Genomic DNA, 144,179 nt, shown 5'->3' with positions numbered 1-144,179 from the left:
AAGAATCATTATAAAACGCAAAAAAATATAAAGAAGAAGTGAATTATGTTCAACTCAAGGTGATATTCTACTCCTAAAACAATCCTTTAAATAGCCTTCTTCCAAACTAAAAGATAAAGAGACTTCAAATTTAAAAGAAACAAAAGAAATTAACAAATCATTCTATTATTGTCATCCTAATTCTTGATCTGATCATATTTACAGTTAACTAAAAGTATTTTGAATTTATACAACTGTCAAAAACAAGTCTTTGTTGTCTTTTCGTTCGAGTTTGAGTTTAACCTTGGGTAAGGCAGAATCTTTCAATTCAAAATAACTCTAAAATAGCCTCTACTATTTCCTTCTAATATATTCAGCTCCAAATCTGACCGAAATTAAAAATCCAAATGAAAAATCCCTTTTTACCATAAAGAACATAATAAAATCATGGAAATTAATATAGGAAAAGGGATAAGTTTGACAACTTATCACTCTACTGTAAAATGACTAATTTGTTAACTACATTAGAGTATCTGTTATTTGTAACTTTGTCAATGACTCTGTAACATCCTCTGGGCCCACACCAGTGAATATTGTCCGCTTTGGGTTCACGCCCAGCGTCCTTTCCCTCACGGTTTTGTTTCTGGGTCAAGGGATTTACTACCCTGTCTTCCCAAAACGCGTCCACTGGGGTCTCTTGGGGCTTGCCCTTATAAGGCTTCCCCCCTCCTTACCTCTTTCCGATGTGGGATACTTTTAATCCACCTCATGGGGTTCCTTCACCCCATAAGGCCTGAGCGTCCTCGCTCAGCACACCGTACTCATGAGGCTCAGGCTCTGATACCAATCTGTAACGACCCGAAAATCAGACCGCTACCGGCACTAGGATCCAGATCGGCTTAAGGCCGCCGGGACCCGTAGCAAGCTAAACATTCATCCTGTATACCTGTTTAATCCCATACATGATCAACAATTACATAAAAAATTTTAAAACTTTCTCATTTGGTCATTCATTCATTCATTCTTTCTTTCATTCATTCTTTCATCAAGCTTAACCTGTGCATGCACAAATCATAACATAAAACCTCTCACTAGAGTCTCACATCACAAACAAATCACATCAGAGTCATTAGAGCTTCAGCCAGAGATGAGTGGAATAACTCTTCACGTTCAAAAGCAAATAAATAAATTTTGAGCATGATACATGCATCATGTATGCCATGAGATATACTAGGTTGTTTGTATTAGAATTCACGAATATGTTGTATTGCATTATTTGATGTTGATATGGATGGATGTTGGATGATCCTTTAGTCCTCGTATGATATGATATGATGATGATACGGTATGGAAGACCAGTGAGGCCCATTCTACGCCCCTGACACTATGGTAAGAGAAAGACCAGTAAGGCCCATTCTACGCCCCTAGCACAATTGGACTATGTTGAGGACTATTGGTGACAAGTCCATCCTTGATGTGATTTCTTTGTGATGTGAGACTCCAGTGAGAGGTTTTATGTTATGATTTGTGCATGCACAGGTTAAGCTTGATGAAAAAATGAATGAAAGAATGAATGAATGAATGAATGAATGAATGAATGAATGAATGAATGAATGAATGAATGAATGAATGACCAAATGAGAAAGTTTTAAAATTTTTTATGTAATTGTTGATCATGTATGGGATTAAACAGGTATACAGGATGAATGTTTGGCTTGCTACGGGTCCCGGCGGCTTTAAGCCGATCTGGATCCTAGCGCCGGTAGCGGTCCGATTTTCGGGTCGTTACAGACTCAATAAGCTATTATCAAATATGAATGCACTAGTAATGAAGTATATATGCACCTATAATAAATTTTCTATTCAAGCCCATGTGCTAATAAACTCTCAAGCTCAAGACAAGAGTTAAACATCAAAAGTGAGGCCCGTATGCAATAGTATCTTATCGAAAAAAATTTTACATCATGATCACTTTTTAGTGTCCCATTATGTGTTAAAGGTTGCAAAAATTTTATGAAAAGTTATTTTCAACTCAAAAGTGAATGAAAGATAATATTATTTGTTAGAATAAAAAAAAAAGAGCAATTGGAGTCTTTAGTGCATGATAGAAGCATATAAAAGTTTTCTTACTCAAATGACTATTGGCTTGTAGCAATTTAGGAAGTCATATATTTTGCATTCTTTCCTTAAGTTATTTTATGTGGAAATCACTACAAATCTAAGTAACATCTAGACCATGGATAAATTATTTTTAGTATATACTACTATAATCAAATATTAGACTATGTGCTAGAAGGTGATGTAGTGTTTATGTATATATACATACACACATGCACACACTTTGATCTTGGTCTATTATATATTCTTATTAAAGTTAGAAACAAATTGAGATATATTCAAACCATTACTATCATTACTTGCAGTTGCAATCAATTTTGAATATCTTTCAATAATATCTTTTCCTATCTTTATTTCTATAATTATAAAAGTGAAGTTTTTTTTTAGAATTAAATTTCATTTTGGATCACAATTATGATTCCACCATTCTAAATACCTTACAAGTTTAAAGGAGGTAGCTTTTAGTGTGACCAGGTTGGCTACATGAGTATATTTGTTAGTGGACTGTTTTCTTTAAAATGGTTAAGCTTTGTTCGATTTTTGTTGGCCTTAATAAGACAAATTTTTATTTGATCAATTTCAATTCACCAAGTTTGAAGCTTTAGATTTTCCAATTTCTACATTCATCATTACATATTGAACAGATTCAAGTGGCTAACTAGTGCATAATATTATTTTAAGTATCCTTTCATAGAATTTTATAATATATGTGTTTAAAAATGCCATCTAAATTGGTAAAAAAAAGCATTTATTGTCATTAACACAATATCGTTCTTACTATAAAATCACCTTATACAATTTATTGAATATTTTAATAAGTTTGCACAATACACAAAGAGTATCGTACCACTCCATTTAGTTGAAAAGATCTTTACATTCAATGCATAGCTTGCATGTAGTTATGGTAAAATAGCTTAAGAGAAAAGTTGTCCTCAACTTGTATTCAATATGAAATGTATTTATATACACATATAGTACACGCAGTAAACTCACAAGAAATACAACTAAAAAAATAGCGGCCTACAAATAAATTTACTATACTATATAGCACCACGACACATAATAGTCTCTTTACAACCCTCCCTAAAAAATTGGATCAACAGGAATAAGAACTAAATTCAACTTAGAAAATAATTTATCCTGCTGCTTTGATGCAGAACCCAAGATCAATTTGTATTAAGAACTTTGTCACACAACTTGATACACATACAGATAGTGGCTAAAGCAAGCTTATCCTATAGTTTCTTTTTCAAATTAGTAAAGTACATGGCTATTGACGCATTTTTTTAACTCATTAGAGAGATTTTCCATTGGATCTAGTAAATTAATAATTCATTACTATCGCCATATCTTTCTTCATAACTCTTTTGTGGAGGTAGGGTAAAGGAAAGCTTCAACTAATTTTTTGGATATGGAATTTGAAGTCCAAGAGGTGATCATATAGTTACATTGTACGCCTCAAATCCTTCTTTTGGTGTAGAAGCAATACCATCAACAAACCTATTTTTTGCTTTATGTCTAGAATTATCTTCATAGCGTTGACTCCAGGATCTAAAATTGCTACCTGTTAGTGGAGTTGTGACCAAGACCATACTTAGATGGTTTCAGTTATGAAGCTGAGTTGAATTTCTATTTCCATCAACTGTGGCAACAACTTGATCACCATTGACAACACCTTTATTCATATTGAAGTTTGAATTTTAACTGGATTTTCTTAAAAAATTTTTGTATGAAGTAAATCAAAGAAAAAAAAAGAAATTTTTAGATCAGTAACCACTCTAATACCATGTAGATTTGATAAAGTAGCTCGAGAGAAAAGTTGTTCTTAGCTTGTATTATACTAAAATATATAATTGCCTATATATAAATACTCTATTCGTCCCATAATTTTTGTACACCTTGTTTTTTTCCACATATTAAGAAAAATATTTTTTTTATTAACTTTACAGTTATACCCATCTTAAGAATATCAAATTTTATTAAATACTAAGAGATATTTTGAGGGATTTTGTTGGAAATAAAATAAAATTATGATAGTCAATTTATATGTTACTATAGTGTAAAAAAGAAAAGTGGACAATAATTTTGGGACAACTAAAAAAAAATAGGTGGACAAAAATTGCGGGTCGAGAGAGTATATTATACTATACAGTAAGATGACACATGAAAGTAAATCTATGTCATAGTTGTTAAGAAAATATTTCAAATGCTATTTTGATAATTTTTATAAAGGAACTCATTTTAAAATAGCAAAAATACAACAAAGTTCAAATATATTATTGCTACAAAATTATGTTGAAGTTATGATACTGATTTTCTGATATTTTTAGCAATTTTTTTAGCATTTTATCATGTATTTTAGCTATACTTCTCTTCAATATAAATTATTTTCATGGAATAAAAGTTATAAAATTTTTAATGTTTATATATGTCTTTTTTTTTCTATATTTCTTCTCTCACTCTATTATTTCTTCCAAAATCTAAGAAATTATATCAGAACTAAATTTTTGCAGGACCTTGTGAAGTTATAATAATTATCAAGTCATAAAATACAAACTACAAATACACAAATACAAATTAGAGGAAAAAACAACAAACAAATTTATAGAGATAGAGGTCAATAAAATTTCACATAATGGTTTCATTAAATTTTGATGAAGGAAATAATCAACCTTAAACAGTTTAGATGTCATTTTATTTGAAGCATTGGACTTTTAAGAGGCCGTAGAAGAAGATTATAAGTTTTATAAGTTAGGAGCTAATTTAATAATAGGCCAAATCAAAAATCAGAAAGAGAAAAATGTATGAAAAGCTAAATCTAAATTATGTTTATTCTATAATTTCTTACTTTCGATGCTCATTAAAATCATACAACTAGAGTTTGTTATAGAGATTTGAGAATATTTGAAAAATGAGTATTAAGGCAATGAGAAGATAAAGCATATATGAGTGGTAAATTATTGTGTAGATTTGAAATATAAAAAGTGAAAGAGTTAGAAACAATCAAAGAGTACGATGATAACTAGTTAGCAATGTGACATACCAATTTTAGTCACATTAATAATTGGTTTATCAACTTCACATTTTAAATCAATTTTCATTCAAAATGATTTCTATTTGAAATGGTTTTAGTTTAAAAGCGGTTATAATATTATAATTTAAAATAATTTCGATTCAGATATGGTTGTAATTCAACCTTGCTTTGAAATTTTATTTTCATACATTAGAACACATAAATATATAAAATACATCGTATATTTAGTTTTATAATAATAAAAAATTATAAGAACCATACCAATCAACATAAATATTTTTTAAAAAAATAAAAGTAAAATTTTATAAATTGAGCCAATCTTTATCTAAATCGGTCAATTTCATATTGGTTTCGATCCTTTTAAAGAGGAGAAAATTCATAAATTTATTTCGTACTTCGAATAAAACTATGGCCGGCTTTAGGTGAGACTACTTCATAAGAAATTTTCTGATAAATATTTTTTAAAAATTATATTTTATGAATAATATGAAAGATACAATCTCTAAAAATCTATTAAGTATTACCTTAGTAAAACTTTTATATGCATTGCGAACATTTAAATAAAACTCATAAGAAAAGAAAGATTTTTGGAATGTACTTTTCAAGTAAATTCACTAAACATGAAAAATGTGTCAAATAATAAGACAATAAATCATATGCCGCATAAGTATTGTGAAGAGCAGTCAATTATAATAAAATTTAAATAGGATATCAATATTCTTTGATTGTCTACACGACACTTCTCATATACATATCCTTGTAAGTATATGGTAAGTATGGATCTCCATGTTTTGATATCGCATATTGTAATTTGTGTTATTGAGTGCATCTACCTATCATAAATAAAAATTTGTAGATATATCAATATTTTTTTATTCAAAATTTGTATAAACTTTTATTTCAACCATAATTAATTTCATTTCAACTCTTATTCACCAACTTATTTATAATTTTTTATTATATTTTATTTAATATTTTATAAAATTTAAATTTAATTTTTTTTAAAAAAATATATCATATAATCTTAGCAAAAAAACATAATTTTTATTTCATATATTTTATTGCTTATAAATATACAAAACTATATATAAAATATGCTATTAAAATTATATAAAAATCTAATACCATTAAAATTATTTAAAAACATATTTATAAAAAAAAATTTCTATTGATACCGTTCCAGTTCCATTTCTATAAAATTTTTAAAAATAACTAAAATTAAATAGTTAAATAAACTCAAATTTATATAATTTTAGTTCTACAACAATCAATTTTTTTTTTTATTCCAATCTTCCCCACAATTTTTTAGATCAATCAAGAACCCAAGAACCTTGGGCAGCTAGAAATAATGAATTTTTATTCTATAATCACAGCAATTCAAGCTTTATTGGAATATAGTGAAGTTGCATATTCTTGGGATAATTTCAAGCTTATATCTACTATAATCGTCAGAATCACGACCCATAATTTGAAATTCAAATGATGGGACCAAGCAGAGTGAACAAAGCCTCCTCAATGATGAGACTTTAAAACAGCCACATTTTATGGTAATGCCATTGAGAAGGTGACTTCCCTTCAGCTTCTAAAAGGATTTACACCCACAATAAGACTTCTAACAAATTTACATGATAGATTCAACTATTCTAGCATTACTACTTTATTATGCCCTGATATAATTCCATTAGTATATTACACATAATAAACAAATCCAAAATCTCGTAGCCCGAAAATATATTTAGATAAAAAGGTAGGAAAAAAAAAAAAAAAAAAAAAAGAGACAAGTAAAGAGGCCAACCCAAAAGACTCCAAGAAGCTCAATTCAAATCCTATTTTGAATCTGATACTGATTTTCTGATAGTGAGAAGTTCAGCAGCATTGCAGGCTCAACTTGTGTAGATATCAAAACTAGGACAAGGAATAATTTTCATCATCCAATGTGCCATATTGCTGTCTTCCATTTAATCCAGGAAAAACTGGTGGAAGGTTTGGATTTATCGGCATTGGACGAACTGAACTGTATATAGTCCGCTCGTTGATCTTCCCGACTTCTTTGCATACCTGATCAAGAATTGAAAGAAAATCTCTCACCACCATAAAAATCCGAAACGGATGAGCTTCTTCCTTGGCCGAGTTCCCATGGAAATACTCTGTTATTTCCTTCACCAAGGAGAGAGCAATCTTCTCTTGTGCTTGAATCCTTATAATTTCATCCTCTGCTTTCTTCACGATTCCATTCATTGATTCTGAGAACTTCTTGCTACTCTCCTTCACCACAATTTCCTCGTTTAGTTCCAGAACTTCCCTTACTTTCGCAATTCCCATGGCCAGTTTTGCAACTTCACTGCTGAGCACATCTGAATCCATTGCTGCGGCTTTTTTTACATTGGTGAGCTCTCCACTCAATCCTGAAACAACTTGCAGGCCAAGCTTTCTAAATTCGACGTCATCCTGGAATGTGGATTGTTCACTTCTCTCAGCTGTTTGATTCTGATTTACACCGGAAAGGCGAGAACCTTCAGATCTGATGATTTCTTGTACAACAAAATGCAAGAGAGTAGTCTTCCCATCAGTCCCCTTCACATCAACTAGCTTAAGGAGTGTGTCAAGCTTGAAGGCATGGGCATCACCACGGTTGGTGCCCACATTCATGCGGTTCCCAGTCTTTAGCACTGCTTCTAGAAGCTTCAGGAACATTTTGCTGTTTCTCAATTCTGCACAAGCTACCTGTGGAAAAAGGAAGCAATGTGTGCAACAGCTGGAAGTTACCAAAACTTAACAAAAATATCTAAAGCAGATTAGATAATAAAATGCAAAGGAAGATATATTAACCAGGGGAACAAGACATGGTCCATGATCTTAAACTTATTTCTAGAACATGAAATATTGTCAGCAAATAGAATGAAAATAATGAACCGAATTCTAGCCAGTCTAAATGTGGAAAGCTAGCCAAATATCAGTACCATAATTTGATAACTATAATACCAATATAACTTGCTACTTTTTTTGGGGGGAAAAAAAGTATATTCATCTTTAACTTTTGGGTCGACTGCTGTAAAATGTGATGAAGAGAGCACTGTCTCTCCCTTAAATGACCCCAAAGCCACCGCCACCCCTTCCGTCCTTAAGAAAAGCAATTTTGTAATGGGTATCTGGTAGATATCAGTATTTCATCAGTTAAGCTACCTGACACCTACATTGCATCCTAAAATCGCCCATGTATCTATTGAGAAGCTTTTAGACAATAGAGTGCAAATCCGACATTATAGCCCATTTCTTCCAACTTCCGAGTTAGTAATGCAGAAGGATCATGCTTAATCTACTTGCAGCTTTGGATGTAATTTTGATAATAAGAAAATGAAAAAAATCCACACTTGAAAATGCAGTAGCAATTAGTGTAAAAGAGAACCAAGCAGTTTAGAGTAAGCCAGTTATAACTAAAACAAATAAAACTCAGTTGAATATATCCATAAGCATCATATTTTGCATAGAGATCAATATTATGGATTAGATGGGTAGCACCAAACTTCTCTAATGACAGAATTTGGCATATGAATCAACTGCAGAAAAAGAGCAAGGAAATGAGGCAGCATTGTGGTAACTAGGATCATAAGCTTTCGTAGCATCAAAAACAAGAGGCTTAATGACAAAAAAATGCCACAAAGATACACATATGGATAAATATAATTTACTGAGTTCTAATCTAATGCCCTCTTAAAGTTAAAAAATTTGACTTGTTTGCTTTTTATGCATTTAGCCAGATCCCTTTCAATCACTGTCCATTATAGATGACAAACTTCGTATTGATGTTAGCAAGAAATGGGATTCAGCCATGATTCAACAGAATCATATGGTGGGTATGCTTAGATGGAAGTGGTACACAACAAGCTTCAGAGCTGCATAACCGGATAAAAAGTTATAAGAAAAACATTTACCTCCAGAGTTTCAAAAGACCTTTTGAGGTATTCAACTTCTGAATCAAAATTAGCAATATAAAGCATTGCATCGACCCTCTTAAATGCAAAGGGAATATCAAGCACTGCTTTCAGAAACTTCTCAGCAGGACCAAGCTTAAATGGTGACTCATCCTTGAACTCCTTTAGTCTGTGTTCTTCTTCTTTAGTTGGTGCCATCTTTAATAAGCTCTCCAGAAGCTCTGTTCCCAATGTATCTGAGTTTCCTGTCAATCAGAGAAGTACAGATAATTTTAGAGTTGACCTTACCAGAGTTATAGACAGAGGGATATCAAACCCGTTAGACATTGTTTCAACTTCAGAGATTTAGGAGATGAATTGCTTTACGGAAGGTATCATCTCATTGCTTCACAAAAGATCGAAAGCATGGGCATTAAGCTGGAAAGAGTTTCACCTTTCAGAGTTAAATGGAAATTGTTATAAATGGAAAAGATAATAATCCCCAGTAGGAAAGGCTTCACATTTCTACCAATCAAAACCACGATCATAATTTTACTTTCCAGAACAATTTCCACTTATTAATTGAAAATTGAAATGCTCCCTTTACTCATCCAACATCTTTATAAAATCAACAAAAAAATCCTTTATTTTTCCCCTCAAGTGATCAAGAATGTAGGTTCACATGGGGCCTAATGATATATTATGACAAAAGTACCTTATGCTTCTACAGTTGGGAGTTGGGAGTTTGATGTATGTTATTCCTGCACTATACTTGATATAACACATGTAGTGAGAATTGTGAGCAGATAAATGTCAAGATATAAGGAAAGAGCGTTAGAATGCTGTGAGGTGGCTTCTAAGATACTTAAAAGGAACAGCTAGTACATCATTTTGTTATGGGAATGGCAAGGTAGTATTAGAGAGTTTTGTTGACACTGATATTGGTGGATATATGGATACAAGTAAGAGCACATCCAAATATGTCTACACTATAGATGGGACAGCAGTGCAGCTAGCTGAATGTCTAAATTTTAGAAGTGTCTACAAAGACTGAATATATTGCAACTGCTGAACCTGGTAAGGAGATCATATGGTTGATTGATCACTTGGAAGAATTGAGCAAGAAGCAACTTGACTTGTAGTTGGTGAAGAACTCAATATATCATCTTAGAACAGAACACATTCGGTGTAAGTACCATTTCACTCGCATTCTGGTGGAAGGGTGGAAGAAGATGAGATGTGTTTGAAGCAGATACACATTGACTAAAGGTGTTGATGCTGGGATAGATGAGGCCGTTGGTACTGTAGCTAGGTGTTTTTTTTGTTGCTGAAGTTGTTTATTTCTTTAGGCCTTATTCTTTGATTGTGTGATTGACATCATACACGAATTTCTTTGTTCTAGACTGAGTTATGCATGTAATGATATAAGCCATGCACATAACACAGTCAAAAACGACAAGTCTTGAAATTCTGAAGTTTTTCCTTGTGAACATTTGACAGTGACATGCTACATAGATAAGTTAATTTTCAATGAAACTCTCAGAGCCTAAAAAGGGAATAATCTACATATTCAATTATCATAGTGATTTCACTAAAGCAGGCACCATCGCATATAAAATATTGAACTTAAAAAAAGCTAGGTGGTGGTCGGCCATTACCTTCCAAAAGGGCCTCACAAACTTCATCAATGGTGACATTTAGTGCCCTCAACAATATTGCAATGTTCTGAGACTTCTTGGGATCAAGCACACGATTCTCCTGATTTTGCAATGGAAGAGACTGCCGCCTTGGATTATTGTCTTTGGTATTCATATTCGAATTGTTTACAGTAAACAGAGTCTCAATCATTTCCTCATTTAATCTGCAACGATACCAACGTTATATAATCAAACATAAATTAATCAAATGAAATAAAGCAGCAAGAAACTCCATTTGAAAACATGAAAAGCTAGCTAAAAGGGAGATATAATTAGCATCTTACTGAAAAGAACTGGATTTAATCTGATCCCACACCATGGCCCGATCAGAGCTTGCTCTAACTTTATCCCAATGTAATGGCTTCAATTTTGGTTTCAGGGTTTCGTCATTCCTCTCAAAGCATGCACTGCTCTGCGATTGCTCATTAGCTACAACTGGTATTCCATTTTGAATAAAAACGGGCCTCGAAGGAGTAACAAGAACCGGAGGCCCAGAACTCCCCATATCCACATCCGGAGCCGGAATTACCCCAACTGGTATCTCCCAAAAACGCGGGGGTGGAGGCGGTGGAGGAGGTGGCGGCAGTTTTGTTGGTACGAACTGCTTAGTAGTCTCGATTCTCGTAGGGGACAGGTTGCTTCTCTCAAGTGTGCCTGAATTCCGCTCCGGAGAGTTCTGGGTATTCCCTGAATCTCTGCCTGAAAAGGACGGTGAAGAAGATAAAGAAATGGACAATGGTGATCGCTTCACGGTCTGAATTGGACCAGGAAAGCTGATGATAATCTCCGGCGATTTGGATTTTGAGCTTATAGGACTCAAATTCGACAATGGAGAGGGACTAGTAGGTATAGAATTTGCTGGAGAGCAAGAATTAGAAATCGGATACGATGCAGTTCTTGAATTGAAACTTCGAGACCCAAAAGTTTCTCCATGTATACCTCGAAACTCTCTTCTAGAACTCGACTCCACACGCACCGGACTCTCTTGCATAGTCTCTTTTCGCCCAGATGAACCTCTCGGCGAAAAGAACTCATCTTCCTCTGTATCCGTATCAGCTTCATCGTCCTTGTAAGAGCCAACCAGTACCTCTCCACTTCTATAAGTCGGAGTATAGTTATGTTTTGGTAATGGTGGCAGCGGTTTCAGCTCGGGAGAGCCCAGCTTCTGATATGGGGAGGATGTAATGCCAATCTTGACTCCAGCATGGCTCGAACTCGTAATCTTCTGATGATCATCGACGCCACTTCGAGAGTTTACCAATGTACCCAAGTAGAGGAACTCTGAACTGGTGTTGAGAACGCCTGGCCTGTGTGGAAGCTTCGGAGGTTTTGGAGAACCATCAGAAGGGATAGTATTTGGTGGGAAAAGACGAAGGCTGTCGGATCGTGAGGTTTTCTCGGAGGTGTTGACATAGCGGTGGTGCTGACGGCGGGAGTAAAGGAAGAAGGCAGATAGTGCAGCTAGGATTGCAGCAAAAAGGAGAGAAACGGAAATGGAGATGGAGATGATAATGTGGCGGTGAGAGGTAGGGGAAGGAGAGTGGGGAAAGAGGAGGGAGGAAATGTTAGCCGGAAAAGTTGCCAGAGTAGAAAAGGAAGGAGGAGGAGGAGGGGAGGGAAAAGAAGGAAAGAAAGGTTTTTGTGGGATATTGGGAGTGGCTGAGAATGGATATTTAGGTTGGGTTTGAGGCAGAGGTTGAGCTTGAGCTTGAGCTTGAGGAGGAAGAGAAGGAGGTTGAACTGGAGGCACTGTGGTAGAAAGAGGGAAAAAGGGTTGGTGGAGGAGGTGACGGTGGAGACTAGTAGTGCTGGTAGAGACAGTGGCGGTGAAGATGAGAGAGAGCAGGAGGAGAATGCCGGTAAAGGTGGCCATTACGGGTCCTTGAAGGCAGTAGAGAGGCGCACACAAACAGAGACCAGCCCTCTCTCTCTCTCTCTCTCTCTCTCTCTCTCTCTCTCTCTCTCTCTCTCTCTCTTTCTTCTCTCTGCCTGGAAACTAAACTTGGTGTCTCAATCTATCAAGAAAGATAAGAAAATGATAAATATAGAGCTTTACTGGTGGGACTGCGACAGGAAGAGAGAGAGAGAGAGAGAGACGAAGCTGTATTGATGGTAGCTTGCAATGGAGTAAAAAAAAACAGAGATGCAAAAGAATAAAACTTTGTTCATAGAAAGCTAGCTTTTCACATCTGATACGCTGTGATTAAAACTTCTGTTCTACACAGAGAGAAGACAAGAGCCAAAGAAAATTTCTGTTCTTGATTACTAATGGGTATTTTGTGTCTGGAGAAAACACAGTGATTCAAAGTGAGTAAAGCTTAAGTCTACAAAATGTGAGGTCTAGGAAGAGATTGTCTGAACGACCAGAGAGAGAAAGAGAAAGAGAGAGAGTACATGGTGGGGGATGGAGGGTCACAGTAGAGAATGGTAGTTCAGAAGGAGCAAAGAGTGAACAGAAACACCCATTAAGCCATTAAAGCAAGTTTCTTGATTTTGAAAACCCTAAAACACAGAGCTTCATCATCATCAAGAAGATGATAGTAACACTCTGTAACGCATAGTTTGAAGAGTAATTAAAAAGGAGCAAAAAGCACAGGAGAGATAGTTGTGGAAGACAGAGAAGGACAGAAGTTGAAGTCTCTGACACAATGAAATTGTTCATTATTGGGATTTGCAATTATATTTCTTCACACTCTTGCGCGGATGAAATAGAAAAGATAGGGGTAAATTTTACCATAATAATCTTTTGCTTTATTTTCATTCATAATTTTTTTAAGATAGATTAACTCCTATATTTTTTAAATATTTTATTTTAAATTAAAACGTTATCTCTTTTATTCATTTGTTATAAAAATGTGAACTTATATTAAATATAAATATTTATACTATTTAATATTTCTAATGTTTAATTTGATAAAAAATTTTAATTATTTATATTATTTAGTATCTAAAATAAGTTAACTAATACTCTATTATAAAAATCTAAGGGAATGATTTAAGACTCCTGATTTTATAAACTATAATATTGTTTAATTATTTTTTTAATTAAATATTAAAAGTATTTTTATTATTATAAAATGAGAAGTTTTTGTATTTTAATGCATTTATTTAATTTTAATAAAATATGGAGATCTAATAATAATTTATTTATTATTATTATTATTAATAAGTTAAACTTTTTATATTTTCAAAATTTTATTAAAACATCTTTAAAATTTTATTTTTACAAACCCTTTAATTCTTTTATATATCTTATAGATATATTTTCACCAATAAATTTCCAATCAATAGCTATCTAATTCTTAAATTTTCTTATTATTGATTATATAATTACTTATGTTATAAAAAAATACTTAAATATTAATAGTTAAATATATGGAAACAAAAAAATATTTATTATATTCAAGATTTATTAATATTTTAATATTTTTGAATTACATATACCAATTTATTAATAATAATATTGGCATGCATAAAAGAAATTATATCTCTTTTTTTTAAAAAAAAATAACTATAAACTAACTCTCAACACCAATGTTTAAATAATAATAATACAACAACTCAACACCCAAGAGCTAAATTTGTGGACCCTTGAAAACTTTGGCTCAAATAAAATTGATAACTCTTTCACTTTCTCTACCATTTTTGGAATATTAGGATAAATGGACTCCAGAATCCCATTCATTTGCTTTCACTTTCTGTGTGAGTAATTGAAAAAGCCACACTTTAATTTGTACTGTTTGGTCAAATGGGTCTTTCATGACTGTTTGGTTTGAGTTTTATGTGGATGGTTGCTTTTAATTTTTGCAAGCTAGAGGTCTTCTTACACCTATGCTTCTTTCGGTCTAAATCTAGTGAAAAGATATTGGTAATATATCATGGAGTAAGAGTTCCAAAACACATAAGTGAATTTTCGAAAATATATATATTGTTTTTTTGTAAATATCAGAATAACCTCTCTTGACGCAGACATAAATTAATTATTATGGCTGAAAAAGATACTTTTTTATATTTTTAATTTATCTTTATTATCTATAACCTAAATATGATATTTACATTCCTTGCATCAAGTTTTAGTTCACTTTCAATCTAGAAGAATACCTGATACCCTTTGGTCTTAGGTGTGTATTTTATTGTCATTATTGATTGATTGTTTCAGGAAAAAAAATCTTCTACCACTTATGTTTTTGCCATTTCCAATAGTCGATTTGGATAGAGAGCAATGTTGTTGAAGTTTCTCCTAAACTTACTATTTTAGATTGAGATGGATTTCGAGTTCCTAGGGTTCCAAGTTCTAATTGATTCTATTGCGTTGTACGTTATAGGCTATACGCTTTTTATCTATTATAGATCTTAAGTCAAGTATTTGAAATTACTCAAAATTTATTATTTATTTGAGAAAAAAAGTTTTTTTTATATTTATAAATTCTTCAACCATATTAATTGGTTCATCTAGCTAAGCTCCTATTTAAGTTATTCTTGAAAAAATAAATCTAGAAGTTATATTTCATTCCATATAGTCTACGATCTTTTTTTAAACTCCTCTTGATTAATGTACTGATTTTGAAAGTTGAATTTATATTATTTCTGTCTATAGTAAACTGTGAAAATCTCATGTTCACACTCTATAATTTATCTACTATGTAACTCATTAAAATCTTTGTATTCAAAGTTTGAATTATATATGCAACATAAGATCATCTACAATATCATCTTCCTTATCTCTTTCCTTACTTTTAAGTCAAACTCTCTTGCTTAGATCAAAAAAAAATTTCTTACAGTACATCTTATCATCTTCATTAGCTTTTCCATTCCATATTTATTATGTTCTATATCCCCTTTTTTTTTCCTCTTTCTTTATATGTGCTTATTAAATTTTCATATTAGTCAGGGACATGGTAAAATTCTTCTTAGAAAGTCTCAGATATTTCTCCTTCTTCAATTAATTTTGGAATGAGTTAGCCCGTATATAACGACCTGGCAATCGGACCGCTACTGATATTAGGATTCAGATCGATTTAAGGTCGTCAGAGTCCGTAGCAAGCCTACTATACATTCTGTTATACCTTATATAATCTCATACGTGATCACACAAATATAAAAAAAAAATATTTCAATATCATGAACCAAAACTCGACCCTGTGCATGCATCATAGCTGAAAACATAAAATTCATACTAGAGCGCTCAACAAATGCTCCAGTATGGTCAACATTGCATTTAGTTCAAACATAACTTATACTTAAAAACTTTAACATTAAAAGATCATAAAACAAGGATTATAAAGAAAACTCGGGCGAAGTATAATTCTAATCCACAATTTAATATATGTCTACAGCTATACTATTACAATGGACTATATCAACAACTCAACTGACCTTCCAAGCTAACTCTGATCCTGCAAATCTAGAGTTAAGGGAAATGGATAAGATATAAGAGCCTAGTGAGCAGAAACGTAAATAAAAGCAGTTTAAGAAAACATATGATTGTATGAATGCGTCACAACACAAATAATTCACATCAAAATGGACTTATCACTAGTAACCCTCTACAGATTCCAATAGTGCCCGACCCACGATGGGTGTTCCTCAGAACTTTCTCTTAAACATACCATAACATATCTATAATACCAAAGGCGTAGAATGGACAACTCTGATCTTTCCTTTACATAATGCCAAGGGCGTAGAATGGGCAAGCCCTGATTTTTCCATATCTATCATAATATATCATAACATACTTGAGAGCTAGTGGGTCATCCATAGGGGTGAGCATTCGGTCGGTTCGGTTCAAAACCGAACCGAACCGAATAAACCGAAAACCGAAATTTTAGTTTTTATGAAAACCGAACCGAACCGATTTTGGTCAGAAACCGAATCGAACCGAACCGGTCTGATTCGGTTCGGTTCGGTTCGGTTTGATCGGTTTCGATTTTTAATATTTTTTTAATTTTTTACTCTTTATTTTTAGTATTTTAAAATTTAATTAAAATATTTTAATTTTAATATAATTTAATTTCTCTATATTATTGAAAAAATATATTATTATCCCTAATCGGTTCGGTTCGGTTTTTTCGGTTTTTTTCTGATCAAAACCGAACCGAACCGAAATAACCGGAATTTCTGAAATTTAAAACCGAACCGAACCGAAATGTATAAAAAACCGAACCAAATTTTCAAATCGGTTCGGTTCGGTCGGTTTTTTCGGTTTGAACCGGATTCTGCTCAGCCCTAGTCATCCAACATCCATGCACAACAACAATAAATTATGCAATGCATCATATTTGTGAATTCTAATGCAAAGCACCCTAATCATATATATATACATGGCATTCATGATGCATGAGCATGCTTAAAACATTTATTTTCTTTGAAATAATAATTCAGTTTAGTTCTATTCACCTCTGGTTAATGCACACCTAATTCTAAAGTAGTTATCTCACTGCAAGCTTCTATGGTCTTTCAAGTTCGATCCTACACAGATGGACTTAAATGAGGGACCAAACATAACTTTTATAACTCTAGAAACTACTCCAAGAAACTCATATAAATATATAAGAACACACGTAGGAAACAAGCTGAAAAAGGCTGAATAGGAGACTTTCAATGACAGTTTCGGCGGTCTAAAGTCCCCTCATAGAGCCGAAAGTTAAACCTTCAGAGGCAGGTTAGGTGGCCAAAAGGTTGTCTTCACAGGCAGGTTCGGTGGCCGAACCTTACTTCAGCGGCCAAACCTAGATTTTCCAGCAAGACAGAACTCAATTCTGCCTTAACTCACAACCACCAAAACACAATAATATTTACATGCAACAACTCAACATCAACCAAAAATAACTCAACACACTAGAACCACTTAAAATTAACCTAACTTCGTCAATGTATACCTCACAAGGCAACATCCATCACCTAAAAAGCTAGAACTTAAATATCAAACCATTTTAAAAGAATCATGCATGCATCAAGAAATCATTAAAACACCTATAATTTTTTTGAAAAAACTCCAGCAATCAGAAGAAAGACAATGATTATAACCTACCTCTGGAAGACACAGTGGTGACAGCAACCATGAACTTGGATAAGAGGACAAGCCGATCTCGGAAGGGCTCCCAAAGGCTAAAACTTCAAGATTCAACTTAATTCTTTAAAAACAACGGTAAAACTCATGAGAAAACAATTTAGAAGACGGATTTGTGAAGAAGACGGATTTGTGAAGAAGAGATACAGAAAAAAAAAAAAAACACTCACCTCTGCTCAAAATGGAGAGAAAGTTCTCTCCATTTCAAGCAAAACCCCTTTTGTAGATAGCTAGAGGAGTCAGGTTCGACGGCCGAACCTTAAAAGATTTCTAAAACTTCTTTTTTATTAACACATTTTAAAAATATTTTAAATTTATTTTATAGAAATCACGTTTTATCTTTTAAAAATTCCAGCTTGAAATTTTGGATTCTAATAAAGATTCAATCGAAAAGTTAAAATTCTGATCGAGAAGTACTGTATTTTAAAGAAGACATTAAAATATTGCCTGAGCATGAGAAGGTACTTCTTATGTTAGTTTAAATAAGAGTAATACTCTCTTATGAAATATGGATACTTCATTCCTCTTAAGCTAACTTTTAAGACGAGTTAGTCCATTTTCTTAAAACTCTCTTTAGGGGTGAGCCAAATAAATCAAAATCTGAAATTGAAGTATTTATGAAAATCGAACCAAATTAAAATAGGGAAGAAATCGATTTGAATTGAAGTGATTTGATTTGATTTGATTTAGTTGGTTAGACTTTTAATAGTTTTTTTTATTATTTTTTACACCTTATATTAAATATTCTATGATTTAATTAAAGTATTTTAATTTTATTTATAATCTAATCTCCTTGTATTATCAAAACGGTATAGTACTATTAGCTAATTAGTTTAGTTTGATTTTATTAAATCTTTTCTAATCAAACCAATTGAAATAATTGAATTTTTTAAAATTAAAATTGAATATAAAATCCAACTAAAATTTTAGAATTAATTCAGTACAATCAAATTATTTTAGTTTAAAACAAATTCTACTCACCCCACTTCTCTCTCACCTAACAAATTGCATATATCACCATCTTTATCAAGTTCCTTACTCTTTTCTCCCTCATGCTCATTTACATTTCACTTCCTACTATGCTATTAGTATTTTAAAAAATCATCAATATTTCCTTCCAAAATGTTAAATAATAATTCATCAAAATCAATCAAGTTTATCAATTAAAATTAGAGAATATTTATCATCGTTCTAAAATAAAAACTTACACCAACTCTCATAATAGTATTTTAGGATCAACATTCGGTTAGTTCAATTTAAAATTAAATTCAACCGAATAAATTAAAAATTAAAATTTTAATATTTATAAAAATTAAATCAAACTGATTTTGAATATAAATCAAATTAAATTGAGTAACTATAATTCGATTTAATTTTATCGGTTTGATTTTTTAATAAATTTTTTATTTTTTATAATTTATTTTTAATATTTAAAAATTTAATTAAAATATTTTAATATTAATTATAGTTTGATTTTTATATTATTAAAAATAATATATTATTATAATTAATTAGTTTGATCTATTTTTTAAATTGTTTTATTAAAATTAAATTAAAATAATAAAAATTTTTAAAATTAAAAATTAAATTAAATCAAAATAAATAAAAAAAATTAAATTAAATGCTCAAATTAATTCAGCAGTATTCGGTCTGCTCACCCTACCTCACTCATCTTTAACTCATTTGGCATGCAATCGTATAACGCTAGAAAGACCAAGATCTGTCATAGAGAAAAAGATCTATAGTCAACAGTGGCGGCGCCACATTGGAACCAGGGCTATAGTCCTTTGACCTTTTAAAATTTTTAAATTCCAATTGAGTAATTTTACTTTAATTTTAAATAAATAAAAAATTTTATTATTAAATTTCTAAATTTTATAAAAAAATTATTATTTTATCTGTATTTAAAAATTATATAATTAAAATAACTTTTTATATTTTATAAAATTAAACTAATTTTTTTAAAAAATAATCTATTAATCTAGATTAAATATTTATATCATGTAGTTTATATAATTTTAACTAGTCATATAATTCAATATTTATAAATTTATATATATAAATTAGTATCTCTTATTAAAATTGAAATAAATTGACTAATAATTTATAAAATGCAGTAATGTTTTACTCACGGGATTCTAATATGAAAATTAAAACATTATTTTTTACAACATCCACTCTATTTTTTTATTATTTTTAAATGTAGAAAATTTATTCTTCAATAATAAATATTTTAATTTTTAAAAGTAATTCGTTATTTTTATATAATTACTTTTTATTATTAAAAAAGTGATATTTATGTATCTCTATTTATACCACTACTATCTACATTTATAGAAATAAGTTTTAAACTTTTGAAAAGAAAAATATTAAAATGAGTTTAATAGATTACAAATCAGATTTTTTAAAAAAAATTAAATATATATAAAATCAAGTAGTAGTGTTTATATGGATAATAATATAAATTATTTCATTTTTAAAAAATTATAAATTAACTTAACTTATAAATTTTTAATAAATTTTTTGAATACATTCAATGTAGCATGTGATATATATTTTAAAAATTGTTTATCCTTTGATTGGGGAGCGTTGAACTCATTTTTGTCAATAAAGAGAAACCTAATTACATATATGTAAGTCATTGGTAAGATGTAAAATTAATAAATGCTCTTATCCTTAATTAGTATATATAATTTTAAAATAATTATTTAGTACATATAATTTTTTAAAAAAATTAACTAAAATTTATTTAAATTTATTGCAAACTCGACCATTATTATATAAAAAATATATAAAGCCCTTTTAATTTAATTTTATAATTATTAATTATATAAAAAAAAACTCATTTATGGTTAAGAAAACAACATCTAACAACAAAATCAAACTATTGTTTTTTTTTTTTTTTTTTTATCTTTGATTTTGAGGTACATAAATGAATTCATTCTTGATGCTAAAGTTAGTAAAAATTGTCCAACAAAATATGAATTAAAATAGGAAAGAATTTAAGCAGAAATTTGAAAGAAAGAAAGAAAGAGGTTGCTGCCATCTCTACATCACACCTATTTCATATCTACCGATGAAGTAACATGTCAACCATAATTTTCCCAATTTGCTTTTTTAATCTTGTTTAGATTCATCTCAATGGAACTTTATTTCTTTTTCAATACATTGATTTGAGACCAAATCATCCTATAACACCAAATATTATAACTTAATATATCCCACTTGTTTTCTTTAATTCTCCCAAATAAAAAAAATAATTATAAAAATATTATAGGATAAATTCGGAATGAGATTCAATTAAAAATGTTAAAAAGAGATTCCCAATATTCTTTCCATGCCTTGGAACTTGGAAGTTGCAAGCTCACAATTACAAACACAATCCTACATACTCCTTCTATGCTCCATATAAAAAATTTGGCCCAATCTTTAAAAAATTACTTCTCAAGTAATTTTTATTTTTATTTTTAATTATTTTAAAATTATTATATATTTTTATATTATAATAATATATAAATTAATTATTATAATTTTATTTTATTTTATTTACAAAATAACTTTTCATTAATTATTTTTTAATAAATATTAAAAATACTTATTATTTAAAATAAATATAATTAAAAAGAAAATTTATCTTTCTTAATATATATATATATATATATATATATATATACAAATAAAGTTATATTTTATGTTCTTCATAATTCACATTTTACACTTAAATATTATTAACTAGAGCTAAACAGACTAATGAAACCTTACTCTTCAAAAAGGACAACAAAATATTTCAGTATAAAAGTTAAAAAATATTGGCATAATAGTAAAAAAAAAATTAATATTTTAATATTTTTCAATTATAATCAAATTTTTATTTTTTATTAATTTTAGGTCAATTTTAAAGTTCTATATTAATTGTAGCATGTGATAAAAAAATTGAGAAAGTTGATATGGCAATAGATGTGATATAAATAATATTATTTTATTTATTATTGTTGATGTGATATATAATATTATAATAAGAGTATACAAAACTTTATTTTTTAAAAAATTTATATAAAAGAATAACAACAATAATATTGATCATATTTTAATAATAAAAAAAATTAAATAAATTTTTATAAAATTATTCATAATTTTATTTTTATATGTAATATAAAATTTTTAAATTAAAAAATTTTAATTTTTTATTTTAAATAAAAAGTTTATTAAAAAATTCAGTTAAATTGAATTCTTATAAAATTTTTTATTTGAAAAGGAAAATGTAGGAAAGGAGAAACCTAAATATCTTATCTCCTTGCTGATGAAAATTATATTTTTAAATTTTTTTTTAATTTTTTAATATTTATGACATTTAAATTTTATTTATTTTATGAAAAATATTTTTTATATTTAAATTATTTTGAAATTTTAATTAATAAAAATATTTTATTTATAAAAAATAATATATTTTAAAAAAAATAATTTTATTTTAAAAGAAAAAAATTATTTTTCACATTTCAAACCTCTTATTAAAATATTTATATATAAATTTATTAATAAATTTTATTTTTAAATTAAAAGAAAAAAAATAAAAAATAAGTTATTTCATTGTAAAATATTTTTTATGAAAAAATTGATGTAAAATATTTTTTAAATATAAGTTATTTTTTATAAATAAATAGAATTTTAAAAAATTAATTAATGAAAATTTTTTGTTTAATTAAAAAAATGACTTTTTATTTTTTAAATTAAATAATGAAAATATTTTTTTTAAAAAAATACGGAAAACGTAGAAAATATTTGGTATGAAAAATATTTGTCAAGTTGGGAGTTTTTATTTGAAAACGTTTACGTTTAAACAATAAAGATATGACAATATTTTTAATTAATTATTTCAAAAACATTATAAATTATACATTACAAACAAAACTGATTTTTATTAAATCCACTCAAATTTTAAATTATAGTTAAAATAAAGTTAATATTTTGAATAAAACATTATAAATACAAATAATAAAATATAGAAAGATTTTAAATTTAAAGAAAGCAAATTTAATTTTAAATCCACCTATATGAGAAAAAAAATTACCAAAGTAGACTGCCATGACCCCAACCCCCACCACTTTGTCACTGTATTCTATTAATTTATATGATTTTTTTTTTAATCCAAGTGAGCTCAAAAATTTTATTTAAGTTCAATTTAGCTTAAAAATAAAACTTTTGAACCAATTTCTTAATTTGTTGATTTACATAAAAAATTAAATACGTATAAATACAATGAACATAATGTTAATTTTGTATTAGAATATAAAATATCTTAACTAAGCCTTGCCTTTTATGTATAAAGATATAAATTTTTTTAAGTTTGTTATTAAAAAGAAGTAATTAATATTGGCAAAATAGATAGAAATAGTTAAATTCTTTTTGGTTGATTATAAATCATACTTTTAATTTTATCTTTAATTTTAAATATTTACTATTAATTATAATAAGAAGTTTAATTAAAACATAAATTTTATTAATATGTAAATTCAATGAATATATAATTATGATTAGATTGTGGATTCTACAATTAATAAAATTATTTTATATTAACTGAATTATACACATCAATAAAATTTATACCTAAATTAATTTTATGATTATAATTAAATAAAAAATATCGGGCTATAATTAAGAATTGACATTAATATTTGAAGATTTTGATTGTTTTTTAACTATAGCGTTAATTTGGAATGTGGAGTTTGGTAAAAATGAGAAGATTGTTAAAGTCAACGTCACTTCCACAAACTATGATTCCAAAAAACCTAGTTTTAATAATTTAATTAATGATAAAGTAACGAAAATTTTAAAAAATATGAACGAAAATTTTAAAAAATATCAACGAAAATTTTCGTTAGTAAATATTGATATTCCGTTAGTGAACAATTTTACTAATAAATTTGTGACGGAATCATTTTGTTGACAAAAACCTCGTTGGTAAATTATTCATTGACAGATCACTAACGGATTTGTCCGTTTGTATCACTAACGGATTCCATGTCCGTTAGTATGTGAATCGCTTTTTTTACATATGCATTCCGTTAGTAATACTAACGGAAATTGCGTTAGTAATTCGCCAATGAATATAAAATGGCGTTGTTTTCCTTTACGACGGACATGGATCCGTTAGTGACACCAACGGAAATTCCGTTGATAATCCGTTGATAAATCATAAAATTACAAAATTATTCATATATTTTCAAATATTATCAAAATACGCCCTGCACTTGTACTTGTACCCTGTACATTCATATACATCCATCATCATCATTCTGGATAGTATTAAACTATATACTTAAAAAACTAAATTAATCATTAAAATATATTTAAAATTTAAAGATTTTGTATAACAATTATAATTTGAAATAAAAATTACCAACTGGTCATAACAAAAGATACATACTAAATTAAACTAACAAACTCATCATCTGTATCATCATCACTATCTGTATGATGATCACTAATGACAGGGGCATTATCATGCCGCTGCTGTGGAGACGGAGCTGGAGGTGCCCTAGGAGCTGATGTCTGAGTGATGTCCCAATACCTTGTTGTGCCATCATCCTATGCATAAACGCCTGCAACTCCTCCACCATTGTGGTAATTCGACCATTCTCTGTGTAACAACCCCAATATGGACCGTCACCGGCACTAGGATTCAGGTCGGCTTAAGGCCGCCAGAACCCGTAGCAAGCCTGCTATACTCTCTGTGTACCTGTAAATCTCATACATGATCATATATTTTCTGTGAAAATAAAAACTCTTTTCTCTGTACCAAGGCTTAACCTGTGCATGCACTATCCCTGTACTCTGTACTCTGTACTCTGTACCCCTGACTAGAGCTTGCTCTAGATGGGTTAATTCATACCTGTTAAGCCTGGTTTTTCACATACGCTGTAAAACATATACATATAAAGATTTACAACACAAACATCACTAAGTCAAGCACAATTCTAACTGTATACACAACTGTTACATCTCTTTACTATTACATGTCCACTCTAAGCTATTACAAATCTCTTTACTCTTTCTGTACTCTGCTGATCTCCCCTATACACTGTACTCTGAACCTGCAAGACTGGGGTTAAGGGAGTGGGATGAGCTCTATAGCCCAGTGAGTAGAACAGTAAAACATATCATTAAAACATGACCTTATGGAATGCATCATAACACAGACAAGCCACATCAAGGGTAAACTTGTCACCACATAGTCCCGGTAACTCTGCCGTGCCAGGGCGTAGAATTGAGCACCTGGTCTTCCTGTCATATATGTATATGTGTATATAACACCTCTGTACTTACCATTGCCAGGGCGTAGTCAAAGGCTCCTGGACTTTGCTATACTTGCCAGGGCGTAGTCAAAGGCTCCTGGACTTCTCTCAGAGACTATTGGATCATTCAGCATTCACCCACATCAATAAATAACTATGCAATGCACCATATTCGTGGATTCTAATGCAAACAACCTATTGTATACTCATGATGCATGAACTATGCTACAAGCATTTCATTTCTCAATTAAAAACATTAAGTTGAGTTCCACTCACCTCTGGCTAGCTGGACTGACTCTGCAGGCTCTGACAAACTCTGGCGCAGTACTCACTGCTGCTCTCTCTGGTTCCTCTGGTCTGTGGAGGTACAGAGAAACTCAAATGAGGGACCAAACTAGCTTATATACAACTCTAGTTAACTCTCTAAGCATCCCCTTAAACTCACGCAAACAGCCATGCAAAGCATGCAAAAGAAGGCTGGACATAACAATTTCGGCGGCAGGTTCGGCGGCCGAAAGTCCTCTCCAGAGACGAAACTCATGCACCTTCGGCGGCCGAAGCTCTACTTTCGGCAGCCGAACCCTTTTGGAGGCAAGTTTCGGGGACTGAAAGGCACTCTAGAGACGAAAGTCTCTATCCTTCGGCGGCACCTTCGGCGGCACCTTCGGCGGCCGAACTCCCCTCCAGAGCCGAAAGTCCAAAAGCTCGGGGGCAAGCTTGGGCAACCGAAGCCACCTCCTCATGGGTTCGGCGGCCGAATGTACCTTTGGCGGCTGAACCTGAGTTCATCCGCAAGGCAGAAACGTGCTCTGCCTCTCACCAAAAGCACAAAACTCTCCCAATCTCACACACCTCAATTCCTCAACTTGCATACACCCAAGTATATGCTCAAAGGGGTCAGAAACTACCTTAAAACCCCAAACACACAAGACATACAACACATATACAAGCTTTTCTCACAAAATCACCAAAACCTCAAAAATAACCCTATTCATGGAACTCTCTCCCATAACCTCATAAAACCTTCAGAAAACATATAAACAGGCTCAGGATCTTCACTTACCTCTTGAAACCAAGAAGATGAACGATCCTAATGTGAAGGTTTGGAGCAACTCTCCTTCAAACTCTCCAAACTTCAAAATCTCAAGTTTTAGCTCAAAACCTTCAAAACACCATCAAAATCAATCAAATCTTTGCATGATTTAATGAAAACATGAAGAGAACTCTAAAAAGGACAGGGTCTCACCTCAGAAATCGAAAGGAATCGGCGTGCCTTATCCTTTCAACCGACTAAGGGCCTTTTATAGGTGGCTGGCCAGACCACCTTCGGCGGCCTATCGTGAAACCGAAAGCCATGCATGTTCGGCGGCCGAACCTCAACTTCGGCGGCCGAACCTGGCTTTTCTGCCTTGGTTCATTTCACTCAAAAACTCATTTTCTTATGCTTTAAAACTATGAAACATCCCAAAACATTTTAGAAAAACATAAATCTAACCCTTCTAGAGTCTTCCGGCATCCGAAACTCCATCGGAAAGTAGAATTCCGATGCCGGACTCTAGCCGGGTATTACATTCTCCCCCCCTTAAGAACATTCGTCCTCGAATGTTCCGAAAACAAATAACTAACACATAAAAAAAAGGAAACTAACCTCAAAACAAATATGGATACTGCTGAAGCATAGACTCCCGCGTCTCCCAGGTGCATTCTTCTAGATTATGGTGGTTCCACAGAACTTTCACCATCGGAATCTCTTTGTTCCTTAGCTGTCTGATCTGCGTGTCGAGAATCTGTACTGGCTGCTCTATATAGGTGAGATCTCTAAGAATCTCCACATCAGGCTCACTCAGAACCTGACTCGGATCTGACACAAACTGCCGTAGCATAGAAACATGAAATACCTGGTGAATTCTCTCCATAGAAGCAGGTAAATCCAGCTTATACGACACATTCCCGATCCTCTGCAAAATCTCAAAGGGTCCAATGTATCGTGGAGCTAACTTACCTTTTCTTCCAAAACGAACCACTCCTTTCATTGGAGACACCTTCAGCAATACCATACTACCCTTCTGAAACTCTAACTGCTTTCTGCGAATGTCTGCATAACTTTTCTGTCTACTCTGAGCTGTTCTGATTCTCTCTCTGATCATGGGTACCACTCTACTGGTAATCTCCACTAACTCTGGCCCTGCAAGAGCCTTCTCTCCTATTTCTTCCCAGCAAACAGGGGATCTGCACTTCCTCCCATACAAAGCTTCATAAGGAGCCATCCCTATGCTAGCATGATGGCTGTTATTGTAGGCAAACTCCACCAAAGGTAGATGCTGCCTCCAAGAACCGCCAAAGTCTAACACACACAGTCGAAGCATATCCTCTATGGTCTAGATAGTCCTCTCTGACTGTCCATCAGTCTGTGGGTGGAAAGCAGTGCTAAAATTCAATCTCGTGCCCATCGCACTCTGTAGACTCCGCCAAAATCTGGAGGTAAATTGAGGTCCTCTGTCTGAGACTATAGATACTGGAACTCCATGTAATCTCACTATCTCATCCAGATAGACCTGTGCCAACTTATCCACAGAATAGTTACTCCGAACTAGAAGAAAATGAGCAGATTTCGTGAGTCTGTCCACAATCACCCATATAGAGTCTATCCTGTTGGACGCTGCTGGTAAACCCACTACAAAATCCATGGCTATGTTCTCCCATTTCCACTCGGGAATCGACAGTGGGTTAAGCATGCCAGCAGGTTTTTGATGCTCTAGTTTCACCCTTTGACAAACCTCACAGGCTGTTATGAACTGCGCCACTTCTTTCTTCATGGCCACCAATAGACCCTTTTCAGATCTTGATACATTTTGGTGGCTCCTGGGTGAACACTATACCGCGCATTATGAGCTTCCCTCATAATGTCTTCCTTCACACTGTTACGATCTGGTACACAAAGTCGACTCGCATAGCGGAGGATCCCTTTGCTGTCAAATCTGAACTCTGCACTATTGCCTGACTGCACAGTCCTGGCAATTTTCATCAACTCTGGGTCCTCGTGCTGTTTCTGAGCTATCTGCTCCAGAAACACAGGTGTCACTCTCATCTGTGCTATCAACGCACCTGTACCAGACACCTCTAGCTGTAACCCCTCTTCTAAGAGCTTGTAAAGCTCCATTACGACTGGTCTCCGTTCTGCTGCTATATGGGATAAACTGCCTAGTGACTTCCGGCTTAGGGCGTCTGCCACAACATTCGCCTTACCCGGATGATACTGGATCTTACAATCATAATCACTAAGCAATTCTACCCATCTTCTCTGCCTCAAATTCAGCTCTCTCTGGCTCAAGATGTACTGTAAACTTTTATGATCAGTGAAGATCTCGCATTTAACCCCGTAGAGGTAATGCCGCCACATCTTGAGTGCAAAAATAACTGCTGCCATCTCTAGGTCATGGGTAGGGTAATTCAACTCGTGCTTCTTCAACTGTCTAGAAGCATAAGCAATCACCCTATCACTCTGCATCAAAACACAACCCAATCCCACTCGAGATGTATCACAGAACACTGTGAAATCCTCATTACTGACAGGCAGAGCTAACACTGGTGCTGTTGTCAATCTCCTCTTGAGCTCCTCAAAGCTCTCTTCACACTGGTATGACCAGACAAACTTCTGGTTCTTCTGAGTCAGTTTGGTCATAGGAGCCGCTATCTTTGAGAAGTCCTGAACGAACCTCCTGTAGTAACCTGCCAGTCCCATAAAGCTTTTAATCCAGTCACTGTAGTGGGTCTGGGCCAGTTAACTACAGCCTCTATCTTCTTGGGGTCTACCTCAATCCCTTCTGCTGATACCACGTGTCCCAAGAAGGAAATGCTCCTCAACCAAAACTCACACTTCGAGAACTTGGCATACAAACCATGCTCTCTCAGTGTCTGCAGAACTATCCTCAGATGCTGGGCATGCTCCTCTGTATCTCTGGAATATACTAAGATATCATCAATGAAAACAATGACAAAGTGATCCAGAAACTCACTGAAAACTCTGTTCATGAGATCCATGAATGCTGCAGGGGCGTTAGTCAACCCGAACGGCATCACTAAGAACTCATAATGCCCATATCTGGTCCTGAAAGTTGTCTTTGGCACATCTGCCTCTCTGACTCTCAACTGATGATACCCGGATCTCAGATCTATTTTAGAGAAACAACCTGCTCCAGCTAGCTGGTCAAATAGATCATCAATCCTAGGTAGAGGATACCTATTCTTGGTAGTGACCTTGTTCAACTGTCTGTAGTCGATACAAAGTCTGAGGGATCCATCCTTCTTTCTGACAAAGAGCACTGGAGCACCCCAAGGTGAGGTACTGGGGCGGATGAAACCCTTATCTACCAAATCCTGCAACTGCTCTTTCAACTCCTTTAACTCTGCTGGCGCCATCCTGTAGGGAGGAATAGAGATAGGTCTGGTATTAGGCAGCAATTCGATTTCAAACTCTATCTCCCTACCAGGTGGTAGTCCTGGAAGTTCGGCTGGAAAAACATCGAGAAACTCTCGGACTACTGGTACTGTGGCTGGTTCCCTCACCTGACTATCTAGCTCCCTCACATGAGCTAGAAACCACTGACAACTCCTCCTAAGCAAACGACGAGCCTGAAGGGCTGAAATCAAACCTCTGGGTGTACCCCTCATGTCTCCTCTGAAGACACACTCTGACCCATCCTGGTCTCTGAGGCTAACTATCTTCTCTCTACAGTCCAAAGTCGCACTATATGCAGATAGCCAATCCATCCCTAGAATGACATCAAAATCTGTCAAGTCTAGAACCACAAGGTCAGCTGGAAGGCATCTACCCTCTATGAACACTGGACTGAAATGACAGACTGACGCTGCCACTGATGGGTCACACTTGGGTCCACTGACCCAGAGAGGATACTCTAACTCAGAACTGATCAAACCCAATCTCTCTATGGCCCTCGAAGCAATAAAGGAATGAGAAGCACCGGGGTCCATCAAAGCATACACATCTGAACACCCAATGATGAGATTACCTAACACCACTGTGTTCGACGTGTTAGCCTCCTCCTGTGTCACAGTGAAAATCCGTGCTGGGGCTACCAGATTTCCACCTCGGGAACTTGCTGCTGAAGTAGAGGCTGCCCCTCTCCCTCTACCTCTGCCACTACTCTGAGGCATGACTGGAGCTGCTGGCTGTACAACTGGCTATACCACACTGCCTGAACTCATCTGCTGGGATGGTGTAAAAGTCACCTGAGGACAATCCCGAGCAATATGCCCTTCCTGTCCACATCTATAACAAGCTGTAGATCCCAACCGACAAGCTCCTCCATGTGGTCTTCCACATCTTCTGCATACTGGATAAGCTGTGCCAGAGCTTGAGCCACTACCTATTCCCAGACTAGACTTGGCTTTATTCCAGAACTTATTCTTTAACCCTTTTGCTCTATCCCATCTCTTCCTGCCTGAAGTTGCTGAACTGGGGGCCTTAGAACCCGAAGCCTGTGCCTTTGACTGTTTCTGAATATTGGCACTAGCTTCCATTTTCCTGGCTGTGTCCACTATAGTGTGGAAACTCTCCTTCTCTACTGGAAGAATCAAGGAAGAATACCTGGGATGCAGTCTCATAGTATATCTCCTTGCCTTCTTCTGATCAGTATCATAGGCTTGACCCATATACTGAAGCAAATCTAGGAACTTATCTGTGAATTCATCAACACTCATCTCATCTGTTTGTCGCAACTGTTCGAACTCTATTACCTTCATTTCCCTCGAACTATCAGGAAAAGCCCACCCTGCAAACTCATTGGCGAACTCTCCCCACGACATACTGTTCATCCTGGGTTCCATATAATTCTTGAACCATTCTCTGGCTTTCTTGCATTTAAGTGTAAACCCTGCCATCTCAATGGCTCTACTATCATCTGCTTCCAATTCACTGGTTATCATCCTAACTGATCTGAGGTATTCAAATGGATCATCTCCCGTGTTGTACTTAGGAGCATCCAATTTCAAGTACTCTGTCATTTGCACTTTACCTCCAGATGAGCTAGGTTGATGTCTGTCAACAACAGGGGCTACTGGTTCTGGTGGTGGTGGAGGTACTGGTTTATTTAGCTCTGGGTGTGCTACACTTGGATGAGTAGGGGAAGGTGGATACATAGGATATGGTGGGTAATAATGAGGATAAGGCATATATGGCATGTAAGGAGGATATGGGACAAAACTAGTGTACTCCGACATACCTCCCATCGGATACTCTGGGTCCTGCGGAAAGACTGGATAGCCAAAACCTGAGGCCTGAGCGCCTCCCTGCGACTCTCCCATACCTTCCTCAAATCTGCCTACACCCATGCTGTCATCTCTAGACTGGTCAATCTCTATAGCCTCCCTCCTTTCCTCTGATCTTCCTCCCCTAGCTGTTCCCCTTCTGCTCTCGTCGACAGACCTTCTAGGGTCTATTGACGTACCTTCCCTGCTAGATCTCTGAGACCTTGCCCTAGGCAATGCAGGAGGACGAGCAGCTGTTCTCTCACTATCTGGTGGGACTCCAGTCAATCGAGCTGATTGATGAGTTCCTCTCATCTTTACTCTGGAAAACAACACATAATATAGCACTTTAGCACATAAACATCACATAGCAATAATGCACATGCATAACTCATGGCATCAAACAGATAGGACTCAACACCCTATCCTAGTGGACATGATTTCCTATTGTGCTTGACCACTTCTAACCTCTATGAGCCCGACACTCTCTCTATAGGTCTGATCATTTGAACCTAGGGCTCTGATACCAATCTGTAACGACTCCAAAATGGACCGTCACCGGCGCTAGGATTCAGGTCGGCTTAAGGCCGCCAGAATCCGTAGCAAGCCTGCTATACTCTCTGTGTACCTGTAAATCTCATACATGATCATACATTTTTTGTGAAAATAAAAACTCTTTTCTCTGTACCACCGCTTAACCTATGCATGCACTATCCCTGTACTCTGTACTCTGTACCCCTGACTAGAGCTTGCTCTAGATGGGTTAATTCATACCTGTTAAGCCTGGTTTTTCACATACGCTGTAAAACATATACATATAAAGATTTACAACACAAACATCACTAAGTCAAGCACAATTCTATCTGTATACACAACTGTTACATCTCTTTACTATTACATGTCCACTCTAAGCTATTACAAATCTCTTTACTCTTTCTGTACTCTGCTGATCTCCCCTGTACACTGTACTCTGAACCTGCAAGACTGGGGTTAAGGGAGTGGGATGAGCTCTATAACCCAGTGAGTAGAACAGTAAAACATATCATTAAAACATGACCTTATGGAATGCATCATAACACAGACAAGCCACATTAAGGGTAAACCTGTCACCACATAGTCCCGGTAACTCTGACGTGCCAGGGCGTAGAATTGAGCACCTGGTCTTCCTGTCATATATGTATATGTGTATATAACACCTCTGTACTTACCATTGCCAGGGCGTAGTCAAAGGCTCCTGGACTTTGCTATACTTGCCAGGGCGTAGTCAAAGGCTCCTAGACTTCTCTCAGAGACTATTGGATCATTCAGCATTCACCCACATCAATAAATAACTATGCAATGCACCATATTCGTGGATTCTAATGCAAACAACCTACTGTATACTCATGATGCATGAACTATGCTACAATCATTTCATTTCTCAATTAAAAACATTAAGTTGAGTTCCACTCACCTCTGGCTAGCTGGACTGACTCTGCAGGCTCTGACAAACTCTGGCGCAGTACTCACTACTGCTCTCTCTGGTTCCTCTGGTATGTGGAGGTACAGAGAAACTCAAATGAGGGACCAAACTAGCTTATACACAACTTTAGTTAACTCTCTAAACATCCCCTTAAACTCACGCAAACAGCCATGCAAAGCATGCAAGAGAAGGCTGGACAGAACACTTTTGGCGGCCGAAAGTCCTCTCCAGAGATGAAACTCATGCACCTTCGGAGGCCGAAGCTCTACTTTCGGCAGCCGAACCCTTTCGGGGGCTGAAAGGCACTCCAGAGACGAAAGTCTCTATCCTTCGACGGCACCTTCGGCGGCCGAACTCCCCTCCAGAGCCAAAAGTCCAAAAGCTCGGGGGCAAGCTTAGGCAATCGAAGCCACCTCCTCATGGGTTCGGCGGCCGAATGTACCTTCGGCGGCCGAACCTGAGTTCATCCGCAAGGCAGAAACGTGCTCTGCCTCTCACCAAAAGCACAAAACTCTCCCAATCTCACACACCTCAATTCCTCAACTTGCATACACCCAAGTATATGCTCAAAGGGGTCAGAAACTACCTTAAAACCCCAAACACACAAGACATACAACACATATACAAGCTTTTCTCACAAAATCACCAAAACCTCAAAAATAACCCTATTCCTGCAACTCTCTCCCATAACCTCATAAAACCTTCAGAAAATATATAAACAGGCTCAGGATCTTTACTTACCTCTTGAAACCAAGAAGATGAACGATCCTAACGTGAAGGTTTGGAGCAACTCTCCTTCAAACTCTCCAAACTTCAAAATCTCAAGTTTTAGCTCAAAACCTTCAAAACACCATCAAAATCAATCAAATCTTTGCATGATTTAATGAAAACATGAAGAGAACTCTAAAAAGGATAGGGTCTCACCTCAGAAATCGAAAGGAATCGGCGTGCCTTATCCTTTCAACCGACTAAGGGCCTTTTATAGGTGGCTGGCCAGACCACCTTCGGCGGCCTATCGTGAAACCGAAAGCCATACATGTTCGGCGGCCGAACCTCAACTTCGGCGGCCGAACCTGGCTTTTCTGCCTTGGTTCATTTCACTCAAAAACTCATTTCCTTATGCTTTAAAACTATGAAACATCCCAAAACATTTTAGAAAAACATAAATCTAACCCTTCTAGAGTCTTCCGGCATCTGAAACTCCATCGAAAAGTAGAATTCCGATGCCGGACTCTAGCCGGGTATTACACTCTGTCTCTAGCCAATCAATTTTATTCTGCATCCTGTTCATTACTTCAACTGTAGGAGGATCCACTGGGGGTGCAAACGTGTATGAAGCGGAACAATGAGATGGCTCATGAAAATATGCAGAAGTCTGGAACCCTAATCCATAAACTCGACTCTTTTTCATCTTGAAGTGGTTATAAACTAAAACTAATTACAATACCGACAACTAAGCGAAGGGATTAAGAAATTAAGAGAATGTTTCGTAAAGTGTTTTTAGGTGAAGGGATCAAGAAATTAAGAGGATGTTTCGTAAAGTGTCTTTAGAGGTATCTAAAGTCAAACTGTATCAACAAACCCTCAAGACAATCCTGCAATAACTAAACCAACAATAAAGAGCAACATGTAAGAATTCCAACTATCTAAACCAACAATAAAGAACAACATGCAAGAACTTCAGCAACTTTAGAATCTATCAAGACAACAACAAAGAAAATATAGAAGAGAAAGACCGCTCTCCCAATCACATAGCTTTACCAACCAAGAATCAAATAATAAGTAAAAAAAAAATAAAGGAAAATTTAAAATGCACTCTCCCAATCACGTATCTCTACCAATAAAAAATCAAATAATAAGTAAAAGAAAAAAAATTAAAGAAAAATTTAAAACGCTACTCAGAGATGAGAAAGGAATGCACTCTCCCAATCACGTATTTCTACTAATAAAAAAACAAATAACAAGTAAAAGAAAAAAAATTAAAGAAAAATTTAAAACGCTACTCAGAGATGAGAAAGGAATCCACTCTTTGAGTGTAAAGAGTAAAAAAAAAAATTAAAGAAAAATTTAAAACGCTGCTCAAAGATGAGAAAGGAATCCACTATTTGAGTGTAAAGAGATGTTTCTTTGCTCGAATAAAGTAGAAAAACTGATGAGATGGCAAAAAATGAAAGAGAAGAAAAAAGGATGAGATGGCAAAAAATGAAAGAGAAGAAAAAAGCCAATGAAAAATCCTAGGGAGAGAATGAAAGTGAAAGTAAGTAATAATTTAAAATATTAATGTTAATGTGTTCGGCAATATATAAAAATGTTTTAGTTTCACTCGCTAAAGCCAATGAAATATCCATGATCATGTCCTCCAACCGATTGAAATTTGGGTGATTAACACTATCAGAACCATAAGACATGTCTAATAGTACATCACCAGATCTGTCATGCACTTTAGTTTCACCGTACAAATACCAAACAAGGTAATTTTGCACAAAACCATGCTTCATTAAATGATATTTGACTGTATTTTCATCTTGAAAGCTACGGTTCTGACACTTAAATCGATTGCAAGGACAGTGAATCTGATCGCCATTTAAATAATCTGGACAGTTCTTAGCCTTCTCTATAAATTCATTGATCCCCTCTAAATATCTGTGATTAAGTAAACCATTTCTGAGATGGGCATACATCCAACTTCTTTTAGTAGTCATATTAACTACAATAACGATGCTAATATGAAAACATAAAACTTATAAACCCTATCTTCGAACGGAACCTGAAAAGCAATAATTAAATTATGCATTATATCTAAAATATGCAGTAATTATATTAATTTTCCTTGAGAGGATAATTGATGCAAAAAATGCAATAATAATATAAAAATCTGAATTACATGATAATTAATTACTAATATCTTGATAATCACACGTTTAATTAATTATTATGTATGCCAATTTATTAGGTGCGCCAAATTATTTTAGAGAAGTGCACCAGAACTTGCAATGGATAATGCATCTGCAGGTGCACTTGGCAATGCACCAGCAGGTACACTGGATAATGAATAATGCGCATGCTGGTTCACTTGCCAAGTGCACCAGTAAGTGCACTGGATAATGCACCTGTTGGTGCACTTGGCAAGTGCACCAGTAGGTGCAGTGGATAATGCACCTGTTGGTGCACTGGATAATGCACCTGTTGGTGCACTTGGCAAGTGCACCAGTAGGTGCAGTGGATAATGCACCTGTTGGTGCACTGGATAATGCACCTGCTAGTGCACTGGATATGGCAAGACAAAAATCAAAAGTTGGGAGATGAGGAACGTTATGGCCCCAACCCAACCAAAAGTTGCATAGATTATGGCAAGACTGAAGAACATGGCAAGAAATAAAAATTTCACAAAAATCAAAAGTTGGGAGATGAGGAATGTTCTGGAACCTAACCAAAAGTTGCATAGATTATGGTAAGACTGGAGAACATGGCAAGAAATCACAAATTTCATAAAAATCAAAAGTTGGGAGATGAGGAACGTTCTGGCCCCAACCTAACCAAAAGTTGCACAGATTATGACAAGACTGGAAAACATGGCAAGAAATCACAAATTTCACAAAAATCAAAAATTTCACAAATATCAAACATTTCACAAAAATTTCACAAGACTGGAGTACATGATTATAGCAGAACACGAATCAAGTAAAACATGAATAAAAAATCAAGCAGAACATGAATTAGGAAGAAAATAGCGCACCTGTGGACACTGTCTGTTGAGAATGGCAAGACTAGAGAGAGAGAAGGGCTCACTCGTGGACCGTGATGCCGAAAAGGGCACACCTGTCGACGGTGGATGGCGGCGGACGGTGGATGGAGGCGGCGGTAAAAAGACTCAGAGGTTCGACGCAAATTCGAATTTCAGAGAGATTTTGATTTTCCAAGAACACGATCTAGGGATTTTAGATAGAATATTCTGTATTTCGGTTTATAATTCACTAACGGATGATTGGTCCGTTAATGAAAAAAATATTAGATAAAAATATAATAAAATCACCTATGAACTTTTAACGGAAAATATGTTCGTTAGTATTTCACTAACAGACCTGTGACGGATGGTTATGAGCGTATTCTTCACTAACGGAAATACTAACGGTTATGTACATCCGTTAGTGGATAATATGTTTTTCATGTTCAATTAGAGATATCCGTTAGTATCACTAATGGAATTCAATCCGTTAGTGAAATCTGTTAATGATTAATTGAATTTTTGTAGTGTAATAAGCTTATTATTGAAAAAACAAAATAATAATAATATATTCAATATTCAACCTAAATTCCTATCAAATCTCCATTTATTACATGCAACTAATAATGGCTTTTATTTTAATTTCGCTATCTGTTAATATTTGAAGAGGAAACTAAAAATACTATTAGAAGAAAACATGATTTTTGATATATTTTTAAAAATAGATAGATGGAAGTGCTAATAACAGCAAAATTATGAACTTAAAAAATTATTTATTTTAAATATAATTAACAGAATATATTGATATACAATTAAAAAATGAAATAATTAAACTCTAACAGAATCAAAATTGGAATATTCTATCAAGGTTTTAAAATACAAGGTTTATTTTGTTATTAATGGCAAGAGATGACAAAATGGATAGACTTATTAAAATATTGAGCTTCAAAAATTAAGAAATTTAATTTGCATTATCAATAGAAAATAAAAATACTTTAATAAGACACAAATCTATGATAAAACTAAATTTAACAATTATTTGCTCAAATTTAGAAAAATATTCATTTAAATAATTTAATTTGTTGATTTTTTTTTAAAGCAAAACTAATGATTGTATTAATAAAATTTCATCAAATAAAGAGAGATATCATCCCAAATAGAGAGATAATTGTATCTAATAGATTTTTTAGCCAAAGTATGAGCTGCTAAAGTAGCATTACGATAACCATTTAACAGAAATATCAGTTTTAAAGTCTAATAAAAATTTACAATCATTTAAAATCAAATCCCTGTATAAGATAATTTGACAAAAATACTCTTATTTCTTTCTCATATTTCGAGCATAAATCATTAAAGTCTCCCGAATAAAGTAACGGAAGAGAGTTTTTACGAGATAAAACTCGAATAAGGTTCTAAGACTGATGTCGTCGTTGCGATTTTGGAAACCCATAATAATCAGTAAACCTCCATTAAATATTACCTTCCGAAACAACCGAATCAATAAAATTTGAAGAAAAGCCAACTCCAGAAACAAACACATGACTCTTCCACATTAACGAAACGCCTCCTCTCAATCTTTGTTTATTAACTGAGAAGCAACCATCAAAATGTAAAAAATTACGAAAAAATTTTATACGAAAACTAAGAGCTTTTGTTTCCATCAAAAATAAAATGTTCGGCTTATAACTAGTAACCAAATCTTTCAATGTATTAACTGTCCAAGAATTGTTGAGTTCTCGGCAGTTCCAACACAGGATGATCATTGCTTTCGGCTATCCCGACCTTTGAAGGAATGAGCCGCTTCACTGTTACCTGTCAAATTAACATTTGCAGGAATTTTGTTAGAGGCATCCTGTTGAAATGAAGGAAAACCTGTAACAATATTATATTTAATATTTTTTGGTCTTTTTTTTATTATCATCATTTATTTGGTCTGCACTCTTCTCATCGAACTTTTTAAAATCAACATTATTAAAAAATCGAAATAGATATATTTTTACCTTTAATTCCATAATAGATATTCTTCTAAAAAATGCCATAAATCTATTAAAAAAATTTACATATTTTGAAAATTAATTAGATTGTATGTGAAAAATATCTCCATTATATAAAAATTATAAATAATGATCGAAATATTTCTAGAGCTCTTAATAGGACAACATCATTCTTTTTTTATCGATACTCAATTGACGCAGATCATTTTCTATAAAAAAGCAAAAAGTGAGAATATCGAATTCCAAATCAACCGCATACAAAAACTTGGATTTAAATATGTATTTAAATTTATGTGTATAGCGTAGTACTTATTAAGTTGCAGTTGAATTTTAATGTCTTTTTCCTAATGCACGCAATTCAATATATGTCTGGGCTTGAATTTCCAAACCCTCTAAATCTCTAATTTTCATTTATTCCTTCAAATTTAGTACCTACAAGTTCGAAAACATTAGCAAATTTAAATCACTTAAAAATAATAAAAAAATATAAAAGTATTAGAGAAAAAAGCTCTTAAATTCATTTAAAAATTATATTTATAAAAATATTGGTGCTTTGGACAAAGTTATGCCATGTGATGGTATCTTCCAAAAGAGAACGACAGGACTGAAACGACGTAGTTTAAGCGTCGGTGAAAAATAGAAAAGGAAAATGACGTGGGAAGCGAGGGAGACCGTACAGAAGGAAAACGACGAGGATTGACACAATAATAGTAAACCCGTGAAGATGGCAGAGCTGATGGATAGTTGGATATTCAATTGCCTGAGAAAACGACACCCGTCCGTTCCATGGCCACGTGCTTCTCTGTTTCCACCGGCTATTGTCAGTCACCCTCTCGCCTCTCAATAATTCTACATCTCCTATTCCATATTCCTTACCCTCCCTCCCTTCAATATTATTTTTTCCTTTTTCTTAAAATTAAAATTAAAAAATTAATATTTGAACGCTATTATAAGAAAAAATTCATTAATTTAATCTTTAAATTTTAAAAAACACCATCAGATTTTCAAAAGTGCATTAATTAATCATCGTTAATTTTTATTATTTAAGATTAGAGAAAATTTCAAAATACTCTCAATTATTTTAATAATTTACTTAATAAAGAGAAAAATAATTTTAAAAGAGAAAATTTCTCCCATGATATTAATTTAAAAATAGCTAAAAATATAGAATGAAGGATTAAAAATACTAAATTTATCTATTAATTATCATTTAAATGTTAAATAAAATTATTACTTATCAAAATTTAAAGGGTGAATTATATCCCACTTAATTTATTTGAACAAATTAACTTTTGAATTATGATTTAGAAATACTTTTAGATAAAAATAATAATTTAATATTTTGATCTTGGTATTTAGTTCAAAGATAAATTTAATCTATTTACCATTCAAAAATTTAACAATAGTACTAATTATTAAATTTTTAAATCTCAAAAATATTTTAATATAATTTTTAAAATAAATAATAATAATAATTTTTTTATTAAAAGTAGTTTGATAAAAAATTTAAACAAGTGAAAATTTATTTTACTTATTCTTCATGTGTAAAATAAAATTTATATCTCTACGTTGTACTTATTTTTATTATTACATTTATTTTATATGTTAAAAGTAGTACATTATTTGTGCTAATGATTTCTTATTACCCATTTGAGAATTCAGATTCTTTTTTTTTTTTTTTTCTAAAAAAAAAGAATATTCTATTTTTGCAAATGCAAAAAGTGAAAGCATGCAAAAATCTTTGGCAATTGCATTAGATTTTATATGCTCATTTACCGAAAGGACTTTTCGAAGGGGATACTCTTTTGATTTACTAAAAAGATGAGAACATGAAGCCTTTTTCATTTTTATTACAAAAAAAAAAAAAAAAAAAAAAGAGCAGTGGCTAACAGCCAGCAAGGATGTGCTAAAAGTATTGGAGGAGCTTGCCTAATATTCAAAACTGAAGTGGGTCCTCATTTATCAGCCCAAGAACATAAGAACAAAATTGCAATTACGATCTTTTTGACATTGTTTGCTCTTGTACTTCACTCCACACCAACAACATATAATTTAGGAATAATTTTATAACTCAATTTGTAATTTTTTTATTATTTAAAAATATAAAAAAATTCAATTTTATCAATATGGTACCTTGAATTTTTGTGTTATTATACTGTTCTTTAAATTTATTATTGATATTTCAAATGTTCAAATATTAAAAGCCAAAAAAAAAAAAAAGTAAATTGCCACGTTAGTATTCTAAAAAAAAGTTAACATAATTGTATAAAAACTTAAGTAGAACGTAGGAAAATTAAAAAAGAAAATCGAAATTCCGTATCAATTATGGTAATATAGTCATGTCATTAACTCATGTGTGTTTGTGTTGCCAAAAAAAAAAAGAAAAGAATTATTTCTATAGATTATTATATAATTTGTTATAAATTGTTCAATATTTTAATAATCAAGATACATTGATTAGTCAGATAGTTACAACTTTGAAAAAAAGTCAATGTTAATAATTATTTTGTTGGTTTGAAAATTTAATAGTTAAAAATATACTAATAAATAAATTTAAAGAGTATACAGTTTTGAAATTTTAACACTGTTTGTATTACTGTTGTTGTATGTATATATATATAAGAGTTTCGTGTAGTTTGTTACAAGAGATTAGCCTACAGATAGATTACAAGCTGTATAACAAAATAAATTGAAAATATAACTTATCCTTATAATTGAAGATATAACTTATCCTTATCATTGAAGATATAACTTATCCTTATCACGCCCCTGCAATTCGAGCAGTTGTTGGTGCTGGTCGAATTGACAAATGATGCATAAGTTGATAATGACGGGCCTTTGCTAATGGTTTCGTCAAAATATCAGCAAGCTGATCCTTCGAGCATATAAAACGAACCTAGATCTCCTTCTTTTGAACCTTGTCACGAACAAAATGGAAATCGACCTCTAGATGTTTTGAACGCGCATGAAAGACCGGATTTGCAGATAAATATGTGGCACCAATGTTGTCACACCAAATAATCGGACTGTGTGTCGAAGCATAGCCAATATCACGCAACAAAGACTGAATCCAAACAAGTTCTGTAGTTGCCAAACCAAGAGCTCTATACTCAGCTTCAGTTGAGAATTTCGCTACTGTTTGTTGTTTCTTGGAATTCCAAGAAATTAAATTGCGACCCATAAAAATAGCAAAACCCGAAGTTGATTTTCTATCATCCAAGTCACAAGCCCAATCAGCATCTGTATACACACTTAATGTTGTGTTGCTAGACTTTGAAATAAAGAGACCATAATGCATAGTAGCTTTTAAATATCTCAAAATGCGTTTGACATAAACCCAATGCTCAACAGTCGAAGAGTGCATAAATTGAGAAACTTTATGCACCGAAAAATAAACTTCTGGCCGTGTCAAGCTTAAATACTGTAAACCACCAACTATACTACGAAATAATGTGGAATTTGAAAAAGTATCACCTTGATGAGAAGATACATGATCTTTCGTAGTTGCGGGAGTAGAAAGACCACAATTGGCCATTTGAGCTTTGGCTAAAAGATCTTGGATATACTTTTGTTGTGTAAGAAAAAGACCATCTACTGTCCACTTAGCCTCCATACCCAAGAAATAGTCAAGCTGCCTAAGATCTTTAAGCATGAATTTCAACTGAAGAGCCTTGATAATATGCTGCACAATATTAATATTGTCACCAGTAATGATGATATCATCAACATAGACTAAGAGGAACACAATATTTTTGTCTTTCGTATAAACAAACAAGGATGAATCTGCAGGTGATAAACGAAAGCCTTGTTGTAAAAGAACATTAAACAGACGTTTATACCACTGGCGAGGTGCTTGACGTAAGCCATATAAGGATCGCCTTAAATGACACACATAATCAGGATGTGCAGTATCCACAAATCCCGGTGTAATACCCGGCTAGACTCTGGTATCGGAATTCCTACCGTCCGGTGGAATCTCGGATGTCGGAAACCTCTAGAAGGGTAAAATGATGTATTTATAAAATGTTTTCATGTTTTTGATGATGTTAAGTAAAAAGGAAAATGAGTTTTGAATGAAAATAGCCTTGGAGGAAGACCCAAGTTCGGCCGCCGAACATGCTTGCACTTCGGGTGTGCTTTAGGCCCCCGAAGGCATAAGTGAGGGAAGTCCAGGTTCGGCCGTCGAACCTTAAGTTCGGCCGCCGAACATGGCATGCATGCGGAGGCACGTTAGGCCCCCGAAACTGGCCTGGCCAGCCACCTATAAAGGGGTCCCTTAGCCGAAATGGGTGAGTTTTTCTCCCCATTTTCGGCCAAGGTGAGCTCTCCGCCGTCCCTCGCCGATTTTGAGTTTCTTCCTTCAAATCTTTCATGATTTTCACGAGTTTTCACTTTGTTTTGAAGATTTTTGAGCATATAGCAAGTTTTGGAGCTTGGAGGTTCAAGGAACTCGATCTCTCCCATCTCCGAGCTAGGATCGTTTTTCTTCTCGATCTTCAAGAGGTAAGGGCCGATCTTGAGCTCATTGTATGTTTTAAACAAGTTTTAAGTTGATCTATGGGGTAGAAATGCATGTTTAGGTTTTGGTTGGTTTTATGGGTTATGTTAAGTTTTTGAGCAATGTATGATGTTTCTGGTTGCTTGATGTGTTGTAGTTGGGGTTTAAGATAGTTGAAGCCCCTAGGAGCTTGTATGCTTGAGTATGCATGTTGTAGATCAGGCTTATGCATGTTTGAAAGGTTTGGGAGGCATTTGTGCATGTTGGAGTTGAGTTTCTGCCACTTTGGAGAAACTCAGGTTCGGCCGCCGAGTGGACTTTCGGCCGCTGAACGGACTTTCGGCCACCGAACCTGCTTGTGGAGGCAGCCTTCGGCTACCGAAGCCTGCCCCCGAAAGAGGACTTTCGTCTCTGGAGGGCAGTTTCGGCCGCCGAAAGTGCCACCGAACATGCATGAGTTTCGTCTCTGTCTGGGAGTTTCGGCCGCCGAAGGTGCCGCCGAACCTGTCCGACTTTCGGCTCTGGAGGGACTTTCGACCGCCGAACCTGCCGCCGAAAGTACCCTGTTCAGCCCTCCTTTGCATGAATTCTTTGATTGTTTTAAGGTGTTTTAGGGGGTTTTTAGGGGATGTTCTTAGAGTTATGTTCATGTATGTTAGGTCCCTCATTTGAGTCCACCTGTGTAGGTTCGGGCCCGAGGAACCAAGGACCCCAGCAGTGAGTTCAGCTACTTCGGTGTTTGTCTGAGTCAACCAGAGGTGAGTGGAACTGAACTTAATCTTTTAAATTGAGAAATTAAATATTTTATCATGTTTCATGCATCATGATTATGCAATAGGATAATTGCATTAGATTTCACGAATATGTTGCATCGCATTCTTTGTTGTTGATGTGGGTGAATGTTGGATGACCCAATTAGTCCCTGAGGAAAGACCAGGACCCCATTCTACGGCCTGGCACGGAAATGAAAGACCAGGACCCCATTCTATGGCCTGGCACGGATATGGGACTCGAAGACCAGGTGTCCAGAGGAGGCCCTGGGGCAGTGGTAAGTAATGTATGATATGACAGGAAGACCAGGACCCCATGCTACAGCCTGGCACGAAATGATGCTGGGACTATTTGGTGAAAAGTTCACCCAACCCTTGATGTGAATTGTCTGAGTTATGATGCATTTCATATGAGCATGTTTGTTAACATGTTTTTATGGTTCTACTCACTGGGCTTGTTAGCTCACCCCTCTCCCTTAACCCCCAGGTTTGCAGGTACAGGATAGAGTAGGAGGTCGGATAGAGTAAAGTCTTGGTCATGTAATAGCTAGTAGTGGACATGATGGATATTGTAATGTAATGTTGAGTTATGTAATGTAAAGATGATATTGAGGTTTAGAAGTGTGCTTGACCATAGTATGTTGTAAATCCCTTTTTAGATATATGATCTTAAATGTTTATGGATGTTTATGTTTAACCAAACTTAATGCATGATTATGTCACCTCTTTGGAGCAATGATGAGGACTCCAAGGTGGGGTTAATGTTAATGTTTATGTTAATGCATGCACAGGTTGAGTTTGGTTCATGAATGAAAAAGAAAAGTTCAAATTTTTATGTATGATGTTGATCATGTATGGGATTAAACAGGTTCACAGGATGTATGTTTGGCTTGCTACGGGTCCCGGCGGCCTTAAGCCGATCTGGATTCTAGCGCCGGTAGCGGTCCGGAATTTCGGGTCGTTACAGAGTGGTATCAAAGCCCTAGGTTCATATGGTCGGACCTAGAGTGTCGGGCTCATAGATGTTATAGAAGGTCAAGCACAATAGGAAGATCATGTCCACTAGGATAGGATAAAGAGTCATGTCTTGAATGATGATGTGAAATGCCATGATTATATGCATGTGCATTAATGTTATGCTATGATGTGTGATGTATGTGAAGCGGGTTCATGTGTTTGCACATGAACCATTTGATGCTAATGTTCTATGTGATGTGTACTGTTTTTCAGAAAACAGGATGAGAGGAACTCGTCGATCTGCACGATTGACTGGAGTACCACCTCAGGACGAGGGCACTGATGCCCGTCCTCCTGCATTGCCAAGGGCAATGTCTAGCAGGTCTAGTAGGGAAAGAGCAGTAAGAGACCCTAGAAGGTCTTTGGATCTAGGTAGAAGCAGATCAGTGAGGGGAACCGTGCAAGGGGATATGTCAAAGGATGTGGGGGATCAGATGGATGTGGACCAGAGGAGGGATGGCAGCCTTGGAGTGAGTATGTCAGAAGAGGGCATGGGAGAGTCCCAAGGAGGCACTCAGGCCTCAGGATTTGTTCAGCCACCTTATTACCCACCCTTTTCACAAAATCCCGGGTATTCGATGGGAGGTACATCGGATTACCCCAGCTTTAATCCTTATCCCACACACATGCCATACCCACCTTACTACCCACCGTACCCACAGTACCCCATGTATCCACCCCCACCCTACCATCCAGGTACAGCAAACCCTATCCCAGGGGATGCTGCACCTCCTCCACCACCAGCAGTACCTACTGTCCCAGAAACCCAAATGCCTAAACCTAGCTCATCTGGGGGGAGCAAGGTCAAGATGACCGATTACATGAAGCTGGGTGCTCCCCAGTTTGAAATCGGTGATGACCCATTTGTGTACCTTGAGAGGGTCAAGATAATTACAGATGAGATAGGAGCTGATGACAGTAGAGCCATATATATGGCTGGGTTCACAATAAAATGCAAGAAGGCCCGAGAGTGGTTTAAGAACTATGTGAACCCGAGGTTGGACAGCCTATCATGGGAGGAGTTTGCAAATGAGTTTGTAGGATGGGCTTTCCCTGACAGTTCAAGAGAATTGAAGATGATTGAGTTCGAGCAGCTGAGGCAGTCGAATGAGATGAGTGTGGATGAGTATACAGACAGATTCTTGGAGCTGTTGCCATTTGCTGGGCAGAATCTGGATACAGATCAGAAGAAGTCAAGGAGGTATATCATGAAGCTCCATTCCAGGTATTCCTCCTTGATTCAGTCAGCAGAGAGGGAGAGTTTCCATGCCATAGTAGATATGGCTAGGAGGATGGAGGCTAGTGCTATCATCGAAGGGAAAGTCAAACAGTCAGTGGCACAGTCTTCTGGTTCTAAAACCCCAAGTGGGGGAAGGTTAGATCCCTCTACCTTGAGTGCAGCAGCTTCAGGCAGTAAGAGATGGAGTAAAGCCAAGTCTGAGAAGAGCAAGTTCTGGGGCAAGATCAAGTCAGGTCTGGGATTAGGGAGTGGCTCAAGCTCTGGTGCAGATAATGCAGTATGCAAGAAATGTGGGAAGCCGCACAAAGGGGTATGTCTAGTTGGGACGTCAGCCTGCTTCAGATGTGGGCAGGAGGGACACATAGCACGGGAGTGTCCTAGGCCAGCTTTTGGGGCACAGTCTCAGCAGACAGCTTCAGGCAGTGTGGCATAGCCAGTAGCTCCAGCCGCGACTCAGGCTAGTGGCAGAGGCCGAGGGAGAGGGGCAGCCTCTTCTTCAGCGGGATTCAGGGGTGAGGGTCCATCAGCTCCGGCACGGATCTTCACCATGACACAGTAGGAGGCAAATACATCCAACACCGTGGTGTCAGGTAATCTCATCATTGGGTGTTCAGATGTTTATGCCTTAATGGACCCTGGTGCATCGCATTCTTTCATAGCTCCGAGAGCCGTCGAGAGGTTGGGATTGATGGTCTCTGGGTTAGAGTGTCCCCTATGGGTCAGTGGACCCAAGTGTGACCCGTCAGTGGCAGAGTTGGTCTGCCAGTGTAGTCCAGTTTTTGTGGAGGGAAGATGCCTGTCCGCCGATCTTGTGGTTCTAGATTTGACAGATTTTGACGTCATTCTAGGGATGGATTGGCTATCTACCCATGGTGCTACCTTGGATTGCAGAGACAAGGTAGTCAGGTTCAGATGTCAGGATGGGTCAGAGGTTGTCTTCAGAGGAGACAGGGGGAGTACACCTAGAGGTTTAATATCAGCCCTACAGGCTCGTAGGCTGCTCAGGAGAGGTTGTCAGGGTTTTCTAGCTCATGTGAGAGAGCTGGATAGTCATGTCAGAGAGCCCGCCTCAGTGCCAGTAGTTAGAGAGTTCTTAGATGTTTTCCCAGACAAGCTGCCAGGTTTACCACCTGCTAGGGAGATAGAGTTCAAAATTGAATTGATGCCTGGAACTAGACCGATCTCTATCCCTCCCTACAGGATGGCACCAGCAGAATTGAAGGAGCTTAAGGAGCAGTTGCAAGAGTTGGTAGATAGAGGATTCATCCGACCGAGTACCTCACCTTGGGGTGCTCCAATGCTATTTGTGAAAAAGAAGGATGGATCTCTCAGACTTTGGATCGACTATAGGCAGTTGAACAAGGTCACTACCAAGAATAAGTACCTGTTGCCAAGGATCGACGATCTGTTCGACCAGCTAGCAGGAGCAGGTTGTTTCTCCAAAATAGATCTGAGATCGGGGTACCATCAACTGAGGATAAGAGAAGAGGATGTGCCAAAGACAGCATTCAGGACCAGATATGGGCATTATGAGTTTCTTGTGATGCCGTTCGGGTTAACCAACGCCCCTGCAGCATTCATGGATCTCATGAACAGAGTGTTTAGTCAATACCTGGATCACTTTGTTATTGTCTTCATAGATGATATCTTAGTGTATTCCAGGAATGTTGAGGAGAATGCCCATCATCTGAGGTTGGTTTTGCAGACCTTGAGGGAACATGGCTTGTATGCCAAGTTCTCCAAGTGTGAGTTCTGGCTGAGGAGCATCTCTTTCTTGGGGCATGTGGTGTCAGAAAATGGAATCTAGGTAGACCCCAAGAAAGTGAAAGCTGTAGCAAACTGGCCTAGACCCACTACAGTGACAGAGATCAAGAGCTTCTTGGGTTTAACAGGTTACTACAGGAGGTTCGTTCAGGACTTCTCTAAGATTGCAGCTCCCATGACCAGACTGACTAAGAAGAACCAGAGGTTTGCGTGGATCGACCAGTGTGAGGAGAGCTTTGAGGAGCTAAAGAAGAGGTTGACTTCAGCACCAGTGTTAGCTCTGCCATCTAGTAATGAAGACTTCTCAGTCTATTGTGATGCGTCCTGTGTGGGACTGGGTTGTGTGCTGATGCAGAATGAAAGGGTGATTGCTTATGCTTCTAGGCAGCTAAAGAAGCACGAGTTGAATTACCCTACACACGACCTAGAGATGACAGTGGTGATCTTTGCACTCAAGATGTGGAGGCACTACCTGTAATACCCGGCTAGACTCCGGTATCAGAATTCCTACCGTCCGGTGGAATCTCGGATGTCGGAAGCCTCTAGTAGGGTAAAACCATGTTTTTATGCAATGTTTTAATGTGTTTTATGTTTTAAGCATGAAAGAAAATGAGTTTTTGCATGAAAATAGCATTGGAGGAAAACTCAGGTTCGGCCGCCGAACCTCAAGTTCGGCTGCCGAACATGCATGCGTTGCGGGTGTGCTTTAGGCCCCCGAAAGCATAAGTGAGGGAAGTCCAGGTTCGGCCGCCGGACCTCAAGTTCGGCCGCCGAACATGGCATGCATGCAGAGGCACATTCGGCCCCCGAACGTGGTTTGGCCAGCCACTATAAAAGGGTCCCTTAGCCGAAAACGGGCGAGCTTTTTCCCTCATTTTCGGCCAAGGTGAGCTCTCCGCCGTCCCTCACCCATTTTTGATGTTCTTCCTCTAAATCTTTCAAGATTTTCACTTGTTTTAACTTGGTTTTGAAGATTTAAGCTTTTGAGCAAAGTTTTAGAGCTTGGAGGTTCAAGAACCAAATCTCTCCCAACTCTGAGTTTTTGGGTCGTCTCTTTCGATCTTCAAGAGGTAAGAGCCGATCTTAAGCTCGTTTTATGTTTTGAATAAGTTTTATGCAAGATCTATGGGTTAGAATGCATGTTTAGGTTATGGTTATGTTTATGGGTATAAATGTGTGTTCATGAACAATGTGGATGCTTGATGTGTTGTAGATGGGGTTTATGATGGTTTGAGACCCCTAGGAACATGTATGCTTGCGTTTGTGTGTTGTAGAATAGGTTTGATGCATGTTTGATAAGTTTGGAGGCGAAATGTGCATTGGGAGCCAAGTTTCTGCCCTTTGGCAGAAACCAGGTTCGGCAGCCGAAGGAACTTTCGGCCGCTGAACATGGCTGGGGAGGCAGCCTTTCGGCTGCCGAAGCTTGCCCCCGAAAGGAGACTTTCGTCTCTGTCTGGCAGTTTCGGCCGCCGAAGGTGCCGCCGAACATGCATGAGTTTCGTCTCTGTCTGGGAGTTTCGGCCGCCGAAGGTGCCGCCGAACCTGCCTGACTTTCGGCTCTGGAGGGACTTTCGGCTCTGGAGGGACTTTCGGCTCTGGAGGGACTTTCGGCCGCCGAACCTGCTGCCGAAAGTGCCCTGTCCAGGCCTCCTTTGCATGTTTTTCTATGGTTGTTTCATGATGTTTTAGGGGGTTTTTGGGGAGTAGTTTAGAGATATGTTCTAGTATGTTTGGTCCCTCATTTGAGTCCACCTGTGTAGGTTCGGACCCGAGGAACCGAGGACCCCAGCAGTGAGTTCAGCTGCTTCGGTGTTGTCAGAGTCAGCCAGAGGTGAGTGGAACTAAACTTAATCTTTTAAATTAAATGTTTTATCATGTTTCATGCATCATGATTATGCAATAGGATAATTGCATTAGTTTCACGAATATGCCGCATTGCATCGATTATTGTTGATGTGGGTGAATGTTGGATGACCCAATTAGTCCATGACAGGAAGACCAGGACCCCATTCTACGGCCTGGCACAGAGTAAGGAAAGACCAGGACCCCATTCTACGGCCTGGCACGGTTATGGACTCGAAGACCAGGCGCCCAGAGGAGGCCCTGGGATAATGGTAAGTAATGTATGTATGACAGGAAGACCAGGACCCCATGCTACGGCCTGGCACAGAGTTAGCTTGGACTAATTGGTGACAAGTTCACCCAACCCTTATGTGAATTGTCTGTGTTATGATGCATTTCATTGGAGCATAGTGTTAATATGTTTTATAGTCCTACTCACTGGGCTTTTAGCTCACCCCTCTCCCTTTACCCCCAGGCTTGCAGGTACAGTATAGAGCAGGAGTCCGGATAGAGTAAAGAGTTCATGTTTATGTAATAGCTAGTAATGGACATGATCATATTGTGATGTAAAGTCTTAATCAGTATAGTTATGTAATGAGATGATGTATATGGATGTTAGTGGTGTGCTTGACCATAGATTGTGTATCCCTTTTAATACATGTTCTTAGAGATTTTTATGATGTTTATGTAACCAACTCAGCATATGTTATGTCACCCATTGGGGACACTGATGAGATCCCACAGAGGGATCAATGTTATGTTAATGTATATGCACATGTTGAGTTTGGTTGATGTATATGGAAAGAAAAGTTTTAATTTTTATGTATGTTGTTGATCATGTATAGGATTAAGCAGGTTTTCAGGATGCATGTCAGGCTTGCTACGGGTCCCGGCGGCCTTAAGTCGACTCGGATCCTAGCTCCGGTAGCGGTCCGATTTTCGGGTCGTTACACTACCTTTATGGGGTTAAATGTGAGATCTTCACAGATCATAAAAGCCTGCAGTACATCCTGAGTCAGAGAGATTTGAATTTGAGGCAGAGAAGATGGGTAGAACTGCTCAGTGACTGATTGCAAGATCCAGTACCATCCGGGTAAGGCGAATGTTGTGGCAGACACCTTAAGCCGGAAATCACTTGGCAGTTTGTCCCATATTTCAGCAGAGAGGAGGCCAATAGTAAGGGAGTTCTTCGAGCTCATGAATGAAGGTCTACAGTTGGAGTTGTTTGGTACAGGTGCTTTGATTGCCCAAATGAGAGTGGCACCCGTGTTTCTGGAGTAGGTGGCTCAAAAACAGCATGAGGACCTAGAGTTAGTGAAGATTGCCAGCACTGTTCAGTCAGGCAAAGATAGTGAGTTCAGATTCGACAGTAAGGGGATCCTCCGTTATGGGAGCAGATTGTGTGTACCAGATGATGTAGGGCTAAAGGGAGACATTATGAGAGAGGCTCATAATGTCAGATACAGCGTTCACCCTGGAGCCACCAAGATGTATCAAGATCTGAAGAAGGTTTATTGGTGGCCAGCTATGAAAAGAGAAGTGGCACAGTTTGTGTCAGCCTGCGAAGTGTGTCAGAGGGTGAAGCTGGAACATCAAAAGCCGGCTGGAATGCTTAACCCACTACCTATTCCAGAGTGGAAATGGGAGAATATAGCTATGGACTTCGTGGTGGGGTTACCGGCAACGTCCAACAGATTGGACTCCATATGGGTGATTGTCGACAGACTCACCAAATCTGCTCACTTCATCTCTGTCAGGAGTGGCTATTCTGTGGACAAGTTGGCGCAGGTGTATGTTGATGAGATCGTCAGGCTGCATGGGGTCCCTGTTTCAATAGTGTCCGATAGAGGGCCCCAATTCACCTCCAGGTTTTGGCGGAGTCTGCAGAACGCTATGGGTACCAGGTTGAATTTTAGCACTGCTTTCCATCCACAGACGGACGGACAGTCAGAGAGGACCATCCAGACAATAGAGGATATGCTCAGAATGTGTGTGCTGGACTTTGGCGGTTCTTGGAGGCAGCATCTACCTTTGGTGGAGTTTGCCTACAACAACAGCCACATGCCAGCATAGGGATGGCCCCATATGAAGCTTTGTATGGAAGGAAGTGCAGGTCGCCTGTCTGTTGGGAAGAAGTAGGAGAAAAGGCCTTGGCAGGGCCTGAGCTAGTAGAGGTCACCAGCAGAGTGGTGCCTATAATCAGAGAAAGGATCAAGACTGCTACAAGCAGACAAAAGAGTTATGCAGATGTCCGCAGAAGGCTAGTAGAGTTTCAGGAGGGGGATTTGGTATTGCTCATGGTGTCTCCAATGAAAGGGGTGATTCGGTTCAGGAAGAAAGGTAAGCTAGCTCCACGGTACATCGGACCCTTTGAAGTCTTGCAAAAGATTGGGAATGTATCGTACAAGCTGGACTTGCCTGCTTCAATGGAGAGAATCCATCCGATTTTCCATGTTTCCATGTTAAGAAAGTTCGTGTCAGATCCAGGCAAGGTTCTTAGTGAGCCTGATATGGAGATCTAAGAGGATCTTACCTATGTCGAACAGCCAGTACGGATCCTAGACACCCAGATCAGAAAGCTAAGGAACAAGGAAATCCCGATGGTGAAAGTCCTTTGGAATCACCACAACATCGAAGAGTGTACCTGGGAGACACGGGAGTCTATGCTCTAACAATATCCTCATCTCTTCTAAGGTAAGTTTTATGTGCTTTGTAGGTATGTTCATGTTTGTTGCTATGCTTATGTGTTTGGTGAACATTCGGGGATGAATGTTCTTAAGGGGGGGAAGAATATAATACCCGGCTAGACTCCGGTATCAGAATTCCTACCGTCCGGTGGAATCTCGGATGTCGAAAACCTCTAGAAGGGTAAAATGATGTATTTATAAAATGTTTTCATGTTTTTGATGATGTTAAGTAAAAAGGAAAATGAATTTCGAATGAAAATAGCCTTGGAGGAAGACCCAGGTTCGGCCGCCGAACCTCAAGTTCGGCCACCGAACATGCTTGCACTTCGAGTGTGCTTTAGGCCTCCGAAGGCATAAGTGAGGGAAGTCCAGGTTCGGCCGCCGAACCTTAAGTTCGGCCGTCGAACATGGCATGCATGCGGAGGCACGTTAGGCCCCCGAAAGTGGCCTGGCCAGCCACCTATAAAGGGGTTCCTTAGCCGAAATGGGTGAGTTGTTCTCCCCATTTTCGGCCAAGGTGAGCTCTCCGCCGTCCCTCACCGATTTTGAGTTTCTTCCTTCAAATCTTTCATGATTTTCACGAGTTTTCACTTTGTTTTGAAGATTTTTGAGCATATAGCAAGTTTTGAAGCTTGGAGGTTCAAAGAACTCGATCTCTCCCATTTCCGAGCTAGGATCGTTTTTCCTCTCGATCTTCAAGAGGTAAGGGCCGATCTTGAGCTCATTGTATATTTTAAACAAGTTTTAAGTTGATCTATGGGGTAGAAATGCATGTTTAGGTTTTGGTTGGTTTTATGGGTTATGTTAAGTTTTTTAGCAATGTATGATGTTTGTGGTTGCTTGATGTGTTGTAGTTGGGGTTTAAGATAGTTGAAGCCCCTAGGAGCTTGTATGCTTGAGTATGCATGTTGTAGATCAGGCTTATGCATGTTTGAAAGGTTTGGGAGGCGTTTGTGCATGTTGGAGTTGAGTTCTGCCACTTTGGAGAAACTCAGATTCGGCCGCTGAATGGACTTTCGGCCGCCGAACCTGCTTGTGGAGGCAGCCTTCGGCTGCCGAAGCCTGCCCCCGAAAGAGGACTTTCGTCTCTAGAGGGCAGTTTCGGCCGCCGAAAGTGCCGCTGAACATGCATGAGTTTCGTCTCTGTCTGGGAGTTTCGGCCGCCGAAGGTGCTGCCGAACCTGCCCGACTTTCGGCTCTGGAGGGACTTTCGGCCGCCAAACCTGCCGTCGAAAGTGCCCTGTTCAGCCCTCCTTTGCATGAATTCTTTGATTGTTTTAAGGTGTTTTAGGGGGTTTTTAGGGGATATTCTTAGAGTTATGTTCATGTATGTTAGGTCCCTCATTTGAGTCCACCTGTGTAGGTTCGGGCCCGAGGAACTAAGGACCCCAGCAGTGAGTTCAGCTGCTTCGGTGTTTGTCTGAGTCAGCCAGAGGTGAGTGGAACTGAACTTAATCTTTTAAATTGAGAAATTAAATGTTTTATCATGTTTCATGCATCATGATTATGCAATAGGATGATTGCATTAGATTTCATGAATATGTTGCATCGCATTCTTTGTTGTTGATGTGGGTGAATGTTGGATGACCCAATTAGTCCCTGAGGAAAGATCAGGACCCCATTCTACGGCCTGGCACGGAAATAAAAGACCAAGACCCCATTCTACGGCTTGGCACAGATATGGGACTCGAAGACTAAGTGCCCAGAGGAGGCCCTGGGGCAATGGTAAGTAATGTATGATATGACAGGAAGACCAGGACCCCATGCTACGGCCTGGCATGAAATGATGCTGGGACTATTTGGTGACAAGTTCACCCAACCCTTGATGTGAATTATCTGAGTTATGATGCATTTCATATGAGCATGTTTGTTAACATATTTTTATGGTTCTACTCACTGGGCTTGTTAGCTCACCCCTCTCCCTTAGCCCCCAAGTTTGCAGGTACAGGATAGAGCAGGAGGTCAGATAGAGTAAAGTCTTGGTCATGTAATAGCTAGTAGTGGACATGATGGATATTGTAATGTAATGTTGAGTTATGTAATGTAAAGATGATATTGAGGTTTAGAAGTGTGCTTGACCATAGTATGTTGTAAATCCCTTTTTAGATACATGATCTTAAATGTTTATGGATGTTTATGTTTAACCAAACTTAATGCATGATTATGTCACCTCTTTGGAGCAATGATGAGGACTCCAAGGTGGGGTTAATGTTAATGTTTATGTTAATGCATGCACAGGTTGAGTTTGGTTCATGAATGAAAAAGAAAAGTTCAAATTTTTATGTAAGATGTTGATCATGTATGGGATTAAACAGGTTCACAGGATGTATGTTTGGCTTGCTATGGGTCCCGGCGGCCTTAAGCCGATCTGGATTCTAGCGCCGGTAGCGGTCCGGAATTTTGGGTCGTTACACCCGGTGGCTGCTCTATAAACACAAGATCGTCCAAGTCTCCGTGCAAAAATGCATTAGAGACGTCTAATTGTTTAATGTGCCAACTAAAAGAAATAGCAAGTGACAAAATAATTCTGATGGTTGTCGGTTTAACCACTGGAGAAAAGGTCTCTGAAAAATCAACACCTGGTCTCTGATGAAAGCCCTTGGCCACAAGTCGAGCTTTGTATCTATCAAGACTACCATCTGATTTCTGTTTAACTCGAAAAACCCACTTGCATCCGATGATATTTTGAGCCTGGTGTCGAGGAACAAGCTCCCAAGTCCCAGTCTAAATTAAAGCATTAAGTTCAGTGATCATGGCTTCACGCCACTGGAGTTGTTTAATTGCCTGTGTATAACAGCTAGGAACAGATGTAGAAACAGCCACTGCATGAGTACTTGGTGACCAAGGCAATTTGGGTTTTAAGTTGCTTGTTTGTTGCCGAGTTATCATAGAGTGTGTCTTTGTCAAAACGGGTTCAACAGAAGCAAGAGGAAGCTGCTGGTCTGTATTTTCATTCGAAGAAGAAGGATTAACACTAGGTGCATTGAATGAAACGGTGTGTAGTGGTGTAACCAACTCGGGTTGACTCGTTGGTTGAGGGGTTGATGGCGCCGAGTCAATTGAAATCAGGTGGTCTAATCGGGGCTCCTCATCATTTAATGAAATGGTGCATGGAATAAGGGAGCTCGGCTGCATTTCATTTATGGAAACGGTGCGCAGCGTAGAGTCAATAAGTTGAGATTCAAAAGTTGCCAAAGGCAGAGGCTGACTTATGTCTGAATGTGCATAATGTGGTACTGTAGGAATAACTGGTGAAGCACGAAGAAGACCATCTTTTTGTGTTGGAAAATTTAGAACTGGAGGTAAAGGTATTGACGTTGGCTGTTGGTCAGTGACCGGAGAGTAATTATCAAACGGCTGCTTGAAGGGAAACATCTGTTTATAAAACAAAACATGGCGTGAGATAAAACGTAGACCAGAAGAGAGTTCAAGACAGATATAACCCTTATGCAATTTACTATATCCAAGGAAGACACATTGAGTAGACCTAGGTGCCAATTTATGTGGAGCATAAGGCTTTAACCATGGATAACACAAAGACCCGAAGACTCGTAACTCATCATAAATTGGTTTGGAGTGAAACAATAGTTCGAATGGGGACTGATTATTATGATGAGTTGAAGGCAATCGATTGATTGTATAGACAACATTATCAAACGCAAAGGTCCAATATTTATAAGAAATAGATGCACTATGTAACAATGCTCTCCCAGTTTCCACAATATGTCTATGCTTGCGCTCAGCGCACCTATTTTGTTCAGGCATGTGTGGACATGAAACACGATGAACTATGCCATTCTCTTTTAAATATGTCGACAAAGATTGATATTCTCCCCCCCTCAATCGGACTGAAACTGTTTAATAGATACCCCAAAATAAGACTCAACCAATTTACGAAATTGAATAAACACTTGGAAGACATCTGATTTATTTTTGAGGTAATATATCCAACAATATTTACTAAAATGATTAAAGAACAAGATATAATATCGATAGCCGTCATTTGAAACCACAGGGGAAGGACCCCGCACATCATAACACAATAATTCTAAAGGTTGTTTGGCAGTAAACAATGAATAAAAAAAAAAAGGCAATTTGTGTGATTTTCCTACACTACAACCATGACAAAAATCACAACCCTTATTTGTAACAAAAGAAATATTATTATTGTTGAGAACATTCTTAACAACTCTAAGATTAGCATGACCGAGACGTTCATGCCAAAGAGAAATGCTTACTGGAAACACTTTTGGTGACAAAGAACGAACTTGAGACTGCATCGGAAACAAATACAACCCATTCTTACTCTGGCCTTTATATAGTACTTGCCTTGTGGGGATATCCTTCACAAAATATTTGTCAGGGAAAAATTCAATGGAAGCATTATTATCAGTAGTAAACGCAGAAACATATAATAAATTTTGTTGAACATTAGGAGAATATAATATATTGTCAAGAATAAATGAACGACCATTAATGTAACAGCCCGGCCTTCCTCTGGGTCCGGCACTGTTACCGCTCACGGCCCAGGGCTATCCCTCGCCTGGCCCTCTCGCCACCTCGGGCTTTCCACTGGCGTCGTGAGCAGCTCTTAACATCCATTCACCCTCACGGGTTCCTGGCAGGATTTGTCCCCTTGGGTTCTCGTCAAACGCATCCTTCCCCAAGTGGATTTGGCCCAAATTTCCCTTTGGAAATTAGGTCGCCTCCCCCACTACTCGAACCCTTGACCTCCCACTTTAAGGGAATAGTCTGGTGAGAGTGAGTACCAATTGTGCCATTGGAACAATTGGTACTCACTCTCACCAGACTATTCCCTTAAAGTGGGAGGTCAAGGGTTCGAGTAGTGGGGGAGACGACCTAATTTCCAAAGGGAAATTTGGGCCAAATCCACTTGGGGAAGGATGCGTTTGACGAGAACCCAAGGGGACAAATCCTGCCAGGAACCCGTGAGGGTGAATGGATGTTAAGAGCTGCTCACGGCGCCAGTGGAAAGCCCGAGGTGGCAAAGAGGCCAGGCGAGGGATAGCCCTGGGCCGTGAGCGGTAACAGTGCCGGACCAAGAGGAAGGCCGGGCTGTTACAATTAACATGAGAAACAGAAGACCCACAAGATGAGATTGGGAGAGTTTTACCATCTGCAATAGTGAGAGAAGTGTTGTCTAGTACAGGAACAACATGAGAGATGTTCTCCTGATTCGTAGCCAAATGACAATTTGCCCCAGAGTCAACTGTCCAGGCCGGCATGGGTGGAGAATCTGTGTGAACAGCATGAGCTTGAGGAGGAGGTTTAGGTGATGGACACTGTCGACTTATATGACCACTGCCATTGCAATTGTAGCACAAAATAGTTGTATTCTGCCCAGAGAAAGAACTAGAACCACGTCTATGGGTATAATTAGTAAAATGTCCAGTACCATTATTTCGGCCACCATAACTTGAATTCTGGCCACCACGTCCTCGTCCACCCCTTCCACGCGATCGCCTGCCGCCACGATTAGCATTACTATAATTAGCAGTCGGTGGAACAGTAGACGAAATAGCCAAGGTATCCATTTTCAATTGAGTTTCTTCACTCAATAACAACGCATACAGCTCATCAAAAGACATCGCAGAATTTCGGGCTTCCATAGCCCGAGCAAAGGGTCGATACTCAGTGCCTAGGCCCTCCAATACTGTAATATCCGGCTAGACTCCGGTATCGGAATTCCTACCGTCCGGTGGAATCTCAGATGTCGGAACTCTCTAGAAGGGTAAAATCATGTTTTTATAAAGTGTTTTCATGTATTTTATGGTTTTAAGTAAGAAAGAAATTGAGTTAAAGTTTTAAAGAAAAGAAAGAAAGAGAATGAAGGAAGAGCCCAGGTTCGGCCGCCGAACATGGGGTGCATGCGGAGGCACGTTAGGCCCCCGAAAGTGACCTGGCCAGCCACCTATAAAGGGGTTCCTTATCTGAAATGGGTGAGTTTTCTCTCCCCATTTCTGGCCAAGGTGAGTCTCCGACCTTCCTTATCGATCTTGTGTTCTTCCTTCAAGTCTCTCATGTTTTTATGAGTTATTTACTTGGTTTTGAAGATTTTTGGAGCTAAGATCAAGATTTGAAGCTTGGAGACCCCGGAGCTTTCTTCCTCCATTTCTCCAAGTTTTGGTCGCCTCCCCTCTCGATCTTCAAGAGGTAAGGGTAGATCTTTAGCTTATCCCATGTTTTAAACAAGTTTTTTAGGAGTTATGGGGTAGAAATGCATGTTTAGGTTAGTTGATTGTTTTAAGGTGTTTTAGGGGATTTTTGGGGAAATGTTTAGAGTCAAGTTCATGTATGTTTGGTCCCTCATTTGAGTCCACCTGTGTAGGTTCGGACCCGAGGAACCGAGGACCCCAGCAGTGAGATAGCTGCTTCAGAGTCTTTCAGAGCTAGCCTGAGGTGAGTAGAATGACTCTTTATCTTTCAAAGCAAATAATGAAAGTTTTAGCATGATTCACGCATCGTGAATGCCATGAGATATATTAGGTTGTTTGCATTAGAATTCACGAATATGTTGCATTGCATATTATGTTGTTGATATGGATGAACATTGGATGATCCATTAGCCCTCGTATGGTATGATATGATATGATGATGATACGGTACGGAAGTCCAGGAAGACCCATTCTACGTCCCTGGCACTATGTAAGAGAAAGTCCAGGAAGACCCATTCTACGTCCCTGGCACATTGGAATGTAATGATATGTTATGTAAGGGAAAGACCAGGACCCATTCTACGTTCTGGCACTATTGGATATGTAGAGGGCTATTAGTGACAAGTTCATCCTTAATGTGATTTGTTTGTGATGTGATGCATTTCATGAAAGCATGAATTTTAATATAATGTTTTATTATTCTGCTCACTGGGCTCTAGTAGCTCACCCCTTTCCCTTAACCCCCCAGGTTTGCAGGTGCGAGCTAGACCAGGAAGTCACCAGGAATAGAAGTTTATGTATGTAATAGATTAGATGTGGACATGAAAGACAATGTAATGTAATGTAATGTATTGTGTAGTGATGTATATTGAGGTTTAGTATTGTGCTTGACCCTAGTATGTAAAGTTAATCCCTTATTTCTCATGATCTATGGAATGTTTTAATGATGTTTTATGTAAACCAAGCTTAATGTATGATAGGTTACCCCATTGGAGCATTTGATGAGGGCTCCAGTGTGGGGTTTTATGTTTATGGTTATGTGTATGCACAGGTTAAGTTTGGTAAATGAAAGAAAAAGTTTAAAGTTTTATGTATATGTTTGATCATGTATGGGATTTAACAGGTGTGCAGGATGTATGTTAGGCTTGCTACGGGTCCCGGCGACCTTAAGTCGATCTGGATCCTAGCGCGCGGTCCGGTTTCCGGATCGTTACAAATACATCAGTAACAAATGAATCCTCATCTACAGAACTGCCGAGAGACTCTAACTGATCAGCAAAGGATCTGGCTCGTTTCATATAAGCATCGATTGAATCAGATCCTCGAGACAAGTGCTTAAGTTGCTTGCGAAGTTGCTGAATTTGTGTTCTTGCGCCTTTGGAATAGACAGTTACAATCTTATCCCAGGCCTCCTTGGCAGTCTTACACTAGAGGATTTGGTGCATAATAAACTCAGACATAGAACTGTTGATCCAACTTTGCACAATTTGGTCCTGACTAAACCAGTCAGAATAAGCAGGATTCGGTTCACCATTTGCAAGAGTTTGAGAAGGAGCTTGAGACGATCCATCAACATGAGATGCAAGTTTATAACCATGTAACAACGACATAATTTGTGCCTCCCAGATCAGAAAGTTGGACGAGTTTAATTTGAGGGATAGGAAAGGTGTGACATTCGGAACAGAAACAGATTGAGAAGCAAAGACAGTAGTAGTTGCTGGAGAAAGAGATGAGGATGTAGTAGACGAAAGGGATTGTTCTGTAGAACCCATTCTGAGATTCGAGAAACAGTAGAGATGAGAAAAAAAAATCGCAATGGCAGAGAGTCTTTTAGGGCTCTGATACCATAAAGAGTCACACAATTTTGGAATTTTAACACTGCTTGTATTACTATTGTTGTATGTATATATATATACACAAGAGTTTCGTGTAATTTGTTACAAGAGATTAGTTTACAGATAGATTACAAGCTGTATTACAAAATAAATTAAAAATATAACTTATCCTTATCATTGAAAATATAACTTATCCTTATCATTGAAGATATAATTTATCCTTATTAAAATTTAAATTAAAAAAATTGATTCGATCTCGTATAACTATAAAATTATTTATTTTTAAAATTAATTAAACTGAATGTTTTCCATTAAATCAATCAATAGCCTAATTTAGTGATTAAATTCCATTTTAGAAAAATAAACGGATTTCTTGTCAAGATTCATGAATTTGTATACATCCTATCACGGGTCGCAGAAAAAAAAAAAAAGAAAGAAAAGAAGGGAGCCTTAGGCCTTGTTGTAATTTTGTATTTAAGTTGTTCAGTGATGAAAATTTAGGTTGAGAATACTTAAATGACAGTTAATGAAAGTAAAATAATATTTAATTATGATATATGAATTTATAAGTTTAAATGTAACGTTATAATTATAATTATTATAAATTATTTTGAAAAATATTCTCATCCAAATGAATGGTTATATTGACAGCCATACCCATTTATAACTATAATTATTATAAATTTGAAAAGTATTTTTTTTATATATAAAACAATAGTCATGTCTGCATCCATTTTCAAACTTTAACCATTAATAAATTTATAATTAATTTTAAATTTAAAATAACGATAATATTTTAATTTTTAAATTTTAACATAATCAGTGAATTAATTTTTATATTTATTAAATTCAACACTTAATTATTTTTATAATCAATCAATTCAAATTAAAAGTCTATTCATTTATTTTTATTATTAAAAAATATAAAAATATCTTTATTATTATTTTTAAATAGATAAACGACACTTGAATCATTAAATTTTAGTATAATTAATAAATCGATTCTTATATTTTTAAAATTATATACTTAAATTTCTATATAATCAGTTCGTTCTCGTTTATTATAATTTTATTATTTTAATCTTTTATTTTTTACTTAAGTTCGTATTAACTTTTATCAATAATATCTTATTTAACAAATTTTTAACTTTTTTTCTTTGATTTCTATTAATTAAAATATTTCAATACTTATCATTTTAAAACTTTTAAAAAAATATTTACAATTTTAACTATTTTTAAATAGTATCAAATAATTTTTAAGTAAATTATAAATTTTTATAAAAAATATTTTAAAAAGAATTATACTTTCAAAAAAAATTTAATTATTCACTAGTTTAAATTAATATTTATAATAAATAAAAAATTATAATTTTAAATAAATTAAATATAAAAAATTTAAAATTTTAATTTTAAAAATATAAAAATTAATCCGTTAATTATATTAAAATTAATAGTTGAAAGTAAAATTTATATAATATAAATTTTTTCATTTATATTAAAGATAATTTAAGTGTTTATTAAAATATTTTAAGTATTTAAAATTTTTATTATTTATTTGATTGATTGACTAACAAAATTATAAATTAAAAATTTTTGATTTAAATATATTAATTATATAAAAATTTAAATATTTTATTTTAAAAATAAATAATTAATTATATTAAAATTTTAAATTAAAGTATAATTTATCCATAAAATAAGATTATCACTATAAAGAAAAAAATATATAATTACAAAAATGCAGAAAAAACAAATCAAAGAAAATGTTATGGAGTCCATCACTATCCATCATGCCTTAGTTATAATAACTCCATCATTGAGCAACAAGGTGAAAAATGAGAGGTAAGAGAAAAAGTGGGAAATTATTAATGAGACAAATTAAGACAATGATACGAGTTCAACATCCACATCACCATCTAATAATGTTCCAATCTTACTTTATTATATACATATGTTTTGATTGCAAATGGACCACATAAATTAATAAAAATTTAAAAATATTATTAATTAATTTTTAATTTTAAAAAATATATCAAAATATTTTTAAAAATCTATTAACTAATTATTTTACAGTTAAATTTTATAAAAAAATATATAATATTTTTAATATAAAATAATTAATTAATAAATATTTTTATAAAATTAAGAGCTCAATTAATAATTTTTTTAAATTATAAGAATTAAATAATAAAATATTTAATAAATAAAATCAATAAAATAATTAGTTAGCGAATTTTTTAATATTTTAAAATATTTTAAAATTAAAAAAATTAATTAATGATATAGAAATTAAATAGTATATTTTTTTTAAAAATTAAAACCATTTGATGAAATACAAATAAATTAATGATAACATTTAACACATTTGATTCCAAAGTTTGATGCTGTGAATCCACATGTACATGATGATGTAGTCTCACTCTTATTTTATTTATTCATTTATTTTTGTCTTTCTCATACAATCTCTCCACCTAATAACACATGCCATAGGGGATGGTGGGAGGAATGAGGGCTGACATTGGCATCCAAATTCAGGAATAGAATTTTTCTTTTTTATTTTTTTTCCTTAACAAGATATATGCTATTTTTTAATATAATATAAAGTATAAATACCTTTAAAAAAAATAAAAGAATTAAATACTCAGACGTGGTGAGAATGTTTGTTTCTCTAGTGGTGCTTGTGTGGGTCTCAATATTTTTTGGCCTTATCAAATGTTCTGCCAAATTTTCACCCTTGATTCTCTCACAAAATTTTAAGTTATGGTAGGGTCCTGATGCCCTTGTGTATTGTCGCCAGCTAATTGGTTTCCACTGACATTAATTTTATTTTATTTTTAATTTTAGAAAATTGTTATATTTTCAATTTAAAAAAACTCTAGTTGCTTATTATTTTAAAATAGTTATTATAAATGGCTTATTTACAATCAGTAAAAGTAAACGTTTTTATTTTTTTGAGAGGTTTACAATTTAGTTTTTGAATATTGTCATTATTAGTTAATCAATTTTTATAAATTTAGAAATCTATTAAAACGTTTATCAGTTTTTATAAATTTAGAAATCTATTAAAACGTTTTTATTTTTTTTTCCATCAATAAAATAGACTTTCCGTTCTATTTTTCATTAAAATTAAATAAAGAAAGAGAAAGAAAATTTTTAAAATTCAATTTTATCCTCAAATAAAACTCCTTATTTAGTTTTTGGATATTACTATTATTAATAAGTTAATTCTTATATTTACAAAAATCTATTAAAATATTTTTATCCTTTTTCACATCTATTTAAACGTTTTTATTGTTTCTTTCCATTAATGAAACAGTCTCTATATTTTCTCATATCTATTAAAATGTCTTTTATCATTTTTTTCCGTCAACAAAATAGTTCATCCTCATCGTTTCTTTTCGTCAAAGAAATCATCCCTCCCTATATTTTCAGAAATCTATTAAAACGTCCTCATCGTTTCTTTATGTCAACGAAATCTTCCCTTCCTATATTTTCAGAAATTTATTAAAACGTCCTTATATTTTTTCATATTTATTAAAACGTTCTTATCGTTTCTTTTTATCAACGAAATAGTCCATATATTTTCTCACATCTATTAAAACGTCTTTATCATTTCTTTCCGTCAACGAAATAGTCCCCCCTCCTCCTTCTCAAAAAAGAAGAAAAAGATGATGATGATGAAAGAAAAGAAGAAGATGGAGGAGGAGAAGAAGAAGAAGCAGAAGAAGTAGAAGCAAAAGAAGCAGAAGCAGAAGAAGAAGCAGAAGAAGAAGAAGCAGAAGCAGAAGAAGGAGGAATTGATGAAGAAGAAAAAGGAGGAGGAGGAGGAGGAAAAGAAGATGAATAATTTGGTTTTTTACTATATTTTTAACGGCAAAAATAGACGGAAAGACTATTTCGTTGACAGAGAGAAAAGATAAAAGACGTTTTAATAAATTTCTAAAAATACAGAGACTGACTTGTTAATAATGACAATACTCAGAAACTAAATTGTAAATCTCCCTTTTTTTTTAACATTCATTTACAATAATCTGTTTTTTTTTTTTTTTACCTCCTCCTTTCACTGAATGCGTAGCTCAATTCCTTTTACGGTTCATAAAAAAAATATTTTTTCGAGATTCATATTTAGTTCTCTTAATAATGTTATTTCTAAATATCAAACTTAAATTCTCTTTTCGAAAATTCAATAGACCCGATTTAATCTTTAAATTGAATAAGGTTTTATCACATTGGAAACTTAATTAAGGGAAATTTCGGTAGAAATTGATTTGAAAATTGACCTAAAACTTGATATTAATTTTGTACATAATCCTATATTATGTGATCAAACCATTTGTAATTAATGAAATATAATCTGTAACCAAATTATTACTAAATTAAAAAAAAATTCATATTTACCTTTCTAACTAAACAATTATAAAAAGACAATTTTAAGTCAAAATACTCTTTTTCTTTTTTTTTTTTCACAATCAACAGAAACATAATTAGTTGTTAAAATAAAAGGAGATATTAAGTTATGATTTTTTTCTTTTACTTGCTTTACTATAATTAAATAAACTAAAAATGTAATTAGTTGCTAGCCACTGTATATTACTAATTAGAGTTTTGCAAGATCTGAAAGCAATTGACCAAGTGCCAATTGAAAGAATAATTAGATTGGGCCACCCATCTTGGTGGGCTTGCCTGGCCAACCCACTCTGAAACCTATTTTAACCCAACTGCCACAGCTAGTGTAAAAGTTCAAATTTAAACTTAATTTAATTCAGAAATCAAGACAATAATAAATTGAGTTTATTGTTTTTTTTTAACTAAATCACTAAAATAATAATTTTTAATCTAAATAATTTGAATTTTATTTTTTTTAGTTGCAAATTAATATTTATGTTAGCTGCTATTCGCGGCAAAACTTCATTACAACAAAAAAAAAAATAAATTTGACAATTGATATTGTTGCCAATGTTGTAGTAATAAATTCTTCAAACAAACCTTATTTATTATATCTGCAACTGTATTTATCTAACGATAAACTAATCAAAATAAAATATATAGCATATGAAAATCAAAACTAACCATTATCAAAACTCTAATTTTTTACAGCAGTATCGTAGATGGTATATTATAAAAAGCATTATATATATATAATAGTAAAATCAGTTTCATATTTGATAGAATGAAAGCCCACAAAATACGCTAATCTGACGTTGCTAACAAAACTTATGTGTCATGATTATAAATTTTAATAATTGTTTGGAACCATGCGACACTTGGTTTGAACACCTTCAAGCCAAGTGAGCCTTTATGATCACCTGATATTCTGTAAATATGAAGAATTTAGTGAATCAAGGTTATATAAGCGAACAATGAAATCAATAGGCTGCATTCAATCAGAAGTCTCACCATAGACTCGATAGATAAGAATTGAACATGAGAATTCATAAATTTGAGTTTTGCTTTTAGACTTGGGTATTGGAAACATCATAAACTAGAAGCACACGTTACTCCCTACACTCTTGCTTTTCCAATTGAAGGAATGAGCCAATCCCAATCATTGTCGCGGCATTTCTTTCAGCTTAAAGAAAATATCTAAGCCTTAATCCTAAATTAGTTGAGGTTGGTTGTGTGGAGCCTTTTTCACCATTCAGTTCTATTTGAAATCAGTTTCACATCAACATTAAAAAATTTTAAATCTTTTTATACTACTTCCCTTGATGTCATTAAGTCTCCTGTTTTCCTCCTTACTACTAACACAAATGTGTCTGGAGATAATTATTATTAATTTGTATTGAATGACTACATATTTTTATATGTTTATGCTTGCAATCATAGGCTCATTGTTATCCTCTTGCATCAGTAGCATCAAATTGTTGTGAAAAGGAATATAGAAGTTTTGTCACTCAAATAAAATGCATTAATGATTTTACCAACCTACTTCAGTCATAAGAGGGCATTTGTGCACAACTGCACATTTTCGTTTTTAGTACCCAGGGAAAATTTAGTTTTGGAATGAATTACAAATCCCTGTTTGCTACTAAAACTTGCCTTGTCTAGCAAAACTGAAAGAAAACTAGGGTTGTGTTTCAACCAAGTCATGACAATTGTTCATTTATTTAGTTGATATCCTAGTGAAAAGGAAAACAATTAAGAAAATGAACAGTGAAAAACGTTTATCACCTCAGTCCAATCCTGATTGCAGATTGTGAGGACAGTAGCAAATTGTAACATTATTCTCAAGGAAAGGAGTAAGTTTAAATTCAGTTGCATCAAATGAACAGTTCAAATAGTTTTTAGGTTACAACACTCTATGACGATGACATATACTTGTGATTAACCTAAGCATATGATCTTGCATACTTTGGCCCCACTTGTTAATGTTTGAAAGAAAGGGATACAATCTCAGTGGGTGCTTTTTTTATGGGGATGTGGAGAAATCATATTCGTCCAACAGCGGTAGTTTTCAATTTATTTTAATTGTTTGGTAATAAGAGGACCATGCTTGCTTGTAAACTGAAAAATTTTATCTATGGAGAATAAATAAGATTCGCTGGCATATTGTTTAGCTTACATTTGCTACCAACTGGTATGATGTCATGTTATTGGTTAGCCTGCTATCTATATTATATCGACTCAGAAATCGGAGTTTTACCGACGCTAGGGTTCATATTGACTTAAGATCGGGGAGCTCATAGCAAACTTACTATACATCTTGTTACACCTGATATAATCCCATACATGATCATACAAGCATATAAAAATATTTCCATTTCATGAACCAAATCTCGACATGTGTATGCATCATAACTGAAAAATATAAAATTCATATTATAGCCCTCATCAAATGTTCCGGTATGGTCAACATTACATGACTCATGTTTGGTTCAAACATAACTTAAACTTTAAAACTTTTACATAATAAGATCATAAGTAAGGGATTATAAAAGAAAACTCGGGTAAAACACAATTATAATCTATAATTTATTACATATCCATAGCTATACTATTACATTAGAACTATACTAAACAACTCTGCTGACCTCCCGAGTTAATTTTGATCCTGCAAACCTAGAGTCAAGGGAAAGGAATAAGCTATAAGAACCTAATGAGCAGAAACATAAGCAAAAGCAGTTTAATAAAACATATGATCATATGCGTATGAATGTGTCACAACACAAATAATTCACATCAAGATGGACTTAGCACCAGTAATCTTCCATAACTCCAATAGTGTCCCGCCCACAATGGGTGCTCTTTAAAACTTTCTCTTAAACATAACATAACACATCCATAATGTCAGGGGCATGAATGAGCAACCCTGGTTTTTCCCTTACATAGTGCCAGGAGCATAGAATGGGCAAGCCTGGTCTTTTCTTATATGTCATAACATATTATGTTCGAGGGTTAGTGGGTCATCCAACATCCATCCGCAACAATAATTAATTGTGCAATGCATCATATTCGTGAATTCTAATACAAAATATCCTAATCATATATATATAACATTCGTGATACATGAGCATACTTAAAACGTTTGATTTCCTTAAAACAATAGTTTAGTTTAGTTCTACTCATCTCTGGCTGATGTAAGCCTAATTTTGAAATAATTATCTCACTGCAAGCCTCTACGGTCTTTCAAGTCCGATCCTATGCAGATGGACTTAAATGAGGGACCAAATATAATTTTTACAACACTTGACACTACCCCAAGAAACCCTAAAAACATATAAGAGAATATGTAGAAAACAAGCTGAAAATGGCTGGACAATGAACTTTCGGTGGCAGGTTCGGCGGTTTAAAATCCCTTTACAGATCCAAAGGTCAAACCTTCAGAGGCAAGTTAAACGGCTAAAAGGCAGCTTTCACAGGCAGGTTCAACGGTCGAATCTGGCTTCTTCTATAAAGCAGAAGCCGATTCAACCTCAGGCAACAGCCCTCCAAACACTTCCAAACTCACATGCAGAAGCTCAAAAGCAACTATTTACAACTTAACACACTAAGAAACACTTAAAACTAACCTAAGCTTAAACATGCATTCAACAAAACCATCAAATCAACGAAACTCATCCAATTCTCGAGATTTCCTTTAAATTAAAACTCAACTCTTGCATGAAATGAAAATACTAAAACAAAACCATCAAATCAACGAAACTCATCCAACCCTCAATATTTCCTTTAAACTAAAAACTCAACTCTTGCATGAAATGAAAACACTAAAAACAGTTTATGAACTTCTCAAAACTGAAAGGAAATTGAGGGTCCAACTCATCTCTTCGGAGAAAGCACAACACTGCAAGAAGGAAGTTGTGGAAGAGATAGAGGCCGAACCTGGCTTCTTCTATAAAGCAGAAGTCGATTCAACCTCAGCCAACAGCCCTCAAAACACTTCTAAACTCAACATGCAGAAGCTCAAATGCAACCATTTACAACTCAACACACCAAGAAACACTTAAAACTAACCTAAGCTTAAACATGCATTCAACAAAACCATCAAATCAAAGAAACTCATCCAACCCTTAAGATTTCCTTTAAACTAAAAACTCAACTCTTGCATGAAATGAAAACACTAAAAATAGTTTATAAACTTCTCAAAATTGAAAGGAAATTGACGGTCCAACTCATCTCTTCGGAGAAAGCACAACACTGCAAGAAGGAAGTTGTAGAAGAGACAGAGATGACCTTCGAAGATCTCAAAGGCTAAAACTTCAAAATCTAACTTGATTTTTTTTAAAACAAAGGTAAAACTCATTTGAAAAACTGTATAAAAGAAGAATTTGTGAAGAAGAGGGGTAGGAGACTCACCTCTGCTCGAAATAGAGAAAAATTTCTCTTCTTTTCGGATAGAGCCTCTTTTATAGGTTGCTGGAGAAGGCATATTCGACGGCCGAACCTTCAAGCATTTTATGATGTGTTTTTTCATTGTTAAATTAGGAAGATGAATTGAAAACGGTGGAATTGCAAGCTGATACAAATAGAATGATGCGAGAGTACAGAGCTCAACTTGATGCTGAAAGAGCAGAAAAACTTGCTCATGGAAGGAACCATTCTAGCAGCCTAATCATAAAAAGAGTGTAAAAACTAAAAAACCTTAATAACTGGAAATAATTTCTATTGTGTGGGTAATATAAGTCCTATCTTTCTTCTCCTTCTGAAAAAAATGAGTACTTGCAGATAGAAAGGACAAAGATATATGGAAAAGCAGCAGAAGCAGAAAGGTGCCTGAATTTCCAATAGTTTAACTAGTATTTTCTTTTTCTAGAATAATGCATTTATATTTGATTGATATCATGGCACCAAACTTATTAAAATTTATAATATTGTTTCTTTATTATCCTTTCACTGGTAATTAGACTTGTTTTACTCATTCCGTAAGCTGGGTTTCCAGTTCCTCATTCAAATTACAAACACATTGTGTTTACTGCTGAGCTGAAAATAATGGCATATGGTGAGAGGTCCACCTTGTGCCGATGGTGTGTGATATAATACTCTTTTGCAAAGAAAAATAAATAACATTTAACTATTTCAAATCTTTGGATTTACTTTGTGTTTCTAGCATATTATTTTTGCTTGACTTTCTATACCTTGTCCCTGCCGAGTGCTCTTTCATTTGAAATGTCAATAGACCATTACAGGGTTGACTTTAGTGGACCAAACCATTTCTTTTATTTATTTTTAAAAATATTTTCATTCACTTAGCTAGATCATTCATATTTATTTCTAGATTGTGCACATCAACTTCTAGTGTTGATTATTTTTTGTTCCCTACTCAAACCTGTCTTCTAAAATTGTTGCTTAAAATCTCATATGGTGTACTATAGATCCTGGGTTTTATGCTTATATCATTTACATAATGACTCTTGATTCTTGAATGAATATGTTAAGCTCAAAGTTGGATTTAAAGTTTCAGTGATGATAGAGTAAAAAATGAACTATTGTACGTTAATTCTGCATATGGCGTAGGCATTGAAAAATCACACAATCTAAAAAATAAGCACAAAAAGAAATTAACACGTTCACCAATTTGGCTACATCCACGACGGCTAGGGTTTTCTTATTTCTCTGTGAGTTTTGGAACAGAATACACTAGGAGAATACAGTAGGCATGGTGTACAGTCTACAATATTAATTAGGTTCCATATCTTAACAATTCTTCCACTTAGAGACTAATCCAGCCAACCCAACCATTTTCATTCTCTATGCCAATGTATCCAACAAAGACACCTAGCTGCAAATATCTTTACCTTGCACAGCCCCAGCTTTCTAGTATCAACACCTTTAGTCAACATGTCTGCTGGATTCTTAGTACCTTCAATTTTCTTCAAACACATCTCACCTTCTTCCACCAGATTTGCGAGTAAAATGGTACCTATGTCGGATGTGTTTTGTTCTGAAGTGATACATTAGGTTTGATACGGATCCAATAGGACAAATTTCTAACAATGGTGTGGAGCAAACTTATATCATTCCAATGGATCCAGAAGTAGTTCAAAATCATATTCATATAATCCATATATATTTGGGGCATGCTTTAACTCATATGGGACAGATTTGGTGCAACACTTGCAATCATAGGCTGAGGGAGTCTAATCAAACCTATGGGCTAAAACTACATAAAGGAAAGCCTAAAGTGAAGATCAAGCAAGGCTTTTGTGAAGATTCAACTTTGTTATGATGGGCTTGCTAGTTTTATTATTTAAACACTTGTTTTATTTTAGTTTTGTTTGGGCTTGTATTCTGGCCATATTTTATCTTTTAAGTTTTAGAGTGTTGGGCCATGTTGTGGGCTTATATTTTAATACTTATGTGTTATTTTAGTGTGTGATTGGGCTTTGATCTTATGTGTTTAAGTCAGGCCCAAGAAGAGTGTCTTAGGGTTTTATTTGTTTTTCTCCTTACTATATAAGGATAAGAAACAATTGTAAGAGGGAGCTTTTAATCAAACTTTTCAGAATTTCTTTCATGCCTTTGGCGTGTATTGCTTTGAGTGAGAGTGAGGATTTGCTTTCATCAATTGCACCAGGAATCTTGGCTAACTTATCAACTATTCGTTGTGGCGTTTGTCGGATTCTCATCTAAATCCTTCGATCATTGGTGTTTCAGCTTCTCTAAGTTTGGGGTGCCATAGGAGGTGAGTTTATCAGATCTTTGGATTCCGTTATCTACTTGTGCGTGTGAGTTTGAGGCTTGTGCCATAGGGTTCCGCGTCAGTTGGTATCAGAGCCAAAAGTGAGGTAAATTCTTATTTATCTTAGGATCTAGGGTTTTTGAGTTTTCCTTTGTCTTTCTTGTTGATTTCGGTGAAAGCTTTTGTATCCATGGCTGCACCTTCTTGATTATTAATCTAAAAAAAAAAAATTGAAATCCAAAAAAAAAAAAATCGCCTTTGCCTTATTTACCTTGATCTGGCCGAAATTGTGATATACTTCCTTTTTCGTCCATATTGCCTTACCTATTTCAATTGATTGCAGTAAATTATAGGAATCAATTTTGAATTTTGAATTTTGAATTGGGTTGAATCCAGATTATGAGATAAAAGAAATTCTGCCTATTGCCTAAAGTGCACATTTAAGGCAATTGCATCTACATTGATTTGATGTCAATCCCTTCTTTTAACACCAGAATTTTCGTCTATGTCTCTGATCTGAGAGAAATTTACATTTTTTTTTTCTGATTCTATTTGCAGTGTTTTGATACTTTCCTTTTTGGGTAGATTTAATTAGATCCATATTTAATTTGCTTTGAAGTGAATTAATTTCAAACTTTTGTCCAGGTTCGTTTTTATTTGAATTCAAAGTTTCTTTTTTTGATTTAAACTTGCTTTTGCTTCCTTGACATTGCTGGAGTATTGTTTGCTTGGATCTATACTCTAGGTGATATTTTCAAGTAGCACAAAACCTAGTTCGTGTGTTACTTTCCAAATTGTCAGTGTCTTCTTTCTAGTTTTTGCGCGCTTCGTTCTTTCTTTAGGTTTTCTTTTTTTGTTTCATTAAACGCACCTTGTGGTTAGTTGGTTGACCTTAGTTTCTGAAGTGCAATTGAAGAATCAGCAAAAGAGTGGTAAGTGTGCAAACACTTGAGTTCTTTCTTTTCTAACACAATATTTGCTAGTTCTCTTTGTTCTTTGTTGATTCAAGGTAGGATGAGTAAAGATCATAATATCTCACCAGCGTCCACTTCTACAAGAATACCTCAAAGAACTCATAATTGCAATAATGACTGTGATGATTCGGATGTGTCTGTTAATAATGTGTTGCTTGCTGCACATTGTGAGATGCTTGTTGCTAGGCGTGCTCTGAATATGCAGGTTAAAGAAGAAAGCCTGGAACAACGGGAAAACATATTTCACACTAGGTGTTTGGTTAATGGAAAAGTGTGTACTGTCATTATTGATGGAGGTAGTTGTGCAAATGTGGCTAGTGTGTATATGGTGGAGAAATTGGGCTTGGCTTCTATTAAACACCCTAAGCCATACAGATTGCAATGGTTGAATGGTTGTGGTGAGGTCAGAGTTACACGCCAGGTGGTTATACCATTTTCTATTGGTAGGTATAAGGATGAGATCTTGTGCGATGTGGTACCTATGCAGGCAAGCCATATATTGTTGGGTAGGCCGTGGCAATATGATAGAAAGGTGCAACATGATGGGCTCAATAACAAGTACTCCTTCACTCATGAAGGACAGAAGCTTATACTCGCTCCTTTATCACCTCAAGAGGTATATGCCGATCACATAAAAATGCTGGAGAGGGAGAGGGAGGCTTCGGCCTTGGCTACAAAGGTGAGTGAGAGCTTGAGTTCTGTGGAAAAAATGAGAGAAAAGAGTGAGTTTGAGGGTAACGAGGCTGGAAAAGAATCAAGACTAGTTCAAGGAGGGAAGATGGAGAAAGAAAAGGAGAAAGAAGAGGCTAAAGTTCCAATGTCAACTTCCATAGAGATTCAAATTGAAGAGGAAGTTGTAATGCAATCATCTAATGTAGTTGTTCTTGAAAATTCCATTAATGAGCTTATAGAAGAGGTTGTGAATGATAGTGGACATGGGGAGCACATGATTGATGAGGTGGAGGAGGTGAATAAGACTGTTTTGGAAGTTGTAGAGGAGAATGGGTTACATCCACATGATATTTCTATGACTAATATTTTTATGTCTAGTTCATTTGTTCTTGATGTGCAGGTTGTTGATGAAAACATCCATGATGAAAGTTTTATACTATTTCCACCTATTCAAAAGGAGGTCTTTGAAGATACATGGGTGCCTAAATCTTTCCTTCTTGACATCAGTATCAGCAAGATTCGAGGACGAATCTTTTCTAAATAAAGAGGGAATGATACGGATCCAATAGGACAAATTTCTAACAATGGTGTGGAGCAAACTTATATCATTCCAATGGATCCAGAAGTAGTTCAAAATCATATTCATATAATCCATATATATTTGGGGCATGCTTTAACTCATATGGGACAGATTTGGTGCAACACTTGCAATCATAGGCTGAGGGAGTCTAATCAAACCTATGGGCTAAAACTACATAAAGGAAAGCCTAAAGTGAAGATCAAGCAAGGCTTTTGTGAAGATTCAACTTTGTTATGATGGGCTTGCTAGTTTTATTATTTAAACACTTGTTTTATTTTAGTTTTGTTTGGGCTTGTATTCTGGCCATATTTTATCTTTTAAGTTTTAGAGTGTTGGGCCATGTTGTGGGCTTATATTTTAATACTTATGTGTTATTTTAGTGTGTGATTGGGCTTTGATCTTATGTGTTTAAGTCAGGCCCAAGAAGAGTGTCTTAGGGTTTTATTTGTTTTTCTCCTTACTATATAAGGATAAGAAACAATTGTAAGAGGGAGCTTTTAATCAAACTTTTCAGAATTTCTTTCATGCCTTTGGCGTGTATTGCTTTGAGTGAGAGTGAGGATTTGCTTTCATCAATTGCACCAGGAATCTTGGCTAACTTATCAACTATTCGTTGTGGCGTTTGTCGGATTCTCATCTAAATCCTTCGATCATTGGTGTTTCAGCTTCTCTAAGTTTGGGGTGCCATAGGAGGTGAGTTTATCAGATCTTTGGATTCCGTTATCTACTTGTGCGTGTGAGTTTGAGGCTTGTGCCATAGGGTTCCGCGTCAAGGTTCTTCACCAACTGTATGACATTTTGACTATCAGTGAAAAGAACTTTGTCAAGCTGCTTCTTTTCCAACTCTTCCAAGTAATTAGTCAACCATATCATCTCTTTACCAGTTTCAGCAATTGCAACATATTTAGCCTCTGTAGATGACATAGAGACACACTTCTGGAGTTTAGACATCAAATTCATTGCTGTCCCATCTATAGTGTAGGCATACCCAGACGTGCTTTTGCTTGTATCCACATCTCTGCTAAGATCGGCATCAATAAAACCTTCTAATACTACCTTGCCATTCCCATAACAAAGTGATGTACTAGCTGTTCCTTTCAAGTATCTCAGAAGCCACTTCACAGCTTCCCAATGCTCTTTTCCTGAATTTGACATATATCTGCTTACAGCTCCCACTGCATGTGCTATATTAGGTCTAGTGCAGACCATAGCATATATCAAACTCTCAACTGCAGAAGCATAAGGTACTTTTGCCATGTGATCATGCTCCATAGCTGTCTTAGGTGATTGCTCCTTTGACAATTTGAGATGGTTAGCCAAAGACGTGCTCCTGGACTTAGCATCATCAACTCTGAACCTGGATAACACCTTCTGAATGTATTGCTCCTAGGACAAATTTAGAATTTCAGCTAACCGGTTCCAGAAAATCCTCAGCCCTAGAATCTGCTTTGCTACACTCAAATCTTTCATCTTAAACTCTAATGACAGTCTCCCTTTAAGATTGTTGATCTCCTCCATATTTGACCCTGCAATTAATATATTATCCACATACAAGAGTAAAATAATAAAGAAGTCAATAGACTTCTTAATATAACAACATTGATCTTTTTCACTCTTGTGAAAACCGTTTCTGCACATGAAAGAGCCAAACTTTTTATACCACTGTCTTGGAGCCTACTTCATCCATACAAACTCCTCTTAAACTTGCACACCATGTGTTCCCTATCAGGAACCTCAAATTTTAAATTATTTAATTTTATCTTATTGTAATACCCGGCTAGACTCCGGTATCGGAATTCCTGCCGTCCAGTGGAATCTCGAATGTCGGAGACTTCTAGAAGGGTAAAACCATGTTTTCATAAAATATTTTAATGTGTTTTATGTTTTAAGCATGAAAGAAAATGAGTTTTTGCATGAAAATAGCATTGGAGGAAAACTCAGGTTCGGCCGCCGAATTCTAAGTTCGGCCGCCGAACATGCATGCACTTCGGGAGTGCTTTAGGCCCCCGAAGGGCATAAGTGAGGGAAGTCCAGGTTCGGCCGCCGAACCTCAAGTTCGGCCGCCGAACATGGCATGCATGCGGAGGCACATTCGGCCCCCGAACGTGGTCTGGCCAGCCACTATAAAAGGGTCCCTTAGCTGAAAACGGGCGAGCTTTTTTCCCCATTTTCGGCCAAGGTGAGCTCTCCGCCGTTCCTCACCAATCTTTGATGTTCTTCCTCTAAATCTTTCAAGATTTTCATTTGTTTTCACTTTGTTTTGAAGATTTGAGCTTTAGAGCAAAGTTTTGGAGCTTGGAGGTTCAAGAACCCAATCTCTCCCAACTCCGAGTTTAAGTCGTCTCTCTCTCGATCTTCAAGAGGTAAGAGCCGATCTTAAGCTCATTGCATGTTTTAAGTAAGTTTAAGTAGATCTATGGGTTAGAATGCATGTTTAGGTTATGGTTATGCTTATGGGTATAAATGTATGTTCATGAACAATGTGGTTGCTTGATGTGTTGTAGATGGGGTTTATGATGGTTTGAGGCCCCTAGGAACATGTATGCTTGTGTATGAGTGTTGTAGAATAGGTTTGATGCATGTTTGGAAAGGTTTGGAGGCGAAATGTGCAAAGGAACCAAGTTTCTGCCCTTTGGCAGAAACCAGGTTCGGCAGCCGAAGGACTTTCGGCCGCCGAACATGGCTGGGGAGGCAGCCTTTCGGCTGCCGAAGCTTGCCCCCGAAAGGAGACTTTCGTCTCTGTCTGGCAGTTTCGGCCGCCGAAAGTGCCGCCGAACATGCATGAGTTTCGTCTCTGTCTGGGAGTTTCGGCCACCGAAGGTGCCGCCGAACCTGCCTGACTTTCGGCTCTGGAGGGACTTTCGGCCGCCGAACCTGCAGCCGAAAGTGCCCTGTCCAGGCCTCCTTTGCATGTTCTTCTATGGTGGTTTCATGATGTTTTAGGGGGTTTTTGGGGAGTAGTTTATAGTTATGTTCTAGTATGTTTGGTCCCTCATTTGAGTCCACCTGTGTAGGTTCGGACCCGAGGAACCGAGGACCCCAGCAGTGAGTTCAGCTGCTTCGGTGTTGTCAGAGTCAGCCAGAGGTGAGAGGAACTAAACTTAATCCTTTAAATTGAGAAATTAAATGTTTTATCATGTTTCATGCATCATGATTATGCAATAGGATGATTGTATTAGTTTTCACGAATATGCCGCATTGCATCAATTGTTGTTGATGTGGGTGAATGTTGGATGACCCAATTAGTTCATGACAGGAAGACCAGGACCCCATTCTACGGCCTGGCACGGTTATGGGACTCGAAGACCAGGAGCCCAGAGGAGGCCCTGGGAAAATGGTAAGTAATGTATGTTATGACAGGAAGACCAGGACCCCATGCTACGGCCTGACACAGAGTTAGCTTGGACTAATTGGTGACAAGTTCACCCAACCCTTATGTGAATTGTCTGTGTTATGATGCATTTCATTGGAGCATGTTTGATAATATGTTTTATGGTTCTACTCACTGGGCTTTTAGCTCACCCCTCTCCCTTTTACCCCCAGGCTTGCAGGTACAGTATAGAGCAGGAGTCCGGATAGAGTAAAGAAGTCATGTTTATGTAATAGCTAGCAATGGACATGATCGAATTGTAATTGTAATGTCTTAATTAGTATAGTTATGAAATGAGATGATGTATATGGATGTTAGAGGTGTGCTTGACCATAGTTTGTTGTATCCCTTTTAATACATGATCTTAGAGATTTTTATGATGTTTATGTATACCGACTCAACATATGTTATGTCACCCATTTGGGGACACTGATGAGATCCCACAGAGGGACCAATGTTATGATAATGTTTATGCACAGGTTGAGTTTGGTTGGTATTTATGGAAAGAAAAGTTTTAAATTTTTATGTATGTTGTTGATCATGTATGGGATTATGCAGGTTTACAGGTTATATGTCAGGCTTGCTACGGGTCCCGGCGGCCTTAAGCCGATCTGGATCCTAGCGCCGGTAGCGGTCCGATTTTCGGGTCGTTACACTTATTTTCAAAAAACCTTTAAAATATTTCTTAATATTTAATAAAATTTAATATGTTTAAGATAAAAAAATTATATTTTTAATATGTATAAAAAAGTAAAATAGATAAAAATTGTGAGACGAAGAGAATAATATATACGAATAATTTTAATTTATTTAATAATAATAATAGAATTTACCAATCGAGCCTTGAACCTAATTTTGCCATCAGTTTTATTCTTAATCCTGTAAACCCACTTGTTCAACAAAGCTTTCTTCTCTACAGGCAACTCAGTTAATTTCCAAGTATCATTCTTCTCAAGTGACCATATCTCATCATACATGGCTTGCTCCCATTTGATTGAATCCTTCACCTGCAAAGCCTCATCAAAGGATTTTGGTTCCTCTCCATCAATCAACAAGAAATAATATAGGAAATGTCAATACCTTTCTGGTGACTTGGTAGCCCTGGTAGATCTCTTCAATACTGATGCAGGTGTGACTGGCTGCTGTTCTGGTTCTGCAATAGTGTTTTCTGGATTCTCTTGTGGTCTTACTGCAACATCACTCGGTGAAATTTCCTACAACTCAACCTCAGCTCCCACTTCTTCTGCATCTTCAGATCGCACCCTAGATTTGTCCTTATACAGGACATTCTCATCAAATGTGGCATCACAGTGTCTTAAGATCTTCTTGTTCTTGTCATCCCAAAATCTGTACCCAAACTGATCCGAACCATATCTAATGAAATAACACTTCAAAGCCTTTGCATCAAGCTTATCTCTCTTTTTTGGATCAATGTGAACATAGGCAGCATACCCAAAAGTCCGCAGATGAGTAAACTTGACCTCCTCCGCAGATGAGTAAACTTGACCTCCTTACTTGACCAAACTTCTTCTGGAATCTTGAAACCCAAAGGAACTGAAGGTCTTCTATTTATCAAATATGCTGTTGTGCTCACTGCATTTGCCCAAAATATTTTTGGCAGCCCAACATGTAGCCTCATGCTTCTTGCCCGCTCATTTAATGTTCTGTTCATCCTTTTAGCAATCCCATTCTGTCTTGCTTTGCTAGGAACTGTCCCGGTGCACCTGATTCCCTCATCAGCATGGAACTTCTTGAATTCTGTAGAATCATACTCTCCTCCATTATCAGACCTTAGACATTTGATCTTCAACTCAGTCTGATTTTCAACTTTAGCCTTTCATCTCTTAACACATCTGATTTGTGTTTCAGAAAGTAAACCCATACCCTCCTACTGAAGTTAAAGTAACATAGTATCTCGAATTACCAAGAGAGAAAACTGGGGATGGCCCCCACACGTCTGTATATACTAGTTCTAATCGTTCTGCCTTTGGTTCTCTGATAGCTTTATAAAACTAACCCGTTTCTACTTTTCCAGAACACAACTCTCATATAAACCCATATCAGTAGATTTTAACTCTTGCAGATACCCTTTTGAAGCTAGCATCTTCATTCCCTTCTCGCTCATGTGTCCAAGCCTATTGTGCAACAGATGTAATACCCGGCTAGATTCCGGCATCGGAATCCCTACCTTCCGGCGGAATCTCCGTTGGAATCTGGAATTTCTGAAGATGCCAGAGTCTTCTAGAGGGGTAAAATGTGTTTCTAAAATGTTTTCACATGATTTTATGGTTTTAAATGAAAAAGAAATTGCGTTTCGAAAAGAAAAGGCCAAGGAGGAAGGACCCAGGTTCGGCCATCGAACCTTAAGTTCGGCAGCCGAACATGGGGCTGTTTCGGGAGTGCTTTAGGCCTCCGAAGGCTTTGAAGGTAGAAACCAGGTTCGGTCGCCGAACCTCAAGTTCGGCCGCCGAACATGGGAAAGTTTAGGAGGCACTTTAGGCTGCCGAAGGTGGTGAAGTTGCGGAAGCAGCTTAGGCCGCCGAAGGTGGTTGACCGGCCACCTATAAAAGGCCCTCAGACCGAAAATGGGCGAGTTTTCTCCCCATTCTCGAGTTCAGGTGTGTTCCTGCCCTCCTTTGGCTGATTTCATATTTTTCCTTCAATCTCCCAAGGTTTTTATAAGTTTTATGGTTGTCTTGAAGAGTTTTAAAGCTTAGATCGAAGTTTTGGAGCTTGGAGATCTTTGGAGCTTGGATTCTCCATATCTTCAAGTAAGGATCGTACCAACCCTCGATCTTCAAAAGGTAAGTGTAGATCCTTGCTTTCATTTATGTTTAATAAAGTTTTAAGTAAGTTTTAAGGAAATTTTAATGCTTGAGTATGAGTAGATATGCATGTTAGGGTTTATGTGGGTTTTATGCCCAATGTATGTTTATGTGATGTTATGTTGTTAAGTTAGTTTATGCCCCTTTATGCATGTGGGAGTGTGTTTGCATGTTTGGGAGAGGGCATGTGAGGTTTTGGGTGGTTTGGAGGTTAGTTTTGCTTGTGATGGATTCGGACCTGCTGTTCGGAGGGGAACCAGGTTCGGCTGCCGAAGGTATGTTCGGCCGCCGAACCTGCATGGGAGGCAGCTTTGGCCGCCTAACGTGCCCCCGAAGGCCAGCACTTTCGGATCTGTGAGAGGCTTCGGCCGTCGAACCTGCCGCCGAAGGTGCCAGACTTTCAGCTCTGGAAGGACTTTCGGCCGCCGAAAGTGCCCCCGAACATGCATGGCTTTCGGCTCTAGAAGGGACATTCGGCCGCCGAAGGTGCCGCCGAAAGTGCCCTGTCCAGCCCTTTCTTGGTTGTTTCTTATGCATGTTTTGAGGATGTTTTAGGGGTTTTTGGGGAGTTGTTTATGAGTTGTTTAGAGTGTGTTTGGCACCTCATTCGAGTCCACCTGTGTAGGATTGGACCCGAGGGACCGAGGAGGCCAGCAGTGTTAGCTGTTGCAGAGTCAGTCCAGCGTCTGCTAGAGGTGAGTAGAACTAACTCAAATATTTTTAGCATGTTTCACGCATCATGAATACCATGTATATGTACTAGGATGTTGCATTAGATTTCACGAAGATGTTGCATTGCATAATTTGCTGTTGATGTGGATGGACCAAGACAACCCCAATAGCCCTAGATATGTTATGTTAATGAAGTCCTGAGGAGCCCGAAGGGCCGGGCATAATGAAGTCCTGAGGAGCCCGAAGGGCCGGACACCATGATATGTTTCAGACAGAGGGAGTTTTGGTGGTCATGTCCATCCGTTATGTGAAATGTTTGTGTTGTGACGCATTCCATGAAAGCATATGATTTATTATTATTTTCCATGTTCTGCTCACTGGGCTTTTTAGCTCACCCCTCTCCCCTAATCCCAGGTTTGCAGGTCAGAGGTAGTTCAGGAAGACGTCAAGGGTAATGTCATGCTTATGTAATAGTAATAGATTAGCGTTTTAGTGTGGACATGTAATGTAAATTGATATAATGTATTGTAAGATAATGTGATGAAATGTAACGTAAAGTTGAGTTATGTTTATGGATTAGTGTTGTGCTTGGCCCTAAGGCTTGGTTAGTCCCTTTTTAGTACATGATATATGTTATGTTTTAGTGTTGAGTTGAGTTTGAACCAAACTTGTGGCATGTGATGTTTACCACGCTAGAGTATTTGATGAGGACTCTAGTGGAGGTTTTATGTTTATAGTATGATGCATGCACAAGTTAGGTTTTGGTTCATCGGATGTGATCCGTGCTTGATGTATGTTATGTTTACCCAGCTAGAGCATTTAATGAGGGCTCTAGTAGGGGGTTCTTTATGTTTTCAGTTATGTAGCATACAGGTCAAGCTCGGTATATACATCAGATGTTTAAGTTTTTATGTTAATGTTTTGATCATGTATGGGATTTGACCAGGTGATAGGAGGTATGTTAAGCTTGCTACGGGTCTCGGCGGCCTTAAGCCGATCTGGATCCTAGCGCCGGTAGCGGTCCGGTTTCCGGGTCGTTACAGATTGGTATCAGAGCCCTAGGTTCACATGGTCGGACCTAGAGTGTGTTGGGCTCATAGAGGTCATAGAAAGGCAAGCACAATAGGTAAAATCATGTCCACTAGGATAGGATGTAGAGTCCTGTCTTGAATGATGGTGTGAAATGCCATGATTTATGCATGTACATTAATGTTATGCTATGTATGTGATGCAGGTTCATGTGTTTCCACATGAACCGTATGATGCTAATGTTTGTATGATTGTGTGTTGTTCTTCAGAGGAGCTAGGATGCGAGGCACTTGTTGATCTTGGAATCGACTGGAGTTCCATCTGAGAGGGAAGGTATGGACACCTTTCCCCCTGTTCTGCCAAGAGCGCAGTCGTGTAGAGTCGGCAGATGGGGAATATCAAGGGACCCTGGAAGGTCTTTTGACGTGAGCAGAGAAGGAATGGCTCCAAGAAGGATGTCAGCTAGTATGAGGGAAGTAGAGATGGATGTTCAGAGAAGAGATATCAGTTTGGGAGTCAGAGTGCCAGAAAAAGGTATGGGAGATTCTCAGGGGGATGCTCAGACTCAGGATTCCAGAATCTCAGGTTTAGGAGGAATTGATCCCTCCACTCTGAGTACAACCGCCACAAGAGGAGTAAAGTGGGGCAGAACCCTAAGGGGGAAGAAGAGTAAGTTCTGGAAGAATTTGAAGTCTAGTCTGGGATTAGGTGGTGGTTCGAGTTCTGGCTCCGATACTTCTGGATGCATGAGGTGTGGGAGGCCGCACAAAGGGGTTTGCCGGTATGGGACCAATCTATGTTTTAGATGTGGTCAGGAAGGGCACATGGTTCGTGAGTGTCCCATTGCGCCCTGGTTGGCACAGTCCCAGCGGGCAACTTCAGGTAGAGCGGCTCAGCCAGCAGCTCCAGCCATGTTGCAGGTCAGTGGTCGAGGCAGAGGAAGAGGGTCAGCCTTTTCTTCTAAAGGTTCCCGTGGAGAAGGTCCGTCAGCTCCAGCTCGGATCTTCACCCAAGCTCAGTAGGAGGCAAACACATCGAACACGGTGGTGTCAGGTACGCTCACTTTTGAATGTTCTGATGTGTATGTTTTTGTGAACCCTGGTGTTTCTCTTTCTTTAGTTGCTCTAGGAGCCGTCGAGAGGTTGAGTTGATAACTTCTGGGCTAGAGTGTCCTCTTTGGGTCAGTGGACCCAAGTGTGATTCATCTGTGACAGAGTCAGTCTGCCGGTCCAGTTTAGTGTCAGTTGAGGGTAGATGCCTTCCACCCAACCTTGAGGTCCTAGACTTGACTGTCTGGACGTCATTCTAGGGATGGATTGGTTTTTCTACTCGTGGTGCTACCTTGGGTCGTAGAGACAAGGTAGTCAGGTTCAGAGGACAGGATGTGTCAGAGGTAGTCTGTTGAGGGGACAGTGTAAGGATGCCTAGAGGTTTGATGTCAGCCTGTCAGGTTCGTAGGGTGCGTAGGAGGGGTTGTCAGAGGGTTCTAGCTCTTGTTTAAGAGTTTAGCCGTCAGGTCAGGGAACCAGCCTCCGTGTCTGTTGTTGAGAGAGAGTTCTTAGATGTTTTCCCAGGTGAGCTGTCCGGTTTACCACCTACTAGGGAGATAGAGTTTGGATATAGAAGTGATGTCAGGAATCCGGTTCATCTCTACTCTTCTCTACAGGATGGCACCTGCAGAGTTGTAGAAGTTGAAGGAGCAGTTGAGAGCTTGGTAGACAAGGGTTTTATCCGACCTAGTACCTCACCCTGGATTGTTCCAGTGTTGTTGTGGGAAAAGCGGGATGGATCCTTGAGACCCTGTGTTGACTTTAGGCAGTTGGACAAGGTCGCTACCAAGGGCAGGTATTCCTTACCTGTTGAGGGTTAGAAATGAAGTCAGTTCAGTAGAGAAGAAGGGAGAAGAGAAAGGATCAGAGTGCGTAGCGGAAGCTTGTGGAGTTCAGGAGAAGGTTAGGGTATTGCTTATGGTGTCTCCAATAAAGAGGTGATTCGTTATGGGTCGAAAGGTAAAGTAGCTCCAAGATACATCGGACCCTTTGAGGTCCTGCAAAGGATTGGGGATGTATCTTATAAGCTAGTTACCTGCTTCGATGGAGAGAGTCCATTCGGATTTCCACGTTCCTGTGTTATGGAAGTTCGTGTCAGATCCAAGTGAGGTTCTTAAAGAACCAGAGGTGGAGATCTCAGGGGGTCTCACCTATGTTGAGTAGCTAGTGCAGATCATTGACACCCAAGTTAGGAAGTTGAGGAACAAGGAATCCCGATGGTGATAGCCCTTTGGAATCACCACATAACGGAAAAGTGTGCCTGAGAGACCCAGGAGTTCATACTCCAGCAGTACCTGTGTCTCTCTTTGGAGTGCTTGTTTATGTATGCTTGATGCTATGTTTTTTAGAATGCCTGTTTGTTTGAACATTCGGGGACGAATGTTCTTAAAGGGGGAAAGAATGTAATACCCGGCTAGATTCCGACATCGGAATCCCTACCTTCCGGCTGAATCTCCGTTGGAATATGGAATTTCTGAAGATGCCAGAGTCTTCTAGAGGGGTAAAATGTGTTTCTAAAATGTTTTCACATGATTTTATGGTTTTAAATGGAAAAGAAATTGTGTTTCGAAAAGAAAAGGCCAAGGAGGAAGGACCCAGGTTCGGCCGTCGAACCTTAAGTTCGGCCGCCGAACATGGGGCTGTTTCGGGAGTGCTTTAGGCCTCCGAAGGCTTTGAAGGCAGAAACCAGGTTCGGCCGCCGAACCTCAAGTTCGACCGCCGAACATGGGATAGTTTAGGAGGCACTTTAGGCTGCCGAAGATGGTGAAGTTGCGGAAGCAGCTTAGGCCGCCGAAGGTGGTTGACCGGCCACCTATAAAAGGACCTCAGACCGAAAATGGGCGAGTTTTCTCCCCATTCTCGAGCTCAGGTGTGTTCCTGCCCTCCTTTGGCTGATTTCATGTTTTTCCTTCAATCTCCCAAGGTTTTTATAAGTTTTATGGTTGTCTTGAAGAGTTTTAAAGCTTAGATCAAAGTTTTGGAGCTTGGAGATCTTTGGAGCTTGGATTCTCCATATCTTCAAGTAAGGATCGTACCAACCCTCGATCTTCAAGAGGTAAGTGTAGATCCTTGCTTTCCTTTATGTTTAATAAAGTTTTAAGTAAGTTTTAAGGAAGTTTTAATGCTTGAGTATGGGTAGATATGCATGTTAGGGTTTATGTGGGTTTTATTCCCAATGTATGTTTATGTGATGTTATGTTGGGGGTTTAAGTTAGTTTATGCCCCTTTATGCATGTGGGAGTGTGTTTGCATGTTTGGGAGAGGGCATGTGAGGTTTTGGGTGGTTTGGAGGTTGGTTTTGCTTGTGATGGATTCGGACCTGCTGTTCGGAGGGGAACCAGGTTCGGCTGCCGAACCTGCATGGGAGGCAGCTTTGGCCGCCTAACGTGCCCCCGAAGGCCAGGACTTTCGGATCTGTGAGAGGCTTCGGCAGCCGAACTTGCCGCCGAAGGTGCCAGACTTTCGGCTCTGGAAGGGACATTCGGCTGCCGAAGGTGCCGCCGAAAGTGCCCTGTCCAGCCCTTTCTTGGTTGTTTCTTATGCACGTTTTGAGGATATTTTAAGGGTTTTTGGGGAGTTGTTTATGAGTTGTTTAGAGTGTGTTTAGCACCTCATTCGAGTCCACCTTTGTAGGATCGGACCCGAGGGACCGAGGAGGCTAGCAGTGTTAGCTATTGCAGAGTCAGTCCAGCGTCTGTGTAACAGCCCGGAAACCGAACTGCCACCGGCACTAGGATCCAGATCGACTTAAGGTCGCCGGGACCCGTAGTAAGCCTGCTATCCTGTCTGTATACCTGTGAAATCCCATACATGATCATACATTTGCTGTAAAAACATAAAAGTTTTCTTCATTCCAAAGCTTAACCTGTGCATGCACTCTCTCTGTGCTCTACCAATCCCTACTAGAGCTCCTCATGGCTCTAGGCGGATCAAACTCATAATGTTAAGCCTGGTTTTGCTCATAAACATACAACAATAAAGAAACATACATAAACCGATCATGTGACTCCACAAAGGGATTACAAGTCTTATAAGTCAAGCACTATGCTATACACTGTCCATATACACTATCTCTATATTTACATGTCCACACTAGCTATTACACTACTCTGTACTCTTCCTGTACCCTGCTGAAGTCTCTCTGACCTCTGAACCTGCACAACTGGAATTAGGGGAGAGGGATGAGCTACGATAGCCCAGTGAGTAGAATAGTAATAAAATACCAGGTGATAAAACATGCTCTCATGGAATGCAACACATAATCACATCACCTCGGCCGGACGGATCAAAACTCCCTCTATCTCATCTGGGGTACCTAGGTACCATGTGCCTGGTCCCCGTAGGGCTGTTCCAGGTCTTTGTGTGCCTGGTCCCCGTAGGGCTGTTCCAGGTCTTTCCTCTGAGGGCTAATGAATCCTCACGAAGTCCGTGCCGTCTCACATAAGCAATGTACAAGGAGCAATGCCAAGTACAAGGATAAATGCAATGCATCATCTTTGTGTACACTAATGCACTCACCCTATAGCATATTCATGATGCATGAAGCATGATAAAATATTCAGTTCTCATATTAAAACAGTAAGTTAAATTCCACTCACCTCTGGTTATCTCTGAACTGACTCTGCAGGTTCTGACACTGGACTCACTGCTGACTTCCCTGATTCCTCTGGTCCGTACCTACACAGGTGGACGCAAATGAGGGACCAAACTCACTCAAGCACATCTCTAAGAAACTCTCCAAAACCCCTCTAAACGATCCTAAAACCAACACATAAAACATGCAAAAGAAAGCTGGACAGGGCACTTTCGGCGGCAGGTTCGGCGGCCGAAACCCTACTCCAGAGACGAAACTCATGCATGTTCGGCGGCACCTTCGGCGGCCGAAGGTCTCGTCCAGAGACGAAATTCACACACTTTCGGCGGCCGAACTTCCTCTTTCGGCGGCCGAAAGTCTCTTTCTAAACCGAAAGCCTAGCTTTCGGGGGCAACCTTTGGCAGCCGAAACTGCCTCCACAAGGGGTTCGGCGGCCGAACCTTCCTTCGGCGGCCGAACCTGGTTTTGCCCGAAGGACAGAACCCTGCTCTGTTTCATGCAAACTTTGCCCAAAAACCTACAAACATGCATATCAACTACTCCCAACTAGCATATACACATCTATATGCACAAAGGGGTCTAAAACTACCCCAAAACCCCAAACACATATAGCACATAACACTTCAACATGTTTGAACACCACAAATCACCAAAAACCTCACCTAAACCTAAACATGCATACTACCCATACAAACTTCATAAAACCTTTCAAAATCATCAAAGAAGCTCAGGATCTTCACTTACCGCTTACACAACGTGAGGATGAAGGATCCTAACGTGGAGATATGAAGAAAAGCTCTTCCAAAGCTCCAAGCTTCAAAACTTGGTTCTTTTGCTCAAAACCTTCATAAGTCACCAAAACGCTTAAAACTCTTGAAAGATTTGATGAAAATCATGGAAAACATGAAAGTCAACGTAGGAGAGGCTGAAACTCACCTCTGGCTGCAAGTGGAGGAGAAATAACCTCCTTCCACCGACCCTTGGCCCTTTTATAGGTGGCTGGCCAGACCACCTTCGGCAGCCGAACGTGAAGCCGCAACCATGCAATGTTCGGCGGCCGAAAGTGACCTTCGGCGGCCGAACCTTTGCATTTCTCCCTTGTTGCTTTTCTTTCAAAACTCACTTCGTTTACTACTTCAAAACATGAAAACAAGTGACAATACCTTGGAAAACATATGCATTACCCTTCTCGAGGGTTCCGACACCCGAGATTCCACCGGACTACAGGAATTCCGATGCCGGACTCGAGCCGGGTATTACATTCTCCCCCCCTTAAGAACATTCGTCCCCGAATGTCCCTAACACAACATAAACACATAGAAAAGGAGAAAAACTAACCTTAAAACAGATATGGGTATTGCTGGAGCATGGACTCCCGAGTCTCCCAAGTGCACTCTTCTAGGTTGTGGTGGTTCCACAGAACTTTTACCATTGGTATCTCCTTGTTTCTCAGCTTTCTGATCTGGGTGTCAAGGATCCGCACTGGCTGCTCTACATAGGTGAGATCACTTAAGATTTCCACCTCCGGTTCACTAAGAATCTTCTCTGGATCTGACACAAACTTTCTCAACATAGAAACATGGAATACCGGGTGAATTCTTTCCATAGAAGCCGGTAAATCTAGCTTATACGACACAGGCCCGATCTTCTGCAAGATCTCAAAGGGACCAATGTACCGTGGGGCCAGTTTACCCTTCTTTCCAAATCGAACCACTCCCTTCATCGGAGACACCTTAAGCAATACCATATCCCCCTCCTGGAACTCTATCTGCTTCCTACGGATGTCTGCATAGCTTTTCTGTCTGCTTACAGCTGTTCTGATCCTCTCTCTGATGATAGGCACTAACTTGCTGGTTATCTCAACTAACTCTGGCCCTGCAAGAGTTTTCTCTCCTACCTCTTCCCAGCAAACAGGTGTTCGGCACTTCCTCCCATACAGAGCTTCATAAGGGGCCATCCCTATGCTAGCATGATGGCTGTTGTTGTAGGCAAACTCCACCAGAGGTAGATGCTGCCTCCAAGAACCGCCAAAGTCTAACACACACATTCTCAACATATCTTCAATGGTCTGGATGGTCCTCTCTGACTGACCGTCTGTCTGTGGATGGAAAGCAGTGCTGAAATCCAACCTTGTGCCCATTTCATTCTGCAGACTCCGCCAAAACCTGGAGGTGAACTGAGGTCCTCGATCTGATACTATCGACACTGGAACTCCATGCAACCTTACTATCTCGTCTACATACACCTGCGCCAACTTGTCCACAGAGTAGTTACTCCTGACTGGAATGAAGTGAGCAGATTTAGTGAGTCTATCCACAATCACCCATATGGAGTCTAATCTGTTAGACGTCGCCGGTAACCCCACTACAAAATCCATAGCTATGTTCTCCCATTTCCATTCTGGAATCGGCAATGGGTTAAGCATTCCAGCCGGCTTCTGGTGCTCTAGCTTCACCCTTTGACATGTCTCGCAGGCTGACACGAACTGTGCCACTTCTCTCTTCATTGCTGGCCACCAATACACTCTTCTTAGATCTTGATACATCTTGGTGGCTCCCGGGTGAATGCTATACCGCGCATTATGAGCTTCCCTCATAATGTCTGCCTTCAAACTACTATCATCTGGTACACATAACCTCTTACCGTGCCGAAGAATCCCCTCACCGTCAAATCTGAACTCTGCACTGTGGCCAGACTGAACAGTCCTGGCAAGCTTCACTAACTCGGGGTCTTCGTGCTGTTTCAGAGCCACTTGCTCTAGAAACACTGGTGTCACTCTCATCTGTGCGATCAAAGCACTTGTACCAGATAACTGCAACTGTAACCCTTCTTCCACGAGCTTGTAGAAATCCTTCACCACCGGTCTTCTCTCTACTGCAATGTGGGATAAACTGCCAAGTGACTTTCGGCTTAAGGCATCAGCGACAACATTAGCCTTGCCCGGATGATACTGGATCTTACAATCGTAATCACTGAGCAATTCTACCCACCGTCTCTGCCTCAAGTTTAACTCTCTCTGACTTAAGATGTGCTGTAGGCTCTTATGATCCGTATAGATCTCACACTTTACCCCATAGAGGTAATGCCTCCACATCTTAAGTGCAAAGATAACAGCTGCCATCTCCAGATCGTGTGTCGGATAGTTCAGCTCGTGCTTCTTCAACTGTCTAGAAGCATAAGCTATCACTCTGTCATTCTGCATCAACACACAACCTAATCCCACTCGGGATGCATCACAGAACACTGTGAAATCTTCATCACTGATCGGCAGTGCTAATACCGGTGCTGAAGTCAACCGTCTCTTCAACTCTGCAAAACTCTCCTCACATTCCTCTGACCACACAAATTTCTGATTCTTTCTGGTCAGTCTGGTCATAGGAGCAGCTATCTTCGAGAAGTCCTGAACAAACCTCCGATAGTAGCCTGCCAAACCCAGAAAACTCTTGATCTCTGTCACTGTAGTGGGTGTAGGCCAGTTGGCTACTGCCTCTACCTTTTTGGGATCTCCTGCTATGCCTTCCGCTGAGACAACATGTCCCAAAAAGGAAATGCTCCTTAGCCAGAACTCGCACTTGGAGAACTTGGCATACAAGCCATTCTCTCTCAAGGTTTGAAGCACTAGACGCAGATGCTGGGCATGCTCCTCTGCATTTCTGGAGTACACCAAGATATCATCAATAAAGACGATCACAAAACGATCCAAGTACTCCCTAAAAACCCTGTTCATGAGATCCATGAATGTTGCAGGGGCGTTAGTCAACCCGAACGGCATCACAAGGAACTCATAATGCCCATATCTGGTTCTGAAAGCAGTCTTGGATACATCTCCTTCCCTGATCTTTAACTGGTGGTATCCGGATCTCAGATCTATTTTAGAAAAACAACCTGCTCCTGCCAGCTGGTCGAATAGATCATCGATCCTGGGTAATGGATACTTGTTTTTGATAGTGACTTTGTTCAACTGTCTGTAGTCGACACAAAGTCTAAGAGGTCCATCCTTCTTTCTGACAAATAATACTGGAGCACCCCAGGGTGAGGTACTCGGGCGGATGAAACCCTTAGCTACCAAATCCTGTAACTGCTCTTTCAACTCTCGCAACTCTGCTGGTGCCATCCTGTAGGGAGGAATAGAGATCGGTCTGGCATTGGGCATCAACTCAATCTCGAACTCTATTTCCCTATCAGGTGGTAGTCCTGGAAGCTCTTCAGGAAACACATCTGGGAAGTCTCGAACAACTGGTACTGAGGATGGTTCCCTAACCTGACTATCTAGCTCTCTCACATAAGCTAGGAACCCCTGACACCCCTTCCTTAACATCCTACGAGCCTGGAGGGCTGATATCAAACCCCTAGGTGTCCCTCTCCTGTCTCCTCTGAAGACACACTCTGACCCATCCTGGTCTCTGACACTGACTACTTTGTCTCTACAGTTCAGGGTAGCATCATACGTAGATAACCAGTCCATCCCTAGAATGACATCAAAATCTGTCAACTCTAGAACCACCAGGTCAGCTGGAAGGTATCTACCCTCTATGCACACTGGACTGAACCGACAGACTGACTCTGCCAAAGATGGATCACATTTGGGTCCACTGACCCATAGAGGACACTCTAACTCAGACACCATCAGACCCAACCTCTCTGCAGCTCTAGAAGAAATGAAAGAGTGAGAAGCACCGGGGTCCATTAAAGCATACACCTCGGAACACCCAATGATGAGAGTACCTGACACCACCGTGTTCGACGTGTCTGCCTCCTGCTGAGTCAGGGTGAAAATCCGTGCTGGGGCTGACGGACCTGCACCTCGGGAACCCATCCCTGATGAAGAGGCTGCCCCTCTTCCTCTTCCTCTGCCACTGCTTGGTGGTATGGCTGAAGCTACTGGCTGTACTACACTGCCCGTACTCATCTGCTGGGATGGTGCAACTAAAGTCGCCTGAGGACATTCCCGTGCATAATGTCCCTCCTGCCCACATCTATAGCAGGCTGTGGATCCCAACTGACAAGCTCCTCTATGCTGTTTGCCACACCTCTTGCACACTGGAAAATCTGCGCCAGAACTGGAGCCACTACTCATTCCCAGACCCGACTTCAGCCTGTTCCAGAACTTGCCTCTCTTTCCTCTGAATTTCTCCCATCTCTTCTTACTTGCACTTGCTGTACTCTGTGAGGAAGAACCGGGTTTAACACCAGAAGACTGTGCCTTGACTACACCTTGACTTATGGCACTGGCCTCCATCTTTCTAGCAGCATCCACAATAGAGTGGAAACTTTCCTTCTCCGCATGAAGAATCAAAGAGAAATACCTAGGATGAAGCCTTGTGGCATATCTCTTTGCCTTCTTCTGATCTGTATCACATGCTTGACCGACATATGGCAACAATTCCAGGAACTTATCTGTATATTCATCAACGCTCATCACCTCCGTCTGTCTCAACTGCTCAAACTCCACAACCTTTAGTTCCCTGGAACTGTCAGGAAAAGCCCATCCAGCAAATTCGTTGGCGAACTCTTCCCATGTCATACTCTCCAATCTCGGGTCCACATAGTTCTTGAACCATTCTCTAGCTTTCTTACACTTTAAAGTGAACCCTGCCATCTCAATAGCTCTACCATCATCTGCTCCCAACTCACTTGTTATCATTCTAACTGCACTGAGATACTCAAAGGGATCATCTCCTGTATTGAATTTAGGAGCATCCAACTTTAAGTACTCGGTCATCTTCACCTTACTTCCCCCTGAAGAACTGGGTTGCTGTGCTTCCACAACAGGGGCTACTGGTTCAGGAGGTGGTGGTGGTGGAACTGGTTCCCTCACTTCAGGCGGTGCTGGACTTGGATGAACAGGTGGGGGTGGATACATATGATAGGGTGGATAAAAGGAAGGATAGGGCATATATGGCATGTAGGGTGGATATGGAGCAAAGCTGGAGTAATCCGACGTGCCTCACATCGGATACTCTGGGCCCTGAGGAAAGGGTGGATAGCCAAACCCCGAGGCCTGAACGCCTCCCTGGGACTCCCCCATACCTTCTTCTGACCTTCCTACACCCATGCTTACATCTCTACTCTGATCCTCTTCCATCACACCTCTTTCTGCTACTGACCTTCCCCCTCTGCTTACTCCTCTCCTGCTCTCGTCAGAAGACCTTCTAGGGTCTCGTGACGTTCCTTCCCTGCTTGACCTGTGAGATCTTGCCCTTGGCAAGGCAGGTGGACGAGCAGCTGTACCCTCACTTACAGGTGGGACTCCAGTCAATCTCGCGGATCGACGAGTTCCTCGCATCTTCACTCGCTGGAAAAACAACAAAACACATAACACATAAGCAACACATCAAAAAAATGCACATGCAGAAATCATGGCATTGCACATCAGCCTATAGACAGGACTAACATCCTATCCTCGTGGACATGTTTTCCTATGATGCTTGACCTGCTAAACCTCTCTATGAGCCCAACTCTAGCTCTATAGGTCCGACCATATGAACCTAGGGCTCTGATACCAATCTGTAACAGCCCGGAAACCGAACTGCCACCGGCACTAGGATCCAGATCGACTTAAGGTCGCCGGGACCCGTAGTAAGCCTGCTATCCTGTCTGTATACCTGTGAAATCCCATACATGATCATACATTTGCTGTAAAAACATAAAAGTTTTCTTCATTCCAAGGCTTAACCTGTGCATGCACTCTCTCTGTGCTCTACCAATCCCTACTAGAGCTCCTCATGGCTCTAGGCGGATCAAACTCATAATGTTAAGCCTGGTTTTGCTCATAAACATACAACAATAAAGAAACATACATAAACTGATCATGTGACTCCACAAAGGGATTACAAGTCTTATAAGTCAAGCACTATTCTATACACTGTCCATATACACTATCTCTATACATTTACATGTCCACACTAGCTATTACACTACTCTGTACTCTTCCTGTACCCTGCTGAAGTCTCTCTGACCTCTGAACCTGCACAACTGGAATTAGGGGAGAGGGATGAGCTACGATAGCCCAGTGAGTAGAATAGTAATAAAATACCAGGTGATAAAACATGCTCTCATGGAATGCAACACATAATCACATCACCTCGGCCGGACGGATCAAAACTCCCTCTATCTCATCTGGGGTACCTAGGTACCATGTGCCTGGTCCCCGTAGGGCTGTTCCAGGTCTTTGTGTGCCTGGTCCCCGTAGGGCTGTTCCAGGTCTTTCCTCTGAGGGCTAATGAATCCTCACGAAGTCCGTGCCGTCTCACATAAGCAATGTACAAGGAGCAATGCCAAGTACAAGGATAAATGCAATGCATCATCTTTGTGTACACTAATGCACTCACCCTATAGCATATTCATGATGCATGAAGCATGATAAAATATTCAGTTCTCATATTAAAACATTAAGTTAAATTCCACTCACCTCTGGTTATCTCTGAACTGACTCTGCAGGTTCTGACACTGGACTCACTGCTGATTTCCCTGATTCCTCTGGTCCGTACCTACACAGGTGGACTCAAATGAGGGACCAAACTCACTCAAGCACATCTCTAAGAAACTCCCCAAAACCCCTCTAAACGATCCTAAAACCAACACATAAAACATGCAAAAGAAAGCTGGACAGGGCACTTTCGGCGGCAGGTTCGGCGGCCGAAACCCTACTCCAGAGACGAAACTCATGCATGTTCGGCGGCACCTTCGGCGGCCGAAGGTCTCGTCCAGAGACGAAACTCACACACTTTCGGCGGCCGAACTTCCTCTTTCGGCGGCCGAAAGTCTCTTTCTAAACCGAAAGCCTAGCTTTCGGGGGCAACCTTTGGCAGCCGAAACTGCCTCCACAAGGGGTTCGGCGGCCGAACCTTCCTTCGGCGGCCGAACCTGGTTTTGCCCGAAGGACAGAACCCTGCTCTGTTTCATGCAAACTTTGCCCAAAAACCTACAAACATGCATATCAACTACTCCCAACTAGCATATACACATCTATATGCACAAAGGGGTCTAAAACTACCCTAAAACCCCAAACAACATAGCACATAACACTTCAACATGTTTGAACACCACAAATCACCAAAAACCTCACCTAAACCTAAACATGCATACTACCCATACAAACTTCATAAAACCTTTCAAAATCATCAAAGAAGCTCAGGATCTTCACTTACCACTTACACAACGTGAGGATGAAGGATCCTAACGTGGAGATATGAAGAAAAGCTCTTCCAAAGCTCCAAGCTTCAAAACTTGGTTCTTTTGCTCAAAACCTTCATAAGTCACCAAAACGCTTAAAACTCTTGAAAGATTTGATGAAAATCATGGAAAACATGAAAGTCAACGTAGGAGAGGCTGAAACTCACCTCTGGCTGCAAGTGGAGGAGAAATAACCTCCTTCCACCGACCCTTGGCCCTTTTATAGGTGGCTGGCCAGACCACCTTCGGCAGCCGAACGTGAAGCCGCAACCATGCAATGTTCGGCGGCCGAAAGTGACCTTCGGCGGCCGAACCTTTGCATTTCTCCCTTGTTGCTTTTCTTTCAAAACTCACTTCGTTTACTACTTCAAAACATGAAAACAAGTGACAATACCTTGGAAAACATATGCATTACCCTTCTCGAGGGTTCCGACACCCGAGATTCCACCGGACTACAGGAATTCCGATGCCGGACTCGAGCCGGGTATTACAGTCTGCCAGAGGTGAGTAGAACTAACTCAAATGTTTTTAGCATGTTTCACGCATCATGAATACCATGTATATGTACTAGGATGTTGCATTAGATTTCACGAAGATGTTGCATTGCATAATTTGTTATTGATGTGGATGGACCAAGGCTACCCCAATAGCCCTAGATATGTTATGTTAATGAAGTCCTGAGGAGCCCGAAGGGCCGGGCACCATGATATGTTTCAGACAGAGGGAGTTTTGGTGGTCATGTCCATCCGTTATGTGAAATGTTTGTGCTGTGACGCATTCCATGAAAGCATATGATTTATTATTGTTTTCCATGTTCTGCTCACTGGGCTTTTTAGCTCACCCCTCTTCCCTAACCCCCAGGTTTACAGGTCAGAGGTAGTTCAGGAAGACGTCAAGGGTAATGTCATGCTTATGTAATAGTAATAGATTAGCGTTTTAGTGTGGACATGTAATGTAAATTGATATAATGTATTGTAAGATAATGTGATGAAATGTAACGTAAAGTTGAGTTATGTTTATGGATTAGTGTTGTGCTTGGCCCTAAGGCTTGTGTAATACCCGGCTAGACTCCGGTATCGGAATTCCTACCGTCCGGTGGAATCTCGGATGTCGGAGACCTCTAGAAGGGTAAAACCATGTTTTCATAAAATGTTTTAATGTATTTCATGGTTTTAAGTAAAAAGGAAATGAGTTTTTGCATGAAAACAACCTTGGAGGAAAACCCAGGTTCGGCCGTCGAACATGCAGGCATTTCGGGTGTGCCTTAGGCCCCCGAAGGCATAAGTGAGGGAAGTCCAGGTTCGGCCGCCGAACCTCAAGTTCGGCCGCCGAACATGGCATGCATACCGAGGCACGTTCGGCCCCCGAACGTGGCCTGGCTAGCCACTATAAAAGGGTCTCTTAGCCAAAATGGGCGAGCTTTTCTCCCCATTTTCGGCCAAGGTGAGCTCTCCGCCGTCCCTCACCAATCTTTGAGTTCTTCCTTCAAATCTTTCACGATTTTCACAAGTTTTCATCTTGTTTTGAAGATTTTCAAGTTTTGAGCAAGTTTTGAGCTTGGAGACCCAAGGAAGTTGAAAATCTCCCATCTCCAAGATTAGGTCGTCTCTCTCTCGATCTTCAAGAGGTAAGAGCCGATCTTAAGCTCATTGCATGTTTTAAGTAAGTTTTATGAAGATCTATGGGGTAGAATGCATGTTTAGCTTATGGTTAGGTTTATGAGTTTATGTTGTGTTTTTGAACAATGTGGCTTGCAAATGCATGTTTGATGTGTTGTAGATGGGGCTTTAGATAGTTTGAAGCCCCTGGGAGCTTGTATGCTTGTGTATGTGTGTTGTAGAATAGGTTTATGCATGTTTGGATGGAATGGGAGGCGTATATGCATAGAAGAGCTGAGTTTCTGCCACTAAGGGAGAAACCAGGTTCGGCAGCCGAAGGAACTTTCGGCCGCCGAACATGCTTGTGGAAGCAGCCTTCGGCTGCCAAAGCTTGCCCCCGAAAGGAGACTTTCGTCTCTGTCTGGGAGTTTCGGCCGCCGAAAGTGCCGCCGAACATGCATGAGTTTCGCCTCTGTCTGAGAGTTTCGGCCGCCGAAGGTGCCGCCGAACCTGCCTGACTTTCGGCTCTGGAGGGACTTTCGGCCGCCGAACCTGCCGCCGAAAGTGCCCTGTCCAGCCCTCTTTTGCATGTTTTTCTATGGTTGTTTCATGATGTTCTAGGGGGTTTTTGGGGGATGTTTTTAGAGTTATGTTCTAGTTGTTTGGTCCCTCATTTGAGTCCACCTGTGTAGGTTCGGACCCGAGGAACCGAGGACCCCAGCAGTGAGTTCAGCTGCTTCTGAGTCAGTAGAGCTTCAGCCAGAGGTGAGTGGAATAACCCTTATGCTTTTAAATAAATAAATCAGTTTTAGCATGATTCACGCATCATGAATGCCATGAGATATAATAGGGTGTTTGCATTAGACTCACGAATATGTTGCATTGCATAATATGTTGATGATGTGGATGAATGTTGAATGATCCTTTAGTCCCCATATGTTATGATGATGATGATACGGTACGGAAGACCAGTGAGGCCCATTCTACACCCCTGGCACCATGTAAGAGAAAGACCAGTGAGGCCCATTCTACGCCCCTGGCATAGTTGGACCATGTTATGTTATGTTTGTAAGAGAAAGACCAGCGAGGCCCATTCTACGCCCCTGGCACAGTTGGACCATGTAGGGGACTATTGGTGACAAATTCATCCTTGAGGTGATTAGCTGTGATGTGATGCATTTCATGTTATCATATGTTTTAAATGTTTTATTATTCTGCTCACTGGGCTCTTGTAGCTCACCCCTCTCCCTTAACCCCCAGGCTTGCAGGTACAGGGTAGACCAGGAGGTCAGCAAGAGTAATGAAGTCTTGTGTATGTAATAGCTAGAATATGGACATGACGAATTGTAGAATGATGTAATGTAAAAGTACAGTATAGTTATGTAATGTAATGACATTGAGGATTAGAGATTGTGCTTGACCCTATGTGTATGGTATCCCTTTTAATACATGATCTATGATGTTTATGTAAACCAACTCAACACATGTTATGCCACCCATTGGGGGCATTGATGAGATCCCAAAGAGGGGTCAATGTGTATAGTTATGACTATGTTCAGTGCATGCACAGGTTGAGTTGGTGTATGAGGAAATGCTGAAAGAAAAGTTTTAATTTTATGTATGATGTTGATCATGTATGGGATTAAACAGGTTCACAGGATGCATGTTAGGCTTGCTACGGGTCCCGGCGGCCTTAAGCCGACCTGGATCCTAGCGCCGATAGCGGTCCGATTTTCGGGTCGTTACAGCTTGGTTAGTCCCTTTTTAGTACATGATGTATGTTATGTTTTAGTGTTGAGTTGAGTTTGAACCAAACTTGTGGCATGTGATGTTTACCACGCTAGAGTATTTGATGAGGACTCTAGTGGAGGTTTTATGTTTATAGTATGATGCATGCACAGGTTAGGTTTTGGTTCATCGGATGTGATCCGTGCTTGATGTATGTTATGTTTACCCAGCTAGAGCATTTGATGAGGGCTCTAGTAGGGGGTTCTTTATGTTTCCAGTTATGTAGCATACAGGTCAAGCTCGGTATATACATCAGATATTTAAGTTTTTATATTAATGTTTTGATCATGTATGGAATTTGACCAGGTGATAGGAGGTATGTTAGGCTTGCTACGGGTCCCGGCGGCCTTAAGCCGATCTGGTCCTAGCGCCGGTAGCGGTCCGGTTTCCGGGTCATTACAACAGACTTGAATTCGATGTACTGTCAATCGCAGCAACCATGTCCGAACACCCTGCAGTAGTGTATAAAGTTTCAGATTTCGTGCCCATGCTATCACCATAACTCCTTTCACAATTTTCCAGAACTTTGCCCAAACACTATTCTATAACCCGTACTGTCCAGCTGGCTAATAGAGATCAGATTATTCTTCAAGTCGGGAATATATCTGACATCCTGCAGCTTCCACTTACCCCACTTGAGGTTTGGATACATACATCCCCCTTTCCAGCAATCTCCAAGGTTTTATTATCAGTAAGATACACCTTCCTATAATTTCCAGACTTGAAATTATGGAATAACTGTTTGCTCAGAGAAGAATGGAATGATGCACCCTAATCAAGTATCCATATATTATTAGGCTTCATATCTTAACACTTCCCTACTATGAATGTTGTTTTCAAAGCACATGAACTTGAAACTTATTCAACATTGCCATTGCATTTGTAGCATTCAAGGCGGAGATCTTTCATCAAATTCATCTTCAGATTCTACAAGCAGCGACGACGAGGACAGGGAATCAAGAACATCAAAATTCGGGTCAAAGAGAACCAAGAAGGAAAAGAATCGCAGGTCAAGATACAGGCATTCAAGCAGCAGTGACGAAGAGGCTGATGGTCCTGTACCGCTTTCGAGATTCTTTGGGAGCATGAAGAGCTAATGCCTTTTGTTGAAGATGGTATTCATTAGTTTGCTTCTGTTGAAGGGCTAAAGCATGAAGATTCTTTAGATAGGACGTACAAACGTATTCCCAGAGAGAAATCAATGGTCTTCATTCTCAATTTTCTTTTCCTCTTATGATTTTCTGGGTCCAGTTATTTGTTTCTAAAATTACCTAGCTTGTAATATATTAGTTCTGATATGAGTTAGGAAATGACACGATATTTCAAAAATTTAAAATGAAAAACTCCAAATAATGACAAATCAAGCTATCATCGCTTAATTATGGGCTTATGAGATGGGAACTATATTTGGAAATGAGAGAATAAGAAAATAAGCAACACACTATTCAACACATGTGGACATACAATACAATTTCAGATCGCATAATGCATGTATGGCCAAATTACATTTAGAGTAATTTTATTTTTTTGGTATTTTAGTATTTTGTGCGATTTATTTTAAATTAATTTGGTCTATATTAGAAGTCAAATTCGTGCAGCCCATTTTGGAAGGAGATTTCTCCAATACAATTTAGAAAAATGATATTTAATGTAATCTAGATTTGACTATTTGACTAGATATCCTTCCTATATTATAATTATACCTTCTTGTAATAGAATTAGGGTTTGGAGGCTATAAAAACACTCTTAAGGTGGCAGCCACAAATAGCCAATAAATAACGAAGATATTATGAATAATATTTGGTTTTTCTCCATTATTTAGTAACTTATTATGGATCTCTTCCATGCTAAGTTAACTTATCAAGAATTTCTTGTGGCGTTCTCGAAACTGGAATCGCTTGATTATCTATATTTCTAATCACATTGGTTGATTAGGGGTGGAGTGGAGCAACTTTCGCTCTATTATCTATGTTTTTAGTCACATTCGTTGGTTAGGAGTGTGGTAAAGCAACGTTTTGAAAGATATTTTTACTTTGTTCTTTATCAAATTGTGTGATTGGATTTTTGATCACATGTTGGTCTTGAGTTCGGCATCAAGTTCGCTTCCATATTCTTCATCTCTTAAATTAACTCCATTGTTGGTCCTTTCAGGATATAGCACAAGACTTGACAAAGGGATTTTCCCATTTAGACAAGCTACTCCTGTTTTGTGCCTTTGGATAAAATAGTTGCAGTAACTTTATCATCTTTTCTCACTGTAACAAAGTATAGATATTAAAATATTGTGTAAACTCTATCAAAATAATTTTAATGTGTAAACAAGAAAAATGCCAACATTATTTTTTTTCCCAATAAATTAAAAATTTATATTTTTGTTATAGAGGGAAAGATTAAGGTTTTTTTGAATTGATTATTAATAATAAATCTTTTGGCTTATAAGAAAAAAAAATGATAGCAATAACTCATTAATCATAACAAATCAAGTCCTGATAGGAAAAAAAATTCTTTACTTTTGATTATGCTATGAGCCTTTTTTTTCAATTAAATTTTAACCTTTTAAAATTATTTTAATTATACCACGTAATTATTTGTGTGGTTAAAAATTAACTGAATTAAGACGTAACTCATCACCACGTAAGAAAAAAATTAATAATAATTTAAAAATTTAGAATAAAATCGTAACAAAATTAAAAATATAAATTTTTTTTGTAATGATCTATTTTATTAATAATTTTCCATTAAGAGGAATGAAAACTCGAATTTATGATTTTAAATAAATTTACATATTTTTTTAATTACTTATAATCAAATACTTAATTCAAGTATTATTAATTCTTATAAACGCACTCTAACTATTAATATAATTTAAAAAAAATGACAGATTAATATTATTCATAAGAGTTAAAAAGAATAATTTAAAACATATCTTAAAAAAATATTTTATTATTTTTAATATTTTTAAATTAAATCATATTAAATATTATTTTAAAATATTTTTTAATATTTTATAATTAATATATTTAATAAAGTTATTTTAGATAAATTCAAAAAAATTAGATCCATAATAATTTTTATTAAAATAAAATTAAAACAAATTATTATTATAAAAATATTAATAAAAATAAAAAATAAATAATAATAATATAAATAGTAATTTTTGAACACATTTAAAAATGTGAAAAAAATAATTTATAATTTTATAAATTTCTAACTGTATCGATAAAAATAGGTGTATCAGTTAAACATTAAAAAAATAGCATTTAATTGATAAAAAATAAAAATATAAAGTAAACACGACATGATATTATCGTAACGATTTACGTGACAATTCCATTAATTTTTAACATCATTGCTTTTAATGTCACAACGGTAAGTACCGATTAAATACATTTAAAATAATTTTAAAAAATAAAGATTGAATTAATAAAAAAATATAGTGTATGATTACAATAAAATAAAAAATATAAAATTTTTTTAGCGATTAACTATTCAAAATATAATAATAATAATAATAATAATAATTAAATTATGAAGAATCATTCAATCCCCATTACTCCTTCAACCTAGATCCAAGTTGCAACTTCCATGTAAAAATCCCACAATCCAATTTAAAAGCCAAAGTCATGATTTAATCGATATATGCATAAAAGAAGCACTTTCAAGCTCGAGTATACCCTCCCCAAATGCTGCTCCATGTATAGCGATGAAAGCATCTTGGTGGGCAACACAGCATGCACGTTTAGCATTATTTATATGACTTTGACAACTATTCCCATCATAGCCAAAATATCTTTCACAGAGCTAAACTTGAACCGCTACCATGAACTGATAGCCAATCATTTGAGATATTTGAACCATTCTCATCTAGAGGACAATGATACAAATGATGCCAGGATCTCGTGAAGACGCAGGGAACAAAAAGATGAAAAGGAGGGAAAACAAGGAGATTGTCAGGTCAGCAACAGAAGATGGAAAAAAAGAAAAGAAAAGAAAAAAAAGCAAACGGAAATGGAGAATGGCAAACAAGAACGAGAGACAGCGACAGACAAGAGGGAACGCGGGGGGTCATTTAGGCTGGAGAGGATGTATTCACCATATAGGGACAATTTTAGAATAGAAATTTTCTCTCTCTCTTCCAATCGAGCCTAGATCTCCGACTAACAGATTTTGCGAAAAAAATGGGATGGAAGGGCTAAAGACAATACTATTTTAAGTAAACAAGGGAAATCTTAATCCACTTTCAAAATTTAAGAGCCAAGTAAGTAATTTTGATATAATAGGGGGAGCTCATAATAATTCTCCCTTGTACACTTGCAAGGGCGAGTGAGAGTGAGAATCAATAAGGAGCACCCCAATATGATGCAAGACAGGCTGATTCATAGTATACCATTTCAATTATACTTGTTCAAGAGTTCAGCCCGTAAAGGAATACTCCATTTCAAGAACCACCCAGTTTGGTGGAACATATGTACATGGAGAAATAAATCTGTGACAAAAAAATGCAATTAACAAAAAACACACTTCTGATCGAATCAACAATGAATGGAAATCATTAGTGCTTACTGCTATTATTGGTGGTGCTGATACTCAGGGTTAAATGCAAGAGCCTCCCTATAAATCAGCTCCTTCATCTGCTCTTCGGTCAATGCATGCTGCTCAAAATCAAAGTTGAAGGGGGTCATGCAGACGGGCTCATCGCTGATGTCATGGAGCGATGTTAGGTATGGATGAGCTAGTGCATCTTCAACTATAACAATGTAGAAGAAAAATGAAGAAATATCAAGTTAAGTACTAGATCAAAGCAATAATCTAAGTTGATAAATTCATACGATGAAGAAGAAATTATTATGCCATAGAAATCAAAAGCGCCAGAGTATGACTCGAATCATCATAAGTTGACAAATAAGTAATATTACTCTGAACTACCTGGGCTAACTTGCCATATTCTGATTTGACAAGGCTTCTTTCAACCATCGACAAAGGAGAGTAATATGATTCTCTTGCTAAAGCACAACATATAATCTCAAACAAATGCTCATGTGTAACAATTTATGGAGGATGGATCTGAAAAATTAATATGCTCCTATGGACGTCATCTACAAGTGAGGAGAACAATTTTTGCTTATCAAAATGCACTAATGCCTTCAATCCACGAAAAAAAATTGCATAATTCAAGAAATCAAAACGTAAAGGCAATCTTTTTTTATTCTCCAATAAATGTCATAATGCACAAAAAACACTGAGGTCGAAGTCCTATTGTACCCTGTATCCAACATCTGGTCCCCCAACCCACCAATGCAGTGCAGTACCATGTTGATAGCCTAAAACAGTAATTATTAGACAGGTTCTTGTAGTAGAAGTTGCTCTTGTTTCTACTTGTAAAAGAAAACCTTAGTAATTCTACAAATAGACCGTTTAAAGTTTTAATCTTGTGCCTAAGTTGCATCATGCATTGATTTTCACTACTTGCATAGCTCTCTGTGAGATTAATAGTCGTAAACAAATGCAGGGCTCTGTTTCCCAGGTGCTGAACCATTATGACTGAGATCAAATGGAGTTAACATAGACTTTTAGCAAAATGCATCTTAAATATGAATGAGGCCTTCAAAATTTATTTTGTTCAACTGAATGCAGAACCTTTTTGTTTTCACAAATTAAGCCTTCTCGAGAATTAAAAAAAGATTCATATGAAATGTTGACGAGGTAGAAATAAGTACTATTCATTCTTTTAAGAATAAATTATTAGAAAGATCCTTTAAATTTTAACTAATTTAGAAAAATAAAATGAACTTCCACTAACCATAACACAAGCCACAATTCACTGCCGTCAGAAAATCAAAATCTAAAATACAAAGTCAAATAAAGGCTAAAGAACCCCTGCTGATTTTTCTGAAATTTTACTGAATTTTCATAAATCACTGGATTACACCAAGCTCCAGGTCCCTTGGCCAGCTGTGGTGGTAGATGAAAGATCTCTGGTGATGATGTATCAGCGAAATACATTAATGTTGATATGTTACGGATAATGGATAGACCAAATCTATAAGGAACAAATTTTGTTTATCTAATAGTTTCTTTTCAGATTTCTCATTATCTTATCATATTTTCTATTATCTTATCCTAAATCTAATGGATGCTTGTATTAGACTTCTATTTTGATTAGGAGTATTAGAACCACCATTATAAAAAGAGTTTATTTTATTCAATATAACATGTATATTCATTCTAAAAATTGTGAGATTGAGACTATCTCTTTTTTGAATCTTGAGGTGTTAAGAGTTCCCTCTAATGAGCTCATTTCCTATCAATTATCCCATGATGCATTCCACAACCTGAGGCCATAACAACTTAGTATCCGAGCTTGTCGTCATGGGTGTTTCAATAAATCTAGAAAATAAGTTGAATTCTTTCATGCAACAATTTGATGGACATTTGAATGACTTAACTTAGCAAATTTCTAAACTAGTTCGAACCATCAATAGAGGGTTGAACCAAAATCAAGATCGAGTTGCAACCAATCAAATTTTAGCAGATTTCTAAACTACTTCGAACCTTCAATAGGAGTTGAACCAAAATCAAGATAGATCGAGTTGCAACCAATCAAATTTTGGCCAACAAGCAAATGAAAAGATATACATATCTATGATGCCCCGAAATGACAAACTCGACTTTTCATCGTGTGATGGCACAAATAGTACTTATCATTCTACATTCTGAGATCTATAAGAGTAGAGGTAGTAGATCATATTTTAAAAGAACTTGATTTAGTTTCAAGTGAAGTTGCCTCTGATCCAGATACTTGAATTTGAAAAGTATTAGTTGGTTGGCAATGTTGTCTTGAATCTAAAACTACAGGAGAGACTATTAATTATTTTTATGTTGCATACCTTACCCAAGAGGAGAGTGATTATAGACCAAATTTATAACAAAAAGATTTTATTTATTTAGCAGTTTCTTTTAAGATTTCTTATTATCTTATCTTATCATATTTTCTATTATCTATCCTAAATCTAATAGTTGCTCGTATTAGACTTCTACCTTGATTAAGAGTATTACGACCACCACTATAAAAGGGGTTTATTTTATTCAACAAAACAAGCATATTTATTCTAAGAATTGTGAAATTGAGACTCTCATTTTTTAGTCTTGAGTAATAAGAGCTCCCTCTAATGAGCTTTTTTCCTATCAATCATCGATCTGTAACCCGAGACCATAACATGATAGGTGGATATGGTGGCTGAGATTTAACCTGCCAACCAAGGATGCAGATAAAATGGCAGGCGATGTCACAAAAGGATGTAAATGTGCATTCTTTCAAATCTCGGGGGTTAATGCCTCCACATAGTAAATTATGAGGAGCCTCCAAATTGTTTTTCTTTCCTACATTTGTTATGCATCAAAGTTGTTTAAACTTTTTCAGATCAGGTATTTAGTCTCTAGGTATGCATGGAGCCATGAATACTTATGGCCAATCAAACTATCCATATGGAAGCACCATGAGCCCATTTCAAGGTGATGTAGACAACTTATTCAAAACCAAAAGAATATAAAAGAAATAGTGCAGCAAAAGTTCCATTTATGTTGTCAAGGATAGAATATTAGGGACAGAATCACCTGTAATCCTCTGTCTGGGATCAAATGTCAACATCTTTTCAACAAGATCAATAGCTGCTGGGTGCACATTTGGAAACTTCTCAGTGAAAGATTGACGCGGATAAAAATTTAGTTGCCTAATGTATCTCTTTGCATTTTCATTCAAAAACCCCAACTCAGCCTCTGATGGAGTGCCAATTAGCTGCAAGGTTTACAATGATTGATCATATCACAACTACATCTTCAAAGTTCGTATGACATGAGATGTGGGTACAATAAATTTAACATTCATCTTCCAGTTGACATGAAATGCTAATCCATCATTGCACACATTTCATGAAGTTTGACAACAAGAAAAAATAACTAATGGTTCTATGAAGATACCATTCAAGATAGCAAAAACAATCACATAATTTTAAATCACAATAACAACCCTAATCACTTACACCATAAAACCATTTGCAAAATGTAAAAAATGCCCCCTTTTATTCAAGAGAAAGCATCAGTCTTAACAAGTATCAACTAAAATTGCAACATGATCCTAAACATTTTCAAACAAATAACAAAATATAGATACAAAATTCAATAGTCAAATTACCTCCATAAGCAAACGAAGCTGATGCACATGATCTCGACCAGGAAATAGGGGCTTCCGATCCATCAACTCCATGAAAATACAACCTACTGACCATACATCAATAGCAGCAGTGTAATCTGAAGAATTCAACAACAATTCCGGTGCACGGTACCATCTTGTAACAACATATTCTGTCATGAAATCAGTTTCTGAGGTAACGCGAGCCAGACCAAAGTCACATATCTTCAAGTCACAATTTGCATTCAAAAGGAGATTACTTGGTTTTAAATCTCTGTGGAGAACATTTGCAGAATGTATATATTTCAATCCTCGGAGAATTTGATAGAGGAAATACTGTACACAGTATAGAAGAATTAGCTTGTCTCTGAAATTTTTGAATACACTAACATATAAGATGAATAACATTAATAAGTAATACAAAAACCCAAAGAAATTTTACTGCAGTAAAAAGCAGAATTTGTTAGCACTGGACTTGCCAGAATCATGTTGACTGATGACAAACTCATCCAGAAAGAAATATGCATACCAGTCGAATTCCAAGGAAGGAAAGGCTTGGATAATATATGGTATTGGTTTCTGTTAGGGTTTCAGAAACCCTAACAGAGAATTAGAAAGGAAATAGTATAAACAGAGAGATTTTAGGTAGATGAGAATGAGAACTGATTAGAACTTAGAAGAGAAGATATTATTCTTGATAATTCAGGAATGAATAACAAGCTCACATTACTGAATTCATATAACGTACTCAGTATATGCTAGTAACCAGCTTCTAGCTGCTGTCAGTAGCTCTATAACAACCTAACTGCCTTAACGACCTACTACTTGACTCTCTCTTGTTCACTTACAAGTTACAACTGCTACATCAGCTACAACTAATTACACCCTTGCCACTCATCCTTTGACTACTATCCTTCATTTATTCTTTATTTCTTCTATGCTTTCTCATTATCCATCCCAACTCCAGAAGCCCTAACACACAATGTCTTGACTGCGGAGTATGATAAATTTAAGATTTCTTAGCAATAGATATCATTATTTTGCATTTGGGTGCTAAATATTTCTAATAGAGTGAAGAACCTGAAATATAGACTAGAAGAAAAAGGAGAAAACTTGATTCATAGCCATTCCTCAGAAAACAGGAGTACAGAATGATTGCTAATAACAACTGTTACTGGCCCACAGCAAGGAAGCTGTATTACAAATCAAAATAGAAGAAAAGATAAAAACAAATTTGTCCACTCCTCTTATTTATCTGCAACATTTGCAATCATCGCCCAATCATTTGGCAGCAGATTCCTTATAACTAATTCCAGCTGTCCATTCTGGAATAATACTTAGAAGAACCTTCCTCTTTCTTCCTCAGCCTCTTTCTATAATAAACTTTCAGTGAATTGAATCTACGGCCCACTTTTCCCTTTTCTGGGCTTTTGCTAACAATATTGTCCCCTAAGAGATCAGCTTTGTCCTCAAGGCTAAAGTTTGGAAATTGATTGACAAGGTCATAGTGATTCATCCAGGTGGCTTCATCTGCTGTTTGCCCCTTCCACTTGATCATAACTTGTGTTATCCTAGTCCCCTCAATGAATAATTCCTAAATTTTTAGAATCTCCTCCGGTTCAATTCACTCATCTTCTATGGCCTTTCTTGTGGTAATTCAGATAGAACCAGATACTTGCCCACTACTTTTTTGAGTTGTGAAACATGGAATATTGGGTGTATTTTTGCAGAAGTAGGGAGTTGTAGCTTATACGCTACACTTTCAACTTTTTGCAGTATGTGGAAAGCACCGAAACAGCAAGGAGAGCTTTGGATTGATTACTTTCTTGAGAGTGGTCTGGCGGTGTGACCTAAATTTCAGAAAAACAGAATCTCCCACCTTGTATTGAACATCTCTTCTATGCTTATTAGTTGATCTTGCCATTTGTTGTTGAGCCCGTTTTAGATTGTAAGTTAATTGTCTCAACAATTCATCTCGGATGACCAATTCTTGGGCTACTGTTTCTGTTTTAGTCTCGGTAAAAATTGTTGCAGTGTTGGAGGATGTCTTCCATACACTGCTTGAAAGGGATGTCTTCCAATAGAGTGTGATCAGCATTGCTTTGTTGGTAATCAAAGGATATCATGACTCTGCTAAACCTGTTAAACCAAGCTCTAAGAGATTGTTTTAGCCCATACAAAGTCTTTTTTAACCTGCACACTTTTTCTTGTGTCTTCTCATCAGCGAACCCAGGAGGAATTTTCATGAACACTTCTTCCTCTAAATCTCCATGGAGGAAAGCATTCTTCGCATCAAACTGTTGCAAGTCCCAGTTCAAGTTGGCTATGCAGGATAACAAAACTCTGATTGAGTTCATTTTTGCAACCGGGGCAAATGTCTTTTGGTAATCCACTCCATAGGTTTGGGTGAATCCTTTAGCAACCAATCTGGCCTTAAACCGTTCAATTGTGCTATCAGCTTTGTGTTTCACTGTGAACACCCATTTACAGCCGACGAGTTTCTTCCTAGGTGGGAGAGTGACAAGCTCCCAAGTCTCATTTTTAGCCAATACTTTCATCTCTTCAATCATTGCTTTCTTCCATTTAGGATCTACAAGAGCTTTTTTCTAATCCTGTGGAATAGACACAGAGGAAATAGACAAGGCAAAGGCTCTATAGGAAGGAGATAAGGATTCATAAGAAACAAAATTAGAAATAGGGTGTTTAGTACAAGATCTGACCCCTTTTCTTTGTGCAATAGGTTTATCTAAGTCATTGAAACATTCAAGAGTTGTGGGTAACTCACCAGAAAAAGAGTTGTGGGTAACTCACCAGAAAAAGAGTTGTGGGTAACTCACCAGAAGAAGATTCATGACTGGGTAACTCACCAGGAGAAGATTCTTGACTCTAAGTAGACTGTATAATGGCTTCATCTGCCTTGTCTCTCCTCGAATACCTTCTCAAATCTGACTTGTCCAAACGACCAGTTCTCTCTCCCTGATTGGACATCTCCCCCTGTCTACTAGAAGTCAAACTTTCTAGTTGAACCATATCATTCAGAATCACAGAATTCGGGATCACCTCTTCTTACTCATTATTCTCCCTCTGAAGAGGTGAGTGGGTGGTACTAAAGTGGGGTTCAGTTTTCTCGGAAGGTAACATCCATACTAACTAAGTATTTCCTAGAGGGAGGATGATAACACTTGTATCCCTTGTGTTGGAGAATACCCAACAAATACACATTTAAGGGCCTTGGGATCCAATTTTCCTACTGTCCTAGTATGGACAAAGCAAAACACCCAAATACTTTTGGTGGAACAACGTATGAATTTTTCCCTTGTAGAACCGCCAAAGGACTCATAAAGTCAAGGGTCTTGAGAGGCATTCTATTGATAAGATAAGCAGATGCAAAAATTGCATCTCCCCAATATGCTTTGGGTAGATTCATGGTGAATATAAGAGATCGAGCTACCTCCAATAGATGCCTATTTTTCCTCTCAGCAACGCCATTTTGAGCACTAGTACAAGGACAACTAGTCTGGTGTACTATCCCATTACTCTCCAAATAAGTAGAAAAGCTACTATCAATGTATTCTCTTCCATTGTCAGATCTCAAAATTTTCACCTTAGTATCAAATTGAGTACAAACCATCTTATGAAAGGATTGAAAACAAGAAAAGACATCACTTTTAGCTTTAATCAAATAGACCCAAGTCATTTGAGTGCAACAATCAATAAATGTGACAAACCATCGATTACCAGACAAGGAGACAGTTTGAGTAGGCCCCCAAACATCAAAATGAATAGTCGCAAAAGGAATTTGACTTTTATTATGACTCAAAGGATAGGATGTTCTAGTGTGTTTAGCATACTCACAAGTATCACAAAATAGAGAATCAAACTGAGTTCTAGCAAACAAATTAGGATAAAGTTTTTCTAAGGCAAAAAATAATGAATGCCCTAACCGTCTGTGCCACTGTATTATTTCCTGATTGACATCCTTATTTTCTCCAAAACAGGCTTGAGATATCAAAGAAGCTGGATCACCCTCCAACATATATAAGCCATCATGCAGCCTACCATTACCAATCCTCTTTCCTGTGCGAAGATCCTGAATAACACAATGATCAGGAAAGAATTCAATTTTACAATTAAGGGCATTGGTAATAGCACTGACAGATAAAAGGTTGACAGAAAAGTGGAAAACACGAAGGACAGATGATAATTTAATATTGGATGTGCAAATAACAGAACCTGTTCCGGATATGGGAGTAAAAGAGCTATCAGCAATTCTGACAATATCTTTGATTAGAGAAGGAAAATAATTGAGAAAGCTTTTAGAAGAGCCTGTCATGTGTCATTCGCACCAGAATCGATAATCCATGGAACAATATTAAGAAATGAAGCATTACCTGACTTTACAAAGTTAGATGTGACACCGGAGGATGAGGAAACAGAGTTAGGAATCGAGACTCTTTTACCTTCTGCCATGGTAAAGATTTGTGAACCGTGAAAGAATAGGAGGTACCCAAGATTGTACACACAAGAGAGCCCAACCGATTCACCAAAAGACCGGGTAGCGGCACGGGAAGGCCGAAAAGATGGTCGGAATCGTCGCCGAAGTGATCGGAGCAGTGAAGCAGTGTCAGGCGATTGGTCACGCGCCGGGAAAGGGAGGCGCATGAGCCTCACGTGCGGGCTTTTTCAGCGTCGGAGCTAGGCGATCGGCCGACGACAGTCCTGGTGCCGGCAGTGAGAGGAGGAAAGGCTCCTAGATGGGTTAGTACTAAAAAAGGTAGATCTAGGGTTTTGAAACCCTAAAGAGAAAAAAATTAAATTTGAACCCTAAAATCAGGAAAAGGCTCTGATACTATGAAGAATTTTGGAAAAATTTAGAGAATTCTTGTATTTCACTCTTAATCTTTACAATTGGTTTATATGACTATTTATATACAAAGAATTATATCTAAACAGGAAGCAAATAATCAAATAATAATTACAGAGATAATTAAGAATCCTAATCAAATCAAATCAAATCAAATTATATCCCTAGAATCAGTTAGGATCAGCAAATAAGTCAACAGTATCCAGTTAATTCCAGAAAGGCGTGCACCGCTTTTACTGACTTAGGTTGAGGGCAATTTACAACACTTGCAACTTTTGCTTGATCCATAGAGACCCCTGAACAGAGATGACATGCCCCAAATATTCTATCATGGTTCTCCTGAAAGAGCTCTTCTTCTTATTAATTCGAAATTGATGTTGTGCTAGCAAATGCATAACTATTTGTACATGTTGTATATGATCTTCCCAAGTTCGACTGTAAATCAAAATATCGTCGAAGAATACCAGAATAACTTGTCGTAGATAGGGCCTGAATAATTCATTCATTGTAACTTGAAAAGTAGCTGGTGCGTTAGTCAACCCAAAAGGCATGACTACAAATTCATAATGGCCAGAGTGGGTACGGAATGCCGTTTTAGGAACATCTAATTTTGAAACTCGAATTTGATGAGATTCAAACTTCAAGTCTAACTTAGAGAAATATTTTGCACCATGTAGTTCATCCATTAATTTAGTGATGATTGGCATCGGATACTTACATGGAATTGTGACTTGGTTTAAAGCTCGATAGTCCATGCAAAATCTCCAACCTCCGTCTTTCTTGCGAACCAATAAAACTGGACTTGAGGAAAGACTAGAACGGGGTCTAATTATTCCAGTAGCAAGCATATCTTCCACCAATTTCTCAATTTTGTCTTTCTGGTGGTACCCGTATCTATACGGCCTGATGTTTACTGCTGAAGTTCTTGGGTGAAGGGAATAACATAGTCTGTTGGTTTATGTGGAGGTAATATCGAAGATTCCCTGAACAACTCTGTATAACACTGAAGCAACTCATCCATCTGTTGTTGCTGATCTGTAGAAATCTCATTATGCCATTGTTCAGTAGTTTCTAGAATAGAACAGTCCCATAACAGAACACAATAATCCACTGCAGTTAACTTGCGAACTTGAGGAGTAGAAATTTGAGCTTGTAGCATTTATGGATTACCCGATAGAGTGATCTGTTTGTCCTGGTGATAGAACGACGTTTGCATAGTGCCCCAATTTGCCGTAACCTCTCCTAAGGTTTACAACCAAGCCACCCCAAAATAAGATCAACTCTACCAAGAGAAAAATATAGCAATCGACTTTTAGGAGAAACTCACCCATGTGGATAGGAACATCCTTGCATCTACAAGTGGTTTGGACTTTGTGACCATCACCTAATTTAACTCCAAACAAAAGGTATTATCCACCTTCAACTGCAATTTCGAAACTAAGTCACCAGAGATAACGTTATGACTGGCCCCACTGTCCACCATGACTGTGATGGGTATTCCGTGAATAGTTCCCGGCAATTTCATTGTCTTTGGAATGAAATCCCTCCAACCAAGTAGAATGGTAGTTTCATTTGGGAAAAATGGTATTTATAAGAGATTTCTACCATTGAAGCCGCTAATTCAGACTTCTCAAATTCAGAATCATTAGAAAGGTTGGGTACTTCATCTTCACCGATAATAAAGGCTCGGAGGGTCTTATTAGGGCATTCATGCATCAAATGAAAAGGTTATTTACATTTATAACATAACCCTTTTGCTCGGAGGTCTAAAAATTCTTGATGAGAATACTGTCTGTTGGGTCTATTTGTGCTTGAGAGGAAGGGTTGACGATTTGTGGAAGTGGTGGTCATAAGCGGTGTTGATTTGGTGGGAGGAAGGAGAGGTTGATTGTGGGGCTGAGCTGGAGGCAGTAAAGAGTTTTTAACTGCGTGAGAAAGGGGCTAGGCTTTAGGAATGAGGGTGGAGAACTTGGGTTGAAAATTGGGCACAGAACGAAGTCCATATCCAGAGGACCATTTTATGTCCTTAGAAGAAGACCGATTCCAGGAAGAAAGCGGCCGAAAAAAGTGAATCTCCAGCTCAATTTCCCGAGCGAGATTCATTGTATGAGACAGAGAAGTAGTGTCATGAGATGGAATACGTACTCGAATCTCCTCTCTAAGCCCGCTGAGAAAGAAGCCTGGGGATTGTTGGTCAGTTAATCCTTCTACTTGAGCCAATAATTCTATGAAAGCATCAATATATTCATCCACCGAAACTCCCTGATGAATTGAATTGTAGCTAATTTTCATATGGATTGGCTTTAATATCCCTACCATAACGATGCAGTAAGTCTCTAGAAAACTGAGACTATAAAAGATAGGGATTAGCCTGGCAAAGCCAGCGCAGCCAATGAAGAGATGATCCTGTCATACACACTAAAGCGAGCTGCACTTTCATCTCTTCTCAAGTGTGATTCAATGCAAAATGCTGTTCTGCTCTTGCTAACCATCCCATTGGATCTATACCTCCAAAATTAGGAAGCTCAATTTTTTGATGGCCATCGAGGTATCATCCAAAAGGACTGGTTGGGACACAACTCGTGGAAGTGAATTCGTGCCCATGGAGGTCACAGGAGAAGAAGCGGTGCCTTCGACAAACACAGCTTTACTAGGAATAAAGGAAGTGATTAAAGATTCAAGGTGAGAAAATTTCTGATTCTGTTCTTGTTGGAAAGAAGAGAAGCGTTGCTCCTGTTCGATTTTCATGGCAGCTAACAACTCCTCCAAGGTGGACATGTTCTTCTCTATTTGTTCTACACGCCCTTTCATCCTGGTTTTGGGCATGACAGAGAGAAGCATGGCAGATTGGACCAATATTGATAGAATGAAGAACCTGAAATATAGACTAGAAGGAAAAGGAAGAGAAAGGAGAAAACTCAGAGGTGATTCATAGCCATTCCTTGGAAAACAAGAGTACAGAATGATTGCTAATAACAACCGTTACTAGCCCACAGCAAGAAAGTTGTATTACCAATCAGAATAGAAGAAAAGATAAAAACAAACTTGTCCTCTCTTCTTATTTATCCACAACATTTGCAATCATTTGGCAGCAGATTCTTTCTAACTAATTCCAGCTGTCCATTCTGGAATAATCCTTGGAAGAACCTTCCTCTTTCTTCCTCAGCCTCTTTCTATAATAAACTTTCAGTTAATTGGATCCACGGCCCACTGTTCCCTTTTCTGGGCTTTTGCTAACAATTTCTAAAACTAAAACAAAGGAAACAGATCCAAATGGAAAGTGATCAATCACCATAGCTTTTGTACTATGATATAAGTTTACTTCTAAGCAGCTGTATCATAAGTTTACTTCTAAGCAGCTGTCACAACCACAGCCTGATTGAAATTACAAGTAATAACCCATGCAAAACTGATACTGACATGCAGATTTTAGACTACACTACTCTCAATATATGTGGACAAAATACTGGTAGTTTATTTAAATTCATGTTTGCTTGGAAAATAAAGCATTATTGCTATGAGAATATAACCAAGGCATTCAACTTGGTATAAAACTGAAGTAAAACACATTTGATTACGGCCTCAACATGGAACCACCTAAGGCTCACTTGATCCTCCCTTCACAAATTAAGGAAATGCATTCCTGAGTCTCAACGAAAATAATTCTAAATTAAAGAAGTATAATCTATTCCAAAACTTTACCACAAGGTGCTACGCATGCATATTTATAGGGATGACAATAAGGTGGGTTGAGAGACGGGATAGCTCCCCCATCTAGGGATGGGCAGCATTTGGTTCCAACTGAAATAACCGATTGAATCAAATAAATTTAAAATTTCGATTCGGTTCAGTTTTGATTTTAAAAATTTTAGTTATTCCATTCATTTTTAGCCAAAATATTTTGACAAAATTAAATTGAACCAAATAGTTGTTTTTGGATGATTTCATATGATGAGTATATGAACTTGAAGTTTTTCTTTTTTTTTCTTTCATTTTTGTAGTTTTCAATTTAAAATTTATTATTATTTTTTCTTTTAAATCAAGATTGAAACACACAATTTGAATTTTAGAACACTAAAAAATAAGGTCTAAAATTATAACCCAACTAACAGAACTGAACAATTTGATTCAATTCAGTTTTCTCTCTGGTTTAGTTCGGTTCGATTTTCATAAATTCATAAAATTCAGTTTTCAGTTTGTTCAGTTTAGTTTAGTTTTGAACCGAACCAAATGCTCAATCCCCCCTCCTTGTCCCCCAAAGAATTAGGTTAAGGAATGAAACTTCCCTAGTGCGGAGCAGGTTTCCCCCAAGGATTTCCTTGTTTCTTCTTTTTTTTTTCTTGATAGTAATTTATAATTATTATTACTTTACTAGAAAATAAATTATACATTAGAATTATAAGTTTTAAACATAATATTAATAACATACATATATCTTTTGTTAAAACTATAATATCTAAGTACACAAATATTTAAAGATAAAATTCTTTTAGTATAAAATAATAATGTAATATTACTAGGCAGGCTTTGTCGCCACATAATATTGGGTGCAGGTAGGGTTGGGGAAAATTGATCAGCTCAGGAATAATTGTCATCCCTGCAAATTTAAAGTTGTCTAGACATCTTTCAAAACTCTTGTCAACTCTCGTATCAAATAATCATGCACAAGCATTTTAGAATAACAACGACAATTGTCACAATGAAATATTTATTAGAACACATGATAAGAGTGAAATGCAAGTTAAAAGAAAAAAAAAGTGTATATATATATATATATATATATATTCTTGGAGCATGAAAGTAATCATAAAGCAAGCAAAGAAGACACAACATATGCCCAATTATCTATAAGTGCAGCACCAGAGAGTCATGCTAAGACCAGGATAGAAATTCCAAATGATATAAAATTTTGCTTTGCTTTGCCATTATTAGTCCTTCCTTACATTTGGGATTTTCCTCCTTCACCACTTAATAGTTGCTTATTCAATAATTTATAATCAATAATGAACAATTTTAACTTATCTTTTTCAGCACAACAGTCAAAGCCTCTGCTTGATAAAGTACACTACTGATAAAAAAAATTGTACTATAATGCACAAATAAAAATACCAACCTGACAATGCTCCTCAGATAGTGCTTGATTGGAACGAATGATCTGATGGAGATCAGTGTCCATTAGCTCATAAGCTATGTAAACATCATTAAATGATTCCCTTTGGGGTGGGGGGATTATATCCCTGATTGCCACAACCTGCAAACAAATGCAGGTGGTGTCAATAAAAACAAACTACATTGAAGACATAAAATTGTTTGGTCTGCCAAGAAATTTTCTTCAATAGAGATGGGTGTGTCAGGGTGAAGGTGGAGATGAGGCTCATACACAAAGGACAAGTGATCATAAGCTAAGAGTTTAAACATATAGACAATATCTGGTATACATGATAAAAGTCATTGCTATACATAAAATTATTTCTCTTTGCATCTACAAGCATTGATCAAAAGAATGATATTTGATCAGAATCCCAGCTTTAACTTCATTCTTAACAACATTGTTATGATTAGTCCAGATAGACAAATTCCACAACACCTCTAGCTAATAGCATTAACAGATGTGATGACTGATGTGGGTGTATGCCAGTAACTCTAATTGCTAAAAGAGGAAAAAAGTACAACTGTGGTAACAGACTAACAGTGGACACATTCAGGATCATCGTGGTGTGTTGCATTCAAGACTCAAGGGCTATGGAAGGAAGAAGGAATTAGAGAAATATATTTTATTTTGGAATTAAAACAACTAAGTCTTAATCTCAAACTAGATGGAGTCAGCTACACGAATCCTTTTTCACCATTCAACTTTGTTTGAAACCATTATTTTGGAATTAAAAGTCCAAACAAATGTTTTAGAAGTATTGCTTGAAGTTTATCAAACTTGAGTGATTTTATTTTAGTTTGCCATTAGTGAAGGAAAAGAGATGGCTCAGAGCAATAAAATAGAAGTGGTGAGGTTGGAATTCCATGAAACAAGAACCATAAAGTTCAAAGGCAACTACTCATGTGGCAATAGACAGCTACTGTTGTAAAACTAGTACAAACCCAAGCCCAACATTAAAACGATGCTAGGGTTAAAGGGGCTAATAAGTTACAAAGAGTTCCAAGGTCTATAAATGACCTAAGGGAAAGGGATTAAGCTCTAATATCATATTAGAAAACCAAGTCCCTTAAAATTTAAGTGCTAAGGTTAGAGGGGCTAATAGGTATAAAAATGCCCCAAAGTCTGTAAGCAGGAAATGCCAATATGAGGTCAAGAAGAAGTTTGTTTTAACTTAATCTAAGGCTTCATGGATCAGCAATATAAAATTTAAAGCCATATTAAAGGATAGGTTATTTTCAAAAATAGGAAATGAGAAAATCAATTAATGCTTTTATTTTTCCATTTAATGACGACTGTGATCTGCTGAAATGTCCTGCAAATTTGTGACAGCATTAAACAAGAAAGATTCTAAGAGCACTAACAAAATGCTCCAAAATTGGCTTCACTTTCTTAGAAGTAGATTAAGGCAATAATTTCTTAACCTAGGAACTCTTCTATCAAATTGCAAACATTGTCACTGTCAAAAAATGACACTAAAGAATCACGAAGAAATTACTGCTCAAAAGACCAAAAGGCCCATAAGTGTAACAAGCATTTTACAATATGCAACTAAGATTTTCCTACATTGAGCACACTCTACGTGCCTATGTCTCAATGGATGGCAAGATGCTTGTCTCAAATATAGGTTTTTGCATCAAACTCAAATAAATTTAAAGAATAAATTTAAAAAAAAAACTAATTTCAAAAACAAGTGATAGTCCATCGCCAAACAGACGCCAAGAAAACAAGATCCAGTTCTTGCTTTTGTCACAAGAATGCTCTCCCCTACTTTTGTGGCTGTAACCTAATAAACTATATGAAATGCCATTTGAAAGCAGAAAACCAAATCTGATATATAAATTGAATCCATATAATGTCCAAATTAATTTAAGTGTTTTGCCTCTTCTATTCCAACATTGAGCATAGCATGCCCCAGTACAGAAGTGGGTCAAGTTAGTGATGAAAGAAGGGTGAAGGTAAAGGGGAAAAGGGGAAGACCTAACATAACATAGAGGGAACTAATATCAATATATTTATAATTTATGGACATTGACTCAGACGCGATTTCAAACAGTGGTGAAAAAAAAATCCATATAGCTTCCAATACTTTGAGATGAAAACTTAGTTATTTTGCCTGTTCTCTATCAATCAATGTGATAATAACTTTATTTGCATATTTCTCTGGAGATAATAGGAGATGTCCATACCCAATCAAAAGAAAAGAAAAAGAGTAAAAAGTGAGGTGTTTAGTGTTTAGCATGAATATTCTTCTTTCTTTGGTGATTTAATATCTATAAGTATGAAACTTATTAGAGTGTGAACATAATCTGTACATAATCTAGGAGATTACATAATCATAGGCTAATTGATTGATAGAGGATTCTTAGGAGTTGCTTTAACAAGGCCTCGTAATCTGTATATATACACACTTACTTCAAGGGAGAAACATACCGAAATTGCCTAATTATTCCTTATCTTATTACATGGTATCAGAGCCTCTCCCATAGAGATTTGAATTTTTTTTTCTAGTCTGTTTGGAGACTTAAGGCTCTTGTTCTTTTAGGTTACCCATATAGGGTAACATTTGTCTCTCACCGCCCACCCAAGAAGCTCGCCGGAGTCGCCTCGAAGCCCCCTCGTCAGTTCTGTGGTCCGTTTGCCGTTTGGGTGGAGGTGCTTTTGGTTTGGATCTCATTCTGGTACTGTTCACATCTTATTTCTTCAATGGTAGCCTACTATTTACTGGGTTAAGTTTTCTTATCTTCCTATAATTCGTTTGAAAGTACAGGAGTATAGGGTTTTGGTTAAAATGGTTTTTGACAGTAAGACCCATATTATTAAAATCATCCCAACGTCTTCAGTAGCAGCTAAGACAGGTAAAACGTGTCTTATTTCCTCTTTATATAAATGGGTCATTGATTTCGGTGCCACAGATCACATGACAGGTAACTAGCTTTCGATCTCATAAAGCACCTTATCCTGTTATTATAGCTGATGGGTCAACCTATAATGTTGAGGGTTATGGGACTGTTAAACCTACTCCTATTATCCTATCATCTGTGCTAAGTTTACCTAATCTCGTCTTTACTTTAATCTCTATGAGTAAACTACCAAAGACCTAAATTGTTATTTCCTTTTTTCCTGATCATTGTCTCATTCAGGATCTTGTGACGAAGCAGATTATTGGTAAAGGACATGTATCTGAGGGTCTCTACATTTTGGATGCATGGGTGCCTTGATCTGCTGCCTGCTCCAGTGTCGTGTCTCCGTTTGAAACACATTGTCGGTTGGGACATCCTTCTTTACCGGTTTTGAAGAAACTATACTCTCAATTTTATGAGGTATTTTTACTGGAATGTGAGTCAGTCATGTCATTTTGCAAAACATCATCGAAGCTCTTTAAATCCTAGAGTCAATAAATGAGCTGAATCTATTTTTGAATTAGTTCATTAAGATGTTTGGAGTCCATGTCCGGTTGGATCTAAAACTGGATTCAGATATTTTATCACTTTTGTGGATGATTACTCTAGAATGACTTGGATTTATTTTATGAAGCATTGTTCGGAAGTGTTTTCTCATTTTTCTGCCTTTTATGCTAAAATCAAGACTCAATTTAATGTTTCTGTGCAAATTTTGTGGAGCGATAATGCTAAAGAATATATGTCAAAATCATTCCAGACTTATATGACTCAACATGGTACTCTTCACCAATCGTCATGTGTTGATACACCCGCTCAAAATGGGATAGCTGAAGGGAAGACTTGACATCTCCTTCAGACTACTCGAGCTCTGTTGTTTCAAATGTAAGTTCCTAAGCAATTTTGGGCTGATGTTGTCTCTACTGCATGCTTCTTTATTAATCGCATGCCCTCCACAGTACTAAATGGTAATACTTCTTATAATGTCCTCTTTCCTAATAAGCTATTATTTTCTCTCGAACCATGACTATTTGGCAGCACTTGCTATGTTCGAGATATCAGACCTCATGTGACTAAACTTGATCCTAAAGCTTTGAAGTGTGTTTTTTTTTTGGATATTCTCACCTTGAGAAAGGGTATCGATGTTACTCTCCAAACCTTAATAAATATCTGGTCTCAACAGATGTAGCCTTTTCCGAGCAAATTCCTTTTTATTCTGTTGCAAAAACCTCTCCAGATCAAGAGGAGGACGATGAGTGGCTCATCTATAAAGTCATATTTGATGGTGGGACCTTTTCGAGAATACCTTCTGTTGTACAATTTGATGGTAACATTCCTCTTAGTACTCAACCTCCTATCAAACCGTCAGTTGTTCAAGTTTATTCTTGGAGACCAGTACCTGATGATACATGTCCTGCACCATAATCTTCTTTGCCATCGGATCCCTCACCGAGTGACCTTGACCTCCCCATTAGTCTTCGTAAAAGTAAATGACAGTGTAAATCTACCTATTCTGTTGCTAACTTTCTGTCTTATGATTACCTGCCTCCTTCTACCTCTTTAATTATCTCTCTAGACTTCATTTCTTTGCCTAAGATAGTTAAAGAGGCCCTGACTCATTCTGGATGGCGTGATGCAACGTTTGAGGAGATCAAGGCTCTAGATGAAAATCATACTTGGAAACTAGTTAATTTACCCCTTGGCAAGTAAGCTGTGGACTGTAAATGGATTTTTGCCATCAAAGTCAATCCAGATGGTTCCATAGTGAGGCTTAAGGCCTGTCTTGTTGCCAAAGATTATGCCTAAACCTATAGCGTTGACTATTCTGACAATTTTTCTTCTGTGGCAAAAATGACCTCAGTTCGCTTGTTCATCTCTCTACTTGCTTCTCAGCATTGGCTTTTACACCAGTTAGATATCAAGAATGCATTTTTACATATTGACCTCCAAGAGAAGGTGTAAATAAAGCAACCACCAAGGTTTGTTGCTCAAGGGGAGTATGGAAAAGTCTGCCATTTGAAGAAATTTTTGTATGGTTTGAAGCAGAGTCCCGTGCATAGTTTGGCATGTTCAGTGAAGTTGTTCAAAAATTTGGGTTGAAAAAAAAGTAAGTGTGACCATTCAGTCTTCAATAGAAATTTAGATACTAGTATTATTCTCCTTGTTGTATATGTTGATGATATTGTCATTACAGGGAATGATAGTACAGAAATCTCATCTCAAAAGCTACTTGCATGCGAGTTTTCATACCAAAGACTTGGGTCAGCTTAAGTATTTCTTAGGAGTCGAAGAGTTGAGGAGTAAAAGGAGAATTATTCTGTCTCAAAGGAAATATGTCCTTGACTTACTTGCAGAAACTGGAAAGATGAGAGCTAAATTATGTAGCACACTAATGATTCCTAATATATGTCTTACAAAGGATGACGGAGACCCTTATAATGATCCAGAGAGGTACGGGAGGTTGGTTGAAAAACTGAACTACCTTATGGTGATACTCAGCCAGATATTGCTTTTGCGGTAATCGTTATAAGCCAGTTCATGTATTGGGTCGCTCTAGAACAAATTCTATGTTATCTAAAAAGGACTCCTGAACTCGGTATACTCTAGAGTGATCATGGGATGGCACTTGAGTGTTTTTCTGATGCTGACTGGCCGGGATCCAAAATTGATAGAAGGTCGACTACAGGCTATTGTGTATTTGTTGGAGGAAACCTAGTGTCTTGAAAAAGTAAAAAGCAAAATGTGGTATCCAGATCCGGTATCGAGTCAGAATGCAGGGTCATGACTCAATCCATTTGTGAGATTCTATGGATAAATCATCTGCTGAAGAAAGTTGGTACGGATGTTGCATTACCCGCAAAACTTTGGTGTGATAATCAGACCGCTCTTCACATTGCTTCCAATCCCGTATCCACGAACGAACTAAACATATTGAAATTGATTGTCATTTCATCCGTGAAAAGATTCAAGAAAATTTAATCTCCACCAGATATGTGAAAATACGAGAGCAACCGGGTGATCTATTCACCAAAACTTTAAATGAGTCTCAAATAGAACATATTTCTAACAAGTTGGAAATGATAAACATCTATGATCCAACTTGAGGGGAGTGTTAGAGGATGAACATAATCTGTACATAATTATAGGAGATTATGCAATAAATACTTCATTGCACATGAAAATGGTCCAAACTATGAATTTTTAACATTCTAAGGATCACTATGACACATTTTCCTATTGGCAAGACTGCTTGTTCTTTTAGACGTCTTCTGGATTAACCGTAATGTTTATTATTGTCTGCATTTGGAAACTTTACTAAATTAGGTGCCAAAATTAAGAAAAGGCAATAATGCATTCTTCAATCCAATCAACACCTATAAATCAATGTAGAACAAGTAATTAATCACTCACTGACGTTTTCATGATCCATATGACGAAGCAACTTGATCTCACGGAGTGTCCTCTTGGCATCGATTTTATTATCAAAAGCATTTGCTATTTTCTTTATCGCCACATTCTCACCGGTCTCCGAATTCAGAGCCGAGCTAAACAAAAGGAAAAAAAAAATCAATAACTAATCACAAACAATTCGAAGTTGCAAAAAAACAAGAGCATGGCGACAATGGAAAGAGAAAGTACCAAACAATGCCGTAGGCGCCTTTGCCGATGGGCATGATAGGAGGCTTATACTTGGCAGTAACCTCAAATATGTTACCGAAAATGTTATATTGTATGAATATCCCTCCATGGCTAAGAGTGGCCGGAATATTATCTATGCCTCCGGTAGGGGCGTGGTGCTGTTGGGAGTCAGACGGTGGTGGTGGAGCAGCAGCGGCAGCCGCATCCTCCATATCAGTGTCCGCCGGCTGGCCCGGTCCGCCACCGTCCATTGCTGAAATTTGTTGGAACTTGGAAGTTGGAAATGTATCCTGAGAGAGCGGAAGTTGAGCTTGGTTTTGGGGTCAACAGATCTGTAGGCGTGTGCGTGAAGAGCTGATTTTTGTTGTATTTTGTTGGGAATTTGTTGGCTAAACTTTTGTGTTATCTGGGTCCTCGGTTTCTAGTTTTTTTTTTTAATTTCAAATTATTTCTTAAAACTTTTTTAAATTTAATTTAAAATATTAATAAAGTCACAAAGGACTATAATTAAAAAGAATTATTTAAATATCTCATCTAATTTTACTTTTTGTGTTTCTTCTCTCACTAAAAAAAAATTTAAAGTTTCAAATAAATAACAATAGTTGTGCAAATCCATTTCATTGTTTTATTGTTATATTTTTTATTTTGAAAATAATATTAAGTATTTTTAATTAGATAAAAAATTTTAAATTGTTTTTATTATGGTGTTTTTGCTATTATTGTAAATTAATTATAATATTTATTATAACTAAAATTAAAATTAAAATTAAAAATATTTATAAATATATTTCAAAATTCATGAATTATTATCTAATTAATATTATTTTATTTATTTTTTAACATTTAGTTTGAAAAAAGTTATGGATATTGATGTTACTGAAACTAAATTAATGATGTTGTCAGAATAAAATCGTGTCATGATTAGTTGAAACCTGCAAGAGAGGAAACGTGAGGTAGTGGTGGCACCCACTTTGACACTCAAGTCAGTATCTTGAAGAATAAAAAGAATACAATAAGCGACTTAGAGTTAGAATAGTATTAGAGATAGTGTACATTTGTCTTTGTGATTGTTCTTCTTTTATACTCTAAGATGATAGAGATAAATATAACATTTTCTAATAATTCAGAAATGATGTGGTCGGCTGCGCGATAAGGGATATCGCTAACTAATAGGTCGGTGATCCCGCGATCACAGGCGAAATGGGAATACACTGGACTGTACCTGATAATGGTAACTCTGTGTTGAGACTCATTCTATTAGAGAAGGGCGAGTCTTGATGATAAACTGGATGTTAAAGTATCCGGATCTCCCTTTCCTCGGGTGGGGCCATATTTTCCACTTATTAGATCTTGCCACGTGGCCCTATTCTGTGATGACAACTCATAACTTATTTTGGGCGGATGTTATGTAACATTAGAGGTCCCTCGCTGGACTTCGATTTTTTTAGGTTTAAAGGTGGTCGTTTGCCTTTCCGATTTAGGACACATGGTGTGACCTTAATTGATTTTTGCTGTGAGCGTCGTTTCGCTTATCTGTGGTTGTCTTATCTTCTGCGCCGTATTCAAAACTTTATCGACTATTTCGCTGTATAAGAACCCTTCTTTCTTCCTTTTAGCTTAAAATAGTTTTTCATGGGAGAGAGAAATCGTCCTTCTTTTTATGTTTCTGAGGGTAACTAAATCTATATGGAGGATATCATCATGGTCTTTGAAGAGCAATTGAAGGTGGGTCTTCATGAAAGTGCAAGCATATTGTTTAGCTATGAGGACTGCAACCAGTTTGACTATAGCGGCTTTTCAGCGCTACAACCCTTGGGGCAGGAGTTGGTTTGTGCAAGATTGACTCCGAGGGCAAGGCCAAGAAGGTAGTTGGAGAGATAGCTCTTCTCATAGCCTTTCAGACGGTGCCTTCCCATAAGGTGAGACAGGTTTTGAAGAATTAGGTACTTCTGATATAATAGAGACTTTTGATATAATAGAGACTTTATTCAAATCCCTTTTTGTCTCCTTGTAATCTTTTGTAATTAAAATATATGTTTCGTATACTTTTGTTTGTTTCCTTTGTCGCCACTATTTTTACTGAACGAAGGGGGTAAAGTGTATCTTCTTTAACGCCCGTTTTAACGGTCATATAATAATTTTTGGAGATTTTACTGAAAAATAGGATTAATATTTGGGTCTATAACCCGGCGGACTACCATCCTTTCGTTGTAAAATGTCTTGGGAAAATTTGATAATAAGGAACTTTCACTCGATTTAGGTCTTTGTTTGACACTTTCATCCTTTGTCTTTTAGGGACTGGTATACCCGCCTTTCCGGTTGTCTAGCGTAGACGACTTGATTAATAGAACCAATACCTGAATGGTCTGTTTGAAAACCACCTTGTGACCTAGCCTAACGAAAATTGTCTTGTGGCCTTGCTTAATGGGACCAACGCCCGAATGGTCTAGCGAAACCTGTCTAGTGACATTGTTTAGTGGGACCAATACCCGAATGGTCTAGTGGGAATCGCTTTGTGACCTGGCCTAGCAAAAACTGTCTTGTGGCCTTGTTTAGTGGGACCAACGCCTGAATGGTCTGACGAAAATCGCCTTGTGATCTAACCTGGTGAAAACTGCCTTGTGGTCTTGTTTAATGGGACCAACACTCAAATGGTCTGGCAGGAACTGTCTTGTCTTGTGACCTAGCCTAACCAAAACTGCCTTATGGTCTTGTTTAGTCTCTCTTCGAGAAAGGCAATCCCATAGTTCTTTGTTATTGAAGAACACTGTATGTGAAAATACCTCGTTAATTTGTTATTAATAAAGCTTTCTCAGATTATAGATATTTCAGGAATGGGAATGACTTGACCATCTAACTTGGCCATCTTATATGACCTTGGGCGAATAACCTTTGAGATCTTAAATGATCCTTTCCAATTCTCGCCTCACTTACCAAACCTAGTGCTGCCACCTGTTACATCTGTTCTTTTAAGGACTAGATCCCCCATTTTAAAGGCATGTGGCTTAACCTTACTGTTGAACATTCTAGACATCTTATTTTTGTAAACTACCATTGTGATTGCGGCCTTTTCTAATAGAAATTTTGCTTGGTCTAAATTGAACTGCATTTCTTTGGGATTCCCTGTAATCTTAGGGTGTTGTGTCCTAAACTTGCCTACTTGGATTTCAATGGGAATGACTACCTTGGCCTCGTATACAAGAGAAAATGACAGTTTTCCTGTAGTTGTCTTGGGGGTGGTTCTGTATGACCATAGTATATGGTGTAACTCCTCGGGCCAGTTGCCCTTGGCTTGGTCGAGCCTTTTTTTAGACCCTGTAGGATGGTCCTATTTGTCACCTCAGTCATACCATTGGTTTAGGGGTGATAGGCTGAACTGAACCTTAAGTCAATTTTTCATTTCTTGTAGAAGTCTTTGAATTTGGAGCTTGCAAACTGAGTTCCATTATTGGTGATTACTATCTTTGGTATCCCAAATTGAGTGAATATGCTTTTGCCAATGAAGAAAATCGCTTGTTGGGTGGTGATGGACTGTACTATCTCAGCCTCTGCCCACTTGCTGAAATGATCTATCGCTAGATCATGAACTGTCTTGATCCAGTTGCTTTCGAGAACGGGCCAAGGATGTCTATTCCCCACTGAAAGAAAAGCTAGAGACTTCCAATGGACGCTTGCATTTCTCCTGAGGTCTTTGAGATGTTTACATGTCTTGATATCTTCGACACCTCTAGATAAACTGCTTTGCATCTTTCATTATCATCGGCTAGTAGTAGCCTTGTCTAAAAACTTTACAAGTAATTGTTCGGGCTCCTTCGTGGCTCCCGCAATCACCTTTATGGGTATCCCTTAAGATTTCCTAGCCTTCCTCCTCTTTAACACACTGCAGCCATGGATGTGTAGAGGACCTCCTGTACAACTAGCCATCAATTAGTGAATATTTAGAAGACTTCCTTATTACCTGTTTGGCTGATAACTCATTGGCTAAAAGGTTCTCTTGTGTCAAGAATTTGTATACTAGCGTCATTTAGGGGTAAGCAGTATTCGGTTCAAACCAAAAAAATCGACCGAACCGAATTAATTTGAAAATTCGGTTCGGTTTTTAATTTCAGAAATTTTGATTATTTCGGTTCGGTTCGGTTTTGATCAGAAAAAATTGAAAAAACTGAACCGAACCGATTAGTAATAATAATATGTTATTTTCAATAATATAGAGAAATTAAATCATATTAAAATTAAAATATTTTAATTAAATTTTAAAATACTAAAAATAAAGTGTAAAAAATAAAAAATTTATTAAAAATGAAACTGATTAAACCAAACCGAATCAGGCCGGTTCGATTCAATTTGATTTCTGATCAAAATCAGTTTGATTCGATTTTCATAAATACTAAAATTTCAATTTTTGGTTTATTCGGTTCAGTTCGATTTTAAACTGAACCGACCGAATGCTCACCCCTAGTGTCATCCATAATCCTCCCTCTTCTATGGGAAAGGAATCTTCCACTTCCGTTGCTGGAGTGTGCAATTCCTCGAGCTGAAATGGTTGGGTCAAGTGCTGTTCACCTGCCGCTGCCATTTTGGCTAGAAGATCCGCCTCTTTGTTGTTGCCTTTAGCCACCTGGCAAAGTTCACAGCTGCCCTGCCCGTATTTAATCCCTTCCATCAGGGACCAAACTTTTTTCTCATACTTGATAAGATTCGGTTCTCGGACTTTGAATTGTCCCTAGTATTAATTAACAACCAAGTGTGAGTGTAACGACCTAGAAATCGGACCGCTACCGATGCTAGAGTTCAGATCGACTTAAGGTCGCCGGAGCCTGTAGCAAGCCTAATATACATCTTATGTACCTGATAAAATCCCATACATGCTTACACAAAAACTTAAACATTTCATGAACTAAGGCTCGACCTGTGCGTGCATCAAAATTGAAAACATAAACCTATACTAGAGTCCTCATCAAATGCTCCAGTATGGTAAACATCACATGCCTCAAGCTTAATTGATATGGATCTAATAGGGCAAATTTCTAATAATGGTGTGGAGCAAACGTATGTCATTCAAATGGATCTAAAAGGAGTTCAAAATCATATTCATATGATCCATATATATTTGGGGCGTGCTTCAACTCATATGAGGCAGATTTGGTACAACACTTGCAATTATAGGCTTAGGGAGCCTAATCAAACCTATGAGCTACGCGGAACCCTATGGTACAAGCCTCAAACCCACACGCATAAGTAGATATGGAATCCAAAGATTTGATAAACTCACCTCCTATGGCACCCCACATTTAGAGAAGCTGAAATACCAATGATTGAAGGATTTAGATAAGAATTCGACAAACGCCACAATGAATAGTTGATAAGTTAGCAAAGATTCTTGGTGCAATTGATGAAAGTAAATCCTCACTCTCACTCAAAACAATACACGCCAAAGGCATAGAAAGAATTCTGAAAATTTAGATTCAAAGCTGTCTCTTACAAGTGTTTCTTATCCTTATATAGTAAGGAGAGAAAATAAAATCCTAAGACACTCTTTTTAGGTCTGGCCGAACTACACACAAGACCCAACCCCAATCACACGCTAAAATAACACATCAAATACATAAGTATTAAGACATAAGCCCAAAACATGACCAAACACTCTAAAACTTAAAAGATAAAATATGGCCAGAATACAAGCCCAAACAAAGCTAAAATAAAACAAGTGTTTAAATAATAAAACATAGTAAGCCCATCATAACAAAGCTGAATCTTCACAAAAGCCTTACTTGATTTTCACTTTAGGCTTCCATTTGTGTAGTTTTAGTCCATAGGTTTGATTAGGCTCCCTAAGCCTATGATTGCAAGTGTTGCACCAAATTTGCCACATATGAGTTGAAGCACGCCTCAAATATATATGGATCATATGAATATGATTTTGAACTCCTTTTAGATCCATTTGAATGATATAAGTTTGCTTTACACCATTATTAGAAATTTGTCCTATTGGATCCGTATCACCCGGGAGTTGGAAGCTTAAGACATATAGCACCAATATTAATAACGATACTGTGGCAGTTTAGGACCGGACGACCAAGTATCATATTGTATGCAGATGGGATGTCTACTACCGCAAACTCTGCATACAACTCTCACCTATATTTTTCATCCTCGAGTACCAAGGAAAGGTTGATGGTACCCATCACTACCACGGTCTTATCTCTTAATCCTATTAAAGGGTAGGAGATTCTGACAAGCCTGTTTTTATCCAAGTCTAACTTATTAAAAATATTTAGGATGATAAGGTTAACAGAACTACCTGTATCCACCAGTACCCTCTTTATCTTATACCAGTTTAGGAGGCTCTTAATGACCAGCGGATCATTTTTGAAGAATTTGATCACTTTATCAGCGGGACCAAACCTTACTTCTTGCCTGGTCCATGGTTCTTGATGGATAAATAGGACATCTTCTGCTACCCGCTTATTTTTTTCTTTACTTTTGTTAGGTCATCCGGTGATGACATGTATAATTTCAACAATTTCCAAGAATAGGGAAGAGCGGTTCCTTAGAGAAAAAAAGGGGATAAGAGTCCGACATAAACTCAAATGACAGAAAATCTAATGGGTTTTCTCGATAACGAAACTAAATGATGTTGCTAAGACTAAATTGATGACGTGGCCAGAATGGAACATGCTGTGATTGGATGAAACCTGCAAGAGAGGAAACGTGAGTTAGTGGTGGGTACCCATGACAGTCACTTCGACGCTCAAGTCAATATCTTGAAGAATAAAGAGAATACAATAAGCGACTTAGAGCTAGAATAGTATTAGAGATAGCGTAACTTTGCTTCTGGGGTCGTTCCTCTTTTATACTGTAAGAAGATGAAGATAAATATAGCATTTCTTGATAATCCGGCAATAATGTGGCTGACTGCTTGATAAGGGATATTACCAATTAATAGGTCGGTGATCCCGCAGTTACAGGCGAAATAAAAATATACTGAACTGCTTGATAACAGTGACTCTATACCGAGACTCGTCCTATTAGGGAAGGGTGAGTCTTGATAGTAACATGGGTGTTAAAGTGTCCGAGTCTCCTTTTTCTCGGGTGGGACTATGTTTTCCACTTATTAAATTCTTGTCACGTGACTTTATTCTGTGGTGACAACTTATAGTTTATTTTGGACGAATGTTATGTAATATCATATATAAAAGTATAAATTAATAAATTAATTATTATTATTAAAAAATAAATTAAATAAATTTTAAATTAAAAAAATAATTATATAATGTGACATTCTTTTATTGAAAAATAAAGCTTGCACTAATAAAGTTGTAAAACATTGCCAACTATAAATGGGGCAATTTTTTTTTCTTCATGGATTATATAAATTTAAACTCTAAATGAATTGGATTTTATGTAAATCTTACATTCACCCTATGTTTCATATATATTTGAGTTAACAAACTTGTTCTCTGCGAATAATTGAATATAAAAAGTTGGTTAACAGATGAGTTTTTTTAAATAATTTTATATTCTCTTTTTTTTAATTAATAGCTTAATAAAATTTTTAAAAATATATATTTTTTAAAAAAAGAATGGAAATAAAGACATGAAAAGAAATACATACAAATAGAAAAAATTAAAATTTTAAAGAGATAGAGATAGAGAGAGGTAGATAGAGTCAGAGAGAAAGAGACATGAGAGAGAAAGAAAAAGAAAATGAGAGAGGTAAGGAGTGACTTTATTTATTTTTGACCAAAGAGTCACTCTAATTATCTTTGTTCTCTCAAGTCTCTCTCTTTCTCTCTCTATTTTTTTTATTTATTTAATTAGCTAAAATGAATAAAAGGAGAAAGTTTAATTAAAAATAGAAGAAGATAGTGCTAGAGGTAGAAATTTTTTTTTTTCCATTTCTTAAACATGTTTTTTTATTATTCCTTATATCTTTTTTTTTTGTGTTTATCATTTTCTCTTTTGATTTTTTCCATATATATTTCTCTTTAACAAATATATATTTTTGTATTTTTTAAATTTTTTTATCACTTTGTTTCTTGATAAAAAAAAGAAAGAGAAAGAGAAATGGACGGGAAAGAAAAAAATCAGAAAGGTAATGTTTATTAGTTTCTCCATATCTTTCCCTGCCCCCTCTCCTTTATTTTTTTTTTAAATTTTGTATGTATTTTAAAATTTTAATATTTTTAATATTTTGGATTTGATTCTATTATATATATAAATGGTGATATGTAGTTTTAAATTTTTTACATTTATAAAGGTTTATGTCAATTATTATTATAATAAATGATATAGAATATATATAAAATATCACATTATCATTTAAAATCATATCATTCATAAAATTGATATGCATACCAAATTACCTATAAAAATATCATATTATCAGTGTCACATTATTAAATAGAGTTAATGTGGTTATTTATATAATTAAATTTAATGCGGTGTAGTTTACTATTTACTGTTTATGGTGTTAAAAAATAGATATATATATTTTTTAAATATTAAAAGTGTGAAAATACAGAAATATTAAAGTGTGATTTTGTCTAAAATTTATCATTAGATTCAAAGGCACTACTACTTGACTAAACGCAATGGAAATCTACTTTGTTTGCTTTTTGGTTCTCCACTACAACGGCAAACGTGCCCTGAGTAATAATTATTTAGACTAATGAAGTTTGTTTCAGTATATTAAATAAAAAAAACCCAAACTACCATCTAAAGAAAGAAAATAGCTTACAATATAAAATGGAAGGTGTGTATAAAAAGGGAGCTCCTATTTTAAATTAGTGATGTCATCCACCACAAACTGCAAACAGCCGATTAATCAAGTTAAATGATATATTGATGTGGGAACATAAGTCCTATTTTAAATTAGGCTCAGCACAATCAAACTCAATTAAATGTTACAGCCACGTAATTTACTTGGGAACATAAGTCCTACCATGTAAAAGCTGGCAACACATATGATGGATATGCATCATACTTCGACGCAAGGGCCTTTACAGAAGACATATCTGCTGCTTCTCCAAAACTGCCAATTCCAAGTTCAGTAGCATGAATCCCTCCAGTTATAAATGCTGAATGGATCCCAGCCGCATTTGCACCTTTAATGTCATGGTGAAGGGAGTCACCCACAGCAATACAATCCAGAGCATCCACACCAACCATGGCCATAGCTGATTTGTAAATTATCTGTCAAGGATTTTGAAAATTTCACATTATATTAAAAGGAGAACAAAAACAGAACTAACCAAGGATAGAGCTGCAAATATGAAATCACGATGAGATTAATAGTCGCTAACTTATTCTAAAGGTCACTGAAAAAACTTGAACTTGTCGCATTTTGTCACTTTTATTGCAATTAAGGTACTTTCAAATGATTTTTGGGAAGATTCTAATGAGAATCTCACTAGAAATCTAGCATGAGATCCAAATTTACATCGCATTGGAAAGCAAAATTTATTCGTCTTATCAGTTATCAGATTAAGAATTATACTAATGTTATCACAAATTAACAAATTATGACTATGTTACAATGGCTAGAAACAGATGGAAGTACTCTAATAACAGCAAAATTGAAATTGAGTGATCAAATTCTAACAATGAGGTTTTGTGCTTTTGACACTCAGCTCATGTGGTTGAATTTGTCACAAAATAGTACCATGACCTTTACTCTTAATACTCTTTAAGAAAAGATACTCTAATGCCATTAATAAAATATTTTCTTTTCACTAAAATTGTTAATTCAATCTTTAAAGTTTTCATATAATTAGGAGACCTAAGTCTGTTTTCTTGAATATGATAAATTACAAGATAATCCTTGAGGAATACCATAACCACAAGTCATTCCCTTTATTTTTTATGAGAAACAATATAGTTCTTGAGGTATTATTTCATCAACACATTATTCCTCCTGTTAAAAAACTTAAAAACACACTCAAAATGCCATTAAACAGCAAAAGATCCAAATACTCAATTGAACATCTAAAATTTAATGCCATAAATCCCCATAGGAAGGTGGAAACAAATGGGAATGTACCAAACAACACAGAGAACATCAAACTATACATCAAAACTGCAACAACATTAGTTGAGAAAATACGGCAAATCAAACCTAAAACTTTGGCATACAGTTAACAGAAATAATTGACATTAAAATGACGGAACGATCAACCCAAACATGAGCAGGACCTAAAAGCCCATAAAAAATCATAGGACAGAAGAATCTATGTATAAAGTGGGGAAGATTGAGAGACAAAAAGATGGTATAAAACAGCCCAGAAAGCAAAAATCTCAAACCAAAAACAATAAAATGGCAACTACAGCTCTCAGACCCAACCAATTTGGCTAGACCACCACCATCACTTGCTGATCCCTGTAACCTACTACTAACCTTAAGTGCAAAGAAGTAATTGATGGTATTGGAGTCAAAATCAAGATCCTAGCTGGAGTTGTTGACTAAGTGACATCACGGATGGGGATTCTAAGTGTTGAATCCCACATCGATTGTGGAAACCCAAATTTAACACTAAGTATCGACTGTGGAGGATCTATGGTGGGATTACAGAATTGAAGATGAGGTGAGAATAATTAAGTGGGGAGAAAGAGTGAAAAGCTAAAAGGAAAAGAGAGAAAGATACGGTTTCTAAAGGGGATTGGTAGTTCTCAAACACAATTAAATCATATCTATGTTCTTGATTATGATAAGCTCCTCAATTCCATAAGCAAAAGCTTCATAATGACAATAAATACAACATCAGGAAATAGGGGAACATTCTCCAAGAAGGGAAGATGGGAAAACAATTTTACATTCTCACAAACCTTGTAATGGAACAAACAGAGTTGTGAAACGGAGAGATATAACAATGGAGAGAGAAAGGCCAAAGTGGGAATGACTCTGTTTACAGTTATCCTTTCTAATTATTTGAGGTTTTCATCTTTTTTTCTTTTCTAATATTGCACTAAAGGTCATTTTTGACATTTTACATTCATTAATGGCAATTTGAGTGTGCTGTTTAACAAGGCTAACGACTAAATTGTGTTTCACAAAAAATGATAAATTTTCACTCATCAGTCTTAAACTCAGTGCATTGTAATATTACTGTTTCTAAACTTGAACTTGTGACATAAAATCCTCTTATCTTAATATGGTGAACAATAAACTCCCTCTTAGAGTTATCAACAATTTTTCGGATGATATATTGATGTGGTTGACATTTTAAAAATAAAAAGAAAATTACCTTATTCCCCATCCTCCACCATCTCCCCTTCTCCCTGTCACGGCCTCCCTCTCCCTCTCTCTTATATCTATCCTTCCCTCCTCCATCTTCTTCTCTGCTTCACCTGGTGGCACCTCCCTTTTCCACTCCCATCCCCTTCTTTCATCTTCTCCCTTCATCCCATAACACAGCCCCTTCAAATCATAACCACAAAGTAGAAATCTCTCGTTTGATTCAAGCAAATGCTTGTCCTCAACTGTTGTTATAGATAATAGATAGGGCAAATCCATAACAAACAGATAGTCTTGAGGTGTTAAAAAACTCCTTTTAGTGAGCTCCTTCCCTATCAATCATCCCATGATGCAATCTGCAATCTGGGACCATAACAACTACACATCCACTGCAACCTCACTAAGAAGTTCAGATCACCATAAAAAATTTATTTTGCATACAAACATTGCATGTAATTTGATTCTAATTTACACATATACAATCTTAAAACACTAAAAATCCACCAAAGGAACAACAATTGCAAATGGAAGAATTGTGAAAAGCAATCCATTAAGAAAGAAAAGAAAAGTAAAAACAGAGGAATCAAAATTGTTCAGGTTTGATCCAGCAACCAACTACACTCCAATTTTGTAATTCCTCCTACTCGTTTCGTCAAACAACTTTTCCCCTCGCATTTCGTGGAATCCAGCAACTCTATGCCCCTTTCTATATCCCAATTCCACAGCAGCCCGTGTCGCCTTCCCATATGCATTTTTTTTCCTTCATCCTGTACATGACCTGCTTCCTACCAATTCTAGGCACTCAAAAGCCTAGCTCCTCAACTTTCTCTTGTATGGACTGTGCTAGGAACGCAATTAAAAATCTAAGAGCTATGCATCAAGGCCCAAAATCACACATGTACAGAATAAATGTGAGAAAGAAGGATCAAGTGCAGAAATAACTGGAACCTTCTGGAATTGTGCAGCTGAAATTAGTTGGCTAGAAAAGTAACCTGGTAGAGGGAATTAAGGAGGAAATGCTACCTGGAGATGCTAACAAAATTGGAAGATCAAACACTTCTATATGGGACAGGAAGAGGGAGAAGAAGTGGAAGAGGTGTGAAGGAAATTACTGAGAATCGGCTGTGAGCTTGAGGCAAAGTTCCTTGCATAGGAATATTTTCCTGGACCTCTCTCAGAGGGTATTTTATCTGTCATTTTTGTATTATGTGAGTGGCAGTGACAACCATTGTTGAATGAGAAGTGAATTTAACTGCACACTCCTATTTAGTTCTAATTCTACTTCAGCAAATCCAATCCACTTCTAATTTCTCCTTGTTATTGTTTCTTCTTGTTTTCCTATTGTTGTCTCATATGGAGAAGTATTTGGTAGAAGAAAAGATATTTGTAACTGAAAAAGGCTTATTAAAAAAGGGGCACTCCACCATTATCAATATAAACAAAATTCATTTCTTCATTTACAATCTGTCAAATTACTATTTCGTTATTCCTAACTCTATCAGATTTTCTTCATCCCACTCAACTTCTTAGTGTAAATCTATTTACACCTTAATCAAAACCAGATTCTTGTTTTAAAAAATCTAGCAGAATGTATTTACAATGAAAGGTAAGACTTTGGCTAGTTAATGAGTAAATAACCTGGTATCCAAATTCCAAAGTTATAGTGGTAATGGGGATTGAGGTTCTTAAATTGATGGCTTGGACCAAAGCTAGCATATTTGATACAAGAGATCTTAATTGGAGATGGTAATGGGTATCATATGTAAGGTTCTTTAGTTAGGGACATGGTTTTAAATAGCGGCCGTTACGTTACCGATATTTACGTAGTTTTAAATAGCGGCCGTTATGTTACCGTTATTTACAGATTTTGGAGAAGGTCATTGCCGTTAAGGCCATTATTTAACGGCAATAAAATTTTATTAGAGTAACGACCGTTACAGCCATTACATAACGGTCACGGCCGTTACAAGCCGCGACTTAACATCCGTTACTTTCTTTTCTCTGCAGGAATTTGCAGAGAATGTTATCTTTTCGCTGGGACAGCCTTCTTCATGTGATGTTTGAATAAATTAAAGCCTGAAAACTCTCTTTTTAGCCTTATCACTTCATTTTCCCAAGCCAAATTGCCAAAGCTAAAAAAAAAAAAAAACATTTGATTTCCCTCAATTCTCAAGCTCTCTTCTCAACTTTCTCCTAAATTTCTGTAAGCTTGACTACTAAAGATTGCAGATTCCTCTGTTCACTTCTTCAAGAATCAAGAACTCTATATTTTAGAATGGTTTCAAAATCTATTGTGCAAAAAAATTAGTTTTTATTTTTTTTTTTTTCAATAAATGGTAGACATTTTTTGAATCATTGTTGTAGTTAATGCAAAAATAAAAATAATTAGAAGTTAGAATATTAGATAACTTTGATTACAAATTTAGAACTTAAGTTTTTATTATTTTTCAATAATTTTTAGTGTTTTTTTTAATCCCTTTAGTTTTTACTTCGGAGTGAATGTATAAATAAAAATGATTAGAAATTAAAATGTTTGATAATTTTTATTAGAAGATCAAAGTAGGTCTACTCAAGAGCTTGCTAAACGCTTATTATGATGGTAATTGAGGTTAATTATCATGTATGATGTTTAAAAGTTGTAAATTTTGTATTTATTTGATATATTTATATTTATTATTAAGTTGTATAACTTAGTTTTGATTGCACCTTTAAATATTTGTTAATTTCATTAATTTTGTAAACTTTTCAAAAAAATTTATGTAGCGACAGACTGTTACCGTTACGTTATGACCGTTACAGGTCTGTTTCCGTTATGCCACGACTGCGATTTAAAACCATGGTTAGGGATGTGATAATGAGGCTTCATGGCCAGTGAAGAATGGATGAAAGGCAGTGGGAAATGCAAAACTGGTGGTTATCAGCCCTATAATTATTTATAGAAAAGCAAAGGAATGCATCAGAAGGCCAATCCCTATTTGTTCTTTTGTCAGGTTCCATCTAGCTCCCCTAATTCCTCAACTCGCGAGGTAAAATTCATTTTTGGCTCTTGACTCCCTTTGTTATGAACAAATCTCTAGAACTAATAGACCTCTCTTTTGATTTACTATACTGTCAATTAAGAAGGATATGGAAGATGAAAGGTGGGCTTAGAGGGAGAGATAGAGCAAGAGAGAAGAGAGAAGGAGAGGATAGGAAGAAAGTTGGAACATTATTTGATGGCATTTAAGTCATTTCAAATCTTTTTCATGATGATACGTCATTATTATAATCAGGAAAATTTGTTATAATTGGTAAGAAGGGGTTTATTGTTTACTAAATTAAAAGTTGTGCAGGTTTTATGTTACAACTTGAAATTAAGAGAAAATGCTTTATAAGTTTAGGAACCACAAATGAAATTTACCCATAAGAAGAAAAGGATGACATATGATTTTTGACATACCTCAAAGACTAACTTGTAATTTATCCAAAAAAATTATTTCATTACTCACACTGCCATATCAGTAAAATTAGCGATGTTAGGGCATTTGTCCTTAAATGGTAACAAAGTAAGTCTTGGGTGCCATTTGTCAAAAATTGAGCAACACGCCACTAAATATCAAAACGTGAAACCTCATGATATTTTGCACTGTGAAACTCATGGTATTTTGCACTTTCTCCCTAAACTATTTAGCTGTCCTGCATTGATAACCATCATGGGAAAGAAGTATACATCCCGATGAAAATATAATTTTACATTCGCAATTTAGAGAAAAATATAATTTCACATTTGCAACTTAGAGAAAAGAGATGGCCGGCTATACAAGTACAAAAACCAAATAAATAGGGAGAAAAAAAAGAGAATAATAGATGATAGCTTCACCTTATCTGGCTTGCCCATCCATTTAACTTCACCCCCAAGCTTCTCATATTTTGCAGCCAATGTACCTAACAAAATCAATGCAACTTATATTACAGGAAAGTTAACCACCAGAAATCTGGAATTGCCACCACAAAATGGTTCATGTTAACAGGTCTGAGTTGTGGGTTCAGTTAAGAGTAAATCAACAAAATACAAAAGCCAACAACCAAAGGGGAGACAAACTAAAAAATTTGTGTTTCTTTTAAGATATTAATAAGCATAACTTGCACATCCAACCACAACTATTCAGTCTCAAGTCGCAAGAGCAACAATGACAAAAAAATTTAGACAGGTAAAACTGCTGCAATGGAAGCATAAATGCGTCCTAAAATTACAGAAGTAACATTTTTTTTAATAAAAGAATAAACTCCATTGCGACAGAAGATAAAGATGTGTACACGTAAGAGGATAAACATCTTCCAACCGTCAAAGTTTACAGAAAACGTGCTTAGATATCCTGCTGAAAGCTAAAGAGACATAAAATTTTAACTTTGTTGGAATGTACAAAAGCACTAGAAGAAGCCGAAAAAGAGAATCCTATCGTAGAACCAACTACATATACAAGGATTAATCTTCAAAGCTGCTTACATGCCCCCCCCCCCCACCCCCAACACACACACACACCAAAAAAAAAAAAAATCAATAGACACCTCATTAATGAAGAAACATAATCTGCATGCATGCTCACCATTTTGCCCTCCCAAATTAGTAAGAAGTGCTCTTAATTATACATACTTATATACTTTCTCTCGAGTTAGAAGATAGATTTGAAAAGCAACCATTTCCTCCGGTAAAAAACATTTATATTTATCTTAATACTTTCTCTCAAGTTAGAAGACAGATAAATACCTATAAACTTTATAGGTATTTATTACAGAAATTCATCTGTACTAAAATCCCACACCATTAAAGATGCAACCAGGTCTAACTCAATGAGGTCCAGGCACTTCCAGAACTCTAAAAAACATAGTAGGTTGTTGAAAACTGTACTGAAATCAATCCATATATATTGAAACTATGCCAAAATAAACCAAATTATTTTGGTTTGCAACTTTGCATCTGATTCCATCTTTGGCATTCTTGCTTTCCTCATATTCCTTGACCTGAAAGATTCTTCACATTGCTCCAAAAACAGTATGCCAAATAAAGTGTTAGGAAGAGTAGGTTCCTAAACCAGTGTCATTAAGTAGGCTGAATCATTTGTTAGTAGCCTGTTAGTTGTTAGTTTCTTAAGTCAGCATTCTGTTGCTAATATTTAGGAAAAGTTTGCTGTATAATCCAACTAATCACCCTGACAGCAAAAGCAACATTTCCAGTTACAGTCAAATAAATAAACTTTTCCACAAGTCTTCTACAGCTCTCAAGATACACCTCTTTTGGAAAGTGGATCCATTAGAGCATCAATTGGTTGGCTTGGCACTCAACATACCATCTCAACAATAAGATCACTAACATATTCTCTTATCAAAAAAGTTAATCATCATTCTTTAGATTTGCTACTTAGTTCTAAGAAAATTCAAAATCAATAAGATCAATACATACTCTAATTACGAAAAGGAATATCACAATTCACAATTTAACTTAGCCACTCAAAATACTAGTAAGTTTCCTAAGTCCCTCATTGAAAAATGCCAGCTAATTTTTTTTCACGTGACTAACGATAAGCATTATTACAACAAAGCACATGTGAACACTGAGGAAAGTGTTCCACAGCCTTTGCATATCAGCAGATTATTTCCATGGTTTGAGCCTCTGATCTCCAACTTAGAGTAGAGGAGACAAATGTCTACAGATATGAATGTTGAATCCCACATCGGTTTGGAATAGGAGTAATGTACCTAGAGCCTTAGAACTCCTCCTCTTTGAACTAACTTTTGGGGTGAGTTAGACTTATTCCAAATTTAACATGGTATCAAAGTCTCCCATCCAATATTGGGTCTCGCATAAATATGCCATACTTCAATATAATTCTGGACATGAGGGGATGCCACATCGGTTTGGAATAGGGTAATGTGCCCCTTATAAGAACCTTCAACACTCCTTCCCTTAAACTAGCTTTTTTCTGGAGTGAGCTAGACGGACCTGGCCCAAATTTAACAATGAACTAGAAAGCAAGACTAACTTTTGGCATGCTAAAAGAAATGGCCATATCTGCTACCAATCTGTTACTAATAGCATATGAAAATTTTATGTTTTAGATTGTTTGCAACGAAGCCCATTTCAAGGTCTTCGTCAAGTAGCCTTAAGTTTCAATATGAGCTGCATCATTCATTAGTGATGCTTCAACAAAGGACAATTCCTGCCCCTTCCCTCCAAACACACAAACGCAGAAGTTCTCAAGCAAACCTTTGCAAGCCTTCATGATACATGAACTTACAAGATCTGAGACGTCTGTTTCTAATTCTAAAATAGAACTAATGTTCCTATTGATGTTCACAGTAATTTTACATTTAAAACATAGATCTTATACTTGAGAATAAGGTGAGAAAATCTTTACCAGGCATAACTCGTAAGGCTCTTGCCTCAACAGTCACAAAGTCTGGATTGGCTACTACCATAGGAATTCTTTTAGCAGCACAACGCTCCAATATTTTCTCAAGCTCCTCAAGACTCATAGGACAAGCAGCACCAGAAGACTGCCCCAAGGCTTCAGTACCATGGGCCAAAACAAAATCAGCTTCTTCAACGTTTTCCACAATTTGTAAATCAAGGCCCTGGTAAAAAAAAGGAAATGATAAGCAAGATAATTAATTATAAATTTCATTATTCCAATAAAATAGTTTTTTCATGTCTTTGAACATAAATTTTCAATCCTTGTAGGTCAAATCAACTTCAACAGGTCCACCTGAAAAATTTCCAAACTGAACACTGGCACATTCCAGAATTCAGTAAAAAATTAGGTAAAACCAAACCACCAGATTTGGTATGATTTGAATATATAATAGAAAAATATAGGTTGCAGTGTGATCTCATGGTAGGTGCTTCTTAGTTGCATCAATCATTTGACTAACTTTATTTGCTTATTGAACACACTGTGTATTACAAACATAAGACCTTCACAATTGCCATATCAAGCTTTCCCAGCAGGGAATCCCACAGGACATATATACACCCAAGGATAAGCAGTTACAAGCCTCGCATCAATGCAAAAACATACACTAGGAAAACATACCTTCTCAGCAAACAGTGATTTGCATCAACAAGTTTGTTAAAAGTAACAATGCACCAATTTTTACATTGCCATGAATCATTATATGTTTTTTATGTTTAACAAATATGAAAAGAGCAAGGAAGAAGGATGAGATATATAGGGAGAAGAGAAAAAATATGACCAACTACATCTAAAAATTTTATAACTATAGGAAGAAAAGTAAAAAAAAAAAAAAAAAAAAAAAGAAAAGAAGAAGAAGAAGAAAAGAAAATAATAAAAGAAGAACCAGAATAAAGGGTTTACCTCAAGTGATATAGCACCCCGGTCACTCCAAGTCATGTGAATGCAAGATCTTCCTAATGATGCAAACCAGTCATCATCTCTCCTATTTATAATAAAAATCCAGAAAACAATTTTGAGGTTTAGGTTATAACAATGGAATTACATATATAATCTTTTTCTTTAAAAAAAGGCAATAAGAAAGGTTATGTGAATTCCAACAAAATTAAGTTCAAGAAAGTAGAAATTATTCTTATAAAATTTATTAATGCAAGAAAATCACAGCCTTTTATATCTACCCTAGTGGCAGGCAACATGCCATTAGTAATGGAAAAATGATGCAACAACTTGAAAATATTTTTATTTGGAATATGAGTACAAGCTAAAGAAAAATAAAACCAATTCAGCCATCAGAAGCAAGCCATGGCTTCAAATAAATTGCAAGTGGGATGACGAAAATTCCAAATTCTACTAATCACAGATAAAGAAAAAGACACATACACAGTATAGAAAATGGGAAAAGACAAGTTATTGTACAAGTTTACGAAATGCAGTCTACAACAGAGCTGAATATAAGAAAATTGGAAAAAGAAAATTCCCAACCAACTTTTACAGGTTGATTTGGCTTCAATTATGTCAAAGCTATTGAAACATGATAAACACATTAAGTATAAAAGAATTGCAATATAGAAAAACACTCAAACCTAATAATTTTGAGTGGTCATGAAGCATAACCAGACTGATTATCTGATGACTAAGGTGATCATTGCTCCCAAAACTCAATGTACTCTAGAGTTTCAGAAAGGCCAAAGTACAGATATCATTAAACCAAAGCAATAAAGCATATAATGCAACTAACTTTTTTCCTGCAAAAGAATGCAATAACTCATGTCATACAACCCCACTAGAAACAAGCATATTGTAACTAGACTTGTTTGATCTAGTAGAAAAGGAATCCGAAAAATAATAATCCATATAGATACTCATATGATAATTGCTTGATATGTAAAACACCTCTGCAAGTATTGATGTGTTAACTCCCCACTGGTGATGGCTCCCACAAATAGAGAGGGATCAAATCCAAGACTCTTCATTTTTTCCATTGTGGTCGACGCACGTCGTGAAGAATTGCTTATAATCACAATTCGGGCACCATTACTTGCAAGCTTTTTTACTGTAACCCAAACAGAGAATAGAAAGCAGTTCTTCTATCACTCACTGGAAAGGAAAAGGGTAACAAATAAGCTCATGAAATACCTTTCCCAAACATCAAAAGCTAACTGATAAAACATACACGTTGATATTGCACCCGGATAAGGTTGCTTCCCATCATGAACGACTCCAAATTGATCCAACAACCATGCCTGCAATCCAAAACCAAATTCCCAAAATTTTTCTACCATAATTGATGTTAAGCCAATATCGAATGACCTTAGAAAATTCGCAGTATGGCCAATAGAGAATGAATTAATCATCAAATTAGAGTCATTTCAGAAAAGTAAAATGAAACACAGCCGAGTTTGAAAGAATTGTATAAACCTTGAAACGGCGAGCCTCAGAGAGATGTTGAAGGCCATTCAAGGTCTGGAAGAGCTGTGCGTCGCTGGATTTGATGGAGCTCTGAGGCATCATTTTCGCTTCTTTTTCGTTTTTGGGTCTTCAGAGATGAATACTCTGTCCTTATTTCGAAGTTTATGCGCTCCGTTTTGTTTCAATTCTACCAACACAAAAATAAACAGTAATTCAATTGAATTCTAAGGGTAAAAAGCATTTTAAACCCCTGAATTCTAATGTCTGCTTAAACTCTTAATAATTTTTTTTTTTATTCCTTTAAACTCCTAATAGATTGTAGATATAGAAAATCCCTAATTTACTTGATATATCATTCATAAGTCATCTTTATTATTCAAATCTCTTTGAAAACAATTCGACCACGTACTTAAACCCTCTATCTGCTTTGAAAATTAATAGATATTGATAAGAGATTGTCATTTATTATTAATGATATGTAGTCTGCTTGTATATTTATTTGCATTTCATATATGTGCAATGGTGTATTTAATGTCATTTTTCATCATACATGCTTTACTTTGGGTGTGTGGGAAGTAATAAAGCAGTAATGGCTTCTAATTTTTTTTTTTTACCCAATCCGTAATTCTTAGTGAAACCCAAGTCGCGTGTCCTGTTGCCAAAAACCAAAGTTGTTAGGCGTGGTGGAGTAAATCGTTGACAGTGATCTAAGAAAAAATGGAAAGGATATTTAACTCAATCTCTGGTAATTATAGGAGATCTAGCTCATCTAGCTCATCTAGTTCTATCATCTCAAAAAACAAAAACAAAAATAAAGAAATATTATTAGCAGCCGACATAGATACTAGTCTACAGAATTGGAAGTTACCTCCTGTCTCCTCAGATCTTATCTACAGAACTCCTTTTAGACTAAGATCTGATTACATAGTTAAAACTGTAGAACAAGCTACCCCAGTTCATGGAAACTTACAATCGATGAGTTTATTGTCAGAAGAACTCATTCGAAAGCATCAAGAAAAATACTTATTCCTTCATATAGGAATGATACAAGTAGCGGTAAAACCCGCAACCAGGTTGGGGCTTAATACAGCCGCCATGCTCTGTGTCCGAGACAAAAGACATAATAAGTTCAGTGACTCCTTATTAGGAGTCGTGGAATCCTCTTTATGTGATGGGCCAATATTTTTCCAATGTTACCCAAATCTCACGTTGTCATTATCCGACCCACATATAATGAAAACTCTTATTTTGGATATAAAGACAATGGGGTACGACATGGTACCAGGATCAGAAAATTTAATTCTGATTTATAGGATTCATTATAAGGCAATGAATACTGTAGTCCCTAATTTGAGGGATAGTGCCACAAAGTTAGTCTCTCCAAAAGGGACGACTACTTTGTTTTTGACTAATATGTCAAAAGGGAATTTAATAGTTCCAAAACCAATCCAATGGGATCAGGTTAATTTACCTGACAGTTGGCTTCTAGAAGAAGCGGTGCCTCCAAAAAAGGAGGAATCAACCACTGT

At 37.0% G+C, this 144,179-nt stretch overlaps 3 protein-coding genes and 1 pseudogene across 6 annotated transcripts; 1 reads left to right on the top strand and 3 right to left on the bottom strand.

Moving 5' to 3' along the window:
- Positions 1-6,751: 6,751 nt before the first annotated feature.
- On the bottom strand, positions 6,752-13,399 carry LOC110615177 (formin-like protein 2). 2 transcript variants are annotated; one of them, XM_021756907.2, is made up of 5 exons: positions 12,716-13,399; positions 11,024-12,683; positions 10,701-10,903; positions 9,064-9,308; positions 6,752-7,855 (listed from the first exon to the last, which is right to left on the bottom strand). In XM_021756907.2, the coding sequence occupies exons 2-5, from the start codon at positions 12,610-12,612 to the stop codon at positions 7,037-7,039; spliced, it is 2,856 nt and encodes a 951-aa protein (XP_021612599.1). In that variant the 5' UTR covers positions 12,613-12,683; positions 12,716-13,399; the 3' UTR covers positions 6,752-7,036. The 2 variants fall into 2 exon arrangements, with proteins under 2 accessions (XP_021612599.1, XP_021612598.1); XM_021756906.2 differs by having other exon boundaries at positions 11,024-13,399.
- Positions 13,400-68,571: 55,172 nt separating this feature from the next.
- Positions 68,572-99,083, top strand: LOC110615385 (annotated as a pseudogene).
- Positions 99,084-102,065: 2,982 nt separating this feature from the next.
- On the bottom strand, positions 102,066-122,965 carry LOC110615881 (mitogen-activated protein kinase homolog NTF4). 3 transcript variants are annotated; one of them, XM_021758066.2, is made up of 7 exons: positions 122,560-122,965; positions 122,336-122,465; positions 115,985-116,122; positions 106,011-106,343; positions 105,434-105,614; positions 102,383-102,566; positions 102,066-102,305 (listed from the first exon to the last, which is right to left on the bottom strand). In XM_021758066.2, the coding sequence occupies exons 1-6, from the start codon at positions 122,808-122,810 to the stop codon at positions 102,388-102,390; spliced, it is 1,212 nt and encodes a 403-aa protein (XP_021613758.1). In that variant the 5' UTR covers positions 122,811-122,965; the 3' UTR covers positions 102,066-102,305; positions 102,383-102,387. The 3 variants fall into 3 exon arrangements, with proteins under 3 accessions (XP_021613758.1, XP_021613759.1, XP_043812679.1); XM_021758067.2 differs by having other exon boundaries at positions 102,066-102,566; positions 106,011-106,180; positions 106,268-106,343; XM_043956744.1 differs by having other exon boundaries at positions 102,066-102,566; positions 122,560-122,964.
- Positions 122,966-131,382: 8,417 nt separating this feature from the next.
- LOC110615755 lies at positions 131,383-142,851 on the bottom strand. The gene is made up of 7 exons (XM_021757842.2): positions 142,660-142,851; positions 142,415-142,484; positions 142,135-142,294; positions 141,145-141,226; positions 140,188-140,404; positions 137,652-137,716; positions 131,383-131,754 (listed from the first exon to the last, which is right to left on the bottom strand). Exons 1-7 carry the CDS (start codon positions 142,750-142,752, stop codon positions 131,500-131,502), a joined length of 942 nt encoding a protein of 313 aa, XP_021613534.1. The 5' UTR covers positions 142,753-142,851; the 3' UTR covers positions 131,383-131,499.
- Positions 142,852-144,179: the final 1,328 nt, after the last annotated feature.

This window comes from Manihot esculenta, chromosome 5, assembly GCF_001659605.2.
Source record: "Manihot esculenta cultivar AM560-2 chromosome 5, M.esculenta_v8, whole genome shotgun sequence".
In the NCBI taxonomy this organism is placed as follows: Eukaryota; Viridiplantae; Streptophyta; class Magnoliopsida; order Malpighiales; family Euphorbiaceae; genus Manihot; species Manihot esculenta.
Note: the sequence above shows the minus strand (reverse complement) of the source record. Positions and strands in the feature narration are given on the sequence as shown.

What these genes read in the sequence shown, in the direction of transcription:
- LOC110615755 (XM_021757842.2), bottom strand. Translation starts at nt 142,752, where the DNA reads ATGATGCCTCAGAGCTCCATCAAATCCAGCGACGCACAGCTCTTCCAG. An exon ending in CTGAGGCTCGCCGTTTCAAG is followed by an intron (nt 142,485 to 142,659) that starts GTTTATACAATT and finishes TTTGGATTGCAG; the next exon opens with GCATGGTTGTTGGATCAATT. An exon ending in TCCGGGTGCAATATCAACGT is followed by an intron (nt 142,295 to 142,414) that starts GTATGTTTTATC and finishes TTTGGGTTACAG; the next exon opens with TAAAAAAGCTTGCAAGTAAT.
- LOC110615177 (XM_021756906.2), bottom strand. Translation starts at nt 12,612, where the DNA reads ATGGCCACCTTTACCGGCATTCTCCTCCTGCTCTCTCTCATCTTCACC. An exon ending in ATTAAATCCAGTTCTTTTCA is followed by an intron (nt 10,904 to 11,023) that starts GTAAGATGCTAA and finishes GTATCGTTGCAG; the next exon opens with ATTAAATGAGGAAATGATTG. An exon ending in TTGTGAGGCCCTTTTGGAAG is followed by an intron (nt 9,309 to 10,700) that starts GTAATGGCCGAC and finishes TCTGATTGACAG; the next exon opens with GAAACTCAGATACATTGGGA.
- LOC110615881 (XM_021758066.2), bottom strand. Translation starts at nt 122,810, where the DNA reads ATGGACGGTGGCGGACCGGGCCAGCCGGCGGACACTGATATGGAGGAT. An exon ending in AGCTTCGTTTGCTTATGGAG is followed by an intron (nt 105,615 to 106,010) that starts GTAATTTGACTA and finishes TAAACCTTGCAG; the next exon opens with CTAATTGGCACTCCATCAGA. An exon ending in TCCCAGACAGAGGATTACAG is followed by an intron (nt 102,567 to 105,433) that starts GTGATTCTGTCC and finishes ACATTGTTATAG; the next exon opens with TTGAAGATGCACTAGCTCAT.